General features: G+C 38.5%; 3 protein-coding genes across 3 annotated transcripts in view; 1 reads left to right on the top strand and 2 right to left on the bottom strand.

Moving 5' to 3' along the window:
* Positions 1-13,792: 13,792 nt before the first annotated feature.
* THBS1 (thrombospondin 1) lies at positions 13,793-27,687 on the top strand (the record flags this gene model as incomplete). Its single annotated transcript, XM_080618206.1, has 21 exons — positions 13,793-13,859; positions 14,570-15,147; positions 15,696-15,771; positions 16,019-16,215; positions 16,409-16,534; positions 18,042-18,135; positions 18,454-18,627; positions 19,026-19,202; positions 19,526-19,699; positions 19,884-20,011; positions 20,131-20,283; positions 20,708-20,926; positions 21,457-21,564; positions 22,061-22,220; positions 22,602-22,720; positions 24,422-24,656; positions 25,115-25,342; positions 25,496-25,767; positions 26,628-26,725; positions 26,836-27,000; positions 27,648-27,687. The coding sequence occupies 21 exons, from the start codon at positions 13,793-13,795 to the stop codon at positions 27,685-27,687; spliced, it is 3,588 nt and encodes a 1,195-aa protein (XP_080474332.1).
* An 11,130-nt stretch (positions 27,688-38,817) lies between these two features.
* Positions 38,818-128,463, bottom strand: FSIP1 (fibrous sheath interacting protein 1; the record flags this gene model as incomplete). Its single annotated transcript, XM_080618205.1, is given in 20 exon segments — positions 38,818-38,846; positions 38,849-38,953; positions 40,455-40,476; positions 40,480-40,524; positions 40,528-40,594; positions 40,596-40,996; positions 92,176-92,238; positions 92,242-92,313; positions 99,914-100,078; positions 106,183-106,287; positions 107,059-107,159; positions 113,450-113,548; positions 120,533-120,545; positions 120,549-120,608; positions 120,612-120,617; positions 122,104-122,276; positions 123,662-123,760; positions 124,649-124,838; positions 126,229-126,360; positions 128,200-128,463. Coding segments are annotated over 20 exon segments (2,211 nt in total).
* A 6,137-nt stretch (positions 128,464-134,600) lies between these two features.
* GPR176 (G protein-coupled receptor 176) overlaps positions 134,601-144,179 on the bottom strand; it is a 44,494-nt gene continuing 34,915 nt past the window's right edge. Inside the window, exons 2-4 of the mRNA XM_080619796.1 lie at positions 138,957-139,209; positions 137,483-137,536; positions 134,601-137,349 (exon numbers count right to left, since the gene is read on the bottom strand). Coding sequence (XP_080475922.1) covers positions 136,242-137,349; positions 137,483-137,536; positions 138,957-139,209 — 1,415 coding nt within the window. The 3' untranslated portion in view covers positions 134,601-136,241. The remainder of the gene's footprint in view (positions 137,350-137,482; positions 137,537-138,956; positions 139,210-144,179) is intronic.

Below are 144,179 nucleotides of genomic sequence, written 5' to 3'. Positions count from 1 at the left end.
TTGTCGCTCATTCTATCACCTGACACCACCAAGAAGGGTCTGATCCCATCTTCTTGGCATCCTCCCTTCAGATACACATTAATCAGATTCTCCCTGAGCTTTCTCTTCTCTTGGCTCAAGTTTAAATTTTTCATTTCCTACCTGACTCTACAGTTATTCATCTTTATGTGGAAACCTCTGTGGTCATCTTGCTGCTAGACATTCATTGCCCATGCAGAATTACACAAGCTGAGAAGACAAAGAATTAAGGACAAACCCGACATTCCAGAACAGGGTGAGCTTCCCACTGTAGAAATAACAATGGTAATTGAAGAGAGTTTTGCAATTACAAAAAAATGCTTTAACTATGAAAAGGAAATAAATGAAAATACTCTTGGTGTCGCTAACATCCTTGCATGATGAAACTACAAGTTAGCGTTCTTAAAGTGTCATTTACAGGAAGAAAATAATAAGCCAAAGGGCTTAGCATTCCCCCATAAATGTATCAATGCATGCACTACAAGTACTGTCAAAATTTCCCTTTTGTGGTTACAAGTGGTATGCCAATTAAAAACCCCATAACTTTTATATACACACTTTCTGCATTTCAGTTTTACGGATTCAGCTATACAGTTCTCTTTAACCTATTAATATACTCAGTATCTTGTTGCTATATGAAGAAGTTCAAGATACGGAATGTCATTTTTGAATGAAGAAAACTTTCCATATTTCCTCTTCATCAAAATAAGATGCGGCTACACATTACATGTGTATTGTGATATAGTCAATAGCAGCTAACTCATTCAGGTTCAGGTCCCAAAATCATGGTCATAGCTTGTGAACTAGATGATCTTAAGGTCCTTTCCAACCCTGACTATTCTATGATTCTATGATCTGACTACTAAAGCTAATCCTCTCTCATAATCTTTTGGTCATTCATGTTGAGGTACAAAACGGTGTGCAGAATTCCCTGTTTCCAGTTTAAGTTCATATTCTTAGCTGCTGGCTTCCAAAATCCTGAGCTCCTCAGAGAATTTCTGCACAAACATGACTTCCTTTAATGTATGATAGGCAATAGGGTTTGGATTTATGGTTTGGTGATGTTTTGGTTTTTTTTAATTTCAGTCTACATGAGCTACCTGGCCTTAAATAACATCTTGCAAGAGAGAAAAAAGGAAGGCACAAAGGAAAATGCCTATTTTTTCATGCCAGTCACACATTTCACTGCCTTTTTAGTTTTTGTCTCCTGAAAGCTCTGATTAAACATGACTTCCTACTTGATCATAGAGTGGTTACTTTGTATGGCACATCACTGGCTTGGAAATAAACATATTGTCAAACACAAAGCAACATAGACTGAGTTATTCATCAATACAGGGGCAGTTTCTAGCATATGATGAACTAAAAAGCTACACGCAGATTTATTAACCCCAGAAACTAAATATAATCCAAATTTTAATCTTTTTTATCAATTTTTATCTAAAAGCAGAAATGCTCTATTTATCTCTCCCTGAGGATATATATTTTATTCAATGCAATATAAACATACTTTCACTGCTTATGTTTCTACAAGTGAACTCAGGGCTGTAAGTCCCTGGCTTGTGACTCTGTTCATATCCTGAAATATGTTCTAGCAGTTCTGATTTTCTTGCATCTGTATGTTAAATAATACCCTCTTTTTAGCATGGCAAAAAAAAAAAGTTGTTTGCAGCCACAAAGCTGGCATTTGGTCCTGTTAGGGCTCTTAGCATGTGAAGCATGATTGTAGGAAGGGCCACAAGAGGAAAACATGTATGATGGAATTCACAAAGTGCCTACAGTCGTTTCTCAATAAATAAATTCAGTGACAAGAGAGAAAAGCGGAAAGATAGAATTTAAAATGCCTAAAAAGGGTAGGCACTTTGGCTCAAGAGCAATGTCTTTTAAATCTACACATGCCTGACAATGTGAGCGCAATACTGGATGTGCACACACGCATGCAACAGTCTGCAATCTATAGGAACATCCCTGCACTGAGGAATCAGCTCTTTTGATAAGTACATTTAGCACCACTCTGCACAGGGAGAATTCAGGTAGGTAAAAGCTCATAAGGGAAAATTGCAGTTGGCATTCCTCAAATCTTGACATTTTTGGTTGTGGAAAACACTGGGCTGCCAGTGTGAGGCAGTACAGAGCTTCCTCTACCTGCTGAAGACTGAAAACAAAGATTCAGTGTTTGCCTAAACAGACAATGGTGACAGTCTTGTGTTAACTCCACTCATACACTGAGCCAGCTAGACATGCACCAGCTGTGGTGTAGAGACACTGCCGGTTAGCACCATGCCGGAGTTAATAAGCATAGCTGCAAGGCTGCATATTTTACTTCAGACCCTTTGCCAAAACATAAGAGTGTGTGTATAGAAGAATAGTCTAGAAGGACTGAGGGGAGACATGATAGCAGGTTTTCATGTGTGAAAGATTGCTTGTAAAGAGACAGTAACCAATCTCTATGTCCACTGAAGGAAGAAGAAATCAGAGCAATTTGCAGTAAAGAAGACCATATTATGAAAGCACCTCTACAAGTAGAACGGTGTAAGCAAACTGCATGGGGAAGCTGTGGAATTTTATCAAACAAAAGGTTTACAGAAACAGGTTGGGCAATTATCCCTTTGGGATGGTCTGTTGTGCTTGGGCCTGGTTTGTTGTAGAACCGGATTAGACAGACAATCATCTGAGATCTCAGTCCCATTTTTCTATTCTTTTCCCTCACAGTGCTGTCATCATTCTGGAATACTGTCTACGCCACACAATTTTTACAAAAACAAGTAGCAGTGTGGGTTCCCTTGTACTTGATATGCCATGTAGCGTATCTCCTCATCTTACCTAGCTTTTTGTACCCCAAGATGCAATTTGACAGCCCCAGTTCCTTATCATATTGACAACCTCATCTATTTACTCTATGTCCTCAGTTCCTTGCTTACTTCATCTGCCCATTGTCTGGGAATAAAGAAGCAAACATTGGGGCTGGTTAAGAGTGCTTGCAAACAAAAAGCATAGAAGGAGCTGTTAAATGGACATCTGGAAGCTGTCTGGTTCACAGAAGCAGGTGACTTGACATCTTTACCCGTGTTATTTGGGTTTTCTTTCTTTACCCAGCTGCCAATTTTCATGTGACTTGTTAGAACTTCCTCAAGATTCCTGCTCCTCTGTCAAATTTGTGTTTGACAGTTTGAAAATAGATTTAACGTTAACAGGTGGGGAAGGAGAGAATGGTCTGTTACACTGACCTAGCCAAACAGACACAGCGTGTGATCACATTCGCCTCATTTCCCCATGAAATTAGGCAAAAAAGAAAAAAAAAAAAAAAAAAAAAAAAAAAAAAAGGCTTCTACTAACTCCATCCAAATCAAAGATAAAGTAGTTTGGATGTCTACGTACTCATGTCCTAGAAACCATTTTCACTACTGTGTTTGTTAAACTGAGGTGCTTGCTAACAAAGGGAGGCTATAAAAGAACAGCTATGCTGTGAATTTAAGGCCCACATATCTCACAGCCATTCCCTAGAGGACTTCCCTAATAGAGTGGCACCATTCCTAGGCAGAACTGTTGTAGAGCTGCACTTGAGCATTGGTTCATTTTTGCAGACCAAGCCTTTAGCCTCAGATGGGCCATAAGAAGTTTTCCTCAATAAAGACCAAATTATTCAGTTTCTCTAATGTTCTTCGGAGTTCCCAGACTGTCTTATTTCAGATATTCTAGGACATTTTGTTTCCATGAATGTAGAAGTGGCTGGACATTGGGAAAGATTAGTTTTATTTTTCAGGGGAGAGAGAAAAGTATGTGCTACATATCACACTTGTTTATCTCCTAGATGACTCCACAACAGCTTACTCTACTCCACATGCTGTGCAACTAGGCAACACTATGGTCTCAAACAAACTGCAAAGACAACTTTCTCAAAATGTCCTCCATTCCCAGTAGTACTTAATGTGGCACAAATCAGGAGATGACTGTAATTGCTATAAATATTATGCTATATGCAATTTGAATTAGAAGGTGTAAGTCACAGACAGGCTACATTTCTGTCATAGTTTAACCCAGCAGGCAGCTAAACACCACACAACTGCTCACTCACTCCCTCGACCCAGTGGGATGAGGGAGAGGCTCAGAAGGAAAAAAAATAAAATCTGCGGATTGAGATAAAGATAATTTAATAGGACAGAAAGGAACGGAATAATAACAACAGTGAAAAAAAGAATAATAATAACAACAACAATAACAGTGATAGAAGAATTAAAGTATACAAAACAAGTGATGCACACTACAATTGCTCACCACCCAGTGACCAATGCCCAGCCAGTTCCTGAGCAGCTAGCTACCCAACTTCCCCCAATTTTATTGTTCAGCATGAAGCAATCCAGGAGGTTCCTCTATTATGTGAGAGACAACTTCCTTCTGCAAGTAATAGAGGAGCCGACAAGGAGAGGTGCGGTGCTTGACCTCGTGCTTACCAACAGGGAAGGGCTGGTTGGAAATGTGACGCTCCAGGGCAGCCTTGGTTGCAGCGATCACGAGATGGTTGAATTTGAGATCCTCAGGACAGTGAGAAGAGCGTGCAGCAAGCTCACTGCCCTGGACTTCAAGAGAGCAGACTTTGGCCTCTTCAGGAACCTGCTTAGTAAGGTTCCATGGGATACAGCCCTAGAGGGCAGGGGGGCCCAAGACTGTTGGTTGTTATACAAGGATCACCTGCTCCAAGCTCAGGAGTGTTGCATCCCAACTAGAAGGAAGTGCAGCAGGAGGGCCAGGAGACCTCCTTGGATGGATAAGGAGCTGCTGAGGAAAATTCAAAGGAAAAAAGAGGCTTATAGAAGGTGGAAGCAGGGACAGGCGGCCTGGGAAGAATACAAGGATGTTGTTCGGGAAGCTAAGGCCCAGTTAGAATTAAACTTGGCTAGGGATGTGAAGGATAACAGGAAGGGATTCTATAGGTATGGAGCGAATAAAAGACAGACTAGGGACAACGTAGGCCCCCTCCGGAAGCCATCGGGAGAACTGGCTACCCAGGATTTGGAGAAGGCTGAGGTTCTTAATGACTTCTTTGCCTCAGTCTTCACTGGCAAAGGCTCTGACCCCACCACCCAAGTCTTGGAAGGCAAAGGCAGGGACTGTGAGAATGAAGACCCTAGGCCCACTGTAGGAGAGGATCTGGTTCGAGACCATCTTAAAAACCTAAACGTACACAAGTCCATGGGACCTGACGAAATCCATCCGCAGGTACTGAAGGAGCTGGCAAATGAAGCTGTTAAGCCACTGGCCATCATATTTGAAAAATCTTGGCAGTCAGGTGAAGTTCCCGACGACTGGAAAAAGGGAAATATAACGCCCATTTTCAAGAAGGGGAAAATGGATGACCCGGGGAATTACAGACCACTCAGTCTCACCTCTGTGCCTGGCAAAATCTTGGAGCAGATTCTCCTGGAAGGCATGCTAAGGCACATGAAAAACAACAAGGTGCTTGGTGACAGCCAGCATGGCTTCACTAAGGGGAAATCCTGCCTGACCAATTTGGTGGCCTTCTATGATGGGGCTACAAATCTGATGGACAGGGGTAGAGAAGTTGACGTCGTCGACCTGGACTTGTGCAAAGCTTGCAGCACTGTCCCACATGACATCCTTGTCTCTAAATTGGAGAGACATCAATGTGATGGGTGGACCACTCGGTGTATAAAGAACTGGCTGGCTGGCCGCACACAAAGAGTTGTGGTCAATGGCTCCATGTCCGGCTGGAGACCAGTAACGAGTGGTGTCCCTCAGGGATCGGTGTTGGGACCGGTCTTGTTCAACATCTTTGTCAGTGACATGGACAGTGGGATTGAGTGCGCCCTCAGCAAGTTTGCCGATGACACCAAGCTGTGTGGTTCAGTTGATACGCCGGAGGGAAGGGATGCCATCCAGAGGGACCTTGACACGCTTGTGAGGTGGGCTGATGCCAACCTTATGAAGTTTAACCATGCCAAGTGCAAGGTCCTACGCCTGGGTGGGAGCAATCCCAGGCACAGCTACAGGTTGAGCAGAGAAGAGATTCAGAGCAGCCCTGTGGAGAAGGACTTGGGGGTGTTGGTCGATGAGAAAATGAACATGAGCCAGCTTCAGTGTGCGCTCGCAGCCCAGAAAGCCAACCGTATCCTGGGCTGCATCAAGAGAAGCGTGACCAGCAGGTCGAAGGAGGTGATCCTGCCCCTCTACGCTGCTCTCGTGAGACCTCACTTGGAGTATTGTGTGCAGTTCTGGTGTCCTCAGCATAAAAAGGACATGGAACTGTTGGAACAAGTCCAGAGGAGGGCCATGAGCATGATCAGGGGACTGGAGCACCTCTCGTATGGAGACAGGCTGAGAAAGTTGGGGCTGTTCAGCCTGGAGAAGAGAAGGCTGCGTGGAGACCTCCTAGCAGCCTTCCAGTATCTGAAAGGGGCCTACAAGGATGCTGGGGAGGGACTATTCATCAGGGACTGTAGTGACAAGACAAGGGGTAATGGGTTCAAACTTAAACAGGGGATGGTTAGATTGGATATAAGGAAGAAATTCTTTACTGTGAGTAAAGGGTGGTGAGGCACTGGAATGGGTTGCCCAGGGAGTTTGTGAATCCTCCATCCCTGGTGGTGTTCAAGGCCAGGCTGGATGAGGCCTTGGGTGGCATGGTTTAGTGTGACGTGTCCCTGCCCGTGGCAGGGGGGTTGGAACTTGATGATCTTAAGGTCCTTTCCAACCCTAACTATTCTTTGATTCGATGATTCTATGCCATATGGTATGGAATATCCCTTCTGCCCATTGGGATCAGCTCTCCCGACTGTGTCCCTTCTCAGCTTCTTCTGCCCCCCAGCTTGCAGGGCAGCATGAGAACCTGAAAAATCCTTGACTTCATGTAGGCGCTGCTCGGCAACAACTAAAACACCAGTGTGTTGTCAATGTTATTCTCAGACTAAAGCCGAAATATTAATTAATATTAATAATATTAGTAATATTAATTAATATTAATACCAGAAGAAAATTAACGGTATCCTAGCTGAAACCAGGACAACTTCTAATAAAGAAGAGCAAGAACCTGATCCGGAATTATTTTATTCATGCAAGCATACCAAAAGCGGTAATGATGAATCCAGAAATTACAGGAATGAGAAAGGCTTTACAAGATTCAACACTTCTGTTATGACCTCTAGGATAAAGAAAAGGCTAGATGTAATCTGAATTTGCAAGAAACATGCCCATATTTTCTATGCACTTTTCACCTCATGTATATATATAATGCAGCTTGCAGTTTCAGTAAGTGGCAGACTGCATGGGAGTTTCAACTGGGGTGTGTCAAAGATTCTTAGTCATAAACTTCATAGATAATTTTATTTGCTCAAAATAATCTCTTGGCAAGACATCTTACTTCCCTGCCCCCCAGGCATTGTTTGTAATAAAAGTCTGCAAGTAACTATACCAGGCAATTTTGTTATTCAGTCTCCTTCCTCAACATGAAACAGAATCTCTTCCAGTCTGTGTTCTTCCTAAAATGTCTCTGTGCGTGCACATTGAGCAACAACTGCTGCATCAAACTGCTTCAGATACTTGTGCAGAATAAGGGAATGACTGAAGCACTTGTTATTTTACAACACAAGAGCGAAATAAGGCATTTGCCTTATCTTGTTAATCTAGACCAAGCTCATAACACAGATAAACTGTAATATAGGGTGCTGTATCAGTTTTTGTGAAACTAGAAAAAAGCCGGCAGCCCCATATGTTGTGATAATACGGAGAGGACTTTGGAAATTACAAAACAAGCTTTTTATTTTATATTTCAATCCCTTCTGGACATTACACTTTAAGCAACTGGCCTTCAAGAAACTCCCGGACACATCACTTCCTAGCACAAAGTTAATCTTCCTTCTCAGGAGCACATTACTGTTTATTCATCACTTCTCTCAGTTATTTTAAACACATATCTTTCAAGTTGTGTAATGACAGCACAGTCCTCTTTTAATATACATGTTATTAACTTTCTCTACCACATGACTGCCAGCAACACCCAGTTATGTATTGCACAGATCTTTCAGTGCCTTCTTTCCTGATGCTTAGAAGATATTATGCAATATTTAGTAATGGAATTACTCTATTGGACCTGCGAATAATTGATTACTTCTGCCTAATTAAATGAAGAAAAGAACAGAATATGTGATATGGCATTTTGTTAAAATGTGGTTTCGTGTTGTGGTAAAATGGGTGTGTTCTGTCCTGCATATAATCGAGTCTTACCTGATTGAGTAATACAAAGTTAATGCTGGAGATGGGAGGTGCTCCGTTTGATAGGTGAACACAAACTTAAATCTCTTTTCTATTTCACCTCTGATTATCTTGAGAGGAATATATGCTCTGCAGCTGCTTGTTTACAACACACAAAAACCCTGGAACACAGAGTGCTAATGGATGCAAATGAGCAGCTTTCATTCTCTTCATGGGATCAAAGGTCCCAGTATGCAAATGTACAAACATATGTACCTATGGACTCCTCTTCTAAGTAACACATTTGAAAATGCATGTCCACAAGTATGCTCTGAATTCCAACAAAACCCAAGGAAACTCTACCATGTGCTTGAATTTGAATACATGCTCTAATGAGTCACTTACTATAAATACTTTACTAAGGCAGAGACTAGGTGGCTATATCTAAGGTTACCTTTGATACACTGCTGACAAAGGAAGTACATGAAAAGGCCTTTTGATAGGGAATGCTAATTTTTTCCTCTTTATCCTTCATAGACAAAGGAAACCCACTTGAACTTTCAAGTATAGTAAATGTTTTTAGCTTCAGGAAGGGGGGAGAGGGGCATTTTTTGCTTCATACTGAAAATTCTAACTATTTCTTAAACATAAATGCTTTTTCCTTCTAGGGAAAAATGGCTTAAAAATTATTGAATGGCTTCACTTGTTGTCTGGTATTACAATTGTACAAAGCTGTAACTCCCGTAAGAAAATCCTATCACTACAGTTAATTTCTTTAAAGCATATTCTTCTCATCAAACTGCAGTATCTTTGCCAACCTTAATTCTGACTAACAGTAAATAAATATGCTGTACACCCATTATAATTCAGAAGAAATTCAGCTACATATATCTTTGCTTACTAAAGGGTTAAGGCTTATCTCAATAAGATAGCTATTCATTAGTCAGACACTGCAATTTCCCACACATTTTTTTATATGGGAACAGGTCTTCATTTGATGGAAGAACTTCAAAGAGAAAAAATATCCAATTTGATTTGTGGCAGGCAATTTGATATGCAGGCAGCTTACATGTGGTTTGCATAGGGAACGTGCCTGCAAAGAGAAACAATGATAAAGTAGGGTATCCTTGTCAAGCGCATAAGCACCAACGTATTTTTAACAATAATTTATGTAGAATGACTCTTTCACAGACAAGACATAGATTTGCCGAACAACGATGTCCTGGATTACCACCCCAGACAGAAGGGTTATGCCCTCCATTCAAACCTGCACTCCTCTGGGAGCTAACCATTACCTTCCTTACTGACAGCACAATAAACGCCAACAGAGGATACACCACAGAAAGTCATAAATGGTGAGATCCTTCTCCTCTGACTTTAGCCACTAAAACTAGTTAGCTGTTTCTTTAGGAAACACAGGGCACCTCTAGGACGGGATTCTTATCACCCTAAAACAATTGAGATCTTCTGAAGACTCAATTCAACAGAAGAAGGACCTAAGCAGCAAACCTGGACTAAAAGTCTACATTTCAGATAGTAGGCAAAATGAATTCCACCAAAAATAAGCCAAAATAATTTTATGACTCATAAAAACTTTTTAGATCTTTGCTAAATTGTATAATGTTAATATTAACAAACAACCCAACTCTATGTAATGCTGTGCCATGAAGCTGATATTTTATATATTTATGCATTTATATTCATGTACTTTATACCTTTATAAAACGTACATTGTATATTTTTAAAGCTTTCCTTTTATGTGACTAAAACATATCAGATAAACTGGTGTGAAGTGGTTTAACACTATGCATTTCAATAGCATTATTCCAATGTACATCGTCTGACCTATTACCCCTAAATTACAGTTTCAGCATAGGTTATTAAGATACCTTTTTTATTTATGTAACTTTAAATGGGAAAAAAAATCTCTTTCTATGTGCTAGGGATAATATTATAAAGAGATTGTAGACAGAAAGTCTTATCTAGAGAAAAGTTCACTTCTATTACAGTGCCTTTGTATTTCCTTGTGGTTTGCCCTAGAATTAAACCATACTTGAAACCACACTGATTGATTTTTATTTGCATATTGTTATCATAGCAGATACTCTTTCTTCTCGTACTTTACCGTTACGCTTATGGACATGAAACACTCCGAGATATGATATGACAGGGCATTCACTTTGCTCTTCAGCTTTCTGCTGAGGATATTCACTGCAAGAAGGAAGCACTATAATCTCAAACAGTATAAAATGTGAGCTATTACAGAGCTCAAATAAGTTGAGGATCCAGCTGTACATTGTCAACATTGGCAACTTTAGGAACCATACTTTTATCAATTATAAACTTTGGCCACACCCCTCCCACTAAAAATTAATCTCTCTGTTCAAGTCAATGAAGAGTTCACAAAAAGCTATGACATTTTTCACTGAAGGCTTTATGCAGTAAGCAAAATTATTCTCTGACATAACTGCAAGAGTCCTAATTAATCCTGCATACATTATGAATTAGATGAATGCTACTACAATAGGATTTAATTACTAAAATTCTGAGAGTATCATGAACACATTAACTCAGTCTGAGCCAAGGACTACAATGGAGCAAGACCACATTTACACTCACAGAAGTGAAACCAGTATCAATGTTCTCCCCAGTACTTATCATATATCCATTATTTTTCTCCACCTTCTTTTTGTTTTGTTTTTACAGTCTCAAGTGAAGCAATGCTAAGAAGCTTTGGACTTGTAAATATATTATGCAACGAGTATTCTATGAAAATATAAAAAAATATATTATGCAATGAGTATTCAATGAAAATATAAAAGGACCCTGAACACAAGAGAAAGTAAGGAATCAGATGTGACACCAGAATTCACGGCAAGACAGTGAATGACGGATTAATCACATCAAACATCCAAATGTACCAAGACCTGGTTGCCAGTTTTAACAGAGCTCACATTCTTGAAGACATCCAAATGACAATAGGTAAATTCCACTAAGTGCAATTCAACAAGTCAGCCATCTCTTGCCCACCAGAGCAGAGCTAAGTGTCAAATTCCAGCATCAGCTATACAGATGTAAATTGGTACTAGGCTCCACAGAAGTCAACAAAACTAGGTTTACACACTGTGGTAAGAATGTGAACCTGAAAGAAATTATGGGTCAGGTTTTGACCTCAATCACGGTATCGTATTTCTGGTGTAATCAGAAAATTCAAAGTTGAATTCACATTTTAAAGGCATTTAAAGATGAGTTCACATTACAAAATCTCACAATACCAATCAAGCAGGAGTATTCTGACGAAGATTACACATTTGTCCACACACCTTTGGGTGAAATAACAGGTAAATTTTTGACATTATTTTTCATTTTGAAGTAGACAGTTCCTGGTTGCCAGCCCAAATCTCCTCACTTAAGGTAAAAACACTGTCAAGGTTCTCTCACTGCCTTTCAAATCTAACTTCTGCTTGACTTACTGCCACATGAAGAAAAGCTTGATCATAGCTCCTCAGGCTCCAAGACACAAGCTCACATGAGCAGCAGCCCCTCTGGCTTCCATGAGACAATCCACCAAAGAAACTCACTGGTATATAAAGGGCTTAGGGAGAGGACTACTAAGAATTGCAACTACCTGTCAATTAAACCTGCACAGGTAGGAACAATTAGTGTCTCTTTCTTGCTGGTTTTTTTTTTCCCCTGGTGGGTATCTCATCATCAATCACCATCATCATCATCTCTCTCCTCTCAGGTTTTTAACTTGAGAGACACTAAGGTTTTCTTCTATGAATCATCACATGGTAAGGACGTCTACTTCAGATGGTGTACTCTAAGTTAAAAGGGCAGTCATTCTTGGCTTTACCCTAATATACACAACTCTGCAGCTATTTCAGTCTCCGGGTCACAGATTTCTCAAGGCATTTCCTGGGATAATCTGTGGAGTAGTAATGCTTCCTCGAACATCAGCAATTCCGACTGCCTGATGCGTTTTACACAGTTCAGCTCAGAGTCCAACTCAGTCACTGCTCAGGGTTGCCAAGCTTGCTCTGATTTTCCCTACCCACACGCGCAACCGTGTGATGAGATCCTTCTCGTTCACTAACACTCGGCCTTCCACATCAGCACGTGCCAGGCGTGCAGAGGCCGGGGACTGCAGAGGAATTAACCATTTTTGGAACTCGATTGCTCCCAAGCTGCTTCACACACTCCGGTCACTTTTGGTGTGTGACGTAGAGAATCTGCCTTTTTAACCTTAAAAAGCTTTCCTCTTACCTGAAATCCAGGTTACATGAGACATTTTTTGGCTGAAGCAGCATTAGTCACTTTGCTCATTAAACAAAGCCGCTACGGGTCTCGGCAGCAGAGCAGCGTTAGTCACCCCACCCCTAAGGGCAGCCCTGAGCCGAGGGTCATCCCCGGGCACGCTTCTGTAGCGACTAGCACCAGAGGAGTGGGAAGGCGCCAGGTCGCCGCTCCCCCCGCCCGCCTCTCTCCTCGCCGCCGCTCTCCTCTTCCCCGACACGACCCTGCGCTGTCTAGCGAGAATTTATTCCCCTTTCGTGATCGCAGTCTCACGGTGCTGTGTGCTCCGGCCAGCGGGCAGGAAGAGAAGCCCTTCACTAACTGAATTAAGTGTAGGCTGCTCTCACTCAATGTCTCAAGACAGCCGGATAGCGGCGTTAGGCACACCTCTACGGTACGGCCAGGCCGAGCCGCCGACAGATCCCCGCGGCGGGGTGCCTTGCCGGCCGCCGGGATACGGCTGGCTGGCGGACTGAGAAGGCCAGGACACCCGTGCTCCTCAGCGCGGAGCCAAGGACAGTGTGAACGAGCGGCCGAGGGCTGGAGAGCAGGGCTGGGGCGGGGGGGAACGGGTGCCAGCCGCCTTCCGCCGGCCGCCCTCGTTCCCCGAGCCGGCAGAGACGCGCCTGGAGCCGGCGGCGTCGCGCTTGACGGGGGCTGCAGGACAAACTCCGCGCGAGCTCGCGGGGCACCCCCAAGCGGCAAGTCCGGGCGCTGCACCTCCCGCTCCCGGCCAGCGGGACGCACCAGTCGGGCGTACCGACGGCAACCCACCCCGCCCGCCCCTGGCCCTGCGGAAAGTTCTCTGCGGCTTCGGAGCCGCCCAGCCCCCGCCCCCCGCTTCCTGCCCCGCCGCCGCTGATTGGGCAGCCCAAGAGGAATGAGCCCGCAGAGGAATGCGAGCCACTCTTTAAAGCGGCGTGCGGCGGCCGTCTTCTAGTGTCCTGGCAGTGCTGCGATCCGCTGCTGGTTGCCCGCTTGCTTTCTCTCGCCGGGACAGTCGGCGGGTGCCCGAGGATACTAGTCGTCGGTACCCGGAGGTGCGGGAGGCCGGCGCTGCCCGCCCGGATCACTCTTCCCGGAGGTAAGTGCTGAAGCGGCTCCCACCGCCCCCGCTCTCCCCTGCGAGGGCAGCAGGGTATCTGTCCCGTCCTAGCTGCCTCCCGTCTTCAGGGAGCCGCCGGTGAGCCGGGCGGTAGGTGCCGGTGTGGCGGCAGCACGGTGACCATCTTCTTGTGGCTGTCCTCAGGCTGTTTAGAGGGAGCCCGGTGCCATGGGACCAACAGCTGCGTTCTGCCTCCTCCTCCTGCTCTGCGGCGCGGAGGCCAAGCGTACTGCAGGTAAGACCAGACCCGTGCCGGCGCTCAGAGCAGACAGGGAAGGGAAGTGGGGTGGGGGAAAGAAAACACTTCTTGGTGTCAATGTACGCGGCTGAAATTGTGTTCGGTGGTGAAGTGTGACAAAGCTGTCAATGAACGAAAACTTTTAACCTTAGCATCAGCTGGTTGCGGATAGGAAACTTTCTCTAGTATGGAGTTTGTATAACCTTCCGAAGTAGGAATGCAGTCTCCAGGAGTGAAGCACGTGGCTTGTACCCCTCTGCACTGTAGGAACTGGCTGAAGAAGGGGTAGGGCTGTATATTGCTGTCATGGTGCCACAGAGGATCTGCTGCTGTGCTTGCTGTCATCCATCTGGCTAGGCAAGCCCCTTTTCAAGCCCCAACTCAGCAACATTGTAGCCTGGGCTTTTGCTGTCACCTCTCCACCAGAGCCTGTTGAGGTGGCAGAACAGTTGCTACCTTTGTGTGTCGGTCAGCAGGTACCTGGCAGTCCCGTGCCGACTGGCTCCTGTACAAGAATTCACATGAACTGCTGCACAGCAGCTCCTGGTGGGACTGCTGTATCGTTGGGGCTATGTCTGTACTCTGATGTAAGGTGCTGTATCTCACACCATATGCACTATGTATGCTAACAGTATGTTAAGCAGTCCTGAACGTCTACTCTGCTTCTTCTTGTCCCTTGCTCATGTATCTTGTTCTGGTCTCTGCAGAGTCCAGGAGCGATGACAACAGCGTCTTCGATCTCTTTGAGCTCATTGGCTTAATTCGGAAGGGAGCTGGGCGCCGGGCGCCCGGGGTGCACCTGGTGAAGGGACCAGAATCCTCCAGCCCTGCTTACCGCATTGAAGACGCCAGTCGCATCCCTCCTGTCCCTGACTCAAAGTTCCAAGACTTATTAGATGCCATCCACACTGAGAAGGGCTTCATCCTCCTGGCCACTCTCCGGCAAGCTAAGAAGAGTAGAGGCACACTGCTGTCCGTGGAACAGAAAGATGGCTCTGGTCATGTCTTCAGTCTAGTATCAAACGGCAAGGCAGGCACCCTAGACCTGAGCCTTTCTGGTGATGGCAAGCAGCAGATAGTGTCAGTAGAGGATGCCTTGCTAGCTACAGGACACTGGAAGAATATCACCCTGTTTGTGCAGGAGGACCGAGCTCAGCTCTATGTTGGGTGTGAGAAAATGGAGAATGCTGAACTGGACATCCCCATCCAGAACATCTTCACTAGGGACCTGGCCAGCAGTGCCAGGCTCCGTATTGCCAAAGGGGGAGTCAATGACAATTTCCAGGTAAGACTTTCACTGATGTTTCGCCTTGTGTTTTCAAACATCTGCCCTGAGGTGTGTTAGCTCCTCAACCATCCTAAATAGCTGCAAAGACAGGGGGAAGGGGTTCTGACTGGTTTGTGCTCATCTGATATGGACCATCTCTAAATCTACTAAACTTTAGTATTGGAGTTGGAAGGGTGAAGCATTAGATTTGTGGGAATAGAACTTTCTGCAGCAATAAGAAGGCACTGAAGTTTCCGAACAGGTAGTTGTAGTTTCACTGCTCAGCTTCTGAATCTTCTTATACGAGATTCAGAAATTCCTGGGGTTTTTCCTTTCTGCCTGGAGAGCTGCCAGATCCTTGTGGTCAAGGATTAGAATGTTAGGAAGCAGGGCTTGTTATCATTAAGAAGAATAAAGCAACATGTTTCACTTTGCCATCTTTCTGTCATGAAATTACTCCTAATAAACTTATGTGACCATAAGTGCCTCCAAGCTCTCTCCATGCAAGTTGTGATTCTTTACCTTACAGTTGCTGCAAGTGGTTGTAATTCTTCCTCTGTCCACAGGGACTGCTGCAGAATGTGCGGTTTGTGTTTGGAACAACCCTGGAAACTATCTTGAGGAACAAAGGCTGCTCCAGCTGTAAGTTTGCAATCTTTCAAATCCAGTGACCTATTAAAAATAAGATTTCTCGTTGCATTAGAAAGACAAGTTGAAACAGAACTCAGAAATATGCTGATGTGCAAATCCACATTGCATAAGAAATATGATTATATTTCTGCAGGCAACCTAGTGAATCTGATGGCAGCTGTCTAGCAGGTATTACTCTAGAATGATAAATGCATATGGTAAAAAATGCATTTATTTTATGTGCGTTTGTGTGTCTTAGCCACTAGTGCAATCATTACTTTGGACAACCCTATCAATGGTTCAAGCCCAGCTATCCGCACTAATTACATTGGCCATAAAACAAAGGACATTCAAGCAGTCTGTGGTTTTTCCTGTGATGAGCTAACAAATATGTTTGTGGAACTGCAAGGGCTCCGGTCCATGGTTACAACACTTCAAGACAGAGTTCGCAAAGTGGTAAGTGTTAGTTAAATTCATGGTACCTTTCATTAACTGGCACTTAGTGAATGAATTATAACCTGTCCTTTGAGAGCCTGGATAAACAGTAATAACTTTACCGTGACTTTTGTGGAAAAGGATGTTTTCTGCATTAACTTCTAAATATCTTCTCTCTGCTTTTCTTCCTGCTTTCTCTCCCTCCCCCTCCAAGACTGAAGAAAATGAACTCATTGCCAAAGTAGTCCAGATCACGCCCGGAGTGTGCATTCATAATGGAATCTTGCACAAAAATAAAGAAGAGTGGACTATTGACAGCTGCACTGAATGTACCTGCCAGGTGAGATTCCTCATATTCATAAATCCTCTGTATATAAATTCATGAGTTGAAATTAACAGGTATCTCTAAATGATGCTGTTTAAGAAAGAGTGAATCCTGCACAGAAATGGGCATACTGCAGTAGTCAAAGAATTATTAGATTTATTTCACCCTACTAGATCTCTGGTATAAAAGTAGCTTTCATGCAGTGTTACAACAGCAGTGTTTTAGAAAGTTACACATAACATCACTCCGATACAGCTTTTAAATCACTTTCAGTTCCTTAATTTGGGGAATGCCTGTATCCTTTATATAAGTCCATAAGTAAACTAAAAGTCATCATCAGTAGAACACATTTATAGTACTATTAGCTTTGCTCTCTGGGATACTTTAGATCCACATTCTGTACTTACTGAACCTCTTGCTGGCTTAATAGGAAAAGACATTCTAGTAGTTGGTAAATACTCTGAAACTTAAGAGTTTCTTTTCTTTATCTAACAAATGCTTCTGTTTGTGTCCTATTAGCAGTCACAGATTATATGGAGCAGCAGATTTCAGGTTAGCTATTTAAATCCCAGGATTGTCTGGCAATGTATTTGTGTTTTGTGTTCCACTACTGTAGAATGTTGTAAAAGTACACCAAAATGTACAATTCCTGAGTTTCTTTAAACTCTTTGCTTGCTCCCACTGTGGAGTACCAGTCTACTGAAGAGTGTGTTAATGAGCCTGCTGCTGTTTAGAAACTAAAGCCTGAATATTTGTACATATGCAGTCCAAGGCATCTTGCCAAGTTCTGCATCTGCTTCTATAGATCTCTACATCTTTTTGTCTTGTAATTGGAAAATGATACTGTGACTTCTGCATTTGCCTTTTTCCTACCAACCCAGTTACTCAATGTTAGCTGTAATTGCCTTAATGTGGTCATTTGCTTGGGGAGATTAAAATAGTAATCATAAGAGAATTCTCCTGACCAAGCTGCTACCTTCTGGGAGCAAAACTACAGGCTGCCCTTTAGTTCTTACCGAGATTGGAGGTGTATGTTCTTACCCTGCCTGTTTGGCTTAAATATCAAAGACCTCTAAGTATAAGTTACAGATTTCATGGCTCTTGAGCAGAGTCCACCAAACTCATTTTATCTTTACTGTATAATCAGCTTAAATTCATATTAACTGAAAAGAAAGTTGGCTTCTCATTCTTGTTTCATTCCCTTGAAGTCTGACCTTATACTTGAGGTATCACGTGAGAAGTTTTTACTCTAGCCAGCATCTGGTAGCTACTCTTGATCAGATTCTGCAAAACCAAAATACTTCTGCTCTTGGTGGACAAATAATGAGTGAGAATGGGAGCGAGATGGAGTTGGACTGAAAATACCTGGAACTACCCTGTTGTATTAGCTCTAAATACAAGGGTCTCTACTTTAGAGGTGCTATTGAGTCTTGAAGTGCTGCAGAAAAGTTCTCTGATCACTTAAGCAGACTCCAGACATCATTTATATTCCACTTATTTCAATTCTCACAATTCATTGTAGAACTCAGCAACTATATGCCGGAAAGTGTCCTGTCCTCTCATGCCTTGTTCCAATGCCACTGTGCCTGATGGGGAGTGCTGCCCTCGATGCTGGCGTAAGTACTTAATGCCTTCACACTTGTATTGCAGTTTGCTTCATCTAACTAGACACATGCTGCTCTAAAGTATACAACAACTGGATATAACCTTGCACCACTGGAGTAAGGCTAGCCTGATGCCTCTTTGAGGTTAATCAGTTAGGTAATGCATGTGAGCACGGAAATGTTTGAGTTCTTGGCCTTTATCTTGTACAAGAAAGGAAGATGCCTGTGGCTTTTGAGGACAGCTGTGTCTCTTTTTTTGTGAAGAGTGGGAGAAAAGGCTATAGAAAAATATACAGCTGCAGTTTTCTTCAGAGCTGTATCTCTCTGCAGCTAGCGACTATGCAGATGATGGATGGTCTCCTTGGTCTGAATGGACTTCCTGTTCTGTGACCTGTGGGAATGGGATTCAGCAGAGAGGACGATCGTGTGACAGTCTCAATAACCGCTGCGAAGGGTCTTCTGTACAGACTCGGACTTGCCACCTTCAGGAGTGTGATAAGAGATGTAAGTACTTGATCTACTCACATGGGTAATAAAATGCAGGCTGCTTTTATTGGCTTAATGTTAACAGCAAAGATTACCCTGTAACCTCTGTCACTAGGAAGGAGCAGTGGCTTTAAGGATCTAAATTAATCAGGTAAAGGGGACCAGATACCTAATGCAGTAAATAGGCATGTTTGGGCGTTGCTCCCAGGGCAAAATTTGAGGCAGTTTAGATATACAGTTTCTCTAGTGACAAAACAACTTGATTGTGACAATCAGTATTGAATAGTGACAGTGCTGAGGCTATCCAATACCTATGGAGTCTGGTACAGTTCTGGTACTGGCTATGCCCGAGGTGTTGTGCAGCTGAAGTGTGTTCTTCAGAAACTCTATTAATAACATACATCTCTCTCTTGCAGTTAAACAAGATGGTGGCTGGAGTCACTGGTCACCATGGTCATCATGTTCTGTCACTTGTGGCACGGGCATCATCACTAGAATTCGTCTCTGCAACTCACCGGTACCACAGCTGAATGGCAAACCTTGTGAGGGTGAGGCACGAGAAAACAAGCCCTGCCAGAAAGATCCTTGCCCAAGTAAGTGCATCCATGTGGTAACTTTTGGTAGCTTAAATGGTGAACTTCCTGAGTAGTTGCTATGTAGTCTAGCTCTAGTAATATTCTCCTTTTAAACTTCGGGGTGGGCTAGCTAAAACCTCACAGATTAGTTTCAGATGAAACTGATCTGTTTACATGAAATTGTCTTCTATGGCTTTTCAGTAGAGTCCATTAATTCTGTCACTTATGTCTGAGCAATGTCTGAAGAGCTCTCACAACAAAAGTAATAGTCCTTAGGAAGAAACTAGTTGCACCACAGAATTTAAAGCTATACATGACTTCTAACTTTTATCTTCCTTTAGTTAATGGCAACTGGGGACCATGGTCTCCATGGGATGCTTGCACAGTGACATGTGGAGGAGGACTTCAAAAACGTAGCCGTCTCTGCAATAATCCTGAGCCTCAGTATGGTGGGAAGACTTGTGTTGGTGAAGCTAGAGGGACTCAGGTCTGCAACAAACAGGACTGTCCAATTGGTGAGTATTCATTTTCCCATAAACATCTGAAGGTTGTGTACAATCTTTGAAATACTGATTAAAAACTTTGACATAAGTCTAAAACAGAAGTGCTAGAATTCTAAACTAGCATATGAGCCAAATACAGCACTGTAGCAGCATGGCAAATGTCCCTTATCTTAACAATTTCTTGTTTGTTTCTCAGATGGGTGTTTGTCTAATCCCTGCTTTGCGGGGACTACATGTACCAGCTCCCCTGATGGTTCCTGGAAGTGTGGTGCCTGTCCTCCTGGTTACCATGGTGATGGTATCCACTGCCAAGATATTGATGAGGTAAGAAGACTAGAGTTTTCCCCTTGAAAGGGAGTGAAAGAAGATGGGAAGGGAGAATAAAATCACAGTGGTTTATAATGCTAACCATTGTTTTTCTCTATCTCAAACTTCTATTTCAGTGCAAAGAGGTTCCTGATGCCTGCTTTGTCTTTAATGGAGTGCACAGGTGTGAGAATACTGAACCTGGTTACAACTGTCTTCCTTGTCCGCCACGTTTCACTGGGACACAGCCATTTGGTCGCAGTGTTGAGGATGCCATGGCTAACAAACAGGTATTGTCAACTTGAGAGTTATTCTAGGTTAAGAAATCTCACAAAGCGTCTGAACCACAGAAAGCACCTATGCATTTCAGGGAAGAAGGACTTGGCACATTTAGTAAAACCCATCCTCTGATTCAGAACAGGAGAAGCATTAAGCAGTTTGAGTTGAAAATGAGTTTTAAGTGACTTAGAGATTTTTGTAGTGCTTGGTTCCATTTGCAAATGAATAGGGTTTGAACAAGAAAAATAATGATTAGTGCTAAGACTGCTACTGGATTTGGGGAGTGGAAGAATGTAATGTATGAGGCCTTTTCCTTCCTGATTGAAGGATCTCTGGTCAAAATAAGCATGTACTGTCCATGTTTTATTTGAATCTGGAAAAAAATAGGGATAAAAAGATGTTTCCAGTGGATGTAATTTCTGTGTGGTCTTCTAGGTCTGCAAGCCACGAAATCCATGCACAGATGGAACACATGACTGCAACAAGAATGCCAAATGCAATTACCTCGGCCACTTCAGTGACCCCATGTATCGCTGTGAATGTAAACCAGGCTATGCTGGCAATGGTATAATCTGTGGAGAAGATACTGACTTGGATGGATGGCCAAATGAGAACCTTGTTTGTGTTGCCAATGCCACTTACCACTGTAAAAAAGTAAGTTTATCCTGTTTTCCCACCTACTGTTAACAACAGCTTGTCTATCTAATAAATGTACAAAGTACGTTACCTTTGAGGTGTAAAGCAAGTCTCTGTCTAGTTCGAGCTGTTAAGCTATCCTCTCTGTCAAGTTATACTGCTAGGAGACTCTTGCTGTTGCTTTAGATGCCCTTGCAATATGGGGAAAAAATGGAGCCTGAGAAAACTATAAATGTGTTATAAATGTTCTAGGAAGACTCTAGCTTAGCCTATGCCTATATCAGCTGTGCTCTGACAGATACCTTCAGAGGAAGAAAAGAAGGTAAGATTCTGAAAAGCAGCCAAATCTTTGTTTTAAAAATGGTTTGAACTATGGCCCTCTAAATTTTAGCTAGTCATTACTGTGAGGATAAGTCTGAAACAGTTACAGTAAGATAAGTTACTTGACAGAGGCATTATGACTTTGCTTAATGATTAGATATTACCTGCTAAAATCACTGTTGTAATCATGCCAGGAGTAACCTCATCTGTATTCTTCCTCCTTCTAGGATAACTGCCCTAATCTGCCCAACTCTGGGCAGGAAGACTATGATAAGGATGGGATTGGTGATGCCTGTGACAATGATGATGATGACGATGGCATCCCTGATGACCGGGTAAGACAACACAAAAGATGAGCCTTGAGAATGTAGTTTTCCTATTCCCCTTCCTTCTATGCTGGGGTCTAGATTCTAACCTTATCCTTGAAAGGACCATAGGAAATTGCTGGCACTGACTGTCGATATGTCTAACTATGCAGGTGAACTTTCTGCAGCTGTTTGAGCTTTGAAAGTGAATATACATCTTTTTTTTTTTAGTGAGGGTTTTTTGGTGGGGTTTTTTGTGTGGGTTTTTTTTTATTATTTTATTATTTCATTTTATTGGGGTTTTTTTTTGGTTGTGGGTTTGTGTTTTTGTTTTTTTTTTTTTTAACTCAGCCATTTCTATGTTCAGGGAAGTAGTGCTGTGTTTTGAGATAGAAGATTCCAGATTTAACTGTTTCCCTGCCTTCCATTTTTCCTTTCATATAGCGATACAATCATAAGCAGAAATCTGGTTAAAGCTTTAATTTGATTCTCTTTTAAAGGCTGACTTTTTTTCTTGCTTTTGCAGGACAACTGTCCATTCATCTACAACCCACAGCAGTATGACTATGACAGGGATGATGTTGGTGACCGCTGTGATAACTGCCCCTACAATCACAACCCTGATCAAACTGACACTGACAACAATGGAGAAGGAGATGCATGTGCAGTGGATATTGATGGAGATGGTAGGTGGTCTCTAAATCACTACTTTAGATGATTTTCTAATCACAGATTGATGAAATGTACTAATTTTTATGTTTTGTCCATGAACACATGAAATTTCTCCTCTGGTGGTTTCAGAACATAAGATTACTGAAATAACAGTTATAGTTAATAGAAATTGACTTTGAAATATACACGTTTTGGCACAGTTGTATTCTGGCTCTGCTCTTGCAGACAGTAGGGACGGAAGTGTGTAGCAGAGCTAGTTATGAGTTAAGTTTCAAAGCTTTCAAATGCTGCTCACAATGCTTTCAAAAAAATATGAAGAGTGTGATGGTTTTATGTAGTTCTCTGCAGCATGGAGCTGTCTGACTTTCATTCATGAGCTCTTCTTCATTTTACAGGGGTCCTTAATGAAATGGACAACTGCCAATATGTCTACAATGTAGACCAGAGGGATACAGACTTGGATGGTGTTGGAGATCAGTGTGATAACTGTCCACTGGAACACAATCCTGACCAGGTAGGGGATTTGCGTTATATAAACAGAAGGCTGGTGGAATTAAAAAGATAGTATGTTGTGTATTGTAGAAAATATCTGAACAACAAGTGGCAACTTAAATTTGACATGTTCCAAATCATTCTTATTAATTTTCAAATGGTGCCTTTATCAAATAACATGCCTTCACCATTCAAACAGGTGCTAGGTATTTCCTGAAAAGTAACTCTAGTGAAAATCTGTGAGACTCTTGTAGGTGCTTGTCTCTTAGGCTTGTCAGTTGTGGTGATTCTCATAGCGAGGATATGAAATTCCTGGGAGCACTGTATGAAAAATGGGTAGGTAGGAACTACCTGCTTCATAGCCTGAAGAGCTGTTTTCATGTGGACACAAAGTTGCTCTTTAATCTTTGTTTTTAATTTTGAAATGGCTGCATTTCAAAAGATACACCTTTCTTACCAGTAAGTTAAAGGCAGCACAGGTGCTCTTCTCAAAGGAAAAAGCATATTGTGAATTAAAATTCCTCTTCATAAAAGTCTAGGGGGATGTAGCCTCTCACACAATTTGCCAGTTCAAAAATGTCTGAAGCAGTAGATAAAGCCTGTGCCATGCTGTCATTTACAAGGCTGTAGTTTAGTAGCTTCGGGGACATATATGGAATGTTTGTAGGGTTAGAAAAGGAGGTGTTGCAAATCAGAGTGAAGTGTAGCCTAAAAGCACAGTTACTTGAAATATTTAAATAGGTAATATAAAATTTCTTAAGTCTTTTTCTTGCTTGCTTTACTCTACTTCCCTTCCTAAGGGTAGAAAGTGCCTGAAGATCCTTTCAGACAATGTTTCTCCTGACATTTTGAAATGTTAATATGACTCCAGTGGGGTTGGTTTGCTTGGCTTTTTTTTTTTTTGAACACTTTTCTAATCAAATTCTAGAAGCAGAAATAGTAGGTTTCAAACAGCAGGATTAGTAGCTATTCAAACTGTGTGGTATGCCTTCTGTCTACACCAGCACCAAGGTATAACTCACCATTGTTGACAAGATTACTAGACTAAACCTTGAGGCAGCCTCAGGGATGACTGGATTGGTTTTTTGGTGGCTGTTTTTTGTTTGTTTGTTGTTTTGTTGGTTTTTTGTTGTTTTTTTTTTGCTTAGTCATCTTCTGAAATAAGAAATGACTGGCTAAAATACATGATCAGCACACACAGCAGTTCATGCAGTCCTTGATCACTAAGGAAATAATTGTCTTGACTGATGAGTCATGGGGCATGAAGAGCATTATAGGCTTTTATGATATGGTGTGGAGGGTATAAAACAAAGACATGGTGGACTATGTTTTACTGTCTTTACTGGCTAGGTACAGAGTAGTCTGACCCTATCTGGTCCTTGGAACCAGGGAGTTGCCAGAGGTGGTTGGAGGTAAAGTACCCAGTGTCCAGTATGGTAGACTAGTGATAGTCATGTGGCAGAAGGGAGAAGAGAATCAGATGACTATGCTGCTTTCTGCTGCTGTGGATTCAAATTAAAACCAGGACAATGCTAAAGCAGTCTGAAAGCAGTTAGCACAGGAAGCTTGAAGTAGGTGTGTATTAATCCAAATACCTTTCTACATCCATCTTAGCTGTTGCTAAAGGAAGCAGAAATCTCAATTAATTCTAGCTGTTAAGACTCCTATTTCAGCCTTTTTAAAGTGGATTTTTTGAGTGTTCTTTCTCTTTTTCCTTTCTTAGGAAGATGCTGATTCTGACCGCATAGGTGATCAATGTGACAACAACCAAGACATAGATGAAGATGGCCATCAAAATAATCTTGATAACTGCCCCTATGTGCCCAATGCCAATCAAGCTGACCATGACAAGGATGGAAAAGGTGATGCCTGTGACCATGATGATGACAATGATGGTATCCCTGATGATAAAGATAACTGCAGATTGGTCGCCAACCCAGATCAAGCTGACTCTGATGGTAAGATGGCCAGTATCATACTTTAAAAGTATCTTCCAATAGTTTTGATGCGTGGGTTTTTGGTTGGTTGGTTTTTAGGGTCTTGTTTGTGTGTGGTTTTTGTGGCGGTTTGGGTTTTTTGTTTTGGTATGGTTTTGTTTGTTTGTTCTTTTGTTTGTTTCTACACTATTTAGGGTTGGACAGAACTTCCAAGTAACAAAAGATAGTGTCTGTATTGCTATAGTACTCCTCAGGAGTAAGGAGCAATGTAAAAATTATTACATACCCAACTTATTCCTAAAGCACTATCAGGCTGGGGTGAAAGGGCATTTATACAGCAGCTGTTTTGGTTTCTGTACCATGTCTGCCAGTAGTACCTGGACAGTCAGAGATGTGCAATTAAGATTACAACTCCAAGTTGTATGATTCAGAAGCGAACAACAGTAGTGATATAATGGTAAATTACTTCTGTCCTGCAGGTGATGGACGTGGAGATGCTTGCAAAGATGACTTTGATCAAGACAGTGTGCCAGACATTGATGATATCTGCCCTGAAAATGTGGACATTAGTGAAACTGATTTCCGTAAATTTCAGATGATTCCCCTGGATCCCAAAGGAACATCCCAAAATGATCCAAACTGGGTTGTTCGTCACCAGGGTAAAGAACTGGTTCAGACAGTCAACTGTGACCCTGGCCTTGCAGTTGGTAAGGGGGAAAACCTTAACTTCTGTTACACAAAGACCTTACATTGGTTTTGGGTTGTGGGTTGAGGAGAGGAAGAGAACCTGGGATATTAAGGAGTTGTTTAAGAATCACAAATGAGTGGTACCTAAAAATTTCTCCTTTAATGCTTCATAGGTTTTGATGAATTCAATGCTGTGGACTTCAGTGGCACCTTCTTCATCAATACAGAAAGGGATGATGATTATGCTGGCTTTGTATTTGGCTACCAATCTAGCAGTCGTTTCTATGTTGTCATGTGGAAGCAGATCACCCAGTCTTACTGGGACTCCACACCAACCAAAGCTCAAGGCTACTCGGGCCTGTCCATCAAAGTTGTGAATTCCACCACTGGTCCAGGAGAACACCTTCGTAATGCTCTGTGGCACACAGGAAACACTCCTGGCCAGGTAAGAGTGGCATTTTGATAACCTACTCTTCTGCACTGTAAGGCAGGCTGTTCTTCCAACAGGGTAGGCACTGTACATGCTGATCAGAACAGCATGGTGGTCTTGGTGAAGACTGATAACTAAGTGTCGTGGTTTAAGCCCAGGCCGTAAATCAGAACCACGAAGTCCACTCCCCCCCCGCCTTTCTTCCCTCCGCTTCTGGAGGGACGGGGAGGAGAATCAAAAGAATGCAACTCCCACGGGTTGAGATAAGAACAGTTTAATAACTAAGGTATAACACAAATCACTACTGCTACCACCAATAATAATAATGATAAAGGAAATAACAAGGAAGAGAATACAACCGCTCACCAACTGGTACCTCACCCCCACCCTGCCATGATCTCGCCCTTCCGGGAACTCTCAGTTGTACATCCTGGGCATGATGTGCTGTGGTATGGAATACCTCTTTGGTTAGTTTGGGTCAGGTGTCCTGTCCCTGCTTCCTCCCGGCTTCCCCTCCTCCCTGGCAGAGCATGAGACTTACAAAGTCCTTGGTCAGTCTAAACATCGGTGTTATCAGCTTTGTTCCCAGGCCAAAAGTCAAAAACACAGTGCTGCAACAGCTACTAAGCAGGAGAAAAACTGACTGCCACTGCTGAACCCAGGACACTAAGTATTCCAAATCTTGCAAAATACTGTATAAAAGTAACAGGACTGCATGCTGCAGACAGTCTTTTCAGCACAGTGGATCATTGTTTCTGGAATTGTGGAGTAGTTTCCTATTTACATATTTAAAAGCAATTTCAAATGCAGTCAATTTCAAAAGAATGCCCATGTTATCTCAGGCCTCTGGTTAATCAAGAAATACCCTTTTGTAGGTGAGAACTTTGTGGCATGACCCTCGTCACATAGGCTGGAAAGACTTCACTGCATACAGATGGCGTCTTAGCCATAGACCAAAGACTGGTTACATCAGGTGAGCATCATCCTTTTATCTGAAGTCATTATCACAAAGAAAGTAGATGTCTGTAAAGATGAACCTAACAGAAGCTTATCAAAGATGGCTGACCTATTATCTCTTTGTAGGGTTGTAATGTATGAAGGGAAGAAAATCATGGCAGATTCAGGACCAATTTATGATAAAACCTATGCTGGTGGTCGGCTGGGATTGTTTGTCTTTTCTCAAGAAATGGTGTTCTTCTCAGATCTTAAATACGAATGCAGAGGTAAGAAAGGCATTGCATTTAAGAGGTCTGTATAAATGGTTCAATAAAAATAAAATGGATCAAAAAATAAGAGCTAAGAGGGGAAGGTTCACCCATGATCTTTTATGGGTCAATCTCAAGTAAGTTCTGCAGGCAGAAATAGGACACCTCCCTGAAACTCTTCACAGTTAAAAGTTTAAATGTCAAAAAATCTAAATATATTTCTATTATTTTGATGTATCAGAAATCCATGTTGAGTTCCAGATATAAAATATATCTTGAATATCCTTCAAAATGACTTTAAAATGAATCAGCACAGCTGATGGTCCAAAGTGGAAATGCAGAATACCAACTTTAGCAAGCAAGAGGGTAGTGTCTTGACATGCAAAACACTGATTTACTTAAAAGTAAGCAAAGTAGAAGATTGTCCATGAACTGCAGGAATGCAATATAGTGGAGGTATATGACTACTTCCAGGTGCCCTAGTCTTCTTAAATTATGACTTTATTATGTCATGGTTACGTGGTTACATAGACTAGTTTCTGAAGTCTATTGTGAGAAAGTACCTAAGCACTTTCAGTTGTCTTTACCAATACATTCTTTACAAATGTCTGTAGGGATTGATGTATTGGACATAATCATGCATAATACACAGAAATATTTGAATATCTTAAATTTTTCTTTTCTTCACAGATCCATAATCACAAAGTTATTGGATCCAGAGACTATTTAAAAATGCTGGTATTGCACCTTCTGAAATGTTTAGCCTTATGAATCCTGGGACCATTATATTATTCCTTCCTTTCTTCTTTCTGTGTAAATGCGGACTCAAAACACATGACCTGCCTCAAGAGAATGCTTTTGAGAGTATGAAAGTGAGAACATACTTGGTATCTGACCTCTGCTGAAGTGGAAGGAAACAAATGTATCTTGCAAATGAGAATTGTCTTCACTGATCAAGCACACTTTCAGTAGGAAAGACATTTGTTTGCTGTTTATCACAGTGCAGTGTCACTGCCTCTCTAACTGGAGGTCCCATGGAGTAGCATTTTGTAAAAAGAACATCTTTGGATGTGCTGTGGACTACTTAAACTGAAGACCTTTCATTGTGTGGGGAAAAGGGATTTTGGGTGGGAGGGAGAACTCCAAGTCTTTTTATTCTTTATGGGGGAGAGGAATTTTTGTAATGAGGGCTGCACTGCTTTGGTTTACATCCATTTAACTTGGAGGAATTATTATAGTTTTATATGTTATATCTTTCAGATGAAAACACAGCCTTTTGCTCCATTTGTGGTGAGCTAGATCATTGCTCTGTCACACAGGACAAAGCCAATATCCTAAAACTGATTCCTGTGGTGAAAGGGGAGAAAAGAGGATAAAAACTGGCACACTGGATCACATCAGCTTTGGGAGAACTGGGATATACAATTAGATTCTATTTTTTTCCTGATTTAGATGCAGATCTTTCTTACCTTTAAATATTTTCTTTCATATACGGTGCCAAAAAGCACCACCATCTCAGCTAGCACTTCGCTGTCCTTCAGGAAACCAGCAGGTGCTTCAGTTTTTATGGTTAAAAAGGCACAAATATAATAGTAATGAAAACATTCCTTTTCTACATGCCATAGATGCTTTAAACCCCTCACTTTGGAGGGGAGGGGAAGGGGCCTATAGATAAAATACTGAAATTGTAAAATATTTATTTTTACTTATTCTTGATGTTATAATGACTGAGGGATTACTGATTAAAGCAACAAGAAATGCGTCAAGACTATCCACCTAATTGTTGTTGCAAGTCTTCATGACTGTTGGATTGTAAATACAGATTATTTATTAACTCTGTTCTATATGGAAACTAGAGAGGGTTTAGATGAGAAAAAAAAATCATCTTGTCTGGAGCAGATAGTGTTGATGTATTTGTTACAAAGACCAGTTTTCCTATAAAGGCTTTGAGGCACACGCAGAAGTGATGGGGTGGGGGATGGGATGTTTGTTTTTCTCAGTCTGAGCTCAATGCTGGCTTTTCCTTCCTTTATGCAAGGCAGTTGGTAGCCTGGCAGGTAACTGTTGTGCAGTGCTAAAACTCAAGTCCCTTGGGATGATAGCAGTTCTTGTCTCATCCCTAGGCTAGAGAGAAGGGAATGACATTTACAATCTTAGCGGTTATTTACTGCTGGGAAATGTCTGCAGTGCTTTACCACTGGTCAGTGGGCCTGATACAAAACCAGAATACCCGTCCTGAGAAGATTGCAAAGAGGCACAATGAGCACAAGCTGTAACCATTCAAACCAGCTGTTTGTGCCACTGCACTCTCATTCTTGTAACTAGTCATCTGTGGCAACAAAAGAAGGAATTCCTTGCAGACTAGACAGAATTTCAGGAGCTGCTTGCAAAAGAGGGAGAGGGCTTGATTTTCCTTAGCAGAAGACTCTTCCCCAACAGAAGGGGCAGCATCTATACCTATTATATTTCCTTGTCCTTTCAAAAAAAGGAAAATAAATGAACATAGTGAAAGTTTTACGTACAAATATTACCTCATTGTTGTGTGACTGAGAAAAACCTTTGGATAAAGCAGAGTTCAAATGTCTAACAAACTTTAAAGCTACTGTAGTACTAAAACGTTAATGCTGTACATAGTCAAAAATTCTTTGCAGAAAATGTATTCCCAGTAAGGAAATGGCGTTGGAAAAAAAAAAAAGTTGGATACAATTTCTAATGTTGTGTTATATTTTTTTCCTGTCATCTTGTATACCATTGCTTGTATTTTTATAAATTATTTTTCTCATTGCTATTGTAATAGTTAATCACATAATTGTGTAGATAGGCTATTTAAATAATTTATCATGAAATGCTACCTGTAGAGTTAGTATTTCTATTTTTATAAAATGTTTGCACACTGAAGATTTTTTTTTTTGCTTCCCTCCTCCAGATGTTTTTGCTAGCATAATTTTCTAAGAACGTGCTTTTTTGTAAACATTTTTAATCATTTTCCATTTTTGTGTAAGTAAGTTGTACAATAAAGCTTCTTACATCCAAAGAACAATAAACCAACAAGGACATTTATATTTACACCTTTAACCCATAGTTTTATTCATGTTTTGTAGTGTCAGTGATTCACCAGAGGTATGTTATTTGTCAAATTTAGCTTCAAGTCATGCCATTTCTACCCTCTTTACATTAAAACTATGATGAGGGGATGCACCTTAGCTTTTACCCCAGCTTTGACCTGAAGACTTTCCTGCCATTAGGGGGCATGGACAGCTGGCAAATTGGATTCTGAAGGCTTCATTGAAGACTTCTGTAACTGCAGACACAACAGTGCTGCCCATGATGCCGCCACAAGTCATACTCTGAGGGATTTCAATCATCCCCAGCCAGGCATATCCCCTGTTTCCTTTCCATGGGAAAAGAGGCAGCATGATGGCTATCTGCAGGGGCACATGAATAGCTGTTAACATCTCTTCTAGACTGAGAGTGCTAGTGTGATCAAAAAGTTGATGGTGTAGCACTGTGGCAACTGCTGGAACTTGCTAAAAATAAGAGCAGTTAATAGTAGTTGCTCAGTCTTTACTTGCAGCAGCAGTTTCTCCCATAAGCCTTTTACCAAAGCCAGGTGCTATATGAGGAGTGCTAGATACCCAAGTAAGAAGTGTATTTAGGGGATCCTGTGGGATTTACTTTTCCTGATGTTGAAGATCCCTGCTCTATGACATTTTCCCTATTTTTCTGTCACTAAACTTTTGAGAACAGCCCCAAATATTTGATTTTATCCTATTAGGAACAAAGAGAAAAAAGATAAAAATCTTGATCTTTTGCGTCCTGCAGTTCTTGTCTCAAACTCTCTTCTTGCTTCCCAGGAGCACCAAGACTGAGAACTACAAACAAAGAAATTTCCCACTTGGAGAAGTCTCTTTACTGTGCTTGCAGGAAAAATGTGTTACTCTGGATTTAGAAAGCCAATCAGTCATATGAACAGATGTATCTGTGTATAGATATATGTAGTTCTAACCCAAAGTTTAAAGCTGCTGCTGATATGGAAGATCACCTAGGCAGCCCGTTCCAACAACCTTGCCTGAGCCCAAGTCAAGCTTACTTTCTTGGTAATTTACTGCATGCATTTAAGTAGCTAATATTAGTGTAGTATCTGAATTGGGATGATACATGCCTTAGAATAAAAAAGGCAAGCCATGTGGCTTGTGTTAAGCCATAGGTTAAGTCCACCCACCTGTTTCTTGGGAAGCGCAAATACAGTAAGACACAAGAAAGAGCTATAGTTGAGATAAGTTAGGCCTGTACTTGCCCAAAGAAACAACTGTCAAAAACCAAACAGGAAGAGCATGGAAAATATCCACACTTCACCAGGCAAAAAATCCATAGGTGGAGCCTGTGGGAAATATGCTGTTTCCAGCTCCCTTCAGACTCATCAGTGGGACACATAAGTCTACCAACTAATACATGCCACTTCTAGTGTTATTGGATGCTTGGCCACCTTTTTTTGCATAAATAATCTTTGAGCTTCAAGCTATTCCAGAGACTGCAATGTTTTCTTACTATAGTACACTCTTCTCAGAGTCCATGTAACTACAGTAGCTGAAACTTTCAAGTAGTCACCTGCGTCAAAGCTATGTTCAGGAGATATAATAGTTTAACCTGTAGATTTCAATAACCTGTAGATTTCAATTTCAATAAATATGGAGATAAAGGGTGAAATAACTGTAGTGAGATCTGCATCTTAATGACAACAGTGCACTTTTTACTGATCTTGTCATGATTTTGTATTGAAGTCCATAGTATGGTAATTGACGGATTTTTCAACATAAATTCATTTTGGAAAGCATTGCCAAGATAATAGAGGAGAGCATCTCCCATGTATCCACAAGGGGAGTTCTAGCTCTTACTTCTCATCTTTTCCAAGAGAAAAAGAACAGGTGCCCAAAGTTGTACAAATATTTAAACAGTTCTGACAAGAGGAAGAGAACTCATTAGAGAAAAGTGTTTGGCAAGAGAAAGTCTTCAAGACAAAATCTTCCACAGGAAATCCATAGACAAGTATCACAGAGAAACTTGGATTTTCAAATTTAGACAAACCCCAGAAAGTCCAGCTATCTTTCTTTGCCTTTAATCTTTCAACTGCTTTCCGCTGCTAGCCTAGGCAATGCATACAAGAACTAAACTGAGTGCTGCTCAGATATTGTGCCAGTCTCCCTTGATGACTCCACTCACAAAATGCATACAGAGAGACCATTTCAGTGTTATTGTAAAATTAGAGTAGAATGCCTCTGGAAAAACCCTTCCCACCAAAACTATGCATACCAAATACACTAAAGAAACAATAGGAAAATAATGGCACAGAACAGTGTTTCCACAAGAAGACTGCAAATTTTAAGTGTGGTTGGGGAGTGGGGGGAAGTTCCAAATACAAAATAACTGCCTGTAAATCAAAACTATTCATGCACTTCAGCACTTTAAAGATTAATACGCACTTGTGAGTATTCTAGTTTGCTGGGGGGTTGTAAAGCATAGTAGATAGGATACCACAGATGCAACTGCAAGCAGCGAACTATTTCACATAGCCTTAAATGACAGGGAGCCTTTTATTCTAACTACTGCACCTGGATTCCAGCCAATCCCCCAATGAAACGTATAATTGGATAACTGTAGGTTATAGCATTAGTAGCATTCAAGTGCCTCTATTCTATTTAAAAAGGAAACAGTTTCATGACCTTTTAATCTCACTACAAATAAAAGAGCAATTATTTCTTAATAAATGCACCTGTTGAAAATTATTAAAAAAAAATCAGTTATTATTTTGCCTTCATTTCAGAAACCTTCCTAATTTAAAAACTTTCCAAGTATCTGCCAAACCAGCTTGTCTTCTTTGTCTACACTTCAGACTGTGAGATGCCCAGACATGAGGCTCTTTTTTGGCTGGTGGGATCACTCTTGAAAGCATTAACAGTGTACAGTGCACCTAAAAAGCAAGAGAGAAAGACCTATGCTAAAGCCTTTCTAAGAGGCATAACAAAAGGAAGAGGTATTCATCAGGGACTGTAGTGACAGGACAAGGAGTAACAGGTTCAAACTTAAACAGGGGAAGTTTAGATTGGATATGAGGAAGAAATTCTTTACTGAGAGAGGGTGGTGAGGCACTGGAATGGGTTGCCCAGGGAGGTTGTGAATGCTCCATCCTTGGCGGTGTTCAAGGCCAGGTTGGATGAGGCCTTGGGTGACATGGTTTAGTGTGGGGTGTCCCTGCCCATGGCAGGGAGGTTGGAACTAGATGATCTTAAGGTCCTTTCCAACCCTAACTATTCTATGATTCTATGATTTATCTAGAAAATAGGAGTGTTTAATAAAATTTTAAAATTCTTATCAATACTGAAATTACAGAACTGTAGTGGCAAATAATAGCCTCTCACCTATCTTCCCTGATTTGGAGGTAAAAATGCACCCTTTCTAGCACATGAATTACTGGCATTTTTTTTTCACACTTCCAGACTAGTCTTTGCTACTCTGATGACATGTTTAAGCAGCCCTTTCCTCTCTGATCTATGTAGCAGATAATTTCTGCACAGCCTGTTTTCACTCTCTGCTCAGCATGTCCACTGTCGCTGCAGGAGTTCTGCTCGGGAAGTGAGGGAAAGCATGCACTACAGCACTACAGCCCCAGAGAGTTGATACCAGCGATCATCTGGCTTCGAAAAAGCATTTGGCTGAAAATTCCTGTGAGGCATTTTACCCTCCTCTTTTTCATTTTTTTAGGATGAAGCTGGAAGTTTTTCACCCCTTGATAGAATTACTTCAATTCTGGACATATAACTCCTCTCCTTTTATCATTGTTGTCTATAGTCAACAACCTTTTTTTTTTATATGAGGATATTTAGTCTATCACTTTCCTTTGAAATGAAAAAGAACCTTAACTGCTCTATATCTGCATAATAACTATACAGCGGGACTGAAATCCTTGTACCATTACAGTATACTGAAATCAACACTTTTAATCATCTGACTCAAATCTATGTTTTTATAGTATCCATTTTATGTGATATGTATTAAATTAATACATATAATTTATATATACTTATATATATACAGACATAAGATTCATGAAAATTATTGAATCACCCTTATTTTCTACTTTCAAAGGAAAACATTATAGAATTTGTAATTTTAAAAGGCAAATCATGCAGCATCAAAACATGCCTCCTAAAGTAAATCAGTGTCACAGCTGAGCACCGTCCATCACAAACACCAGCACTATATGTATATTACTGGGGAGTCTCAGTGACAATGGCAGAATGGCTTGGTCATATATTCCTCAGCAAAGAGATGCAAGCACACCAAAATATCCTCTTCATGGTTATGTTGCTTTTATCATTATTAAATTTTTGGAGCAAAATTATCTATCTTGTGCTGTAAAATAACAAGATAAGGAAGATAAGGGAGTTAAGATAAAGAGCACAAAACAACATAAATCTATGTGCACACATTAAATTTCTTATTCCTCAAGTTATCCTCAGGATAACTTTAAAAATCAATCTCCTGTTCTCTGCTGTGTTTCAGGATGAACAGAGCTAGAGAAGACTGTAAAGAAGCTAGTTATCAGAATCTTTCAACAAATACAACTTACACTGAATAAAGTTATATATTTTGGGAAACCTGTTTCCCAATCCTGAGTTAGGCTGCAAACGAAAATTCGTTTAAATATCTTAATCATCACTGCTGCATTATTCCCCGAGGAGAAGCTGCCACATTCCAGTGCAGCTGGAATTCAAGTGGCAAGCTGATGGAGGGGTTATTGCAGGTCACAACAGTGAGACACTGAAAAAACAAAGAAAAATTCATGAAATCTGGGCTCAACTTTCATTTTACCCTGACATTGTGGATGCTTCAGCAAATGACCTTGTCATTATATTTTATATAATATCTGTTATTCTGTACCTCATAACAGTAACCATGTTTTACCATATATTTTTATCAATCTTCTACACTTTTGCTTAAAACTGATAATTAAAAGAAGAGTTTGAACTTTTATTTCACCTGCAACATCAAGCAAGAAATAAAATCTTCTCACAGATCCTGTTATTTTATATAATGGAGTAGAAAACAAGCATGGATAAATATTAGACCACTAGGTTTTGACAGTCTCTGAGACCCTCTGTGCCTTTGGAATAGCATTTCATGAGCACTAGGTTCCTGCAGTATGCAGTGCAGGATGCTTGGCACTTTCCAAGACCTGATGTAAAGTAACAAGAGTTCCCATTGGAATATACCATTTAAGTCAATAATGATTCAAAGTTACTGCTTATCCCTGAAATGCCAGATGTGAATAAAGGGTTGTATTCATGGCTTCGGAAATGTTATAAGGCTTAGTCAGTGAACAGTGCTAGAAAAAATCTTTCTCCTAACAGTGAGATATATAAGAAAACAAAATACACCAGGAAAGTAAGAATTAATTAGTATTTCTCTTCATATATGTTGTAGATATTTTACATATAATCTTGAAACAGAACTTAGTTTTCTTCCAAAACCACCCAAGCACTTGAGCAGTGTTTTTGAGAAGGACTCAGTAAAACACAAATTCCATATGGAAGTTATTGGACTGTGCAAAGTTCACAGTGGAGCCAGTGGACAGTCCTGCAGGAGTATCACATAGGCACAGAAAATAGTCTCAAAAAACCTTGTCGGTATTGCTTTGATTATATTTATGGTAAAGAGATTATGACACAGACTTAAAATGTTTAAGGAAGATAAGAAATACATCTAGGTGAGATTTGCAAAGCTCCACGAAATGTGCTTACAGCAATCCTGTGCAGAGCAACAGGACCATGCAGCACACCCAGTATCCAGGGGTGTGTTATTGCTGTTGCAGAACAAGTTAAAATATCAGAAAATAAAACAATATATAGCAGTTACTTGTTATAAATGTAATGTTCCATGTAAGTTTCTTAATTCAAAGAAAGTAGGTTAGATTCTGATCTCTGTTACATCCACACAATTACAACTTCCTACAGGAGTGTACATCCACTCAGACTGGCAACTCTGTGAGATTAAAATCTCAAAATATTCATTAATTTAAACACTCAGATTAATTTAAGTAAACCCTATGCTGTAATGCAGCGATTGTATCATTAATGTTCTATCCATACATCTTTTCTGAATGTTAAATGGCTAGTATAATATCAGAGAAAGAATTTGTCTTTTTAGTTTGCATCAAATGAGAGCTTGTCAATGGGAAAATCTATTCAGTTATCTTTGCTAGAATATCTCTTCCACCTCAAAAAACACCAACCAACCAACCAACTTAAAAGAGATCCATTTTTTTTATGTCTTCTTACTCTGACACTACAATGCATGAACTAAAAAACTAACCACCAGCTCAGTAAATAAGTAGAAAAATCAGGAGAAACTGTAGCTGAAGAGTAGACAAGCAAAAACTTGTAGTACATTTGTATTATTACCTCAAATACAAACCCGCTATATTACCCTCCCTCCAGCCAGCCATTACTATAAGTTTTCACAATCCAATAACTGCCAGAGCAATCTTCTGAACTCCTTCACTTTTATTCACACTGAGCCTTCATAAGGGACTGCTATCTGTCATAGCGCAGGTTTCTTCTTAGAGCGTAAGACTGTTTCCTACATGGTTACACTCTGCAGGATGAAGAATAGGACACAACTGAGCAGGGGGGTGTTGATGTTGTGATCCAGCAGAGGACTTGTGCAACCCTTTACCCTCAATCAAACCAGCAACCCAGCAGAAAGCCTCAGGGCAGAAAACTTGGTACATATCTGGGTTCTTCACTGAGTCAGGGCTCAGCAGTCAGATAGGTTCTGAGCTACAGCAAACTACACTGGAATAACAGAGGCCAGGCTTTGCCTAGCTTCATGAAAAAAAGTAGATTGTGTATAAAGGAAGAAAAATGAAATTACTATATACATTTCACATCCTCTGTAACAAAATCCCATCTGTAGAAACTGAACTTTGCATGTCTCTGTTCATGAAAAATGTAAAATAAGACGTGCATGCTAAACAAATGTGTATGCACATTTATTTGATAGAACACTTTTGAGAAATTTCATGAAATGCAAGAATTTATTCTGAAATTAAGCTGCAACAATATATAATAATGATGTAACAATTATCTCTTAAGAATAAGCTCACTGAACAGTTTTCAACGATGATAATTCATTCACTTCAAGTTGCCTGAAATGATACTGTATCAGGGTAATATCACTGATGGAGGCTTAACCACACTTTCAGAAAAACAGTTATGTGAAGAAGTCACTCTCCCCTCAGCTTTCCATCTTCATATCATCTGTAAAAAAAGAAAAGAAGTACATGCTGAACTGCTCCAAGCACAGTATTATTTGCAAGAGGAAAAAGCAACAAGTTTGTGATACAACTTCTAAATAAATCTGTATCACAGACTACAGTACCATAATGAGTGCAAAACCAAAATTCTGCTAAACCATTTTCACACACAGTTTTGTCTGCTTACACAGCATTACACAGAGCTTAAACCATGTGTAGCAGGCCAGAAAATCAAACTATTTACAGATCATGCATACATGTTTAAATGCCCTTTAGAATTAAAGCCATAACAAAACTCAACTGTGTAAATGTCTCATAACAAAGCTCAACTAAGCAAATGTCTCTTAAAAATTAAAATAAACCCTACACTTCTCACACCTTCATCTGCAGATATATTTGCCTTAAATGGGACTCCACTGGGACCTAACATAATTAGCACATCTAATTATGTCTGAACTAATCACCAGCTTACCTATAGAATATATTAGGCAGCTTTACAAATTTGATAAACTAATTCCATGGAAAGGTGTTGGCTTTTCTGGTTTATGCTGTATACTTTGTTGTAAGCTACATTGACAAAATGTATATGTCAATGTATACTACATTGACAAAAATTGTAAGAATGGGCTGCTGTCTATTTAAATGATAATTTTAACATATGCTTTAGCATTAGAGCAATATTAATGGATTACAATAAATCTGAATATAATTAATTTAAATTTAAACTTAAACTTAAAAATAACTTAAAAATATTTAGCACTAATGTAAAAAACACAAACCTCTGAAGCGGGTTTTATTTTGCACTTGTTTCTAAAGATTACCTGTTCATACCATTTTTAAAAATCAGATACTGACACAAAGACTCAAAGACTGATGAGAAGATGATATCTGAAATTATATACTTAGTTTTGGTTTTAGGTTTTTAGTAAAAATTAAAAGATTTAGAGACTTGAAAATTCAGAACACTTATACCCTCACCCGTAAACAAGTATTTTTGGTAAGCAATATAACCATAAACCTAAGATGCTTATTAACCATACAGATTTGAGGTGTGTATGGTTGAACATTATTCAGCATCTACTGAAAATAGCTAATTGAAATACCCCATTGCATTGCTGTGACACAACACGTGATTATGACTCAAAGATATTTAAATTATTACATGATTAACATTAACATATTCACTTTAAAGACTTTTACCATGAGATGTTGTCATGGTTTCCCACATGGAAATTTACTTAATAGCTGAAATCTCCTTTCTCTCTTGTACAATAAAATTCCGCATAGGTATAAATGGTTATGTAATCCCTTCACTACACAGTGGCTACAGTGCATGGTGATTTGCTTGATTTATCACATACCATCTTAAAATATATTAATAAACAGCAATGGTAGTTGGGTCTGAGTCACACTTGATTCTGACTGTGACTTGACTACATCTGTTCTGACTGAAGAAGTACTTTAACTCATGTGAAGCCAGCAAGTTAAACTTGAGTTTTTCTTACTGTTGGTTGACAAAGAACACTAGCAATGTAGCATGCAGTCATGCTACTCCTGCGTGAGATCAGGTTGCCCCAGCAGAGGTGGTTCTCTGTGGTGTTCCCCATCACCACCACTGACACTCCATTCTGCCCTGGGGCAGACCACTTCGCTCTTCTCTTGCTCCTCTCTTCTGATGCTTGCACTTACCTGAAGAGCAAAGCTAGCATGTGAAGGTAGCTGAAAACTAACCTACCAGAAAAAAGAAACCTGAACAACCCCAACCTCTTCTACAGCGACTGTATTTCTATTTTACTTCCATTACAGCATTGGCCTAAATCTCATACTGGGCAAATATGGCAGGTGAGTCTGGATACCAAGTTTGCCTGGCAGTGTGAAACCAGCAATATGCCTTCTTGCTTTCTAGTAAGTGGAATCACTTTGAAAATATATTAACATTCCCTTCACTGTGGAAAGGCTAAGTGCAAGCAAACAAAGAAACAGTTGTGATCATAATCAAGAAATTATAACATAGTAAAGAGGTAGTAGAATGTTCTTCTAAATTATGGATGAATGTAAAAAAATGTTTCTCCAAATTCAGAATAGATTACCAGATAACAAAGCCCTATCTTGACAAACAGAACAAAATTAATTGATTTCTCATACAATTAAACTACTGCACTTTAACCACAAAAAAACTTCACACTGTCACAACTTTACTCAGAGAAGTGAAAGTTGTAGAGACACGTGTCTAAAATCTGCTTATTTGAACAGTCTGGTCTCCAGAAAGAGAATTGGTCTTAGGCTAAAAATCTAAGTGTAGATTTAGATTACATTATCACTATATAGAATCATAGAATAGAATCATAGAATAGTTAGGGTTGGAAAGGACCTTAAGATCATCTAGTTCCAACCCCCCTGTCATGGGCAGGGACACCCCACACTAAACCATGCCACCCAAGGCCTCATCCAACCTGGCCTTGAACACTGCCAAGGATGGAGCATTCACAACCTCCCTGGGCAACCCATTCCAGTGCCTCACCATCCTCTCAGTAAAGTAGAGGACATAAAAAATAGAGACATTTCCAAAATCTTTTTATAATACCAGATAGAGTGATTTTTTTTTATTATTATTCACACACCCCCCCCAGTTACAGCTGTTTATTTTACTGAACTAAAAATAATTTATAGGAATTTTGCAGTATGTATTCATTTTGGTATCTTTTATGCGTGATTTTGAACTACTAAAAGCAATTTACTATTTTTAATATAAGTAGGTCATGTTTGTTTCTACAGTACCAAGTTTACTTATTAAAAACATTCAAGAAATACTTGGATTTATGTGTGAAATGTTATACCCACTACTGAGAGAATATTTGCTTTCCACAGAACAGTGAACGTGACTTTCTAGTACCAAAAAGATAACCCATATGTGTTGTCAACACTGTTTTCCAGTTGACAGAATTAATCAACATCAATGTTATATTTCCTGAGTCCTAGTCCCATAGTCACTTAGGGCAAGAATTTTATTAAACGTTCTGTTATTTTGTGTGTATTACTTTTGGCACAGCTTTATGTTTTATAAAAGTATATCCTTGCCCCACCATAATAATCAATGTGTATTGGTGCATACCTTTCGTGAGAACCTGCTTGGGTTTTTCCATCATAATCAAAAGACTGTTCTAAAGGGTCGTTAAGAGTCTCACCTCCTTTGGTTTGCAGTGGTATTCAGAGAATGCCAGCCTCTGTGGATGGCTCATTGTTTGTGCTGATGCATTATAATGGTTCATCCAAGAAAGAAGGTTTCTTCAACCTTTTTGTGTTGAATGCTCTTGACATAAACAGTAGTAATGCTCTTATCTTCCATCTTCTGTAAACCTTCTAGGTCAGCAGGTTCCTCTGTTTGGGCCAGTGAATCCTTTGATAAGTGTCTATCAACCAATGCTTTGCTGATATAGCAGCCAGGGATTTCACTCCCTGCATTAACACATAAGCTTTTGTCTTCCAGTCCAGTCTTTTCCTGAGCTGTTAACATCCCTACAATATGGTCTTCAACTAACATTTTGGAAAGAGTAGATGTGGAGTGAAGAGTGGAGTTTTGACTTGTGTAACAAGAGGGACTTAATCCAAAAGAAAGAGATTCCTGAGACTTTGGCATGGTAACGTTGCTTATTGTTCTCTGAGCCTGTACACATTCTTCCAGAAGGGTCTTAAGCTGCTCTTCAGAGAGGCCCATTTGTTCTTCAGTCTGAAAAAAAAAAAAAGGGCAAGAATTTCTTCTGTCAAAATATAATTAATGAAAAGCAGTGCCATAAAACAGTTTGAAAGATACAAAAGCACTGGCAGAACTCTTAAGCTGATATAAATATTTTTCATTTCAAACGGAATTTAAATATGTATTTATATAAGTATTTATGTAACAACTTCAGTAGGTTTTAGGTAGACTAGGTGCTGAAAGTTAGGAAAGAAGTTGGGTGTCCACAAGACACTGAGAAAGCCTTTGATTTTGCTTAGTCTTCCACTAGATATCACTCGTTTTAATTACCAAACCATGTACTTTTTCATACAACTTGGTTTCTACTGTAGACAGACACACACATGCTTTAAGATTTTAGGTACTGAAAGCAAACCAGCACATAGCTAAAAGACTTTCAGCTGTTTGGGCAATGCAACTGGGGTCAAAAATGGTTTTGGACAGCACCAGACCGTAAGGATTGTCACATAATGACTGAAGTATTTCCTGCTGCCCACTGTAAAAATGCAACATAGCCTTGCTCAACCATTGACAGAAAGCACATCAGTTGCTCAGGACCTACCATGTCATGTATATCCTAAGGCATGTGACAGAAGAAAGCCCCATCTTCCGGACACCAGTTTTACTGCTTTCAAGATGTTGTCACTGTTTGGATAGCTCACAGATGTATCTCTTCCAGTCAGTTTCTCATTCAGACACTGGCACACTCCTGTCATTTTTTTGGCACAGGTTTCCTTTACTGGACATTTTTTTAAATTTGATATTAAAGATCATGACTAATATTAGCTAGTAGTGGTGAAGAATAGCAAAGGACACCTTGCCTGGAGAGGCTGACAAGCTGATGAACTCTAAGGCTGCAGTGATTTATGTCAAACAATGATTTATTCACTGTGCAATGACTGTTACACAGACGTGACTTTACATTGTGCTAGAGCATGGAGCTACTATCATTTCAGAAGAAAGATCAATATCAGATCTAGCTAAATTTTTTACCCCTGATCCAACTACATGAGTGATATGACACTGTTTCATGTATATGACATGATGAGATTGCACCCAACATAGCACAGCGTGTATGATTTATGCCTAAAAACTGATTATTCATGTTCATGAATAGGGACAGTTCTCAGTGAGGAAAAAAATAGTATTTCTTTGTAAACTTGCTGTGCTATTAAAAATTACAAGGTGACACTACAAAGTGAACAAGAAAGACATTTTAGGTTACTTTCAGCCACTATTCTGTACTTACATGTTCAAACATTAAGAATAGCTAATAACTGTTACTATAGGCCGATTACTTTACAGTTCAGGCACTAGCTGATGTTCTTAAACTCTGTCTTATAGATTTATTGAACCCACAGGCCTTTTTCTGCACACACTTTTCCTTCCCAAAGACACTCTGAATTCACTTCCTACACATACAAAAGAAGACAACTGCATTAAAGAAAATGAGATGTTAAGGCTTTTAAACAAACAAACCAAAACTATCATCAACAGACTATCATTATATGTAGAGCTATATATAGATGAAAATTAAATGAGGTAATTATATTGAGATTCAGCTAATATTGGTATCAATGTACTTCTGATAATATAACTGAAATCAAACCACAGCCTTAAGCACTTATTTAAATAACGAAGAAAACATTATGACCTCTTCTAATTTTTCTTTTGCTTTTACATTTCAATCCTAGTGCAGAAAATACCAATCAAAAATAAGTCAGAGAGGGAAAAACAATTAGTAGCAAAACACATGACAAAGCAAAAATGAAACAAGGAATTTTTCAAATTTTCACTCTCAATCTAATTTACGAGATCCTGCTGAATTTCTTACATTTCTTGAAGAAGTATTTTAACTTGCAGGACAATGTCTGTCTATAGTCATTCATAGAATGAGCTAACTATAAGAAACAAGATGCATTCGCCCAGGGAGAGCACCACAGTAACGTAGGTTAGACCACTACTGGAAGCACAGCTGCACCTACAGTGTATCCACAAAGCAGAATATCATGCTACATAAACATAACTAAATTTGTATCACAGAAGATTTTCACATCTGGAAACCCACATGGATTCACACATGGTTTTGAGTGTGTGGTTGTATAATGACATATTTCAAAGCTCTTGGCCAAGATCATTTAGAGCTAAGTTTATGTTAATGACAGGGCAATTCACTCACAGCAGAAAATAATACTGCATCTGGAGTAAATGAATGAGTACAAAATGAAAACAGTGAGGAAGATCATCTTTGTCGTGCCTTTCTTTTGTTGTTTTATTTTCCCCATCCCCATTTATCTGCAGTCTACTTTTTCTTGTCCAAATTTAATTTTTTCTTTTTTTCCTGTCAGGAAAATCATATGGCTCGTATTGACAATTAGTCCATATATTACTTTGATTATTGCCAGAGAGCTAAGTAGGGAGATTTAGAGCCTAAGGCATATGGAGAGGGAAATGAGTGTAACATCTATAGAGTGACAAGTTTTGGTAACTTGTGGGTTTGTTTTCCTTCAGACTGGCTGGCCTGAAGGCAAAGAAGACAGTGTAAAACATTACTTACTTCTTTCTTTATCTCTTCCTCCCTTTGGTTTGTTTTGTAAGACAGGATTGCAAAGATGCAAAGATACGGAAATAGAAATTATTTAACATAGCTCTCAAAAATTACATTTTAAAATACTAAATGCTCGCTGTTCACAATTTTTTTGTGCCACAGTCATTTTAGGGTTAAGGAAAAATATACAGTAGAGAAGATGATAGCTCGTAAATAGCCATCACTCATCCACTCAGCAGCAAGAAATCTACATTGAAATGAAAGAAGAAAGGCTGCTGTTGAAATCAGAATACTGAATTTAGGGAAACATGTAATACCCTAAGTAGAGACACCTTGCACCTAAATGAGCATTTGAACTCATGGGATTGCATAATGCAGCAACTGTATGAGGAGTTTGGCAAAGTACACGTTTGCACACACCAAAATAAATCCTTTCACGGCTGACTGTACTAATTTAGAGTCACAAGACTTGGAATCAGTAACACAGTCTTAGGGAGACACTAGATTCTACCTCTCCCAAGCTATCACTGCCCTACTGTGAATAATTTACAACTCCTATACAGAAAAAAACCCTTCAAGATTGTTCTTTAAAAATACAAGGACATAAAATTAATGTAAATCAAAATGAAAAAACAGACCACTAGACAAGGGAAAATGAGCTATCAGGTCTGGTCCCCATTAGAAATTGGAAAACCTTTTAATTGTTCTGGCTAATTTTTAACAGGACACTGAGTCCTATTCATTTTCTAGGCTTTTTTACCGTTAATGATCCAAAAAACCTAATTCCTAGCCAGGAGTTTAGGAGCCTGCTAATGACCTTTACTGTTTATGTATGGCTAGTTTTCCACACACTTGTGGCCCTTCTCTGACTGAAGATTTCTTGTTCCTTGCTGAATTCCTCAGTGACATGGGTCTATAGAGAAAACCTTACTGCATGTGGTAGGAATGCAAACTTGTAGTACACTGCAGACAGACCTGCTGTGACTACAGGCTTGCAAGTTCAAAGCTTTAGTCTTGTTTTCCACATCTACACAGTAACAGAAATAGACTTAACACTGAAAGGCCTTATCAGATTTTAGCATGGGGAGAAAGCTAATATGTCAGGATTATTTCTAATTATAGTAAATAATCATAAAATGACACACAGAAAATGAAGAAGCACTGGGAAGCCAAAACTATTTAAGGACTATGTAGCTGGCATGTCTATAAACACCTAGATTTTCTTGCTTCATCTGAAAGTATTATAATCAACACTTCTCAAGATACTTTATTTGCTTGAAACAATTTACTTTGATACTTAAATTTACTTAGACTTTACTGATGTGTAGGACTACAACAGTCAATTCTAAAGTAACTGATCTCTTCCTGATAGAAAGACTCTATTTTAAGAGTTTATTAATTTATTGAGACAACATGAGATTTTTTACATATCAGCACAGGGAGATTTCATGTTTTATTTTTTTCATGACTTATTAATAGTTTCTCAAACAGCTCTATTCTGCTTTGAAAAGGCAATCCTTGCCTTGTATTTCCACACTAGTCAACTCAACATGCACTCTCAGTTCCAAGGTCTTACCTTTATGCATCACACCAAAGCAACGTGAACTTGTCTATGAGCAGTACTGATCAGTGCTATTATGGAATATTATTAATATGCTCCATACAAAACCAGTCGCATCATGTTGTTGTGGAAGAGCTTTTTACAATTTCCATAAGTGCTAGCAGCCCAAAGCTCTTTTGTACCACAGAAGTCAGGACTGGTGTTCATAACATTTAAATTGTGGCAATATGTCCTTAGGATACTGTTGTGATACAGTAAACAGCTAAGCACCATACAGCTGCTTGCTCACTGCCCACCCCCCCTGCCCCAGTGGGACAGGGGAAGAGAACAGGAAGATTAAAAGCAGTAAAACTTATGTAGCTAGATAAAAATTGTTTATTAAGCAAAGGAGAAGGGAAATAAAATAAAACAAGTGATGCAAAAGCAACCACTCACCATCTCCTTTACGTAGACCAATGCCCAGCCAATTCCTCAGCAAAAGATGGGAACTTTATAGAACCCCTTCTTTTCCCTTTTTATTGCTGTGCATAGTGTTATATAGCATGGAATATCTCTTCAGTTAGTTTGGGTCACTTGCCTCATTGTGCCGCCTCCCAGCCTATTCCTCACCCCTGATCTATTCACTGGGAGGGCAGAGTGAGAAACAGAGAAGGCCCTGACACTGCAAATGGTGTTTAGCAACAGCTAAAACATGGGTGTGTTATCAGTGTTGCTCTGGTCACAAATACAAAACCATACCAGCTGCTAGGAAGAAAATTAATTCCATCCCAGTCAGATCCAGTCCAGAGAACCACACATCCACTTTTACAAGGGAATACTTTAGTGTCCAGCACATCATGTTATGGCTTTCAGTGCTTGCTTGTTTGTTTTAAAAACACTATGTTATGAGAAAGAGCCTAACAAATCTAGAAGAAAAAAGTTAATCTTTCTCCTGTAAAGCTATTTCAGAATGTAATGAGAGAAAATTTAACTAAAGTAAATCAAATACATGCTTACCACTCAGAGAGCATGTTTCTGGATAGGGCAATAACATTTATCAATCTGATGGTGTCAAAAATTTAGACTAGAAGCTGAATAATGGATTCCAAAATTAAGAGCTCCTTGTGCTGTAATCAAGATTCACCATCTGATTGTCCTGTGCTTATACCTAGGTTGGATATGTCTGGGGACTTCAGTACTATTTCAGGAAAGACTTAGATCTTTAATAAGAATGGGATTCCTGAACGGTAGGAGAAAAATTTCCTGCCGTTGCTCTTTTCCTCCTTCTATTCTGCTTTTCTATTTCTTTTCTTCTGTTGGTGACATTTTTCCTTTTCTCATTTGTTTCCACTGTTTCTGCTTCTGTAAGGGCAGAATAAAAAGGTCTGGTAGGCAATTTTCTGTAGCTGCTGTTGCTAAGAGCCAGAAAACAGAAAGTACATTAAAAAAGAGGAGGAGATTCATGAGTGTTTGGTAACATCACTGTCTGAAAAGAAAATTTAGCTTGTAACATCATGAGACACCAGAATCACAACATCAAGGCCATTATCAGCCTCATGGAATCATAAAAACTCCATTTAAAAAAAAAGTAAATGTAAAAACTGTATACGATTTCAGAAGATAAAATGAACTTCATTAATAAATTGGAAATAAAAACCCTAAAATTTTTTTTATCCTTTCTCTAAGAGAGACTTTAGACAGAAATCAAAAGGGGACATGAGTTTATAAAATTTTGCATTTATTTTGAGGAGTACAGTAGGTGAAAATTGTGAAGAAGAGACATGGTAATTGCAGTAGCCCATTTCTTTTTTAAGATCGCCTACAGGTTATACAAAAAAAAAAAAATAAATATGACAAGTTCTTGCAGGAAAAACTAATTCAAACACACATATTTTAGTCATTGCAAACAGGCGCAATGCTTGTTTTTATTTTATCTTTCTCAAATTAATTGCTTGTGGTTTGAACGTGCAAATAATGAAAATCTGCTTCATCAGATATGCCACACTGAAGACTTCAGAAAGAGAAAGGAACTGCTTGCCAGGGTGACAGAAGCAGGGAAAAAGAAAAAAAAAAAAAAAAAGAAAGAAAAGAAAAAGGAGGAAGCTAAAATATTTTTTGCAATCATTTTCTTCTCATTTGATACCATAGACACTGAGACACTAAGCTGCATTACTCGCAGTTGCAAGTTTGCATGGTACCACACTAGGATATAATGAAGAGATTCAGTGACTGTAAGTGTGAGTTTTTTCTTGGAAGCATATTGAAATAGTTTAATAAATTTTAAAGATCCAAACCCCTTTATTTCTGAATTGCTACAAGTCGTACTTTTTACCTTTCATTTTCTGAAGCTAACTTCAATTTTAGCTTCATTTCATGGTAGCAGCAGGGCACAAATTTCTAATAACCAGGAATCAACAAAGAAAGACATTTTATTCAGTATCATTCATAAAACAAAAGGGAAGAACTACAATTCTGAGTAAAAATACATTAAACTGTGTAATTAAATGTGCATAGAATATATTTTCCTGGGTAAGGCAAAGAGGTACTGACTTGATGTACTGGGCATATTTAATTGAAAATAATCATATCCTAGTAGTCACTAAACAACAAGTCAACCATTCTTTATAAAAATAACTAACAAGTTTAAGAATTTTAAAAGCTGCATAAATCATGATGTAAACCCCTCTTTATTTAAATACTGAACTGTGATAAAAATCTCTGATTTAAATAACTTTGAATTTAAAAATCCATCTACCCCAAGGTTGTCAACAGATGTTTTGCAAGAATTCAGCTCTCCTGACTTCAGATTAGTTCAATGTTTAGCTCATCTATTGCATTTGTAGCAAGAAAAAAAAAAAAAAAAAGGCATTTTTCTATATATGAGTCATTACAATTTTTTCTGTCATTTCTAAAATTTTTCTCAACAAATAGACAGCTCCCTAGTTTTATAGCACTTGATTTCATACACTTTCAAGAATTCTGAGGTTAGAAAGCAAGCTGGTTTTAATGGAACACACTGAATATGTGAGGAAACATAAGACACAAATTCCTGAGCTGGTATTTACAATCCGTCGTTCCGAATAAGACTTTCATTTTCTAGCCTCTACTGAAGAAGCAGAACTTCTGCAATCTAGGCTATCTAGCATTCAGAAACATTTTCCTAAACATCCCTTTTTGTGTTTTTAACTGTTTGATATCGAGCACTTAACAGATTTAATTCCACAGGAATCTCTTCCTTGAATATTATTAAGTGTGGCTTTAATTTTCAGCAAAGCCAGTAGAGTAGACAAAAATGCCTTGATGTGGCTGCAGCTGTTTTCTGTTACAAAACCCACTTATTTTATTTTTTTCTGTCACATTGGCTTAAATTTTTCAAGAAATAGATACAGTGTACTATAAGGGTACACTAAGGGTACATAAGTATCTTCTCATAGCAATTTTAAAACTCTAAGTATCTTGAGATTTTAAGAATACTTGCTGAGATTTTAAGAATACTTGCAGGTCTATAATCCATTCAGGGAACAGAAAACATAAATAGCAATTAAAGTTAGGGCATAGAGATTTGATTCTTCATAATGTAAGAAACTTCACTTCAAGTGCTAAAACACCAATAAAACTGACAAAATGACTCCATCAAATAAGAAGGAAAACAAACAGACAAGCTGCAGACACATGATCTACATGACCTACGTAGTTTAGTCTCACTGAAATCAAGGACTGGCCCAAGGAACAGTAAGGCACAAAGACTCAAAAGCAACTATGAACGGAGGCTTAAAAAAAGAACAAAATAATAGTTTTATGAATTCTAGGAGTTTAGACCATATTCCTGATATTTTTATAGATATCTTTTAAACTGATTCTTCTTGATTGGCCCTGTGCATCAATTGCAACAGGCAGCTCTGATACTGACTTCTATATACCACATATATGTATATGGTAAAACTGACCTGTGATAAATATTTTGGAAACAGAAATATTCTCTCCCAATAGCAGAAGTATGATATGAAAGAAGTCCTGCTATATGTAGAATAACAAAATGCAGAAACCCACAGTGTTCTCTAGTGCAGTAACATAGGTAGTGTAAAATCTCAATTATCCAAGGAAAAAGCACACAGTTTCTTTTAGAAATGTGTTTTTTTCACAGAGTTTTTGACTCTGCATTAAATACAGATTATAGTATTCCTTCTTTATTTCACATTCATGACACCTCAATCAAAAGCCTCAGCCAAGTGCTAATAATGCTGATTGTAGTTCACAAGGTCCTCCCACATGGCAAAAACACCAGCACCTCAGACTGTAATTCAGCCCAGCCCAGCTAACACAGAAAATTTAGAATTTTGCTTATAAACTACTGTTTTAAAACTGAAGCCTTTATGGCAATACAATTTGCATTCTAAGCAAAAAGAGGATAAATAGGAAGAAGTAGAGATCAACAATACAACAGAAATTTGGTAAATCACACAGGATTAGAATAAGGTATAAGACACTAGTTTTCAGAAACTTGTTTCCAAGAAATATGTTGAAGTACAGAATTGTAAAGACACCTAGTTTCAAATAGCAAATGTTCCATGCTGGTTTAGCTTTCTCTGTCTTGTTACTGTAGTTTATCCCACAAACTCAATAAAAGAGCATGTACAGTATTGCCCTGTATCGGCAAATGCAAGCACTCAAACACGGAGACCCACAACATCTCTCCAAAAATATGTGGTCTAGTAGACCCAAAACTGTAATTTTTTTCTTGTTTTGATCTTTCAATTGTTACAGTTTTAAATAAAGGCTTGGGTTTGTCTCCTTCTTAATAGCAGCAAAGATTCTAGAGGAATTGTGGCACTAAAAGAATCTAGAGCTTTAGCAGTACCTAAATTTACACAACTTACAGGAAAAAGAAAGAGATATTGGCAATAATTTTAATTATGTGAATTGCAAATAAGGAGTCATACCTCACAATGGCAGGACTAGTAAGTCTCTTGAAGGAAAAAATCAAGTTCCTGTTTACTGCTCATGAAATGTTTCTGACCTTTTTGATTCATGAATAATTACACTTAACTAAGGAACATCCCATCTAAAATCTATGAAATTGTCATTGCCTTTTAAGAGAAAAGTTACCATACATGAATATAGATAAATGCTTAAGGGTAGGGATAATTTTGCCACATCTCCATCTCTGCTAATGAGAAGTCAGAGAGAGAACTCATACAGAATTTTATTTCCTTCTTGAGTTTGGTGGTCTTGTTGCCACAGAGCAAGTGCAAAGTTTTTATAGGGAACATCAAGTTGCAGCTGTGCTTGTCAATGTGGCATCTTTTTCTGGAGTGCTAAAAAAACATTTTTAAAACAGAGAATGATTTTTTTCTTTTTCTTTTCTAAACAATGGAAGAGTATTTTGAAATTAAATACCTGCCTATGGCTCTTCTATTTCCATTCAAAAGGAAAACCCAACAGCCTTTAGGAAAAATGTGATAAACAATATACTCCAAAGAAAACATTTTATTTAGAGTTTCAAGCCTGCCTGCACCCATTCTTGATTGGGGGTGGTGGTGAGTTGGGGGCCATGGATCCTTTCTAAGTACAAGAACAGGAATTAAACCTTGAAACATTCAAATCTACATTACCAGAAAGTTTTAATTTACCACATAACAATACAAAAACCCTAAGACTGAGATAAAACAACCGCTAATCTATTTTATTTGATGTTTGACAGTGTTGGAGTTTTTTTAAATAGAAATGCAAAATAATTTATTTTGTTTTTTGTCTAACTACAAAGATCCCTTCAGAAAGTCTAATTGTTAAAGTAAACCTTAGTTTGGTTGCTTATTAAAACCCTTATGGTTTTTCCTCAGGCTTGTTTTATACATACAGTAAATATGCAACAGTATCAATGACCATATTCCTGCTGGCATGGTAAGTTTTTTAAATTATTATAAAAAAAACCCCTATGTATTTTATGCCTTCGAAAACTAGAAACAGCATAAACATTGTAAAACCAGGTAGGAGGGCCAACTTCCTTTTTTTTCTTTCCTGGTGTGATGAGGAAAACCCTCACAGTTACTTTCTGCCACTAAGTTTATAATAATTTTTAGCTCTCTAGGCCTTAGAAATGAAAATCCCTTTTAGCATCTTGTGTTGTTCTTTTTTTTTGGTCACAGATTCTCATGTCCCAGAACAAACTAATCTCGAAAAGTACGTGTTCTAATTGTTGCAGTTCCTCATTGTTATTATCCTGGTCCATGTGCTCAGAAACACAGGTATCTGCATACAGATAAAAAGTGAGAAAGCTTTTACTCACTTTACAAAGACAGTAGGTTGATTTTGACTATGAAAGCTACAAGCCTATACGTACATAACACAGTGTTGCAGTACATAGGTTTCCTTCCCTCTCACTTACTCATTTCCTGGTAAACCCATGCCTGGTAAGTAAGAGATGGCTACATGTTTGTAACTAGAAGCAAAGATGGTATTCAACAGGTCACACAGCCACACTGGCTAAGCTCCTGTACTTACTCCTCATGACCAAAAAGAATGCCACAAGCCAAGTGACAGATGTGCAGAAAACCAGGTAGCCCCAACAGCCCAAATACTAAGCATAAGCATACCAGCTTTCCTGCACCAGGCACAAAAAAGAATTATGCTCATGTAGAAATCTAAAGGCTTTATAGTAAAGACTCAAAATATAAAAAAATTATGCCTTGACTATATCAGAATACTTCAGTGCTTGAATTTTTCACCTGTTTTCTGCAGAACATGCTCATATAAAAAATGTATTTTGGAATAATGGCTGTGTAAACACCAATTATAAGAAATTTTGCTTTTAGGGAAATTAATACAATTCTAGAAACAATGAACAAATTACCAGAATGCAAAAGGTACAGTTGCGTGTACCTCACAGAAAACTTCATGCTTCTCAATTTGAAACATATCGTTGCTACAGGAATAGCCAAAATATATTTTTAAATAAAGTTTGGGACAATCACATTATACTCGATGTACATGACTGCACAAAAAATGAAAAAGTCTAATATTCTTCCTAGTGAAAGACAGGAAAGTACCAAAAGACTAATTTTTTTCAAAAGAAAGTTATGTGAATTTATCATGCATTTGGAGTACAGATGACTACCAGAGCTGGAGTTTGTCTTTTGCCAAGAAAGTCAAAGTTCACATGTCACTCATAAGATCTGAAAGATTAACTTATAAAAAGTCTGTGTGATCACATTACAAGGTCAATAGCTTAAACACAAAGCACTGCGCACCCCAGTTACTTAGAACTTTCTCTAATGCACACTGGAATGTTTTTTGCCCGGTTGGTTTGGTATAATAAAAAGCACCCAAAGTTCACAGCTGTGTTTCTGACGAATTAATGATGACATTGTTGGTTTTAGAGGACACTAAACTACTCTCAGTTATGTGGAATCACAGCTACTGAATCAGTAGGCAATGACACAGTCAAGTGTTTTGTGTGTTTCTTCCAGACAGTTAGCAGAAAGCTGCTTATTCATTAGACTAATTCAGATAGAGAGCTCCTGTTGAAATACATTGAGAAAAGATCACATTTTTTGAAACAAAAAGTAGAAGCTATGGGGGGGATGATAAATGTTTAAGGGTCATACATTCTTTAACCAAGGACATTCACTGCTTAGGTTAACATGCTCTCTCATTAAGCTTATTACTATTTCAGACTTTTACAGGAGTTTCACGATAGATTGGCAAATTACTCAAACTACTTAAATGTAAGAAGGATCTCATGAAACACAGTTCTTTAAGCTAAGGCAAGTATAAAATATGTTCATAGAAAGATATACACCCCTGAAAACAAACTTCAGCAGCAGTTTCTAGCATTATTGTGCTGAATAAGATGCAGTAAGAGCATACTAGAAGAGATGGAAGTTCTAAGTATCTGACTTTTTTAATGCTAATGACAATAATAAAAACGTACATAAATATCTAACTTCTTGTTGTTAGAGACAAAAATCTATATAAATACCAAGGCTGAATACAGCTGTAACCTGGAAGGATGATGCTACGTAGTAGTATAGCCTCTGCATTGTGATTACATGTGTGTTTTCCAGCCTGGCTGGCACAATTTGAGAGCTATATCTAACTGCTAACATTAAGTAGTTTTAATTAAGAAAGACACACCATGGTTCTGAGCCGCAAGATGATGTTTAATCCTATTCAGAGACATCAGAAATCCATTCCTTCTGGAATTTTAAGACTGAACTGTGGATCCCTCTGGTCTGCCTGGCAGGGAGAGACAAGCAACTTGTTCTTGTCTTGTGGAATCTGTTCATGCATGTATCTCCTTAGCGTACTAAGCTCCAGGAATTCTTTTAATGCACCTGATGCAGTCTATGTTTTACTTTATGCATTACTGGAACTGTATTCCTTATATGGGTCATTCATTTGTAATTTATGTGAGACAGTTTAATATTGGCTAGTGGGAACAACAGGTTTTAAGTCTCCATATTAAAAAAACAGAGAGAATAAGAAGGGGAAGGACATGACACAGCTATTTTTGTATTTTATCCTCAAGTCACTCTTGTGAAAGGAGATTAAGGCACTTCAGGCTCTCTATTCAGAGCTGGATGCGCTAAGCACTAGGTCATAACATCTTGCACCTTTTCAGACATGGTCTCTTTGGCTTGGCTTTCCTCACAGAATAGAGCCCTATTTCAATGACAGCCACAAATAGTACTGCACTGAATCTATTCTACAGCTGATTGAGGATATATGGTTTTCTTTTAGAAGATAACAGATGTAGTTTGAAACAGCAGGCTTACAAAGAACTAAATTTAGTTCTACTGCTGCTAGACGGATGTTTGAACCGTCAGCTATATGGAGTAATTAGAAGAGCTTCTTCTTGTATGAAACAAAGATGTTTTAAATGTGCCTAGCTTTACAAAGTTCCTCTAGGTTTTAGATCTTAAGAAGACAAAGGCACCTGACTAGACCCCACACAAAATACCTAAGCTCCAGAAAGGGAAGGAGTCCAGACACGTTTGGGTTTTGGTTTGTTTGGGGTCTTTTTCCACTTATAAATTAGCCTTAGGCTGTTCACAGCTCAGTAAACTGGCTGCTATGAGTATTATTCTAAACCCACATAATCCTCACCCTGAACTGCATAGAAAGCCCACGAATTAACACACATTCACTCCATACATCTTTAACTGACTTGCCCAAGGTGGGAGGGCAGAGTTGGCTGAGCCACTGTACTCCCCTTTCTCTCCTGATGTTCTTGGGACTTACTTAGTAGAAATTCACACCTCGTTTACAAAACAAACAAACAAAAAGGCTCACTAATACAAAGGAAACAGTGATTTAAGTCTCCCTTGCACACTTGATTTATATCTAGATTTATATCTTGATTTATGTGGAGTGGGATGAGGATCTGCAAGTATGTATGCATCTACCCACCACGCACACTAATGAATTAATTTAATCATTTACTGGCTACAGAAATAGCAAGGTGGGCACAGCAAGAGGCTACAAATGAAAACAATAAAGAAGAATAAAGTATTAAGAATAAGTTAGTAAGTGAAATGGATGCATATAATGCAAATTCCTAGTCTGCAGTGTTAGGTATTCAATTGTACAATTAAAAAAAAATCACAGTATTTGACTGTAGGACATGCAGAGAAAATGTGGATCACTGTATCTCTCAAAACCACAAAACAGACCCATATGTTCATAAAATAAACCATATGAAAAAGAAAAAAATCCACCTTTTTTAAAACATCCAGGAATAATAACAAGACAAAGAATTCTAGTAAGTTCTATAATGAGGAACTTGAAATTTCTTTTTTCATGACACAGGAAAAAAGTTCACGTTGAAAACTTTAAAAGGTTACTCTGGGATAAAAAGAAGGAAAAATCAAAAAAGGAGTGGTGGATATTTGTTAATACAAGAAATATAATGAGATAAGAAATAAAAGGACAGATTCACTTTTCCAAATGAAGCCTCTCTACTTCTCATGAGCAGTACATGGTTGAGAGCTGTATCAGGAAGGAATCTTCTGGCTTTTGGACAGCCCCAAGGGCCAAATACTCTAATGCCTATGCAAAAAGGGGGACACTGTAACAAAGAGGGGAAAGTCTTGCCCTCCTCCGAGCATTTACATCTACAGTATAAACCCATGCCTGTCTGAAGTTAGAGCACTGCATGAAAGGTGTCAACAGATCTTGTGACAAGAACAGTTTGAGAGTCAGAAAACTAATGAACCATCTTATTCAACCTCTTCTCCTAACACAAAAGTGAAGCTGATCCTAAATTTAAAAACCATCTGTGCATATACTGAAGTTGCTGCAAATTAAACATGAGGCATTTAACCTGCTATTTAAAAAAATTTGTCCTAAATTATGTCGTTATTATGTCCTTAAAATGCTCCTATTAAAAAAGTGGCAAAATTGTTCAAAAAGCTTGACTGAAGAGATTTGAGTATTCTTTCCTGCCATCACACAATAACATGGACAAGCTATGCAAAATTACACATGCCCAGAATAAGAATTCAGACCTAGAAATCACTTCACAAAATGTTATGTTTTTATTCATACAAGTGATTACAAAATTGAGATTACAGCAAAAAAATTATTTTGACAAAAGTAAGCACAAAGGTCAAATAATTACGAGAAAACTTCAGTCTGTATTTCTTCTGAAAACAGAAATTAGAATCAGTAGGACACCACAAGTGATTAAATTTTACATTACTTGGACATTGAAGCAAATATTTTATTGAAAGCCATATAATGTTAAGATTAGTAAAAAATAACAGAAAGAGGAAAACATACTTATGAACAACAGCTAAAAATAAGAGGTCACATACATCATAAAAATGAAAGAATGTTTCATTCAACTTCCTTAATTATTACTGCTTTCATAAAATATTTCATATAATTTAGGACCATACACCTATACTATTATTTTATCTTCACTTACATCACACACAGAAAAATAACGTAAGTGAAGGGACTACAGCCTATTCACCAGCACACATATTCTAAACTCTGCATATGCATTGACACAGACTGTAATCACGTCTGATTTGTTAGTGCAGTTCAGTGAATCCTTTATTACTATTTAATCCTTACTGCTATATATCCTATGATTGCCAACTGTCTACATAGCCCCTACTGCACAAATGTCTGATACCATAAAAGTACAGAACTGTAGTTAAAATTACAGCATTACTAAACACACTAAAACCATTCCTTAAGATGAGTGTCAAAGGTAGCTTTCTGAATGTAATTAGCTTGCATATTTCACAGTACTATCTGAAAAGAAAATTGCATTTTGAACATGTGAAGAATTCATGTGATAGAAAATACCATGAGGTAATACCATGGCATATTGATATGCTCTTTGCACCTGCATATTTCAGTATTCCTGCTATATAACTACAAGGAGCTTGAGTAGAGCTACAGACAATATCCAGATGTGAGATTGGCCACCATAGTTTGACCCGCTCATCACGTCCCTTAACATCTACATATAAAAGAAATTCTTGTAAAGCAGTATTAAATATCTACTTATATTTCTCTGCTGGAGAGGATTTTTTCCTTGTAAAACACAAACATTTAGGGTTCATATACATATATATACACACACATATATATCCTTTTGCACTTTCATTTAAGGTATTTAAAAAATAAAAGAAAAAAATAGAAAAGATAAACATATTTAGACAAAATTCCACTCCTACAACTTTCTGACATGCACCTTATCTCAGGCTTGCCGTAAGTCAACGATTACTGTCATTAGACACTACCATGACATAACTGTAGAAACAAGATATGAAGGATGCTGTTCATATGCATAGTAATCAAAAGCCTCATATTCATGCTTTTAAAACATTTCCTCCCTTTTAATAAACATTAATACTGGGCTTTTCTGGTTTTATTCAGCATGAAAAAGCCAAACAATATATTATGCCAAATAAAATAATTCAAAAGTATAAAACCCAGAGAAATACAAAAGTCATTTGTTTCAAAGAAGCTAATTTAAGTAGGTTTCAAATATTTAGTTAGATTTCTTCAATGATATGAACACATTTTATCAGATGTATTGCAGAATTGCAGAATCATATCATAGTCAAGGTTGGAAAGGAGCTCTGGAGATTGCTTAGTCCAAACAGCCTTCTCAAAGCAGAGTCAGCTAGAGTAGGTTGCTCATGGCTGTGTCCAGACAGGTTCTGACTCTTTGAGGATGGAGACTCCACAGCCTCTTGGCAATCTATTCCAGTGTTCAATCATTTCTTAGAGTGGCCCAGGCACAGCTACAGGTTGGGCAGAGAAGAGATCCAGAGCAGCCCTGCAAAGAAGGACTTGGGGGTGTTGGTCGATGAGAAAGTGAACGAGCCAGCTTCAGTGTGCACTCGCACCTCAGAAAGCCAACGGTATCCTGGGCTGCATCAAAAGGAGCATGACCAGCAGGTTAAACGAGGTGATCCTGCCCCTACTCTGCTCTCCTGAGACCTCACTTGGAGTATTGTGTGCAGTTCTGGTGTCCTCAACATAAAAAGGACATGGAACTGTTGGAACAAGTCCAGAGGAGGGCCACGAGGATGATCAGGGGACTGGAGCACCTCCCATATGAAGATAGGCTGAGAAAGTTGGGGCTGTTCAGCCTGGAGAAGAGAAGGCTGCGTGGAGACCTCCTAGCAGCTTCCAGTATCTGAAGGGGGCCTACAAGGATGCTGGGGATGGACTCTTCATTAGGGACTGTAGTGATAGGACAAGGGGTAACGAGTTCAAACTTAAACAGGCGAAGTTTAGACTGGATATAAGGAGGAAGTTCTTTACTGTGAGGGTGGTGAGGCACTGGAATGGGTTGCTGAAGGAAGTTGTGAATGCTCCATCCCTGGTGGTGTTCAAGGCCAGGCTGGACAGAGCCTTGGGTGGCATGATTTAGTGTGAGGTGTCCCTGCCCGTGGCAGGGTGGCTGGAAGTAGATGATCTTATGGTCCTTTCCAACCCTAACTATTCTATGATTCTATGATCTCTTCTATTCTGCAGGAAAAGATCTGAATATAATGCTTCTGAAGCATGATTTGTGAGCTAGTTTCCACCAATTGCATTCTGATTCTAGTTAAACTACAATAAACTTGAAATACTTACAAAGGAGTGTCTGAAAAAAATTCACACAATGCCAGGAATTTAACACTCCTAACCAACACAAGATTTTAAAGCTCTTTCTTAAAAAAAACACCCACAAACAATATGTGCCACCATCAGTAAGAACAAAAAAGACTTTCTAGCTCAAATTTCATCTTCTAACACCAAGTTAACTGATTTTCCTTTAACAGTCTTGATAAATCATCATAGCAGTTTAACAACACATTGTTCATTTACATCCATTTCTGGGCTTGCTAAAGTTACTATTTGCTTGACTACTCTAGAAAAAAAAAAAAAAAAAACAACAAAATTAGCTTCAAAAAATGCAGACAGACATCTTAAATTCTAAGTACATGAAAGAATGGATGAAATTCATCTGAGTTTTACACTGCAATTTGCTGTTAAGTCAAGCATTTGCTAAGAACTTTTTAGTACAAAACTCCTCTATGTCAAATATACCAAATGCATATGCAAGTCTAAAATTGTGTCTAGACTGACGTTCAATGGGGTGGCTGCTGTATGTCAAGCCATACCAAAACTATTTTGAAAACAACTGTTAGCAGGAAAACCACAGCAAAAGAGAATTCAACCTGGGCCAGCTTTCACAGAATTTACTCAGGATCTCCTGAACAACATTTGCAGCCCACAGTGAATCCATTCTAATGACAACTCCATTATAAGCACTAGTACCACTGCTGCAGTCATACTTATGGAGTAGTCTAGAGTTAGAGATAGCACAGAAGAATACAATACTTATATTCTTAATGTTGCACTAATCCATTCAGAAATTGTGCACTTCTGCTTTACCTCCAGCCCTCTCAGAACAGTAAGTCCTCTCCACCAGTCTGATTGCTACCCTCAAATACACTTTCTTTTCCCCCCTCCATGTGGTTTTAAGGGCAGCTGATTTACCAAGCACTTACTGGATTTGTGCTAAATATCACGTCTGTACCCACGGTGTACAGGCAAGGGACTTAAGAGCTGCAACCTCCTCCAGTTCAGCATTTCTTTCTTCAACCACAAAGAACAAGCCCCAGATTGCAAGTTAGGAAAAACTCCAGAGATTTCTAGTATAAGAGTCTAGACATATGACATCTGTGCAATAAAACTAAATTGATGCTTGTTATATCACATCATGAAATTGAAGTGAATCATATAGCTCAAATATTACTTTAAGTCTCTTAGCCTTGGCTGAAAGCTCTTATTTTATTCACAAAACTATAAATTTGTACTTACAGTTGACCAGCTTCTTCAAAGTCATTGTCCCTGTTGTTTTTCTTCCTATCTCTTTTTTAAAAAATAATACCAAATGAGAGGTTTGACTCACTGATTCTGTGAGTTTTCTTTGACAATAAGAAATTTAATAGATGTGTCTGAGTAGACCAATAATTCTATTTAATGAGTCAGGAAATACAGTTCTGTACCAGGGTGAGGAAATACTATTATGTACTGTTAATCTAAGGAAACTAGCTTTTCCATAATGCAGCATATCCACTCCAGATCTTATAATAACTAATTCCTCAGAGGACTGCAGTTTCCCTATTACCACTGTCTGCCATGATGTGCATACATCTAGGCTTCCAGAAATACTTAATTATCCTCATCCCATTTCCAATGCAACTTTTGACTAACCTCTTTTCAAGTCTGTAGTAGATGGAGGTTACATAAAAATGCTAGCTATTTATCATTTTCTTAATATCTAATCTGGATTTTTTCTTCTTCAAGTCAAGCACAATTGCTCTTTTGTCTTTTCAGTATGGAAACAATTTCTTTCCTTCCACATTGACAAAATACATATTTGAAGACTGTTAGCACATCCTCCCAAGAGTTCTCTCATTCATCTGTCTCATCCCAATTCTTCCCATACTGATTTCAGTATTTTCTAGGTCTGTGATCTAGGAATCTAACCATTGTTTGAGGCTCTCCTTTACACTCTTGCCAAACAGTTCACAGCTCTTTTAATAAGGTTTGCATAGCAAATGTGGATTCTGAGACCTAACAAACCTGCACAGAGCAGAAATATCTCTTAATTTTTTTACACTACAGTATGACTTTTCACATTTTTATAACATGATATGACTCATGCAGCTCATGATTTGCTGTAAACCTGAGAAACTTTTCATCTAAACAGTTGTTCTCCTTTGTATTTCTGCTGTTATTTCTAATCATAGCACCTTGCTGAACTGCATCTTAACTTCTTCTAGACCACTTCTATAAAATTCCCATGTTTTAAAGATATGGACATGACTGTCAACTTCATGCTCCCAGAAATTAATAAACATATTGCTCATTTCAATTTCCAGGTCATAAATGAAAATTCAGAATAAAACTGAGACAATGACAAGTCCCTCCAGAGCCACATTTCACTGACATTTTGACAGTAAACCATTAATACTTCTAGCCTGCTTGTGTAAACACATTTGAACCCAACTTCAATCTGTTGGTTCTATCTAAATGGCTTCTGTCTGCTACCCTGTCACAAGAAGTAGTCCTTTCCCTTGATGCTATTCTTCTTGACAAATCTGTTTGCTGTTGCACCTTTGTTAGTTTTTCCTTATTTTTAAAAAATAAGCATTACTTTCACCATTTCCAGTCTCTCAGTAACCACTCTTATGGCCATCTTTAATTGTGAGTACTAGTATTTCTGAGGTTTCCTCATGCAATAACTTAAGTTTGATGAGATCCACCAAACAGAATTTTAAACCACCCAGATATGTACAGAACCCTGTCTTTTAGTTATGGATAGAGATGCTAGTCCACTGATACTAGACATAGTAAGGTAAGCACTTTTAGGCAATTATTTTTTTTTAAGTATTACAAACTTTTAAGTACAAATACCTAAAAGAGAACTTTAGTGAATGGTGGAGTTTAGCCCTCCTTTTAGTACAAGGAATTTCTAACATACATGTTGCTTTCCTTGATATATCTTGCTTATTTTAGCTTACATTAGCCTTAGCCTTTTTGAAATTATCTCTCTAAAATTATATTTTTCTTCTATAGTCACCCTTATTACCTTATTAAGGCAACACTGTTAGCCCTTTTTATATGCTATCTTACTGTGTTTGAAATCTACAACTGAGTCCCAATCCTCTCTTTGCAATTGGATTACCTTCACTTGTGACCTTTCCATTTTCAAATGAGTTTGAAAGTTAGGGGGGGTTAGAGGGTGGTTGTTTTATAAAAAGCTTTTCTTTCAATCCTTATGCCCCTGAGATCTTTAGTTCTATTAGTTTTCAGTCTGCTTCTTGACATTCACTGTTTCTATTTTGTTTTCTTTGCTAAACATTGTGAGTACCATCATTTCACTGTCACATCAATCAAGTTGCCTTTCACTTACCCATTCCTAGTTGGTTTCTCACTGTTTAAAATTATGTCTATGGACATTTTACAGCAAGGTGTTTTCTTTATACTTATAAAAAAAAGAAGCCAAAAAGCACTGCTATACTATTACTAAAAAAATAGTGAAAAAACCAGCCCCCCACCGAAACTCACCAGTGAATGCTTGTTAAAGTCTATTATACCTTTCTCAACAAGTATCTGGGTAATTAAAAATTTATTCATACCACCAAATTCTAGGTTGTTTTGCTAGATGCTAACAAAACGGTGCATCCATTTATTCATTTTCTGTGGTGGTCTGCTCATTTTATTCTCCCTTCAGGCTTTACTAAATCATTCAATAACTAGGCTTTTCTAAATTTTCACTAGATACGCTTTTTCCTGCTGATGCTTTGACCTGTCTTTGAAAAGACCACACCATATTATGGTATAATTCCACTTATATGAGTTTTCACTAAATTGCATCAATTGTGTCATAATCCTTTATTAAGACTTCCAATTGCATGCTTTATTCAGCATAATTCTTGCAACAGTATATTTATTTAGCATCCACATATTTATGTGTTGCTCCTGCACCCCTCTACCCCAGTTCTCAAGATACATATCCACTCTGGTTTCTAGACCAATCCTCAGGTTGCCATTTCCATTTACCTCTGGACTTCCATCGCTCCTTCTGCCTGTTATTACTTTATGTATAGCATATGAAACATCATCCTATGCTCAAAAATTAAAAACACTCTTGGCAATAATGAACTATAGAATAAGCACAGAGCAGGGGGCATCTGATGGCTCTCAAAAGCCTTTCAGAAATACCTCACATTAAGAATACCAGAAAGAAGCAATTTATTTGCCAGAGAATTACTTTAGTCTGGTGAGTCTCCTAACTGCCTACAGCAAGGAACCATGAACCACCATGGTAGTGCAGATCCAGCATTCTCACAGTGTTTGCCAAGGTGTAACCCCCCCTTTCTCAAATGCTGGGTTTTCATCTTCATTTCCTGCCTAGACAGTATACCTATTCTTACTCTCAACAGATGATTAATTAGAGGTGGAATACAATCTGCCTCCTGATGATATCAGAAATTGCAGTGGCTAGCTTCTCCTGTTAATGCTGGTATTATATACTTTTCCAACCAGCTGGAATCTTTGTTCTTTGAGTGTACTGAAACAGTAAATGTAGTCATGAATATATCGTAACCTACCTAACTCTCCTTGTAACTCTCTCACCAATTAGTAGGAATACAGAAGAATAAATCAGAGTTAATATTTTAACAAATGTACCACTTTCTCATGTTTTAAGATGGCTTAAAATTTGGTCTTTTTTTTAAACTTTTCTTCAAAACATCAGCCATACCTTGGCTTCTTCTGCACTAACACCGACATTCGTTTCATATGAATGAGAAAGATACCTAAATGGTCAGAAAGATTAATGGTTGTAGTGATAGTAAATTATACTGGAATTTTTTTCCTAAAGGAAGTTAAAGAAGGGTATCACAAACCTGAGGATACAATCAGAAGGAGTATTCAAAGTCAAAGATTTAATATCATTTGACATAAATACCTCAGAGAAGAAACCTTCCAGCTGTGTGATCTTGCATGTTATAAGCAGAATTAGCATCAGCTCAGAATGTGTACAAGAGAGATCTGATTAACTCCTAGTTCATGACTCAGCTGACTTTCTGAATAAATAATAGATCTTTGTGCTACAGAAACATATGGAGGTTCTATAATATGACCAGCCTTGCCTAGAATGAGATTTAAAATTGGGGGCGGTTAGCAACTGTGCTAGAGAGATCCCTTGGTACTTTAAGCATACAGCTTTTAGATTTACCATCTAGAAAACTCAATTCTAGTTTGGGTAATATTCTTTCTATTTAAATTCTTCCCATAGTTTCCACTGGAGGAGATATTTGCCCTCATTTCCTGCAACAAAGCTGTTGCTGTGCTCTATTAAAACAACGGCGCTGTAACCCTGCTAACATCTGTGAAGGGTTATGTTCAGTGGTTCGTTTGTTTTTTTGCTAAATGTTGTAAGAGACAGTAAAAGTGATTTAAAAGTGCCAGGCATTAAGCCTAAGCAAAACAGAGGTCAGTAGCGATTAGAAGTATTAAAAACTGGAGGGAAGAGGCAAATCTTTGTATATAAAACATGTTGATAAACATGTGAATGCAGCATGTAAGGAAAGCCATTCCTATCCAACTTGGCTCTCATGCTAGTTATGTTTTTTCCTTTATAGAGCCTTAGGCTGACAGTCATTAGCAGGGCAACTAGCAAGTTTGAGTTTAAATAAGGCAATAGTTGATTATAATTGAAGAATACACAAGTTTTAAATACCTGTACAATATTTTATTTTTTGAAAAATCACTTGCAGGGCCTTGCAGCATTCCTCAACAACTACTTATGGAGAGACAAAAAGGCAAGCATTCAAACATGATGCTTTTTTTCTGCAAAACACAAAACGAAGTGCCATGGTGGACTGACACCTTGTAAATCCATGTTATCATAATTTCCGATGTAGACATTTACAATGACAGGAATTATTTCTGGGAGAAAGGCAATAATCTCATGTGAAGTTTCCCATCTTCCAGTGAATATGCCGAAACACAGCAACGTATTTCATACATATACAAGTTTTCCCTCAAACAGGAAGGAAATTTGCCAAAAATTGGAGAATGAAAAATCTGTAAAGAGGACTAACATGGTAGAGACAATGTTCTCAGTGTTTATAAATATAAAAACAAAATAGAAAATAAGAAAAATATTTTTAAACAGGAAAATATTAAGTAATCTTATGTAGAAAATTTAACAACTATTGTAAATTAACCTGATGTTGAAATTATTTTCATATCAAATTAAACCTCCAAATAAGTAGATAAAGAAATTAACTTTCATTTCAGAAATAAGTTGAAGAACATCAAATGTTTAGCCATTCAATGAATTTTAAGACTACTCATTAAATATTATTCAGATGATGTGAACACATGGAGAGCTGAATACTCCAAAAGATAAATCCAAGACAATTACGGAAGTGGTTGTTCAATTCCTCAGTTGTTATTTAACATATACTCAGAATCCTAACCTCTTACTTCCGATTTTAGCTTTGTCATATTAGAGGAGCACTGAGTTTGACTTCACCTAGCTAGCAGAGGTGGTCTGTTAGCCCTCAGTTACTCCTCAGGATATCCAGAAGCATTTTTCTTCTTCACTCTTGTTAAAATTAAAATTATGACCAGGTTACTCAGGGTTTTATTCAGTTGGGTCCTGAAAACCTCCAAGGATGGAGACAGAACAACCTCTCTGGGCAACCTGTTCCACTGCCCGACTGATCTCATTATTAAAAACCACTTTCTTTCATCCTGTCCAAATCTCTTGTTTCACATTACGCCCATAGTCTCGTCCTACCACCATGAAAAGAGTCTGGATTCTCATAGCTGTTAGAAGATTGCTACCAGCAGCCACCTCTCTTCCAGGCTAAACAAGGACAGTTACCTCAGCCTCTCCTTACAAACCAGTACTCTAACCCCTAAATTTCTCTCTATGGGAGCTTAGCGATGTCTTTCCCGAACTGGGGCATTCATAACTGTATAGATAATCTAGATGTGGTCTAACACTAAGAAGCCCAGAACTAAGTAAAATCTAGACTTTCAAGAAGGTGTCCATTATCCCCTCCCACCTCCAATTAATAGATAAATCATATTTAATTTTCTAAAGTGATGGAATTTTATGCACTAACCAGAGCTTTATATCCAGCTTAAATCAACTCTATTACAATGAAAGAACCTGAAGTTACACGCCTGCTCTGACTGGCTGAATTTCTGCCATTCATTCTTACTATACAACATAATAGCATTAATTGATGTCACAGTAGAGGAATTTTCCTCTCCTGGAGTCACATATTCTAGAGAGGCAAACACTCAGGACAAATACCAAATGTAGTACCCAATTGCAGGTTCATGCCAATAAAGACTGAAGAGAAGCAAGAAAAAATACAGCTATATTAATAATCACAGTAGTTGTCCAAATTAAAAAGAATATCTCTGTAGTTAATACTCACAATACTTCCCCCACAACATGAAGTTATAAGTGACAATGGACCAAGCCTTTCTCATTGAAGGGAACTTGGGCAGAAATAACAATGTGTGGTGCATTGAGAGCAATAATGCAAGAAACGACAGGGGTTGAAGGATTAAAAACATTTTGAATTTAAACAACAAAGGAATCAGGCAAAGATACCGAAATAATAACTTCACTTTTTTTTTTAATATTTCTTAAAGCATTATTCAGTGATCCACTGTGCACTATTTAATTCTTATTTCAGTATGAAGAAAAGAATCTCATCAGGGTAGGTATTGTAATGTGGAATTCAACAAAGCATTGTTCACAGACATTGTCTATTCATCTCTGCCACCTGGTTTTGAATCCAGTCTCACTAATGGCAACTAAAAGCTTCTTGAATTTAAAAGCTTTACAGACTACAAGCCTCAGTGGAGCTTTAACTAACCAGGGATTTATGCTGCGTTTTAAAGACGCATGGTAAATGGCATGCTTGGATTATCTGAAGTGAGGATTTTAAATTTCAAGAATTGCAGGAAGAGTATTCTACTATTCTCAGATGTCTAATAGCAAACAAATTATATAAAATATGTTTGTAACAGAAAATTGCTCTGATTGGATATGAATGCTTTTATACTTTGAAGGATTCAGTAATTTTTTTATTATTTTATCTATTTTTAAATATTTCATTTATTTCAAGTCTTCAGTTGACTCTCTTCCCCTTTTACCACACCCATAAATATGTTGTCAGTTATAATTTCAAATAAATGTAAAGATCTCCAATGTCAATGATAATTAATAAACTTATCCAACTGAATGGCAGTAAGAAATTTTGAGAGCAGTATTTATAAAAATCATTGCACAAAACAAGTCTTTTCATAAAATAGACTATGATCTTTTACTCCTGACTTAGAAGTAATCTGGATGCTGATTTGAAGATCAAGTCCTTGAAAAAGAATTATAACTTTTTCTTTTTAAAAGGTTTGGAAAAGATATTCAGGCCAGCACATTTTGTCTGGGTACAGGTTATGGATCTGTTTCCCTACTAGGGAGAGTGCTTCTAAGAAGGTACTGGGAGTAGGGAAAGGATTTCCCATTCTGATTCAACCTTCTTCTCTGCAACAAGGGGAGAAAAGGAGTGCAAAGGAGTTTCTATACTTTGCTCATGTATTCTTACACTCCCCTCTCTATCTTCTATACAAAGAGTAGTTTCTACAATGACTAAAAATCAGAAATTTCTTTCAGGAGACATGGCAGAGGAGCATCCAGGGATCAAGAAGGGAAGTTACATAAAACAAAGGAGACAACACAACACGAGACAGTGCTGCTGATGGAAATATATTGTAAAAAATGAAGGGATGAGTGGGTTGTAGCCATCATAACAGTTTGATAACAACTCAAAAGAGACTGTCACTATTGTGGGGGGACTTTCCCTGTTTCTCCCACAAAGGGATTTCAAAAGAATATGACATCAGAATAGGCAAAAAAAAGTTGATATGGGAAATACTGAGAGTTATAACAACTCAAATTTGAGAAAGAGAGAAAAAAAACGGTCAACCAAAAAACAAACAAACAAACAAACCACCAATTATTTTCCACTTCATCAAAACGGTTGATTTCCCTCAGAATTGAATTAAGTGCCATGAATCAGAAGTCACATTCCTGCTACTTTACCACCTGACAACATCACCTGCAGGAAAATAGAAAGACAAAACACAAGACGCAACCCTGCATTAAAAAAAAAAAAAAAAGTCACGCAAAAACCAAGCAGCAAAACCGCAAACATTCAGAAAACAGTAATATTGCTGAAAGTTCTCAGTAGCAGTGTCATCTACACCAAATGAATGCTTTGAGCCTCTTGTTACTGGTGTGATCTACCTAAGAAAAATAATATATGACAAATGGATAGAGAGGTGTTTGCATCCCCTTTTGCTTTGGCAGCATTACAATGCTTTTAACATGACAATGTTATATTTAATAATCAGAGTCAGCAGTATAACTTAAATGACTTCCAATCACAAACTTCTCATAGGCGTTTCATACCTAATATGCACCTATACAGTACTCCTTCTGGACTTAATTACATTAATTTATTGAGCATGATTTACTGACATGGTACTGTACTCATGATTTAAAGACAGAAATAAAGTAGTAAAACAAACTTATTTCCCTGAAATAATCTAAAAAGACAAAACCCAAAATCAAAGGAGGATAAATCAAATGACGAAATGGAGGCAAACTGGTAACCAATTAAGTACTCATGTTCTATCCTGAGTATAGGGGTCTAGACGACTAAGTCAGTCCTCATGGAATCATTGTTATCAATTACACAAACAGGTTTAGTAACCAAGTATTTTAACCCTCTACAATGAGATTTATAAAAACAAATTAGGCAACCAAATTCCAGTGACTTCAGTGTGAGCTGTGTGTTTTAATTCTCAAAAAAATCTCCAGCCCCAGAAATCATATTTCCCTGATTTGAAACAGTGCATACATCTCATTGCTACTTCGGAGTCATGAAGTGTTTGGCTTTAGACATGTAATTGGCACTAGTTAAACACTGTTCTCCCACACTTTTACTCCTGATGTTAGTAATCATTCCAGATATTTTTAAAAGAATTCCCAAAATTATAAAAAATAATAGAAGACAGAGTTTTATGTACTCAAGTGTTCTGAGAAATGTGATACAACATGCATTGCAGTGTATCATGATCCTGTACTTGTACTTTGTACCCAGAGTTTGCAAGTAAAAAGACTGTAAATTTGAAAGTTCTCTCAACATGAAAAAAATGTGTTTGCTAACCCTGTTTCCTGGAGACCTAAGATTTTTCCAACTGATAGATGTCATTAAGAGGTTAGCACTGTGATTTCTAAAACCAGATGGTTGTAGGAAAAAAATGAGCGTAAAGAATTCTGTGCTTATCCAAAACCTACACAACTTCTGAAGATTCCCTTCTAAATTTAAAAAATATCTTAACAGACTATGTATTTATATGCTGTACTTCTGAACAGTAATCAATATCTCAATTTGTCTGTCTTATTTTTTGTCTCTATTTGTCATTAATATTAAAAATAAAAACCCCAAACCAAGCAAGTGCTCAAAAGTTTTTTGTATAGGACATCAAATTTCAAATCGGGAATCTGCCAACTTAAAAATTGTGCTCAATTAAATATTTTTAATGCTCATAATGTTAAACCTGGTCACGTCTCTGCATCTGCCAACCCAAGTATTTTATTGAAGAAGAAAATTAAGAGGTAAATGCATTATAAAAATAATGATTTGGTAGAATTTTTAAATCCAGAGGATGCAGTCATTGAGTTCATATTAATTTTGTTCAAAATCCACTGACTTTGAAAACATGAGCAAGTATTACCCACATGGCAACTGCTGTTTCCCTACAGCATATCTGCTTTACACTGAGTAATGGCTTGAAGGTTTTTTTAATGTATTATTACACAATAAAGAAGGCTATGAACTAGAAAATAATACCAACAAAATGCTATCAATGAGCAAGATATGTGGAATTTATCTGGGTAAATATAAACTATCGTCTCCTTAAAATAATTCATTAGAAGAGGTTATATAAGCACTGTTTATTTATATACAGTTAGTGATGCAAGTGGACGTACATTTTTGGCTTATTGCTCTTTACATATACACCAGATAATTAAGTCTTGTGTTTAAATTTCTTAATAATATCATATATCTACACCTTTCAACAAGTTTCATAGCATCTCCAGATTCTGCTGTCATCATCAAAAGACATTCAGCAGTTTGTTGCAATTTTATTTGCACTATGCACCTAAACTTGATAAAGTCATAGGAAGTACATATGCACGTAACAAACATAAAACCCAACAAGTATAAAAAATCAAAAATACTAATAATATGAGCAATTGAAAGATTTCAGTTTATTACTTTTATTTCTTCTTTTTAGAAGTAGCTTTCTCCAACAGAAGATTAAGCTACATATCTTGAAATTAATCCTCCATCCAGACATACTCTTTATAGCTATGTAGTTTAAGAAATAATATTAAATCTTAGCAGTAAATCACCTTCAATATTTTGCATGCCTTTGGTATTGAATTTTACATCTGCAGTTAGGGAGGGGAAAGAAAAAAAAAAAGACAACCGTCTTGCTATTACTCAGCAGGATACAGATTCCTTTTTGTAAGTGAAATTCCAGACATTCCATCTGTTTCCCATAGAAGTAGAAAAGTAGAAAATAGTCGGTCTTAAAGTAGATCAGTAATAGCACATGTAAAAAGTGCAGGTAAAAAACACATCCAGCCAAATTTTTGAAAAAAGTTCTTATTCCTTTTCACAAGATTCATGCAAATGAAACATTGATTAAGCAGTGATACAATTTACATATTTCTGATATTTCTTGACCAGTAAATAAATAAGACTTTTTAAAGTCAGATTTGCAAAATGGCTAAATACAACAACTACCAAAACAGAAACAAAGGAATATCTGTCCCTGTTTTCACAGTCTTTTTCACTGTTTTCACTGGCTGTTTTCACAGCCAGCCATCTCAATAGGCTATAGCTACCTTATAATGTCTCATCTGGTCATGCAAAGAACTCTTTTCACATGATTAGAGTTACGCATCTGATTTCTCATGTATATAGAATGGACACTTTCCTATTGTGAAAACAAATCTCTGCGTTACTATGTTAAAAGCAGTAACTACATATGCAAACATTAATTTGCATAAGAAAATCAGTCTCCACACAGCATATGTGCACTATGCACAGTTTAGTGATATAATGTTTTGAAAGTTTAGCCCTAGTTTCTATTGCCTGACTAGGCATGACAGTATTGTAAGTAAGCAGACATATAAATACACAGGGATATGTAGAAAGCTCATCTCATGACAGTCTACAAATCACACAAAACTCAAGTTTCACACATAGGACCACTAAAACAGTTCTGTCCAGGTTTTAGTGTAACAGGAGCAATCTCATAATGAAGTTACTGTCATAAAGAAAATGCAAATAATCAAAGTCTTCCACTTACAATATGCAATCAGAAAATTGTACTTTTCTCCTAGAAGTACACATTTTTGCTATGTTAAGAAATTCTAAAATGGTCTAAACTTTTTGTTGAATTGTTCTTTTAATTTTCTTCTAGGCACAGGCCACAATAATGAATTATATTATTTTTCTGTCACTTTCATGATTTTTAGTAATGCAAATAACAGGCCTAATCCTAAATACACACAGGAAAAATATTCAATCAGAAATATTTCTTTGAATTCATGTTACAAGCACAGACCTTCAGCATCAGGCTTTATAATATTGATTGAAGTAGTGAAGACAGAGTGACAAACTCTTAAAATATGAAATAAATAAAGCTTTTTTTTATGTACTTGAACATCTTAAGCATGTGCACCTAATTATGACAAACAATACCATTCATTTTACAGCTTCACAGTAAATGCAAATGTAGCATAGAAACATCTATGAAACTCAATCTACACCACAAAAGCATCAAATACACAAATACTGGCCACATATTTTAAACAGAGCTATTATGTTTGTTCTGGAGAAGGAAAACAATTGATCACAAAAGTGAGAACAAAGTTATGTCTCAAAATATTATTGTGTCTTATTATATGTCTTTCATATAGGATATGAAAGGGAACGCAATAACATTTCTCTGTAGTAAACCACTTTGAAATCAAATACGAGTTCTTAACACTTAATCACTTTCACTGTTTAGTCTACTTGTCACACTAACAAAACCCCACTTATAGCAAGGTCTTCCATTTTATTAGACTGTTGTGCAAATATATGTCAACAAAATATAATCATAATTAAAGAATGCCAAAAGCTAGGGGTGAACTGACATTTCAGACACCCTGAGCCAAACTATCATCCTGCTTTCGTAAACCATAACAGAAGAGTAACACCTCTGTGACTTGTGCACTTTGTTCTCCATTCCACAGAAAATAAGCCTAGAACATTTCCTGTTATTTTATTTTTTTATATAAATGACCCTAATACATCTGTCAGAATGAAAAGAGAATCATGGTAACTCAAGAGGAAAATTATTTCTAACATCTCCTATATGATAATAGCTTTAATAATTTTGTGACCAAAACTTACTTTTTTCAAGAAAAGCAGTAACCCAAGCATTAACTTTGAAAAAGGTACAAAACAGATTTTGTATTGAGCTAAATATACCTCATTCATTGTGTTCTGTATTGTAGCACTGTTTCAGCCTAAGTATTATATTTTGGCTAGCTCTTCTTCCTTATTACTTTGCACAATTGAAGTACTACTTATATTCAAACACTTTGTATGCCTTTTGACTTATCGCAGTATTTTATTTTATTGATTACTTATTAAGAGAAGCCATCCAGAGTCAAAGAAGGGCAATGAACCTGGTGAAGGGTGTGGAGCACAAGTCTTATGAGGAGCAGCTGAGGGAACTGGGGTTGTTTAGCACTGAGAAAAGGAGGCGCAGGGGAGACCTTATTGTTCACTACAGCTACCTGAAAGGAGGTTGTAGAAAGGTGGGTATCAGTCTCTTCTCCCAAGTAGCATGTGATAGAAAAGGTAACAGCCTCAAGTTGCATCAGGGGAGGTTTAGAATGGATATTAGGGGAAAAATTTTCACTGAAAGTGTTGTCAGGCATTGAAACAGCCTGCCCAAGGAAGTGTTTGGGTCACCACCCCTGGAGGTACTTAAAAGACATGTAGATGTGGTTCTTAGGGATATGGTTTAGTGGTGGACTAGGCAGTGCTTGGTTAACTGTTGGACTTGATCTTAAAGGTTGTTTCTAAGATAATTGAAGTGAATGTCATGTAAATAAAAATGAAAACCTTAGTCAAAACCACACTACATAGAAGAACCATTTTTAACTTACTTCAATTTATTTCAACTCTATGTATCTGATACTTTTGATGTTGAACTAAAATATTAATGATATTTAGATAAATGTTTTAAACAACTTGTACATTAGCAGCTCACTAGGGAAGTCCAAGATACAACACCTCTTTTATTTATTTTCTGTTATTTCTATTATCACTAGTTTTCTATTCCAGAACTGATTGTGAAGACTGCTGCACTCAAACATAAAATATCTTCAAAAAGGAAGATGATAAATGTTTTCAAGAAAATTAATTTGGTTTGTAATTTTCTTTTTCAGATAGATATTCTGCTTTTCCTCTGTCACAATAACAAAAGCATAACAGAGAATAAGGCTCTTGATTCTCCATCTTGAACATTTTGATAAAATCTGTTCCAAAATCATAAAGATTATAGCTCATTAAACAATTAGCTAGTTTGCCTGTAAAAATTATTATGCATGTCTGTTTAAATAAAACTCTTGGTTTTCAGAAGAAGTAGTGATTCAGAATGACTAACTTACAAAGCTTTAAGAAAGCATAAGAAGGCAGCAGAGTATGAGGCCATCTCCTCCCCCTACCCCCAAGAGATATTCAAGAGGATCTTTTTTTAAAATCTATGCCACAGGTAATATATTCCATCTGATCCATTCATGATTTAGACAGGCAATAAATGCTGAAGGAAATTACCACATAAATGACATTCCTTGAAACTAGATGGGTTGGAGAATGAAAGAGTTGTTATTTTATCAAAGCAATAATACTCATCCTGTACTCAAAATATAGAATACCAGTGTTCTGCTCAAAATGAAAGGATAGCTCTCTACTTCGCTACTTTCTAGTTATTCAGAAGGTAAATTGGTAAATATCAGTCTAACAGACTTTTTATTGTTACCAATGGCAGTCATAAGCATAGATTATGACTATTTAAATCTTATGACTTTAAAGTGACTCAGATTTTAGCAGGTTCCTTAAGCATTTTGGGTATAAACTATGAAACTGCATGAGGTTGGGTTTTGCAGGTTTTATAACTTTGGGGCAACTTTGTGTCCAAGCACAAACAGATTCACAGAAGGCACATGCAGGATTATGGATTGCTACATTAAGCTAAATGAATTCTACTTTCTTGCATTGTGCACTTGTTTATGAAACATAAAGATTTCACTATAGTGATCATTCTTGTAATGATTCAAGTACTTATGTGCATCTTATCTGAAACAGATGTAGTGTTTCAGTAGAATATGTATTACCAGTTTATTCAGGAAAAAAATCTTCATTACCTCTGGAAAAATGGTCTTATAAATTATCTTATGCAAGGAATCTCCTCCTCTGAACTTATCTGACACCTGCCTAACTCTCTGCATCTACAGTTAAAACCTTCAGAACACAGCAATATGCATAAGCCACTTTGCTTTCTATACATCATCACGCTGTATGTCAGTCTGGCAGCACAGAGAGCTTTGGGCAGACTTTTCTTTCCTTAACAAAAAGAAACTCAAAAGGCTGAGAGAGCATCAGCTTTCAAAAGCATGATCTCAGTACTAAAACAAATCTAGTTTGTTCTTGTTTTAATTACTGTTTAATTATTTGCAGACTGCATTTTTCTGTGCCAATGTAATGCTAGTTCACCAAGTTGAAATATGCATGTTAACTACTTTAAAGCATTTTACAAAAGGCGGCTATGCAAGAATTATTCAAAGAACATTCCTGCAATTTCAGACCAAATTAATATTTAAGTTTGATTTTAAGAAGTTTTTTCTCTTTTTTTCTTGCAATAACAAGTAACCCAGAATTTAATATTTTGCAATAAAAGAAACTACCTACAATTTTCAGCTGTGGCTGACACAGGCTGCTGTGTAGATGAAGCAAACTCATTGTAGGGGGCATTCATTTTACAAAGTTATGTTAATGATTAACAAGCCTGAACTTGAAAAGCTGTCCTATAGAGAATGCTTAGCTAGCTTAGCCAGAAAAATTGTTAAAATCACTTAATTCAAAATTCAGCATGCTATACAATAAAACCCACAGAACAGTTTCAGTCTTGCATATTATTTTATTCTTATATTGTTTTGCTTGCTTCCACCCTCTATTAAAACTTCCATTGAAGACATTAGCAGTTTCATTGTCTTAAAGAGATCAAACTCACTCTGTATAGTTTGTTTCCTTTTGTCTACACCACATTTGGTCACATTTAGGAGTGTAGGCTTTAAAGCAACAATTTTTCTCTTTCAGCACAAAATGACCTAGTAAGGCCTAAAGACATATGGAGACAAATTAACACACAACTTGACTGTTCTCTGTAGATACACATAAATAAATTTACTGTATTCCTGTATAAAATTCTGCTACGTCATACAAAAAGGGTATATCAACACAATTTAACTCTAAAGTTTATAGTTAGTGAATTCACACATCACCTGACACCTTATAGTTTCAAATAAGTTATTACTAGGTAAACCACTGAAATATTTAAAATTGAGAAGAACAAATTTAGCAAATGTGTTTGCTGCACACTGTGTTTTAGAAACAAAATGAGGGAAAATAATAATAACTGATTAAAATTGCATATTAAAATCTGTTGTCCTCACAGCGAAATCTGTTTTCAGTTATTTGAATGCTCAGTGGAATTTATAAAAGTAAACAATATTACTGCATATTCAAAACTGACTAAACGTAAGATGAACAGTACAGAATTATAGGTGGTAGCATCCTAACTCTACAACTAGTGGCTGAGATTACTATTGCCCTGTTTAGTATGGTTAGTCCACTTGCACATTATGAAATGCAAAGAGAAGCACTGCGAACAACAATAAACAGAATACAAGCAGCCTGACAGTAGAGACAGGAAAAGCAACACCTAAGCTGTCAAGAGCACTTTCCAAATAATCCAGTTTATGGACTTACTGCAATAGCTACTACAACTGTCTTGGATACCCACATGAAGTAGCGCCTCAGCGTCATGTGTAACAAGTATTTTGCTTGTATTTGCAAGTATTTTTGGTAAAGTTGTGAATTAACAGCATGTAGGAGTAAAGGATGGTGGTGGAATGCAGCATATTGTTTGCCAATACTCAAACGCATTTTTCCCCACACAATGTATTATTTCCCATGGGGTTTTTTTGTTATGGTTGTTTGAGTTTGGTTTTTTGTTGATTTTTGGGTGGCTTTTTTTCTTATCCATGGGATTACAGGGAGGTCAACTGTGAAAGTACAAGTAAGATTTAGCCTAATCGTTTTCTACCTGGCAAAAATCCAGATAATAAATCAGGTAGTGTAATATAATTAGTAGCTTAGAATTGTTTTGTTTCATGTATTTGCTTGCGAAGCAAGCTCAGTGTATCAGACTTTAACCATAACACATTTCTAATGGTTAACCAAGGTCTTCCCATATTTACAGCACCAATTCATAGGTTTTATCCACCATTAGCTGTGCTCTCAGGTGATTTCTGCCAAGCACAGAAAATACTTCCATGAAGGTCTTACCAGACCAGATATTCCAAGCATGGTTGCTAAACTAAGCATTTACTGAAAGGTTTGAGTATCACAACCAAGTAGTAACTTCAGCATGAAATTTTAAGACTACTCTGTCTCAGCAGATCTCTAAGACCACTCATACTCCTCTGTATCCTCTGAATCCTTTAAAGATTCTGTGCGATTACAGAATGTTTTAATTGATTTAACCTCTAAGAAAATGCAAATACAGAAGAGCTCAAATGAATATAACTATATAATAAAAAATAATAACAATTCATAGAGCAGATACACATACAGAAAATAATTAAACAGTTTATCTAATTTGCTCCTCAGTAAAGACAAAAAAATGAGAAAAAGATAGGATTCTCAAACAGAAAAAAAGTTTAATGCTATATACCACCTGTCTGGTAGATTGAAGGTGCCTTTTCTCCTTGTTTAACTATATCAAAATGTATTTTAATATGCTCACATAAAGATTACCTTAATACTTAATGATTCAAATATTTAGCAATTCAAAATCAAGCTACTCAAATAAGAGCTTACTTTTGTGTGTCACCTATGCTTCTAAAGGTCATGGAAGTGTTGCACAAAACTACCTAAATTGTCAGTTAGAAAAATAAGCCAATCAACTGCTGAGCAATGTATATTAGAAAGAAAATAAAAACAAACAAACAATATACAACTGGTAAAAAAAAGAAATACCTGACACCAAAGAGGAGTTTAAGTAGGAATAATAAAATTAGTTGAGCTGAAATTAATCTCGCATTTATGTTTATTTCTACTACAGTTATATACAATTCTGACATTTACAGATTATAAGTCCTATCATTTCAATGCTATTTCACTGCTTACATTGCCAGTTCCATGTTAAGAATGCTAAAAGAGATCCAAATGCTCTACTTAAAGATAATCACCAAAACAGGGAAAATGGGTTTAATTCCAAAAATATCTTGAAAATTTAGATTTTAAATTTAGTAACTATAAATAATATCTTGAAACTTATCCCTAAGAGCTGCAAAGTATCCAGAATCAAGATCCCTAATTTTACTTTCCATCTTATCAAAAGATTAGAAGTTTTCTCATGCAGCAAACAGTTTTGCAAGTTCACATTTTATATACAGAGAAACTAGTATAGTAAAGCAATTAACTGCAGCTTAGCAATGATGGCACAAGCTTCTATTCTAGATCTTTCCATTACACTAAATTTAAAAAAAAGAATGTAAATGAAAGCATTACATTTACATCATCAGCTTTGTCACCAGTACATCAAGAGCCTGGCCATGTCTCTTTGCATCCACTACACCTTTCAATAACATATCCAGTTCTCTAAAATGCTTTTTACTTCTGTAATGCAATACCAGGAGGGGGTGGGAAGAAATAGAAATAAGGTAATACACTTCTTTTGAGGTTTTTTATTTTCCAATAAATTTTTTCTGATTCTGAGCATCAGTTGCTCACATCATGTTTATTTTCTTTGCCCACTCTTGCAGTTACTTATCACAAGCAGGAATATGTCTGGTTTGTCACTAAGGAATTTGCATTTGGACTCTTGATTTTAAAATTTCCAAAGCTTCCAAAAAGAGCAGAATTAACAGAATACAGAAAAAATGCAAAGCAAAAGAAAACAAATCCACTCATTTCAGCTTACTTTCTTAGACTTTCCATAATAGTTTAATCCCATAAAATACAAAGTAAAGCCTGTTAGATATAAAAGTGCAAAGCTCCCAATTTAAGGACTAGTTACAACTCATTAAAGTAAGGACACATATAATTTGAAGCATTAGAATGTATGCTGAAATATAATTAGTGGCTATGAATCAAACCTGGATGGATTAAACTAATTCCTGGAATGCTATTATGGAGAGTACCTTGCGGAGAAAGAATGATCCTTCTGTTTGCACAGCAACTAAACAGCTTCAATTTACTTTAAAAATTGACTTGAATGGAGATGAAGGCCCAGCATTTCAAAATGTGGCCTTCTAAATATAATCAGCCTGAATTATGCCTGTTTCACACTGTGGTACTTGCAACCTGGTTACAGGCAGCAGGGATAAGGCTGCACTCTGCTTATTTCACTGCTTAATTTATATGGTAATTACCACACCACAGCCAGAATGGAGAGCATCTGCCAAAACTAAAGGCCCCAGAATAATAAAACTGACATGTGCAGTGATATTGTTGAAGTGCTGACTAGGAAACTTCTTTTATCTCCTCTTGAAGCTATAAAATGGTATTCGTGTTATTACTAGCAGGGAATTTTAACAGCCTTGCATTGACAGCAATTATGTAACACATGCACAAAACAATAGAGTTTCACATCACTTAATAAATCCTTGAGCTCTCTTAGCTCCAGATCTCTCGCTGGCTGGATTTTATGGTCTGGTAGTTCTATCCGACCTTCAGAACACTGAAGTATACAAACCACAAAAGCACTAGAAAATTATTAGAAACAACTGGCTATTCTCCCTGTTAGATCTATTTAATGAAGAGGGCATGATGGATAATCACGGAGGTTAATTAAAAGATTTGCTCACTTACTTTACTCTGTAGCTAAATGCTGATGTAAACCCCAGGTATTAAAACAAGCAAGATGACAGATATTACTTTTCCTTCTCAGGAAAACTAGTGTTAAATAAAAAAAAAAAAAAAAAAAGCAGTTCCTATAGCATGTAAAAATAAAACAAATTTATTTTATCTTCTATTAATTTTTATGAAAATAAAACCATCAGTATAAAGAATGTGAATTTGCAGCTTTTTTTTTTTTTTTGTGCTGATATTATCAATTCACTTTCCAATACGGTGCATTATTTTTTTCACTTTTTCACAATATATTGCACCTGAAACTCCTACCTTCAGTACCAAAGCTTCCTAAACAAATTAGAAACATTCCCTTATAAGGGTTTAAAAACCAAATTGACAAATAAAGAAATAATAGGTAATTGAAAATTAAAGAATACAAAAAAAAGTTAAAAGGTCATTTCTGTATCAGAACTTATACTAAAAGATTAATTCGCATGGCACAAATCCTCCAATCAAACCAAGCAACACTGTTTCACCTTCAGAAACTAGACAGTCCCTGAAAGTCATTTGGTAATGAGACAGAGAATAAACAACATATCAAAATTGTTCATACAATAACTTCAACCACTGAGAATTCAGGATTTTTACTATTTACAGGTGGAAGGACGTTTTAATAATGGTTTTTTGCACAAATCCATTAAGCACCACTTGTTTCTCTCCATAGTTTATATCTATACTCCTGATCTAGTCACACATTACACTCTATGTACATCATTCATAAAGAGTTTGATATATGCATATTATTTCTAATCTTTTTCCACAAATCCATCCATATTCTCTGTATTCTACATAAGACTTACTTTTGTAATGTCTTGAATTCACATAATTCCAGTTTATTTTTGTTATATAAGCTCAAGTTAAAGACATGCCTTTGAAAAAATGCTGAGTCCATTATCACACCATACTTCAAACTACTCTTACAAACACAGGACACAATGCCTTCCTTTGTATAAATACCAAATAGGTCACTGTTCTTTCACTGCTTTATCACACTAATAATTGTTAGCTGCTTATTGATATCACCTTGAAGTCACTTTCCTCATAACTGCTTTCTAGCCTTGTCTCTAAAAATTTGAGTAAGAAAAACATTTGTCATTATTTACATGGGATTCTATTTCCCCAATTATCTTAAATGAAAAATTAGTACAAGATATTCCATGAGTGACAATTCTAGCAGTAAACAACTCTACTTTCACCATCACACAGGTATGCCTGTTAAATATATGGTAAACCAAAAAACTTTTAGTGTGCTATATTTATATGCAAATCTTATCCTAATATAGGAATCTTTGGGTCTGGGTTTTTTGCGTTTTTGTTATTTGGGTTTTTTTATAGAAAGAGCAATAACTGAAAAAGCCTGCACTGGCAAGAGCTTCTTCAAGAAGAAGATTCTATGAATTTGAGAAGGTAATACACATGGCTTCAACAAGAAGGGTGAAGTCCTTTATGCTCCTTCTCAGAAACGAGGAGCTTCCATTACACTTAAGCCAATAGCAGAGGACAGGCACAAAATGTTTGTTTCCCATAGAATAAAGACTCCCTGCTGCGAGACACCACTTTTCCTTGAGATGTCTTTGAAGGAAAGCTTTGATTTACAGAAAGAAAAGCAGCTAGGAAGAAAAAAGGTCTGCTACAACCACGTTCATGTTTGTATAAGCAGTTATCCAGTTTCAATCTTCTTTTCCATGAACATCCCAGAAAGTGAAACTATTCAGATTATTTAGTTCAATATTCTTCTTAGCAACAAATATTGTCTAGTGTTCGATACATATATATACACAGCAGTATTATTACACTACTTTACAATAAGGCATTAGAGAAGATAAATTCACTCAGAAGACCATCAACAGTGAGGCAGAAAAAAATATATGACCAAGATTAGGCACAGTGACAAGACCCCACCTGAAAGGGATGGGCAGTCACATCCTGCTAGGATATTTAAGATGTTTTTGGCCTAGGAGCCTGATGTGTATGTCAAAGAGTTTGGTGTAGTTTACAAGAATATCACCACCCTGCACATCTGCTACGTGTTTTTTGTCCTTTGCTTTTAGAGATGCTGTTTGATTACCCATTGTCATGGTTTAAGCCCAGGCTGTAAATCAGAACCACGCAGTCCACTTCCCCCCACCACCACCTTTCTTCCCTCCGCTTCTGGAGGGACGGGGAGGAGAATCAAAAGAATGCAACTCCCACGGGTTGAGATAAGAAGAGTTTAATAACTAAGGTATAACACAAATCACTACTGCTACCACCAATAATAATAATGATAAAGGAAATAACAAGGGAAGAGAGTACAACGCCTCACTGACCGATAACTCAACCCCACCCCACAGCGTTATAGCCCTCACGGGAACTCTCAGTTCTACATCCTCGGCATGACATGCTGTGGTATGGAATACCTCTTTGGCTAGTTTGGGTCAGGTGTCCTGTCCCTGCTTCCTCCCGGCTTCTCCTCCTCCCTGGCAGAGCATGAGACTCACAAAGTCCTTGGTCAGGCTAAACATCTGTGTTATCAGCTTTGTTCCCATGCTGAAAGTCAAAAACACAGCGCTGCAACAGCTACTAAGAAGGAGAAAAAATGGCTGCTACTGCTAAACCAGGACAACCATCCATCCCAGCCTAATAAGTTAAGGTGTCTCAAGAAAAGATTAAAGCTCTACTACACAATCTGTACATGCAGACATACACGTATAAGATAAATTTACAAAAGATTTCTATGCTGACATGTATCGCAGACTCTAAATTACACAGCTGTCAAGCCTAAAAAAGAAAGACGCACTTGTATGTTACTTATTAAAAGATCAAGACATTAATACTGACCCCACAAAGGATAAACTACACCTAAGCACATGTTGCAGAAGGCTTCCTCCACAGCAGCCCTGCTTTTTTTTTTCTCCCATTTTGAATGAGTTATCTTAGGGCAAAGTAGAAACACAGACTTCCACTACAACTCTTGCAGAGAAACAGCCTTTTTCCCTGACTACTTCTCTTTAGTGCATAGAGTGTGAGCAGGCCAATAAAAACAACACTTCTTTCCCACAGAGATTAAAGTGCTAGCCGGCAGCAAGGAATAGGGAGCTCCTAAGTTTGCCAACAGATATGTGTAACAACAAATAAACACTTTCTCCTTGCTTCAAAAGGACATGCATGCTTCAGTGATGAAAATCTTATGCTGTGGACACCTGTACTAACCAGAGAAATTGCTAGTTATTTTAATACCATTGCAGCTATAAATCATAGTCATTGCACCGAAATGTGATGCTAGGCTGTGTACAAACACAGTGAGAGAAAGGAGAAAAGAAAATCTCAACAAACCTGTAAGCATATCCATACAAAAGCCACATACGTGGAGGCAGTCAAGTATCAAAACACCACTGAAACTCCATTGACCAGCATGCTTGACATACTTAAACTAGAAATATGATCCTCATCAATTCACTAAAAAGTGTTCTGAAAAGGCTTTAGGCATGAGGGAAGCAGAGCAATATGCAATTTTTTGAAAATACAACTGCGTGATGAAGGGCACTGTCCTGCTTTGAAGGCACATATTTATCTCAACAATGGACTAAAGATGACAACTTGAAAGGGGAGTTAAGAAGGGATGAAAAACAGCCTTGCAAGTGGATACATGTAACCTAGTTTAGACATGATTGTAGGAGGGGTCAGGAGGCAAATAAACAGATCAGGTAGTAAAAAATGTACAATGTTATATTTGTTGAGGTCAGAGAGTTCACAGGGTGTGACAAAGGATGTACTGAAAGAATGATATAAGCATTGAAGCATATTCATTTTCATGAATTCTGTTATCATCTAAGTCAAAATATACTTCCTATCAGGTTCAATGGTGTCAAATGTCATTTATGAAAAAAGCCAATTAAGAAAGTGCAGTTACAGTTGCATTCAAATCATGTTAGAGACACAAAATGGAAGGAGATTGACCAATGACTTTAAATACCACTACACGAATTTAGAGATAGGTGGGTAGTCAAAGAGAGTTTATTATTTTAAGATAAACCACCATAATATACAGGAGTAAAAAGGATGAGAACGCTCAACTCTACAGAAGAAAATGAGATCATATGCAAGATATTGGGAAAGAGAATGGAAACAACTACTACAGTGGTTAGAGAAACACACACACAAAAAAAAAAAATAAAAATAAGAAAAGACAAAAGGTTTCCTTTGTTCAAAATCATCTAAGAGAAGTACAAGAAGGGAGATGCTTCTCAATTTTCTCCTCCACATTCTGCGGCAAACGACTAGCAGTCATCATCTTAACTGGAAACTCTACATTCTGGGAGAAGGAGGATAGGTACATTGTATCGTAATAGAATTCATTATGTTTACAACAGGTCTCACTGCAGGTATCACATTCCAGCAATGACTTCTCATACACAGTATCAATGCACAAGTAATACTTTTGATGCAAGTTGGCAATGTTTCTTACCATCATATGGATGTAGTTCAATTTAACTGGCTCCAGCATATATGTAAATAACATCTTAATAATTTTTAATATAAACTAGAAGCATCATTAAAACTTTAACTGATTAATATTTTAATACAATTTAGTATTAAAAATTTAACAGTTATACAAAAATTACATTAAGTCTTCATAAAATTTTTAGTTTTCAAGTTATTTATTATAAATACTTATAGCAGCTATTTCACTCTTGTCCACAGTCCTGTGAAAAACCATCAACAGGAAATATATTTTAATCATATGAGAGCAATATTTAAACTATCCATCTGCTATTTATCTTATTTCTCTCTTCATGTGTGTAGTAGCTTAAAAGATACTAAATAGCTTCTTAAATGAAGAAAATAAGGTTTTCACACTAATATTTTCTCCCAGGTAGATGTGCTACCACATTTCACTCTGAAACACCTTTGTACAACCACATAATGAGAAAAATTCTTGTAGAACTTAAATAAACAAGATCTATTTGAAGCTTGGCAACAGTTTGGCAGGCGAATTTAGGAACTCGTCAGTATCTTCTGAAGGAAAAACAAAAAACCTTATTTAGATGAGTTGTCCTTTTTCACTCTATTTGTTGTGATTAAATATGTGTTACAAAAATGTTTAATTAAACAGGTTCTACTGTTATGGGCATATAAACGCATGCTTATTCAGAAACAGACCACTACATGATATTGTGTGAATTGATATAAAGATGTTTGCTATTTATGTGTTACTACACAGCATATCAGAAGAATCTAGAAGGACTAACAGTGAACAAAATCAAAAAATATGGCTGTGTTCTGTGTTCAGAAGTATTAGTAATTAATTTCTACAGACACTGTAATTTAAAACCATGTTAAATGACTATCTAGTTCAAAAATTACCCTCTAAATATATGGTAGGACTTTATTTTGTCCTCTTCTTCCCTTTAAAGGGAAAAAAGAATTTTAGTAGAAGTCAGGAACAAATTATTCTCCTTTTCTGAAAGTTGCCCAATAGAGACTCAGGATCAGGTGTATTGAATTCAATCAGTTTCAGGGAAAAAGCTGTTAGTTTGTTATTGTATAACAACAAATCCCGTCATCATCCTGAGGTAGGGTAAACCATGAAATGGTTGCAAGACTTTCTGCAGCACTAAAAAGTAATGAATTTAATTCTGATTGGGTTTTCCCCTACAGACAGACATTATTCTGTATCAAGAAGAGCCATGTCTTTTGCTCCTGCAGGTAATCAAAGTTCTTGACAGCATCGATATATTTACTAATTTAGTTCTGCATCATCCACAGCAATTGGCCACCTTCTTGCAAAGTTCAGCTATTCAGATAACAGAATATGTGTATTTTCATATTATTTGATATTTAAAAGGATCTCAACAACTGACAATCACATACTGAATTTGGCAACTAGATTGCATAAACTTGTGAAAAAATAATTCCTAGAGGTGTATGGACATTTGAAGATAAATTTAAGACTAGGCAAACTAGATTTAGCTTGTGTTTTAAAAGTACTTAGTGCAAGTAAGCAGACTTTTTTTAAAAGTAGATATCAGTATCTCAATTGTGCTAAGAGATAACACTATTTATACATATGTATACATAAAATTAAATGAGTCCATATTCAATGTGTATTTTAAATATATTTATATATTTGTTTATTTATTTATTTATATATTTAACCAAAACCCCAAAACAGGCACCTGTGACTAGGCAGGAAAAATCAGTTTCCCGTGTAAGACATTTGAAATAAACATATCTTGCAAAGGTGAACCTATCTTACTTAACAGCTTGCTTTGATGTGCTTTTGAACCTACTATCTGCCATGAAGCAACGCAACACATCATCAAGCATGCAGCTGGATTATCACAAATGGTCAACTAGTAGAAGCCACAATTGAAAAATAACTACATCTACTATACTTTCTATATAAAATTCTTTTCATTAATGCTCAGCAACACGCATTTGGCAGCTCAATTTTTTTTTTTTTTTTTTTTTTAAGCAGCAGTTAACAATGCAATTCACAAAACAAAGATAAGCTCAATGGTTTCCAGGAAACTGAAAGATGAAAGAATGTGCAGAGAGTCAGCCATGGCTTCAAATGAAGAACAAGTGAACTAAGGTCAAGCTAAAACCTAAAAGAAATTCAGCAAGGGCCCAGAAACCATGGTACAGACACATTTCAGTTGGATTGAAATTTCACAATGTGTTTCAACAATGCATACAATACATTCTTTGGTATATTAATTCACTGGGGACAATTTTTCCCCCTCTAAGGCCCCCCTCTGCCCTCCCCCCCCATGCCAAAAAAAAAAAAAAAAAGGGGTGGGAAGGGACTCAGATTCTAAAGCCCTTAGATCCATTACTTCAAGCATAATATTTAGCAGCTTTCTGGGGTTTATATCAATTTTAAAGTATGTTAGAGGCTTATCTTCCAGCCTTGTTTTGTGTGCTTAGTCCCAGACTTAGATGAAACCATGAAGTCTTACAGCATATATAAAGTGTAGTGAAAGAGTCAAAAAATGTTACAATTTCAGAAGCCAGCACCTCCTAAGCAGCCTGCTCCAGGAGCATGATGAATGTATTCCTCCTGCTTAAAGAGAAGGTCAGAGTAAAGCTAACATTATACAAATCCATTCAAAAAAATTCATTTTGTACTAGCAGAAGAAATACAAAATTCTATCGTTCAAAAAATAATTATTAATAAAGTTACCTTTATACCTACTGCAAGGTAGGTATCAAGTTAGGTATGCAAGTTACCTAACACACAGAGCTAAATTCTGCTTAGTTAAATTATCCATAATTTCCGTCTAGGAAACAAAACCAGGCAAACAAATGAAACAACAAAAAGAAAATATTTTATCAAGGGATTCTTTTTTTTTTTTTTATAGTATATTCTTAAAATAAGTCAACTCTGAGACATTAAACCTGTAAAATACTTAATTCAAAAATGATAAAGCCCATTATAGCTATGCATTCAGAAATAACATTCCTAACTAACTCCTGACAAATCCTCCTCTACTCAGAGCAGAGAATTTATTTCCAATTTTACACAGTGAATTACAGTGGTTTAGGAAAAAGTAAAGGAGAAATTTAGATGCAACATGGATTTTAAAAACCTTAATTTTAAATAGACAATTTAAGTAACTAAAGTAGAAAAATAACTGAATATGACAAGCTGCAAAACTGGAATCTTGCCAAAAGCAAGAGGCAATCTCTCACAACTTGTATTTTATACCACAGAAATGACATTTTCACCAGTAATAACAGCCCCTAGAAGCATGCCAGGGCTTTCCTCCTCTGACATCCAGTGAACAGTGCCACCTACTGAATAACAGACAGTATTTCCAGAAATCATTGCATTATTCTGGAAACATGGAATATGCATTCTCCCCCTTCAAACCAAGCATTCAGCTTAAGTTTTTATCACAGTTTCCTGACACAAAGCAGTTTTGCTGCTAACACTGTTACAGAATTGATGGCCAAAATATTACTTTGTTACATAAACAAGGCGCCCAATCCACAGTGCATAAGTCTTTTGATTTTTAGACATCCCCACACCAAATAAGAAAAACTTTATTCATATGTAGGTCACATACATACATAAGGAAGCAGATACCACACTGTTTTGTCCGAACTTCTCTAGTAATAACTGTAGTTTCCAGAAATAAGATTAGAGGGTATCAAGGACACAAAAAAAAAAAAAAAAAAAAAAAAGAAACCAACAAAACACAAACCTAAAACCAACCAACCAACCAAAAAAACCCCAGTATTTTCTGAAGGCTGTTCTTTGTTCACACAAAATAAGTGCACATTTTCTGTATATTTTACTCTACTATTAGAAGGAAAAGCCTACTTTCATTCAGAGTTGAATACTTCGTTATTTACACAGGCAACCAAAGTATCTCACAGAGGACCTAATAAACAAATAGCTCCCCTTTATATGCTGTGATCTCAGAGTCATGCTACAGAGCAGCAGTTGCTAAGAAGACACAGTATGTCCCCCTGAAGAAGCCTTACCATGTGCTGCATAGCACACAGCAATGCTAGACTGGCCATGAGTTACACATTGGTACAGACAACATACTATAAATTAACATTACAGTGTATTGATTTAGAGTTCTAAATATACACAATCTAGCCAAGGAAAAAATGTGTGTTATGTTGAAAGAGTAATGTAATACCAAACAATACTGCTCTAACGCAACCGAGACTTGGAACTGACCCATTCATATACAAAATATTTGAATGAGTCAGCAGCCCACTGCATTTCCCAGGCCTGCTGCAGACTATCATACAGTTCCCAGACGCACTTCCTCAGATTGTGTTTGCCTCATCGACAAGGTCAGTAGTGACAAAAAGTGATATAAAGGTCAATGACTAGGAAAAGATTACAATATGCAGGCTTATTTTATCTGTTTACTCATTAACCCGTTCAATATATTGAAGTCGCACAGAATTCCTATATTTATCTGCCTCCTATCTTTTAACTGTGTAGTATAATAGAGCAGTGTATTAAAATGAAGTTCTAATATTGTTTTGGTACTGCAAACAGATATGAGCCAAATATGCCTCATTGTAGTCACACGCACACATGAACAGCCTCTAAAGCAAACACAGTCTCCATAAATACTCCATAACAGCTGTGTAGTTCCAGCACTGCCAGCATAAACGTTGCATAAGTAGATAGTGGCTGAAGTTTTTGCAACTGCAGCAGCAGTGTTACCTGTAATTGAGATTATGCTGCTGCGGTTATGCTGCCATCTGAACCACAAAACTTTTGATTTGCACTGGAGGTGCCTGTTTCAGGGCAATAAAAGAGAACAGGAAGAGTGTTTGTCCTAACATTGATTACTGCAGAAAGCAAACCTACTCCTAAATACAGACATCCACAAGCCAAAGGTAGACTACATGGATTTTTGGTCTGCCATAACAAACTCATATTTATGATGCCCACTAGATGGACCACTCGGTGGATAAAGAACTGGCTGGATGGCTGTACTCAAAGAGATGTGGTCAATGGCTCCATGTCCAGCTATAGACCAGTAATGAGAGGAGAGATGTCCCTCAGGGGTCAGTTTTGGGACCGGTCTTGTTCAACATCTTTGTTGGTGACATGGACAGTGGGATTGAGTGCACCCTCAGCAAGTTTGCCGATGACACCAAGCTGTGTGGTTCGGTTGATACGCTGGAGGGAAGGGATGCCATCCATAGGGACCTTGACATGCTTGTGGGGTGGGCTGATGCCAACCTTATGAAGTTTAACCATGCCAAGTGCAAGGTCCTACACCTGGGTCGGAGCAATCCCAGGCACAGCTACAGGCTGGGCAGAGAAGAGATTCAGAGCAGCCCTGCGGAGAAGGACTTGGGGGTGTTGGTTGATGAGAAAATGAACATGAGCCAGCTTCAGTGTGCGCTCACAGCCCAGAAAGCCAACTGTATCCTGGGCTGCATCAAAAGGAGCATGACCAGCAGGTCGAAGGAGGTGATCCTGCCCCTCTACTCTGCTCTCGTGAGACCTCATTTGGAGTATTGTGTGCAGTTCTGGTGTCTTCAACATAAAAAGGACATGGAACTGTTGGAACAAGTCCAGAGGAGGGCCACGAGGATGATCAGGGGAGTGGAGCACCTCCCGTATGAAGACAGGCTGAGAAAGTTGGGGCTATTCAGCCTGGAGAAGAGAAGCCTGCGTGGAGACCTCCTAGCAGCCTTCCAGTATCTGAAGGGGGCCTACAAGGATGCTGGGGAGGGACTCTTCATTAGGGACTGTAGTGATAGGACAAGGGGTAACGAGTTCAAACTTAAACAGGGGAAGTTTAGATTGGATATAAGGAGGAAGTTCTTTACTGTGAGGGCGGTGAGGCACTGGAATGGGTTGCCTAGGGAAGTTGTGAATGCTCCATCCCCGGCATCAAGGCCAGCCTGGAGAAAGCCTTGGGTGGCATGGTTTAGTGTGAGGTATCCCTGCCCATGGCAGGGAGGTTGGAACTAGATGATCTTAAGGTCCTTTCCAACCCTAACTATTCTATGATTAGGCTTTTAAGACCACATGAAAAACACGAAAATCACCTACACACAAGAAACAAATACCTACAATGCACAGACATGAAAAAATTACTATTTTCCTTCAATGTAATGATAATAAAGAAATATTATCACCCAAGAAATGTTTAAAAATTCTTGATCCTTTTCCTTGCAGAATAGAGAAAAAAAAATCATCAGACTGGGGAGGAGGAGTGTCAAGGAGGTCTCTAGTCCAACCTCTCGCTCAAAACAGGGTCTGCTATGAGATCAGATCAAATGCCTTATGGCTTTGTCCAGCCAGGTCTGCAAAATTTAAAGTGACAGACATTTCACAGTCTCTCCATGCAACCTGCTTCCCATTCTTAAATACACTCAGAGGCATTTTCTTTTTCTTTAAATCCAGTTGGAACCTCCCCCTTTCAATTTATGAATATTGTCTCTTGTTCTCCCACCATGTAACTCACTAAAGATATTACAGCTCTTTCTTCTGTGTAATGCCATCTTCGCTATTGGAAAGCTAGAATTAGGTCTATGTGAGCCATCTTTTCTCTAGGTTAAATGAATCAAGACATCTCAGCCTCACAGTTCAAATGCTTTATTGCCAAATCATCGCAGTGGCCATCTGCTGAACTTGCTCAGGTGTGTTAATATTTTTGTTTACTGGGGAGCCCAAAACTGCATGCAATAACCTAAACACGGTCTAATGAGTACCAGGTAAAGGGGACTAATTACTTCCCTTCATTTACTGGCTATGCTTATGTTGATACAGCCAAGTACTCTGTTAACCTTTGTCACTGCAGGCTATGCTGCTCATGTGTAGGGCCCATGTGTAGTCTAACATCCACAATGATGCCACGTCCTTTTCAGCAGGGCTGCTCTCTGGCCAGCCAGGCTCCTCCTTGTACTGTTAGAGGGAGTTATTCCTCTCTAATGCACAACTCTGCATTTGTGCTTGACAAATTTCATACATTTCCTCTTCTGTCAGCTCCCTCTTCCAGCCTAACACTCAGTGAGTGGCAGCCCTGCCCTCCAGCTTTCAGACCAGACACAGTCTTTTCATCAAAGGCGGCCATCAGGTTATTCAAGCATGACTTATCCTTGGTAAATCTGTGTTCACTATTCCCAAACACCCCTTCTTCATCTGTACACCTCTTTCATGTCAATTGCCCATACTGATGCCTCTTGCTAATGTACAAAAATACTTGGGGTTTCCTAGCAAAAAGCCAGTTTCATCAGGTTACCCATGCCAGCTGTCATCTCACCTCAGTCTCTTGTACACTACTGTGTGAGTCCGCCTTCTTCACACAGCACATTTCATGGAGAAACAAAAGCTTTCTCATCTCAAAGCAGAAAAATACTAAACAAAGATGTTAAAATATTAAAAATGTGCATTTATGTCCAGGTTTTAACCACTGCTGCCAGCTCAGTAATGCAGTAATATTCTTCTGAGTCTACAGTAGTTTAATTTTTGACTTTAAAAAGAAGGATATTTTGGGTCAGGCAATCAGATCCAATTTTGGGCAGAGAAGTGATTTAGAGCAGCCCTGCGGAGAAGGACTTGGGGGTGTTGGTTGATGAGAAAATGAACATGAGCCAGCTTCAGTGTGCGCTCACAGCCCAGAAAGCCAACTGTATCCTGGGCTGCATCAAAAGGAGCATGACCAGCAGGTCGAAGGAGGTGATGCTGCCCCTCTACTCTGCTCTCGTGAGACCTCACTTGGAGTATTGTGTGCAGTTCTGGTGTCCTCAACATAAAAAGGACATGGAACTGTTGGAACAAGTCCAGAGGAGGGCCACGAGGATGATCAGGGGACTGGAGCACCTCCCATATGAAGACAGGCTGAGAAAGTTGGGGGTGTTCAGCCTGGAGAAGAGAAGGCTGCGTGGAGGCTGCTGGCCTTCCAGTATCTGAAGGGGGCCTATAAGGATGCTGGGGATGGACTCTTCATCAGGGACTGTAGTGATAGGACAAGGGGTAACAGGTTCAAACTTAAACAGGGGATGTTTAGATTGGATATAAGGAGGAAGTTCTTTACTGGAAGGGTGGTGGGGCACTGGAACAAGTTGCCCAAAGAAATGGTAAATGCTCCCTGGCAGTGTTTAAGGCCAGGTTGTACAGAGTCTTGGGAGGCACGGTCTAGTGTGAGGTGTCCCTGCCCGTGGCAGGGTGGCTGGAAGCAGATGATCTTAAGGTCATTTCCAACCCTAACTATTCTGTGATTCTATGATTTCTCTCCTGTGCTCTTAAGAGGATCTGTGAGAGATCCAACATAAAAAATAAGTACCAATATCAGCCTTCAGGCCAATCAAATGACAACTGTATCATCTTGGGACTCTCCTACTGAATTAATCTGGTTTTTTAATGTTTTATATATTTTCTCGCTAATTCTCTTCTTTATAGGCTGCTTTGTAGCTCTTCCAGCAGAGACGAAACTGCATGTTTACAACGTATATGTAAAAAATAGTAAAAAGTTTTCTGTAGTCCTTGAGGTTCACCTGTCACAAGGTTTTAGTTAAATTTCCTAATCACAACACGAGAACAACATAATAAATTACACTCACTGAGAGAGAAAATAATAGCATATATCACTTGAGAGAGGTACATCAGTTTTGTTTTGTCAGTCTTGGCTATATGACTTAGAAATGTACATAATTTCTGCCTACTAGGTTAACAGTAGGATGCTCTTGGATTTGAAATTGTCTTTTCCCTACCCACTTTTTCATGCTCCTATTTTAAAGGCCCTTGCATCTATGAAATTAATGTATAAAATTAAATGTAAGTTACAAAAATACACTAAATCAATTTAGCAAAACTAAATCACACAATAACTTAGTGTATACATTACCACCAGATCAGCTCCTTCAAAGAACTCTTAATTATATAAGCCATTAAAAAAAAAAAAAAAAAAAAAAAAAAAACCAACCTTTTAGGATGTATTTATTTATAATTGTTTCTGCTATCCCCCTCTGGGGAGAAGAGAGGAGAATCATTTTCTTCACTTTGAAAAACACTATGTTAATGAGAAACATGCATTACAACTGAAAAATGCGTTTCCCAGATTGGCAAAAATTGAGACTTTGCTTCCTTGGGGATTCCTCCCCAGGGAAGGTTGCAGAATTCAATTGTATTTTAAGACACATGCAATTATAGACTCCAAGGTTTTCAAACTGAGGGGAAAAAATACAACAAAAATAGAAAACTTACACGATTTCTCTCAAGGGATTTCAGCTGAAGATCTACTTCTTTCAGATGATTTTGTTGGTTACGTCATTCCTTGTTGTCTCGCAGAACCTTTTCACCTGGAACTGCTTCTAGGCTTCTGTTTGCATAAACCAGAGACTCCTGACAAAAACAAGAATCGGCAGAAGTCAAACATGACTTTATACTCCTTCAAATCCAGGTAAGCGTTCTTTTCATTCCTATTAGGAAAACATTCAAATGTTTAGAATAATATGTCAATTTTAAATTTTGCAAATGCATAATATTATTATGCACATTTTTAAGTGGAATAGCTAAACAACAGGCTGGACTTATTTAAATAAAAGTATTCTTCCCCTTCACATTTTAAGAGGAATTTCTTGATACTTAAATTCTGCAACAATAAAAAGGCACTGAGAATAGGGGAGACTGAATGAGGGGTTCAAAACTTGCTCCTATTAAACATACAGGGATCAGAATTAGGCCAGAAAGGAAAGGAAGAACTGAAAAGAAGTGCCTGTAGGTTTTGTTTACTAGATATCATGATAAATAAGAAATAATCCTCTCTCTGTGGGTTGGAGTTAGAGGCACAACCATTATTAAAGATGTTGGTTGCACATTGTCACATCCTTCAGTAGCTTTGGATAGGATCCTGAAGTTTCTCTCAGTCCTGAACACATTCATTACATGTAATTTAGATTATTAAGAAGGACAAGTATTGGCAAAACAGAAAAGTTATGTTGTAATTGGAAAAACACTAAGGCATTGTCTTGCAAACCAAACATCCTATAGAAGAACCCAAGGAATCCAAATAATGGCAGAGGATAAAAAAACAATCAAAAAACCACCCCAAATCGCTAGTTAATTCAACCCAAAGGAACATGAGCAACCATTTAATGAAAACATACTCTATTCATTCTTATTTTTAGAAGCAGCTGGGGCAATCTTAGTAAACACACACAAGGAAAAGAATTTCAAGTAGCGTGTCTAAGAGAAACAATCTTTGCAATTTAACATTCAACAGAAAAATTCCCAACTACAATATATAAAACAACAGCAAGCACCTGTAAACAACTTTTTCTAAGCATCAAACCAGTCCAGGAGTTATGACATTTAAACCAAACTAGTAGTTGCCGAAAATAGACTTATTTTAACATGATACAAATCTTTGAATATATACAATCAGCAATAGTTGGCAGCACCACAATGCCAGTAAATTTTCCTGTAACAGATGTAAACAGCACCATCTGTTAATGACTAGAATCTCTCCAAACTGGGCTGAAGTTTAGTGTGGGACACCTAGAGCCAAATTCTTGATATTGAGTGTCTAAAGCTAGGCTTCTAAATACAGAGAGAGGGGGGTTTAATTAAATATGATGCCCAATGGCAAGAAATCTGCATGACTGACATCTATACAGAATATAAAAAAACAAAGGACTTAAACTTGTTTATTAATACATGAAAAAAGGATATGATCTTTATATCTACAATATAAATATAGAGGTGGCAAGGCAGCTCAAAGTATAACTGAAGCTCCTTCTAATATGAGGAACTGTTTTTAGATGGCTTTGTTCTTCCAGCAATTTTAATACAAATGAAATTGTTAATAGGAAGGTGGGAAGGAAGATGATGGCATCATATTTCTTTTTCTTTTTTCTTTTTTCTTTAAGTTATAGGTATTTCTGCAGTTACCTTTCTAAATCCACTATTTTGATCTTTGCATATATGGATATATTACCATGTGAGCAGCTAGTGCTCAGCATGGATCAGAGCTGTAGTTTTGATTTGTTTTAAAAATCAATGTTATAAATACACTTATAAGAATATGCTGCAACTCGTGGTACTGAGAAGTCACTAAATGCTATACTATTCTTCCCAGTATTTTATTTTGGGGATTGTATGCATGGATTGGTTGGGATTTTTTGTATGAACTCAGACTTAAAAGAACAGCTCAAACTGCAAACAGCACCTCTGAAAATGATGTTGCTGCAGTACCAGCTCAATTTAAAAGGTGACAGTGAGAGGAGTTAAAAAGAGTTACTACTTTCCACATACGTTTTTGAAGTAAAGCTGTATGCAGATCTGTGTCTTTCAAATATTTTCAGGCATATATGTTTCATTTTGCAGACATCTCAGCTACTGCCAGCACTTACGAGTAACATTTTCAAACGTTAGGAAAACTGTGTATCCTGACTTATTTTTTCTTTTATTATAGTACCATTTTAAGCCTGGTTGCTTCTCTGGTAAGACATTATTGTTCTATGAAAGGAAATCCTTAACTGGGATAAACACAATGACTTTATTCTCCATAAACTTCTCTTGAATATTGATTTCTGCCATATCACCTAAAGAATTCCTATCAGTGTGCTGGATAAAACCTGGACTATGAGCATTTACAAGAAACCAGAAGTAAAAAGTACTTGTCTCAACATTTCTCCAACATCAAGATCTACAACTGACATAATTCTAATCAGGTGATACGGAAAAAAAAAAAAAAAAAAAAAAAAAAAAAAAAAAAAAAAAAAAAAAAAATATTATTCTCTCTCTCCTTTCTGATCAGAATGGTTAAACACACTTCAAATACATTCCCTTTTACTCCTTTTTTCCAGATTCTGTGTAAAAGTCAATCTTTGCATAGAAGCCATTCTACACTTCTGAACATTTTGGTAACCAGTTTTCCATTTATTTTCTGTCCTCCTTATGACATCCAGGGACAACAACTGCACAATGGTCTAGCTATATGGTGCACTACAGATGCATACAGCAGCACACTGATATCTTCTGTTTCATTCTGTATTCCTTTCATAATTGTTCCTAATTATCTATTTGATATCTGATCACTACAAAGCATTAAGTTGCTGCTTTCATGGAAGTAGTTCTTACAGTCTCATTTCTCTCAGGCATGAATAGTAATAGATCAGAACTCACAACATATGAGCAAAGTTGAAACTCTTCCCCACTTACTAATTTTTTAATAGTTTTCTCAAGATGTCAGAAATAAACATAGGAAGTATATCACAGAAAACATTTTATTCTCAGCATTTCAGATTCTTCAAAACATTTTGTTTCAATTATACAGCATGTGTACATAAGGGAATTCAGTTTGAGATTAAAGATCTAAGTATCTTAAAGATAAAGTAGAAAATAAAACTGTTACACAAGGGAATATGTAAGTACTTGGCAACAGCCAAAGCTGTAACAATTCTAGTGCAAAACAGAAATATCCAGTATTTGAAATGGCTAGATTTATTTGTTGCACTCCCTTTTCTCCAAAATTCTAATGTCTATTCCATAGACATTATTAATTCTATAAATGTTTATTACACAGACACTTATAATTCTATAAAAACAAAATCCCAGCTAATGAAAGGTATTAGTGTCATACAATCTTCTTGAGGCACAAAAAAGCCTCATCAGCCTACTAACCTGCTTCTAACCATGCCCTAAAATAGATATCTATCAAAATTGTCTTTTTGGTGAAGTACTGGCATAGAGTATAGACCATCAAAGAGTTCATTAATTTAAACATTAGTTTCAACTATACTCATTCAAATATCTTCAGAATTTTTATTATTTTGAGTATTTATTTAGTTTTAAACTGGGAACTGTAGTCTACTGCTATAACTGAAAAATGAATATTTTTTCTGATAAAAGACACTGAATCAAGTATGAAAGAACTCATAAGGGTAATACACAACATTAATCATCTTTATAGATGATCAAACAGACAGATATTATTGTTTTTCTAAACACCATCTCCATTTCTTTTTATTTTCAGGTAGTTTTCCAGCTTTTCAAGCTGGTAACTTGACTCATCACACACAATCTTGCTTTTCATATTCTTCATTCTACCATTTTCCTTTCTCTTCCAGGATTACATTCAACTTCATATTTTTTAGGAAGGAACACATTAAGCAAGACAGAAGCATTTTTAAATATGTAATTAAGTTGGCACCAGAACAAAGAAATGCTTCAGAGAGAAATGCAGTTCTGATGAGAAACATTTCCATGTAAAAGAGAACATTAATCATGGAAAAGCATTCTGAATCCATCTGGGCTCATTGCACAAAAAGACAAATCTGTATGCTTCTCTGTAACAGCTCAGTGATGGTACTGCAGGATAATTAAAGCCAGTTGTTAAAGATTACAGAGTTAGATTTCCTATATGCTGCCAAAGTATGTATCAGTGGCAGAGAGTAGCTCTCCCATTGAGTCAGTGATGTTTGTATTTTGAAAGTTGTATCTAATGCAATTCTTGGATGAAAAAAAAAAAAAAGTACCACTTTATGATATGCAACCTTTAAGCTAATTTTGTTTTAATTATGTCTAAAGTTCTAAATTAAAATTAAAGTGAATGATTTACACACTAACAATTGTTCCAAATGCTCCTCATCAGTAATACATGATATCCTACTCAGATGAAATCAACATCTCATGGAAATCAGAAAGAATTTCAGCACTGATTTTTTGAAGACAGATTAATGTCACTGAAATCAGTCTCTGATTGGAAATGAAAGCCATGTTCCAAATTAGATTGGTGTCCTCCAACAACTAGACTCATTCAAATTAAATTCTGTATGCTCAGGACTTTTTTTTTTTTTTTTTTTTTTAAAGCTTGGCACCTTAATTTGAAAAACAAAACGTTAAAAATACCCCAAGCTCCTGAGAAACAAATATTGCAGAGCATTCTAATTTGCATTCCATAGCATCTGTGCCAACATCTTTATCTAGCAATTAAGTTTACAGAATTTACGTCGCTTATAGAAGTAGCAATACAATATAAACTGAAATGCTGAATAAAAGAAATCAACAGAAACTTACCTGAGACTTTAATAATACCAGATTATCACTATCAGTTTTGAATACCAGTCTCACAAGGATTTTTGTCTTTCACAGCATTTAGAGAGTAAGTACGAGGATGAACAAATAGGGTGATTCCTGCCTATTTAATTTGCTCTGTTACTAAATATGTCCCAATTCTAACTGGCTTTACAGAGAATAACGGCCTTCCAGCGCTGATAGCTAGTTTACTTACTCATTTAGTTGCTATGGTCAGCTGAAGAAGCAATTGAAAATTTTGTCATTAAACATTTGAAATCAAACCCAACAAAGGGCAGACAACCAGAACTCTTACTGCTTTTTTATTGCATGTGACATTCACATTAACATATCACAAAGCAAGATCTTCTTCTGGCAAAAGTGTCATTCAATTAAATTTCTTCAGACCTATTCTAGGTAGGTATCAGTTGCCTTTGATCAGATTCCAAAGACATTCAGTACAAAGAAATCTGATATTTCTCTGTGACCCACCTATTATTTGAAATCAGAACTGATGTCTCAGGAATACCAAGATTTTTTAAAAGCAATTCATTAAAACTTCCCATTTATAACAGTATTAGGGAATATTGATGGTAATAAACACAACTGTCCTAAAAAGACCACAAGCAGCAACAAACTGTCATTTTTCATGCCTTTTGACAGGAAGCTCTCTAAATTTGAAGTAGTCACTAATTTTTCAGCTGCTGCTGCTTCCTGATTTTTTTAAAAAGCAATTATTAATTTATTTGAAACAGAAGGTGTGGGGAATAAACTCATATAAATAAATTCAGAACTTGACTTGTTATTGCTGTATATGAAGAGTGACGTTTTACCTATCAAAACAAAAATAACCATAACCAAGAACATAAGACTAATAGGACTAAAGGTGAGACCTGGTATGAAGCTTCCACAGTAAGCAGTCAAATTCCTGAACGTTAAGACAACTATTTTCTCCTCCATTTACCATTAAAAAAAAAAAAAAAAAAAAGTTAGCAGCTGAAATTCTATGTAAATATAAACAAATCCATTCATGTCACAGTGCCAGATGCAGATTGCTGTGACCAAATCAGGCTTCAGGAAGAACTTAACACTTACTTGCATAAAGTCTGGATCACAATGAAACTAAGGCAACCCCCTCCTCTGCTGAGAAGAGCAGCTGTGGACATGGAGAGAAATGGGAATGAAAGCACCTACAGGATTTTGTAGTCAACTAGGTAGGCACCTGACAACCAAGACACTTCTGGAATTGGATAGCTGCAGAGTCAGAAGGTTTGCTTTGGATTTCGTTTGGTTGCATTTTTTTAAATTAGTTTTGCATTTATACAATTAGTGTCCTTCTAAACCCAGCTTTAAATAACTAAAGCCTTTTACTCACTTCACCTTATATTTTTCCTGTTTGGTTCTTTCTCTGAATTTATAAACCCACCTTTAAATAGTCCTATTATTTGGTAGCTTTTATTAAAATGACTCATATGTTTATCTGAAAAAAACAAGCAAAAATGAAAAAAGAAAAAAAAGACAAATGGAATCTTGTAAGTGTTTTTTGGAACTACAGTGTCTGAGAACCTTTTATATCCTGCAAAACAAAGTTGAAGGGCAGCTGCTTTTCACTAATGAAGGGCAATTTATGCAATTAACTGTCTCTTTTCAGTTGTTTAGTATTACTAAACAAGGTAATGCGTTACTCTTCAGTAAGCATACATATAAATTCCATTCAAATACTTCTGAGCTTTTACCTGAAAAGGAAGCAACAACCACTTGGGCAAACATTCCCAAACAGTATTCATTATCATAGGCAGTGGAACTAACTTCAAGCATAACAGTGAACACAAGCAATCATTGGCAAGCTCAGGTCCATGATCCTGAACTTACTGAGTGACAATGCCATTTGCATAAGTGATTACCAACTCTAGGGAGTCCCTATTTCACACATTATATCCCAGTTCAGCATGATCAGCATCAAAATGTGACTCCTCTGGAACTGCTAGAGCAACAGAAAACACTGCTATAGGTAAAACAAAACCTGAAGCTCATAAAGAAGTCAATCAAAAAAAATGACATTAAAAAAGTGCCTTTATTAAAAAAAAAAAAAAATCAACAGGTATTTTAGCCATTCAAAGAGATATATCCCTTATACACTTGCAACTGAAAACACGGTTTTGACAACATACACGGTTTACAGAGCCTCTGATATACCTGTTCTGGTTATAAACTGTAAATTTTACAAAATTAAATGAGATTTATGCAAATTAGTGCAATATAGGAATTATAGTATTTTATTGTGTGCTCCATTATAACAGGGGCAACATTTCCATGGCACAGGATAAATAGGAGTTTTCTATGTACAAAATTCAAACAATCATTTCCCAAGGCTAAGACCCCAAATGTTCTTACTACTACTGGTAAGGGAAAAAGACAAAGGCCATTACAAATAAGGAAAACACGATTTCAATACATTTTCTAGTCTTTAATATTATCAGCAATTGCTTCATCTTTCAGATCACAAGTTAAGAAGCATGTTTGGAACCCTGAGGTAAGAAGAAACCTAATTCTAATTCCCAAAGATTAATTATTATGGGTAACATGTCACCATGCTGACAAAATCACTGAGGCCCTCATATAGGTAAAACCATCTGAGTTACCAATTCCTGCATATGAACTATTTTCTTGAAAGTGTGGACTCAGCAAATGTTAAAAACAAGAGAGTCTTTGAATTATATACCAACTAAAAATACTAACATCTCATTTTTTGGTATGATTTCTATACGTAAAGATTTCACTTCATTCTTTCACACTTATTTTGAGAACAAATAGAAGATACTAAAGAAAAATGCAAAAAATACAAATACAGACACATGCTGTATTTTCACTTTCATCAGATCTCAACACACACTTCAAACAAGAAATCTGAAATTCTGTAATATACCTGATAAATCTGGCTTGGAAGTTTTGAGCGACAGCTGGAAATAGCTGAAAAATCCCTATCAGATAATAGCGCTTGAAACTTAATGTCTATCTCCTTTAGGTGATGAAGTTCCATCAGGTCATGTATGTACCCTTCTCCTGGTGCTTGCCAGCCAGATACGCCCTCCTATAGGAAGATAGAGAAAATATTTAATCATCATTCCCAAAGACTAGAAAGGCAGTTACACATCAAGTGTATTTATTTTTCAAATCAACCATACTAAGAATAAAACACAAGTTTTCATCCATTTTAGTATATAGCTGAAACCTGCCAAATATTCATGTACCTAGCACTCAAAAGCAGATATAGGCAGAACAATTAGAGGCATACATTTTTTCACTTTTAGATATAACCAAGCAGCAAATTAAAATGGACTTAAAAAATAAATATGTTTAATTTTTAGAAAGCATAAGCATTTACATGCATTGTTCAAATGTAATAGCAAAACAGACTTCTGCTTAAACCTTATTTACTTATTTCTGTGAAAGTCCAAAGCCTGTATCCTCACTAAATAGCCACTCAAAAGCCCTGAAATAAAACTGCGTAAGACCAAATGTTTTGCCTCCATGCCATCTGGCCACAAAGCAATCAGACAGTTCCCAATTTCCCCATCTGTTCTTCTGAAGGTTATATGACTCCCTTGATGAAGTTCTTGTACAGTCAAGAAAGGCATTTGGATAGTGAACCCCTTTTTCTGAAGGATGCACCTCACTTTATAGCTTCTTAGCCAAGTTAGCTGAACCTTTAAAATAGTCTCACGTCATGCCATTCCTATCATAGCTCCCTTCCATGGATGCAAACTCTTCCCTTGTTGCAGTTTCTGTATTTGTTCAATATAACAGTCTCAGCTTCCCTTTGAAGGAAGACCTGTTAGAGAGCAGTGTAGGGGAGAGGGACCTGGGGGTCCTAGTGGATGGCAGGATGACCATGAGCCAACACTGTGCCCTTGTGGCCAAGAAGGCCAATGGCATCCTGGGGTGTATTAGAAGGGGGGTGATCAGTAGGTCAAGAGAGGTCCTCCTTCCCCTCTACTCTGCCCTGGTGAGACCGCATCTGGAATATTGTGTCCAGTTCTGGGCCCCTCAGTTCAAGAAGGACAGGGAACTGCTGGAGAGAGTCCAGCGCAGGGCGACAAAGATGATTAAGGGAGTGGAGCATCTCCCTTATGAGGAAAGGCTGAGGGAGCTGGGTCTCTATAGTTTGGAGAAGAGGAGACTGAGGGGTGACCTTATTAGTGTATATAAATATATAAAGGGGGAGTGTCATGAGGATGGAGCCAGGCTCTTCTCAATGGCTAACAATGATAAGACAAGGGGTAATGGGTATAAACTGGAACACAAGAGGTTCCACTTAAACTTGAGAAGAAACTTCTTCTCAGTGAGGGTGACAGAACACTGGAACAGGCTGCCCAGGGAGGTTGTGGAGTCTCCTTCTCTGGAGACATTCAAAACCCGCCTGGACACATTCCTGTGTAACCTTATCTAGGTGTTCCTGCTCTGGCAGGGGGATTGGACTAGATGATCTTTTGAGGTCCCTTCCAATCTCTAACATACTGTGATACTGTGATACTGTGAATAATTGCTTGACGTGGTCTAACTTGCATATAGAACATGCTGTCCACTGCTGCACAGCAAGCATCACTTTCTGATGCCCACATGAAAATCAGTTTCGGAGTGCTGTGTTTCTTTGCAAAATAGTGCACAGGATAGAGATGAAGACGAAAGCATCTGGCAGATGTGGTTCCACCAGTCCTAAGATAGAAAACACAAAGAACATGCTGCTATAAGCTCACATTTTCCAATGCTAATATGAAGTGGAGAAGCACAGCCCTCAAACTGCACTAGGACTGTCTTGAACATCATCCTGAATTACTTTTGTTACACCTTGCATCTCAGCACTCCTTGTCTGCACACTTATTCTGGAGACACCATATTACAGCTTAAATCCAAGAAACTGTACAGAGAGTTGACCATATAGCAAACTATTTTTTGCTTCTAAAAAAGACAAATCCGAGTCAAAACCAGGCTTGGAATGAAACTGCAGACATTGATGCCATGGCAGAAACCACCTGGAGCCAAATCTCAAAATAAGGGTGTGAGATTCAATGCAAAACTTGCAATATATCACCAAAGAAGAAAACAGGCCATCCACAGGAAAGCAAAGGAACTGCTCTGAGGTGAGTAGCTGTCACCCTTCTAGAGCCCCAGTACATAATCACAAGAAACACAGGGAGAGACAAAGAACAGAGAGTTCTTTTACCATTTGTGATTTACATGGCCTTTTCCTCTTGATCGCAGTTAACAGCTGACTAACAAATATGCATATGTGCTCCTAGTACAGACAGTTGCATATCATGAATAAGCTTGGTCCTCTTAACCCAAATAAATGAGCTCATGTTCACAAACAGATGCAGGTTCCCCACAGCAACCTGGCACTCCAGTCTCATAGTCAGGGAAGCAAGCCTGCACAACCACCATTCAGTGGGAAGGACATTAGCAGATTATATCTCTGTCTTGAGCACAAAGAAATACCAGGTAAGACCTTAGAAGGGCCAAGCACGGATGTGGGATAGTATTGTTGGTTTCCTTTTGTTTTCCTAACAGAAGAGGGCCACCTTCCCCTAAGACTTCAAATTCTGTCTTGCAAAGGATTCATGTCCACCACTCTTTTACACCTTCCAGATTAGTCCTCTGGCTATTCATGCAATAGTGTCCACAGAAAAGGAGGAAATACCAGCTTCCAATTATGATACCACTGCTATGATGTCATCTCTGGTTCATCCCCTATATCGTAAAGCATATTAGTTACGAAAATAAAAAAAAAATACCCCAACACTTATCACAAGTTACCTCCATGCCAAGTAGAATTTAAAAAATAATTAAAAAGAAGACAGAGTCATCTCTTCTGTGAAACAAAATCAGTTTTTCTAATGCTTTCTCATACAAGTATGACAACACAAGTAGTAAGCCTGATTGGACATGACCTGACTCCAGAAGAGCCACACAGAAATATCTCTAGAAGCTTGCCAGCTTTGTGGAAGCATCTGTTCAGGTGAGACAGTGACCATCATAGGTAATCAATGCAGTACTACACTAGTGTCATGTTAACCACCCCTAATCTGACATTGCAGGGCACAGTGCAAACACACAGAAATGATTACAGGAGTCAGTCAAGCTGCACCTGGCCTCACCAGCTACAGCTCACTGTTTGCATCCCATGCCATCATATTCCAGTGCTCCAAGTAACCAGATTACTCTAGTAGTCACTTTACTCCAGAGTTAAATGGACTCTCATATTCTCTTCTGTATTTGCAAGATAGCTTTGCTTGGAAAATAAACTTCTGTCCTGCCAATGTTTCCTGTGTATTAACTCAGAACAATACTTTTATAATGGCACAGTCAGTGCTTATTACTGTGGAACATCTGAAACAAATTATACCCCTGCAGCTTTGAAAATTAGATTAGCATGAATATGTACTTCTAAAGTATTTTAAATACTCATAAAACACTTTTTTTTAAAAGTGAGAAACACTGCTTGGATATTTGACATATTTAGTAGTCCAAGTCAAATTAAGTTGATTTAACCTGATCCACATTACACTATACAGAGGAATTCATACAGCATAGCCATATCTGCCTTGATTGATAATCTCCAAAACACTACTTTAGCCACTGTGGTTGCACCAGTTTTTTTAAAAGTTAGTATGAAATAAGATGAAAGTAGCCATTAGCTGGACAGTTACCTGGACCCGCTTGAAGCAGTCTACATTACTCATTACCTGACAATTTCCTCATGATCTTTGTTATAGAGCAGTCACAGGAAATGCCTCACCCATAATAAAACTCAAATGTGAGACACAACAAATTCATTTCCAGACTAGACGCGTTTAAGTAACTAAACCTTTCTTTTATTGTACTTTGGGTTTAGATTTAGGAGCTGTTTTCTCTGAAGAGATGATCTAGTACAGACTAGACTAACTCACAAATTACCATTCCCATTCTTGTCCATTGCTCAAGAACCTACAGCAACACACATCCTGTGATCTATTTAATATCTGATACAAATAGTAAAATCTCTATAGTTGCGTGTGCTCACATTGAAACACGTCCTTGAGCGGGAAAGAACAGCCACAATGCTCTCCCTACAGTTTCTTCCTATTAGACTGGATGAAGTACTGTTACAGCTGAACAGTCTGTCACCCTTAAGCAGGATTCTAATGCCAATTGTGCTGCAAGCAGATCTAATAGAATACCTCGAATCTTTTTCAAATGCACAGACAAAAGATTAACTAAGTTATGATCCAGTGAGCTTTAACTTCATTCTTCTAATATGCAACAAATTCAAAAGTACAATAAAAATCAACTCTCCAAACCAGTAGGTCAACCTTAGGCCAAAGAGCCTTCCACTGTATTGTTTTGAGTGCTAAACTATGTCAGCTAAACCAAATACCTGTGCAACATCATTAACTGATGAGTATTTTACACACATAAGTAAGTCAATCTGCAACCTCAGCGTTCATGTCCAAAAAAAATAAATAAGTTTTCTATGTAAAGTGAGGGAACAAATGTCAGGCCAACTGGAAGACTGGTATAATTTTACAGAAGTTTTTCATCTCATGAGAATAAGCACTTAGTGTGGCTGATAGTTTTAAACCTTTACATACCAATGACCAGCAAAGTTTATGTTTCTGTGCTTCTACATTATCTTGCTAACTGTGAATAAATAGTTAGTGTTAAAATACTGCACATTATATAATCTTAGTCATTTGAACACCAGGTTTTCCTAACTTATACAGACTTCTTAACTTTATTTGACCCACAAAGCTCTGAAAATGACTGTATATTTACTACTTCCCCTAAAATAAAGGGAAAAGTTTTGGGTTACAGAGCGTATGAGTTTCAACCTAGAAATCACACTGAAGTTGGGTAAATTACAGATTTGTTTAATGTTGTGAACCATGGGTAGGTTAGTTCTCAATTTCCATTCAGATGAAGAAAATCCTGAGCTCACATCCTTAACCCATGTCTGAAATGGTAATTTATAAGGTGGATTTTAGACACATTTTAAAAAATAGTAATGCAGAGCATCACCTCTTCGATGTCTTCATCACCTTATTAAAAAATAGCTTAAAATAAAATACAGGAAGAGACAAATTAAAAAAATAAATTGCATTTGCTTTTGTTTGTTTCTTTCACACCTAAGCTGTTATTTAACCTACTGAAAAATAATTTACTCCAGATCACTTTAGCTATATAAACTAAACTGAAACTAGGCTTTGGATATACTTTGTTCATTCTACACAGAGTTCACGTCTTTCTTCTTAGTTACTGTGATTCAGCGTATACGTATAAATGCTGTGGAAAAGCTCATAACATTACTACAGATTTAATGTTCATTTAAATGTAAAACGAATTAGAAAGGTCACCCAATTTCTCTACACAACGAAGCATTTTCACCATTATTTCTTCTTGTTTATTAAAATGCAGGTTTCTTGATGTGTTATATCAAGTTTACATAGTTAGAGGATGTTCTTTCTATGAAAACACATAACTTTAGCATATTTAATACTATATATTGTTGAAAAGTACTGTAAGTTCCTAGTATGATTAATTTTCCTGCCCAAATTTTATCTTCCCATCCTGACATCCTTATGATTACTTCTGTGAAACACAGAGCCCCAAACACTCCTTCACTGTGACATCCCCCTCAAAGTAGTATCAGATAAAGGGCATCTCCTAGTAACTACAAGATCAAAAGACTATTTGATGTCTTCACATCAGTGGGAATCATTTTGAGGCACAGACTCTCCTAGATGCAGTAACTGGTGGGACAATCAAACACTTTTTTACCCTGAAGAGTTTTTCTGAAATAGTTGCTGACCCTTTTACCTGAAACTACAGCAGTAGCCACTCAGATTGATAGGCCATAACTTCACATTTTATGCAGAGAAAATAGGTCATCTTTTTCACTAAGTGTCCTTCTGAGGCTCCTTCATCCATGTCTTAACTTTCAGGTTCTGTTTCTTTTCTGAGGTCAGGCATATCCAAGTGTTAGTAAAGTTAACAAAGAAGCCAATGCAAATTCATTCCTGAAGACAAAGAGCAATTGGATTTGTCCAGCTTTTGTCTCATATCTCAGTGATTTACTTCATGGTAGGACTACAACCAAATCAAATTTAGATTTACCATAAAAATAAGCCAAATAAAGCAGGACAGTACAAATTGCCATACCTCAAGACCCTGCAATTCAATTCCATATTCTGTATCTTTCAGTAGTCCAATTAGCCTTTTTCTTTCTTCCTCAAGCATGAAATGATTTCCTGAATCCTTTGCTAGCTGAAATATTTAAAAAAAAAAACAAAAAAAAACCAAAAAAACCCAAAAACTTTAGAAGTCCATTAGCTCACACAGCATCAAAACAAAGTGTTTAAACCCTGTGAAATTAACATCCAAATCATGCTTATTCCCTTAACAAAAATTATCACTCTGACAGAAAAATCTAGAAGACTACATAAAAACTGATAATCTTATAGTAGTTTTTGACATAGCAGTGGGGTGGATATTTTTTACTAGACGAAAAATTATCACAGCTACTACATCTTCATAGGAAGAAAAAAAAGCATGAAAATCAAGGCATCTATTTTCTGACAGAAAGAAGTCTTTTGTAAATAACAGTCCCACGCACTATACATCAGCAACCTGCATACCTATTCCTTATCTATGTTTATGAACATCCTCCTTTAACTTAATAGCAAATGCACTTAACAAAAGTCTTAGGAAATATTTGCGCTCAAAACTAGCTATGTCCAGACACAAACAGAAAAATTCAGTTTCCAATACTCTTTAACAAATACATAGAAGCAGTATTATCCCCACCAACATGAGCATCCATGATGAGAATGACCTTATAGAATACTCTGCTATAAACAACACTTTTTAACAGCAAGATTTTTTCATTTATGACTAATTAGCTTTTAATGTCCCTGACTCAAAATAAAAACAAAACAAAAAAAAACACAAAACAAAAAACTGATCCCAGAAGTATTTACACAATATTTTTAGTTAGCATTTAACAAAATGTTAATGATTTTGTGTGTTAATGCTTACCTCTATGTTCTTTTTAATGAAATCCTTATTATTTCTATATTTGATATGCATTTTTTCTGGTTCATTAAGAAATTCATTTGTTTCTAATTCACTTGGATAATCTGAAGTTTGAGGAAGAAATGTTGTTGTGTTATAATTCCTTTTCTGATTCAATGAGAGCTGTAATAACAGCAATCCCATTAAATCTTTAACAAACAAAGTGGATAGACAAACTTTTTATATACTGTTTTCATTATTTATATAAACAATATTGCTAATTTAAAACATAATTATTGTCAAAATCTAATCTTATTTTAAGCTTTTATTATATGAGATCGTTCAATGTTGCCAAGGCTAAAATACTCTGGATTTCAAACCTCAAAAATGTTAAACATGGTGGCTTTAAAAGCCACGGCATTCTTTCGAACCCTATCATTGTTTTAGTTTTATCATCCATATGAAACCAGACAATAATTTTTTTGAAAACCACAGAAATATTTGGAGACATATCAAGTACATTTTTTAAAATAAAACAGCTGAAGAACAGATGATATAGTTGATATTATAATACAGCTTATAAAACAAATTTTTTTAAAAAATAAATTTGTTATAGAGCTGTAAAGCTATTACAGACACGATACTCTGACAACATCATATGTATGGTTCTTTCCAACAACAGGGTTCTGTCCATCATAAAAATTGGAATGTATTCTGGTTTTCAGAGACTTACCAGCTTTAAAACAGCAATTTCTTTGCAGACAGCAAATATTTATCACATTAAATAACCAGTCTAAGCAAATATAACCAACTTCCATGTCTCAAAAACTGCTTCAAAAGTAGGCATGATACATTTTGCTTTTCTGGGAAGTGGAGATTTGAGAAAGGGGTGTGCTATTTGCCTACAAAAACCCAAAATTAAGATGTTTGATAATAGAAGATAGGCTATGGAAATTTATGTGAAAGTAACTCTTGTTCAGAGTGAGTAGATTGCAAGCAAACTCCCAAAGGTATGAAATAAATTCCATTCATCCTTTTTACACACTATGGACACAATGGGTTTCAGAAGCCACTGCTGTTCTGAATACTGGTAATGAAGCCTGTTATTGCTGTTCAAGGACACTCCAGCACAACTTGGAAATTATGAAGGTGGAAGCTAAGAGACAAGCTTCATTTTAAGGGAGGAATGAAGACGTGATAGGAAGACAGAGATATCAAAAGCACAGCCCTGCTCCAGCCCAGTCTGAAAAAAACATTTAATAACACAAAGGTAAAAGTCACATAATAGTAGACTAAGTGATAAAATAGTAAAAGAGCTACAGTCTATGTTTAAAAATTAAAACATGCAGTCACATTCGAAAAAGTGCAATGATTCTGCTGCCATCAATGGTTCAACCTTCAGGAAGACATCCTTGTCCTCTTAGCCAGTAAGCAGGAAGATAGATTACTTCTGTTTACATAGAATGGTAGATGACAAAGAAATAAACAACTGCAGCTGACAGAATGGCAGCTGAAGCTATTCTTCTTATGTCACAACACATGTGAGAAGTTACTCAACCATACAAATTTGAATTTCAAATAGGGAAAGAACAGAGGCAAAAAAGCACAATTCCGTTTTGAAGTGTTGGACACACTACTCTGCTACCAGCATTTGAAAGCTATACAGTGCACTTAAAACAAGTGATTCCTAGAAGAACCAGCACAGATGTCTGATTTTTGCCAGAAAGTACCTAATCCATAAAAGTAATGCAACCACTATAATAATCAGCGTAATAAAATTAGTTTCTTTGAAGATTTAGGTTTGTCACAACATCTAGATAATTTCTCCTGGAAACAAACAAACAGAAAAATTCAGAACAGTATCACAGTATCACAGTATGCTAGAGATTGGAAGGGACCTCAAAAGATCATCTAGTCCAATCCCCCTGCCAGAGCAGGAACACCTAGATGAGGTCACACAGGAATGTGTCCAGGCGGGCCTTGAATGTCTGCAGAGAAGGAGACTCCACAACCTCCCTGGGCAGCCTGTTCCAGTGTTCTGTCACCCTCGCTGAGAAGAAGTTTCTTCTCAAGTTTAAGTGGAACCTCTTGTGTTCCAGTTTGTACCCATTACCCCTTGTCCTATCATTGTTTGCCATTGAGAAGAGCCTGGCTCCATCCTTGTGACACTCCCCCTTTATATATTTATATACACTAATAAGGTCACCCCTCAGTCTCCTCTTCTCCAAACTATAGAGACCCAGCTCCCTCAGCCTTTCCTCATAAGGGAGATGCTCCATTCCCTTAATCATCTTAGTTGCCTTGCGCTGGACTCTCTCCAGCAGGTCCCTGTCCTTCTTGAACTGAGGGGCCCAGAACTGGACACAATATTCCAGATGCGGTCTCACCAGGGCAGAGTAGAGGGGAAGGAGGACCTCTCTTGACCTACTGACCACCCCCCTTCTAATACACCCCAGGATGCCATTGGCCTTCTTGGCCACAAGGGCACAGTGTTGGCTCATGGTCATCCTGCCGTCCACTAGGACCCCCAGGTCCCTCTCCCCTACACTACTCTCTAACAGGTTGTTCCCCAACCTATACTGGAACCTGGGGTTGTTCCTGCCCAGATGCAGGACTCTACACTTTCCCTTGTTATATTTCATCAAGTTACTCCCTGCCCAACTCTCCAGCCTGTCCAGGTCTCGCTGGATGGCAGCACAGCCTTCGGGCGTGTCAGCCACTCCTCCCAGCTTAGTGTCATCAGCAAACTTGCTGACAGTACACTCAATTCCCTCATCTAAATCATTGATGAATATATTAAATAATACTGGTCCCAGTACTGACCCTTGAGGCACTCCACTAGATACAGGCCTCCAACTAGACTCCGCCCCATAGACTACAACTCTCTGGCTTCTCTCCTTCAGCCAGTTCGCAGTCCACCTCACTACCTGATCATCCAGACCACACTTCCTCAGTTTAGCTATGAGGATGCTGTGGGAGACCGTGTCAAATGCTTTGCTGAAGTCAAGGTAGACCACATCCACCGCTCTGCCATCATCCATCCACTGTGTTATTTCCTCATAAAAGGCTATGAGGTTGGTCAAGCATGACTTCCCCTTGGTAAAGCCATGTTGACTGCCCCTCATAACCCTCTTATCCTTGATATGCCTTAAGATGGCACCAAGGATAAGGTGTTCCATCACTTTCCCAGGGATGGAGGTGAGGCTGACCGGTCTATAGTTACCCGGGTCCTCCTTCTTGCCTTTTTTGAAGACTGGAGTGACATTTGCTTTCCTCCAGTCCTCAGGCACCTCTCCCGTTTCCCAAGACTTGGTAAAGATGATGGAGAGTGGTCTAGCAATGACTTCCGCCAGTTCCCTCAGCACCCACGGGTGCATCCCATCTGGACCCATGGATTTATGGATGTCCAGATTGCTCAACTGGTCTCTAACCCATTCCTCATCGACTAAGGCAAACTGCTCCGTTGACCTGACTTCATCTGAGGTCTCAGGAGTACAGGGCTCTTCAGGACTGCCTCCGGCAGAGTAGACAGAGACAAAGAAGGCATTCAATAACTCTGCCATCTCTGTATCTTCTGCCACCAGGGCACCCATCCCATTCACCAGTGGGCCTACATTGCCTCTGGTGTTAGCTTTATCTGCCATGTATTTGAAAAAGCTCTTTCTGCTGTCTTTGACCCCTCTCGCCAGATTTAATTCTAAGGAGGCCTTAGCCATCCTAGCTGCCTTCCTACATCCTCTAGCAGCAGCCTTATATTCCTCCCAAGTGGCCAGCCCCTCCTTCCATGACCTGTAAACTCTCCTCTTCCACTTGAGCATACCCAGCAGTTCCTTATTTAGCCACACAGGTCTCCTGGTCCTCATCCTTGACTTCCTACGTGTTGGGATGCTCTGATGTTGAGCTCGGAATAAACAATCCTTGAATGCCAGTTAAAACTGTATACAGCACCACTCTTAACTTGTAGATAGTTTCTTGAATATAAGCCTATTAATGAAAGATACTGTACCCTAGAATAACAGCAAAGACTTATCTAGGTGTTCCTGCTCTGGCAGGGGGATTGGACTAGATGATCTTTTGAGGTCCCTTCCAATCTCTAACATACTGTGATACTGTGATACTGTGATACAAGTTTTTAAAGAATTCCCGTGAAGAACCCGTGATACACCCTATAGTGAATCATAGAATCATAGAATCGTAGAATAGTTAGGGGTGGAAAGGACCGTAAGATCATCAAGTTCCAAACCCACTGCCACGGGCAGGGACACCTCACACTAAACCATGCCACCCAAGGCCTCATCCAGCCTGGCCTTGATGCCGGGGATGGAGCATTCACATCTTCCCTAGGCAACCCATTCCAGTGCCTCACCACCCTTTACTCACAGTAAAGAATTTCTTCCTTATATCCAATCTAAACTTCCCCTGTTTAAGTTTGAACCCGTTACCCCTTGTCCTGTCACTACAGTCCCTGATGAAGAGTCCCTCCCCAGCATCCTTGTAGGCCCCCTTCAGATACTGGAAGGCTGCTAGGAGGTCTCCACGCAGCCTTCACTTCTCCAGGCTGAACAGCCCCAACTTTCTCTGCCTGTCTTCATACGGGAGGTGCTCCAGTCCCCTGATCATCCTCGTGGCCCTCCTCTGGACTTGTTCCAACAGTTCCATGTCCTGTTTATGTTGAGGACACCAGAACTGCACACAATACTCCAAGTGAGGTCTCACGAGAGCAGAGTAGAAGAGCAAGATCACTTCCTTCGACCTGCTGGTCACCCTACTCTTGATGCAGCCCAGGATACAGTTGGCTTTCTGGGCTGCGAGCGCACACTGAAGCTGGCTCATGTTCATTTTCTCATCAACCAACACCCCCAAGTCCTTCTCCACAGGGCTGCTCTGAATCTCTTCTCTGCCCAACCTGTAGCTGTGCCTGGGATTGTTCACACCCAGGTGTAGGACTTTCCACTTGGCATGGTTAAACTTCATAAGGTTGGCATCAGCCCACCTCACAAGTGTGTCAAGGTCCTTCTGGATGGCATCCCTTCCCTCCAGCATATCAACCGAACCACACAGCTTGGTGTCATCGGCAAACTTGCTGAGGGCGCACTCAATCCCACTGTCCATGTCACCGACAAAGATGTTGAACAAGACCGGTCCCAACACCGATCCCTGAGGGACACCACTCGTTACTGGTCTCCAGCCAGACATGGAGCCATTGACCACAACTCTTTGAGTGCAGCCATCCAGCCAGTTATTTATCCACTGAGTGGTCCACTCATCGAATTGATGTCTCTCCAATTTCGAGACAAGGATGTCATGCGGGACAGTGCCAAATGCTTTGCACAAGTCCAAGCAAATGGTGTCAGCTGCTCTACTCTTGTCCATCAGTTTTGTGTTCTCATCATAGAAGGCCACCAAATTGGTCAGGCAGGATTTCCCCTTAGTGAAGCCATGCTGGCTGTCACCAACCACCTTGTTGTTTTTCATGTGACTTAGCATGCCTTCCAGGAGAACCTGCTCCAAGATTTTGCCAGTCACAGAGGTGAGACTGACTGCTCTGTAATTCCCTGGGTCATCCATTTTCCCCTTCTTGAAAATGGGAGTTACATTTCCCTTTTTCCAGTCATCGGGGACTTCACCTGACTGCCATGATTTTTCAAATATGATGGCCAGTGGCTTAGCAACTTCATTCGCCAGCTCCTTCAGGACCCAGGGATGGATTTCATCAGGTCCCATGGACTTGTGGGTGTTCGGGTTCTTATGCTGGTCTCGAACCAGATCCTCTCCTACAGTGAGCCTAATGTCTTGATTCTCACAGTCCCTGCTTTCGCCTTCCGAGACTTGGGTGGTGTGGTCAGAGCTTTTGCGAGTGAAGACTGAGGCAAAGAAGTCATTAAGAACCTCAGCCTTCTCCAAATCCTGGGTAGCCAGTTCTCCCGATAGCTTCCAGAGGGGGCCTATGTTGTCCCTAGTCTGTCTTTTATTTGTAATGTAATTATAGAATCCCTTCCTGTTATCTTTCACATCCCTAGCCAAGTTTAATTCTAACTGGGCCTTAGCTTTCCTAACCTGGTCCCTAGCTTCCCGGACAACATCCCTGTATTCTTCCCAGGCCGCCTGTCCTTGCTTCCATCACCTCATCATTTTGCAATGAAAGAAAATGTTTTATAAACCTCGATTTAAAAATTTTTCTTTGCATGTTGAGCACAATGTTTTAAGTAAACTCACAAGCAAAATTATTCTATCATTTGTAAAAAAAAAAAAAAGAAAAAAAAGAAGAAAAAAAAAAAAAGAACCGTCACCAGTCCACTTAACAACCTTGCTTTTTCTGATTTTATTGGCCTAGTCACAAAGGACAAGTCCTCATTACCCACCCATTGTACATGTTTTTTTGCCACATACAAACTATATAATTAATAAAGCTTACCTTGATGACGTTGGGGTTTATGGCTATCATAACCTTCTGGATTAATTTGTGTGTGAAATACTGAAGTATGTCTTTCTTCTTCCTTGGCACATGAGGGACCTGCAGGAATTTTTTCAGTAAAATTTAAATTGCATCTAGAGAATATCTATTTTCATGTACAGTATAATATAAGATCTCACATATGAAAGTTAAAGAAATTTACTTGGATAAATTACATAGCCACCGTATTTCTCAAGAAATAAAGAAGGCTAAAAAAAAAATCTAAGGTGTCTCATGAATAATTACACTATGTCTGGTTTGGGGTTTTTTAAACTACTGCCCACACAGGACAGAAAAGTACATTCTAGAAGATACAGCCCAAGGCCCTAAAGTTCAAAAGCCTCTGCAGACACCATGTGGTAAGTCATCTAGAATTTGGAATGAGAATAAAGTATCCAGTTTTTCACAGCTGATGTCTGCCTGTGCATGAATTGTTAGACTTCTAAGTGGCTTTAGTCAAGGGTACAGTCTAGGAAAAAAGGAAAAAAAAAAAAAAGTGTTCAAACATCCTAGCATGCAAGAGTTGTTTCACTTACTCAAAGAAAAAAATCCAGTCGTGATATTGACACATATTAACTGGAAGTGTAAAACAGAGCATTACTTTGGAGTCTACACACTTAGCACTTACAGCAAAGGATTTGTAGAAACATATTTCACATATGGAAAGAACAACCAACATCCTGTAATAACAGAGTTTAATGGACTCAACCGAAAGTATGATTTTGTTGCACAGAGCAGAGGGAAATTAATTTAAGGGAAATTATTTTAAGGCTATTTAATTAACTCCTGATTTAATTTTCTGCCATGAGTGTGTCAGAGGGGCTTTTATGCCTGAGGGGCTGGGCCACAAGTTATTAATGATTTTGTACCCGGAACTTGTGTTTGATTTCACAGCCGCATTAAAAGCTATAATTAAACAGCTCCCCTATATAATTTATTTAATAGGGCTCTTTATCAAATTCAAGCTCTGAAAGCCAAAATATATAAATTGCATTCCATGTCAGTATCAGCCAAAGCAGCTATCTGTGCATTCATTTAAATAAATAAACAAATAAACAAGACCTGAAAAGTAAGGCACCAGCATGTCACAGAAAATTCAAGATAAAGATCAAGCTGGAGTATAAATACAAATCTCTGAGCTATGCAGAGTTTTCTCAGTAGAGTACACTGGAATCCATATGATGCACATGATCTCTACAGCAAGGAGTTACCTTTGAAATAATAGGGGAATTGGAGCATGGAGTTCATTAACAACCATATAGTCTTGCTTGCCTACTGTTTTTTACTATATTCTGACATCTACTGGAGACTTTTTCAATATCTCTTATATAAAATTCTGTGTTCTTCCCTAATAACCCAAACTGTAGCAGAAAAATAAAAGCAGGTTACGTTATAATAATAAGCTTTGCTGAAGTGTTTTACCCACAAATTGCTATCCTTATTATGCACATATTTCCAACATTCAAGCTGAGATTTTTGCTCAGCAATAATATTTAGATCTCAAATACTTGTTCTCTCCCCAAAAAAAGACAGGATGCACTGCAATTCTGTTTCCTTTCAGCAAGAAATTGCTGAGGTGAGTAGCTCGAGAGAGAACGCCTTCAACACCGGAGCTGGAAGGAGATCAGCGTCCAGGAGCCTCTACTCAGAGTGGCCAGAGGCACACAGGGAGCCTCAAGTCCTCGGCAGGACTTGCCCAGGAGCCGGCAGCTCAGCTGATGCGAGCAGGGACTCACAGGGGGCGGAGCCAGGAGGAGCGGCACCAGCCCTGACTGGTTAAAAACCTGCCCCTGGGAGCGCGGTGAAGCGGTTTGCGCGGGCAGGCGAGCGGGATGGTGAGTACTCACCATATGACCGGGGCCCGATCTGGGAGCTCTGCTCTGGCTGCCCCGGCGGTGGCCAGCGTAGGCACCCAGACAGGGCCGATGAGAGGGGAGGCTGCAGTGCAGAGCTCGGAGTGTAGAGAGTGCCTGCACTGGCCTCCTGAGGGAACGGTGCACAATGGGCAGGGCTGTACTCGATGCTCCCTGGTGGAGGTCCTCCTGCAGCAGGTGGCTGAGCTGCGGGATGCTGTTAATAGGCTGCAAGATATCAGGGAAGCTGAGGAAAAAGGACTGCCTCCTCCAGGCCCAAACTGTGCAGGGGCCTCAAGCGTTCCCTGCAGCTCATGGGGGAGAGGAGGAGGCTGTCAACCCAGGAAGCTGGGAAATAGTAACAACAAAAAACAGAGGAAGAGGACAAATAAAAACAAGGGGCTTCCTCCTAAAGCTGTTGTCCCCACCCAGAACCGCTTTGATGTCCTGCAGGGGGCTAAGAAGGAAGGGCACTTGCACCAGAAACAACCGGCTGGTGCACCTGTAAAGAGCACTACTGGTGCTGCCAGGAAAAAGAGACAGGTCATAGTGGTAGGGGACTCTACTTTGAAAGGGACTGAAGCACTCATCTGTCGGCCTGAACGGGTCTCGAGGGAGGTGTGTTGCCTACCTGGGGCATGGATCAGGGATGTTGCAGAGAGGCTGCCTGTTCTAGTGAGTCCCACGGACTATTACCCACTTCTGGTGATCCATGTGAGTGCTAGTGATGTTGATAGCAGTAGCCTGGAGAACATAAAGAAGGACTACAGAGCCCTGGAAGAGGTGGTTAGGGGCTCTGGAGCTCGGGTTGTCTTTTCATCAATTCTCCAGGATGCAGGGGGAGACCTTAAAAAAGCTAGGAGGATTGGCCAGGTTAATAAATGGTTAAAAGGATGGTGCCATAGTCAGGGGTTTGAGTGTTTTGAATACGGGACTCAAGTTAGTAGGCCAGGTGTACTGAGGGCTGGTAGAGCTGATCTGACAAAGAGGAGGAAGAGTGGTTTTGGTAGCAGGCTTGCCAGGCTGGTCAAGGTTTCTTTAAACTAGATGTGTTGGGGGAGGGGGGCATCGTTTCATCCCAACACACCCAGTCAGTTGCCAGCACCTACAATAAATGCTCAGAGCGATGCAGAGATATTCCAGCTGCTCCAGCCAATGAGCCGGCTTCATTTGGAGCTCAGCTCAGATGCCTCTATACAAACGCCCATAGCATGGGAAACAAACAAGAGGAATTAGAGATGTGTGCATGACTACAGGAGTATGATATAGTAGGCATCACAGAAACATGGTGGGATGACTCCTACGACTGGAGTGTTGGAATGGAAGGTTACAGGCTCTATAGAAAAGACAGGCCTGGCAGGCGGGGAGGGGGAGTTGCTATTTATGTTAGGGATAGGCTGGAAAGTATGGAACTCTGTCTGGGGATGGGTGAGCACTTGACAGAGAGTTTGTGGGTCAGGGTTAAAGGGAGAGCAGCGATGGGGGACATTACTGTGGAGACCGCCTGATCAAGAGGAATCTGTGGATGAAGTGCTCTATAGGCAGATAGGAACAGCCTCACGCTCACAGGCCCTTGTTCTCATGGGGGACTTCAACCACCCTGACATCTGTTGGAGTGAAGGTACGGCCCGGCACAAGCAATCCAGGAGGTTCCTCGATTGTGTGGAAGACAACTTCCTTCTGCAAGTAATAGAGGAGCCGACAAGGAGAGGTGCCATGCTTGACCTCGTGCTTACCAACAGGGAAGGGCTGGTTGGAAATGTGACGCTCCAGGGCAACCTTGGTTGCAGCGATCACGAGATGGTCGAATTTAAGATCCTCAGGACAGTGAGAAGAGTGTGCAGCAAGCTCACTGCCCTGGACTTCAAGAGAGCAGACTTTGGCCTCTTCAGGAACCTGCTTAGTAAGGTTCCATGGGACACAGCCCTAGAGGGCAGGGGGGCCCAAGACTGTTGGTTGTTATTCAAGGATCACCTGCTCCAAGCTCAGGAGTGTTGCATCCCAACTAGAAGGAAGTGCAGCAGGAGGGCCAGGAGACCTCCTTGGATGGATAAGGAGCTGCTGAGGAAAATTCAAAGGAAAAAAGAGGCTTATAGAAGGTGGAAGCAGGGACAGGTGGCCTGGGAAGAATACAAGGATGTTATTTGGGAAGCTAGGGACCAGGTAAGGAAGGCTAAGGCCCAGTTAGAATTAAACTTGGCTAGGGATGTGAAGGATAACAGGAAGGGATTCTATAGGTATGGAGCAAATAAAAGACAGACTAGGGACAACATAGGCCCCCTCTGGAAGCTATCGGGAGAACTGGCTACCCAGGATTTGGAGAAGGCTGAGGTTCTTAATGACTTCTTTGCCTCAGTCTTCACTGGCAAAGTCTCTGACCACACCACCCAAGTCTTGGAAGGCGAACACAGGGACTGTGAGAATGAAGACCCTAGGCCCACTGTAGGAGAGGATCTGGTTCGAGACCATCTTAAAAACTTAAACGTACACAAGTCCATGGGACCTGACGAAATCCATCCGCGGGTCCTGAAGGAGCTGGCGAATGAAGTTGCTAAGCCACTGGCCATCATATTTGAAAAATCTTGGCAGTCAGGTGAAGTTCCCGATGACTGGAAAAAGGGAAATATAACCCCCATTTTCAAGAAGGGGAAAACGGATGACCCGGGGAATTACAGACCAGTCAGTCTCACCTCTGTGCCTGGCAAAATCTTGGAGCAGATTCTCCTGGAAGGCATGCTAAGTCACATGAAAAACAACAAGGTGGTTGGTGACAGCCAGCATGGCTTCACTAAGGGGAAATCCTGCCTGACCAATTTGGTGGCCTTCTATGATGGGGCTACGAATCTGATGGACAGGGGCAGAGCAGCTGACATCATCTACCTGGACTTCTGCAAAGTGTTCGACACTGTCCCGCATGACATCCTTGTCTCGAAATTGGAGAGACATCAATTTGATGGGTGGACCACTCAGTGGATAAATAACTGGCTGGATGGCCACACACAAAGAGTTGTGGTCAATGGCTCCATGTCTGGCTGGAGACCGGTAACGAGTGGTGTCCCTCAGGGATCGGTGTTGGGACCGGTCTTGTTCAACATCTTTGTCGGTGACATGGACAGTGGGATTGAGTGCGCCCTCAGCAAGGTCGCCGATGACACCAAGCTGTGTGGTTCGGCTGATACGCCGGAGGGAAGGGATGCCATCCAGAGGGACCTCGACACGCTTGTGAGGTGGGCTGATGCCAACCTTATGAAGTTTAACCATGCCAAGTGCAAGGTCCTACACCTGGGTGGGAGCAATCCCAGGCACAGCTACAGGTTGGGCAGAGAAGAGATTCAGAGCAGCCCTGTGGAGAAGGACTTGGGGGTGTCGGTTGATGAGAAAATGAACATGAGCTGGCTTCAGTGTGCGCTCACAGCCCAGAAAGCCAAGCGTATCCTGGGCTGCATCAAAAGGAGCATGACCAGCAGGTCGAAGGAGGTGATCCTGCCCCTCTACTCTGCTCTCGTGAGACCTCACTTGGAGTATTGTGTGCAGTTCTGGTGTCCTCAACATAAACAGGACATGGAACTGTTGGAACAAGTCCAGAGGAGGGCCACGAGGATGATCAGGGGACTGGAGCACCTCCCGTATGAAGACAGGCTGAGAAAGTTGGGGTTGTGCAGCCTGGAGAAGAGAAGGCTGTGTGGAGACCTCCTAGCAGCCTTCCAGTATCTGAAGGGGGCCTACAAGGATGCTGGGGAAGGACTCTTCATCAGGGACTGTAGTGACAGGACAAGGGGTAACGGGTTCAAACTTAAACAGGGGAAGTTTAGATTGGATATAAAGAGGAAGTTCTTTACTGTGAGTAAAGGGTGGTGAGGCACTGGAATGGGTTGCCCAGGGAGGTTGTGAATCCTCCATCCCTGGTGGTGTTCAAGGCCAGGTTGGATGAGGCCTTGGGTGGCATGGTTTAGTGTGAGGTGTCCCTGCCTGTGGCAGGGGGGTTAGAACTAGGTGATCTTACGGTCCTTTCCAACCCTGACTATTCTATGATTCTAAGAAACCCTTTCAGTCAAGGTATACAGGTGCAGGACAGGATGTAAAACGTGTGTACAACACACCTCTGAGAACTACAGCACCAAGACAGAGTATTCAAACAGCAATTTTTCCTAAATCCACTCCTGAGCAATTTTGACGTGGTATGTTCTTGACAAGTTGAGCCTGATTTTGTTCCCCCTGCCCTACCAAGACATTGTGAACAGAATGCCTACAGTTTTCTCCAGTTTCTCCCTCAGTAAAAGTCCAGCCACAGAAAGAAAAAGGACATTTTAAAATACCCAATATTTTCTTTTTTCAGGTCCCTGTGAGCAGGCACATCCTCTTCGCATTCTTGGAAAAAAAATACTGATACTTTAGAACATGCTTCAGCCACTTGCTTCAGAACTCCAACAGAAACTGTGTCCTTCTGACTCAGTAGAAAAAAAACATGCCTAAACAGTTTCTTAACTTTTCGTTCCATATTCTACCTACAGTTTTACATTATTGCTATTCGCTACAATTTTGAGCGTAATCAGTATTTTTTGTTATATATCACATTCCAGATTTGTTTCATTAACTATTTGTTTACTTTTTCTGGTAAAGAACTCAATCCTTCATTAGTCACTTGTCTACTTTTAATGCATCTATAGAATTTGGCAGTTTAAATGCTACTTGAGATGGAAGTGATTTTTACTAAAAGACTAAAATGCAAAAGTTCATTCTCATCAGTGTGTTCACTTCCACTTTTAGTATTTTTGTCTTTATTGTCACATCATAATGCAGCTCAGAAATTATCTTAACAGACTTCCTGGTCTTTTCTCCTTGAGAATATTCTCCTAGCATATCTTTAACATAGCTCCGCTTTTTAAAACTGCCATCTATCCTAAATTTTTTTCCCTAGAATTTTCAGAAAAAAGCCAATTAAAAAAAAAAATCTAAGATCAAGCTTCAAATATAGTTTCCATTAAAAAAACAATCCTGATGTTGAAGTACAACATCTACATTTGTGATAATGCAAAAATTATTTCATTTAAGTTTTCATATATTCCCTTGATGTACTCTTACATGCAAATATGTTGTTGCAAAGGTTTCAAAGCCTTATTTTTACAGTATCAAAAAAAATTAATCAAAATATGGGATAATTATAACACGTTCTTTTCTTCTTCTTACTTACCAGCTGTACCCTGCTATGGTGAGATCAAAGCTAAAAAAAGTTTTGTGTTTTCTATCTCTTTATGGCTTTCAGTGGTTCAGATAGACTATTCAAAAGAAATAAAGAAATAAAACATAAATTTACAGATACATCCATATATTTGCATAAAAAAATACTTGAAGGCAAAATACATTGTCAGGTCTAATGAACTTCAGACCCTATTAAAAATTCCTGGTTCTATGGCAACATTTACTGACTTTTTTATTTATTTCTTAAGGCTATCAGCCTCTCACAGCATCTCATGAAGTTATGATAAAGGCATGGTAGAATTTTAAAGCCTCATATGTTGTCTTGTATATGGAGACACATTTTATAATACAAAAGTTCTGTAATTTTTACATGGCTTTGAGTCCAAACCCATTGAAATTGTGAGATGCAGTCAAACCAACTGCAATTATGTCTTTTTTGCAACTGACATTTGTATTCATGTAAATTATACAATACTTAACCACAGAGGAAATATTAACTCATATGTTTCAAGGCTTACATTGACATTCAACTGCTAAAGACCAGGATAGGAATAATGTGAAGTAATTCATGCTGTATGGTTCTTACACTTTCTTCGGGGGGCATCTCTTTTTTTCAGTAACAGACAATACTGAAATAGATGGGCCTAAGAAAATTCATACTAGAGTAGAATAAATACTTTTAAGTCCAGGTTCACAAACATTACATACTACCATACTGTCCTGGGTTCAGCAGTAGCAGTCATTTTTTCTCCTTCTTAGTAGCTGGTGCAGTGCTGTGTTTTTGACTTTCGGCCTGGGAACAGAGCTGATAACACTGATGTTTTTAGTTACTGCTCAAATGTTTAGCCTGACCAAGGACTTTGTGAGTCTCATGCTCTGCCAGGGAGGAGGGGAAGCTGGGAGGAAGCAGAGACAGGACACCTGACCCAAACTAGCCAAAGGGGTATTCCATACCACAGTACGTCATGCCCAGGAGGTAACTGGGAGTTGCCCAGAAGGGCTAGAGCACTGCTTGGTTTGGGGCGTGGTGTCACTGAGGTACAGTATTCTCTTCCCTTGTTATTTCTCTTATCATTATTATTATTGGTGGTAACAGTAGTGATTTGTGTTATACCTTAGTTACTGGACTGTTCTTATCTCAACCTGTGGGAGTAACATTCTTTCGATTCTCCTCCCCATTCTTCGGGGGGGGGGGGGGAGGAGGGAGTAGAAAATGCGTGGCTGACTTGCTGACTGGCTTAAACCACGACACATACCTGCAACTAGTGAGCTCAAGCATAAAACTATACTAGTAAACCACACCTAGACAGCTGTATATTTGGCTTCTGGTCATATCAGTTTTTAATGACCATAGCCTTCTTTCAAAGCCTGTTGGCAATATATATTAAAACCTATTCAAAGTTACTTTTTAAGATCTATTTCTTCACTTTACACATACAACCATGAGTTATTTAATAAAACAATGTCTAAGAAACATAATTGTTAGACACTATTTTAAGATACAAAACTATCTTACTTTTTATTAAGTACAAACTATTTACAAAATAAGCAGAACATTCTAACCTGAAGCTCTTCCCAGAGCTTTGCCCTCATTTCTTTGCCTTGTTTTTTAATAGCTCTCTCCTTAAAATGTTTTTTTGTCAGTATTGTGTCAAGTTTATTAATTTTCTTTATAGATGCTTGAATCTGAGGATCTACATCTGTTTCTTCAGAATATTCCAAGTTGGAAGAGTTTGCTGTAGACTGCATTTTAAATTCAACTTTTAAGAAAATGCAGGGAAAAAAAAAAAGGCAGTACAAGTTGTTTGATATCAACCATAGACAAGAGTAAAATTACTCTCAAGCACATATGTCATGCTCGTTTCTAAACCTGTTTATAGCAGGGAAAAACATAGAAGTCTTTGTAACAGAACACTGAATCGCACTCTGAACTCTAGCAGCTGGGTATAGGGGGAAGGGAGAAAGAGCCCCCTGCATTTTGAGCAAGTGATTTTATTCAAATTTATAATAGAAGAGTGACATCTCCACAGGAGCAGCAAAAATCACAGAAAAAATAAGCTTAAAAATCAAAAATAATTTCCTCAGCCTGACTAGTAGAATACACGATGAACTGTCATTCATTAAAATGAATAATTCTGGGGTTAAGAGAGACTCTGTAATATCTCTACTTTTAAATGTTATAGAAGTTTCAGTCTTGAGTTATATCTCAGCTAAATCAGATTCTGATACTGGTTCTAGAAAACTGTGTTTTGAAAAACAGAAATGGTGAAATATTATGGATAGAAACTGCAATTATTTAATTAAAATAGATTTTTGTACTATCTCATTTTTTCTTAAACATGCAGATTACAATTTCTGACTGCTTTTACCTTTTCCCCTTCCTATAGCATTCTCATGATCTGCGCCCTCTCTTGTTTAAACTTAGCTTCCATATCAAGAATAAAGGAAACAATTGTAGCACTGTCCCTATCCCACTGACTTCCAAATTTTGGAGTCCTGCAATGCTTTTTAGTTTTCTAATCTTTTGAGGTCAAATGCTTTACACACCCATTCATCCCAAGCATTTACTGTAATGCACCAGTCTACTTTATGCCATAAAAGGAGATGAGTGACACAGCTAAGGGAGAGCTATTAAAACCTAACCAAGCTCCAGGAAAGCCCCAAGGGCAGAAGCTGAAAAAAAGAGCATTTATTTCAAGTGGCCTGAACCTAGCAAATGGATTTGAACCTGAAAGTCCTGAGTGAAGCTTTGAAGTTGAGCTCTATCCCATTTCTTTTCTGAAGAAATTAATACTATGCTAGATCACCAGCACTGCTGCACTAGATAGATAGAATCACCACTGGATTCTGCCTTATTAGATTGACTGAATCTACATAAAACTCGAATATTATCATATCATTAAAGAAAGTGAATATCCTTTAATAAAATAATCTTTAAATAAAGAATTCATCCAAAACCTCTTGAATATCACAAGGTACATACATTTTCAATTTATTTCTTTATAACTACAGAATATACACACAAATACACCATGGTCCCAAACTCTGAGAAGCATTAACAAGTGGAAGGGGAGCAGAAGTTTTATTGCGCTGTTCACTTCACACACCTGAAAAATAGCACCTGCTTTTGCATTACTTAGTTTTCCTTGGGAAGGCTCACAGAATTTTAAAGTCTGTATTTCAGTGCAGTCATCTCCAGAATCTGAGTTAGAGATACATCCTGAAAAACACAGGAAAAAGCCTTTCACCAAAAAATACATGTGAAACAACGTTTAAAGATACTTTTTGAAATGTTAACAATAAAGACACCAAAATATATTTTTGCAATCCACAAAGCCTCTGTATGGATTACTGTTTAAAAAATTATAACTACTAGTGCACTAGCACTCACGTTAAACACAGAAGCAGGAATCAAGGGATTTATTTTGACTGCAATTCTGCCATGAAATCTTATCTAACCTTGAAGAAGGTATCCAAACTTTTGCTTCACATACTGACTTTTTCTATTTTTAAAGAGTCAGAAGCCCTAGAAAGTTAATTTATTACCATTTATAGAATGGTAATAAAGAATGCCATCTGAAGCATTTCTAAAACTGCTTTCATTAAAATTAGATACTGCATATTTGTATGTAAAGTATGTTATTAGTATTAGCATTGTTCAGTTATTAAACACTGTAACTTACAACCATAGTTTCCAGGTTTTTGGACTGGTGGACCATTATTAGGATACAAAATTTGTAACAAGTTATCATGATCTGTGTGAAAAGTTTGATAAAAACACCTTACTGAAAACATCTCCTAACATGGTTCCATAGGACACATGCAGATGGGTTCTTCTGATCTTTTAGGCCATCACTAAGGTGCATATCACAGCTTAGATGCCACAAGATATATGTTGTGGTGGTAATGGCAGTAATAACACATTTATTTCAAAGATGTATTCAATACAGGGAGGAGAAATGAAGGTATGAATTTTCACACCTCCTTCTCTTCTAGAATTTTACCGATTTGTATCCTCTTTTCCCACCACCAGTAGAATTTTACCCAAACTATACAAACACTATATTTGATCTAGCCACAACACAAGAAAGTGAAAGTCATTCCACACCTGACAGCTCCTTGCGATTCAGTATACATTTCTGAAGAAACACAGTTGTAATCTCCACTGTGGTTTGCTGATCTGTTCTTACTTCCTTGACATCAGATTTCTCTTTGTTATCACCTTCATTTTCTTCCGGACAGCAGTGTTCTAAACTGCCTCTTTGATGACTACCAGGCAAACTGACAGGTAAATCAACCTATGAAATACAAATTAATTGTTATCATAAAACTAGAAATATACTGGAGGGAGAAAAATATAATCACAATAATCATACACTATCACAAAGGCTAACAACAATTCCATACAACACTGCACTGACTATTAGTCAGGCTGAGGAAATTATTTTTTATTTTTAAGCTTATTTTTTCTGTGATTTTTGCTGATTCTATACAGTACTGCTTTTAAGTACTTCTTAAATGAAACAACCATTTTCAGATACAATACAGAATTCTGTTTCTTAGACATCATATTGATTCTCAAACTTATCATTCCACAGAATGCCAGATTTGGGGTTGCCAGGCTAGGAAATTATTTCAAAGGTTTATGCCATTTCTGCTGCAGCACAGGGTAGAGTCAACCAATTAACAGCTTGTGTGTACAACAGCCTCATCCATTCCCTGACACTATGTGTCCACTGCACCAGGTAGTAGCATTCCAAACTTTCCTCATAGTATAGGGTTTTTTATAGTCTTTGAAGGGCTGAAAAGCTCATGCTTAATTTATCAGTCTCAAGAGACAGAAACTTTCATGCAATAGCCTAGGTCTGAATTTGGAGTAAGAGTTACCTGATGTTAACTTAATACCCAATAGTGAGCCTATAAAAAAATATTTTAATACTTCTGTGAAGCATGCCATTCTATGGACAGGTGAACAGAGGGACAATACCATTGGACTAAACTAAAACAATCCAAATCTGTAATTCCCAAGACCCACTTCCTACATCCCAACAACCATATCACATATCCCATTCCCAAAATTAAGTTAACCCCCAATATTAGTTTTTTCAGATGGTCTCTGTTAAATCCCTGGAGCTTACATATTTCTTGGAACACTATGATTTTTTTTTTTTTTTTTTTTGATTCAAATATATCCTGAGAGCACTTTATAATCAAAAATTCAACTTGTGAGGATTGCTCAAATATTTTCTTTTAATAGTAAATTTAATTTTTCTCCCAGCTTAAATTTAAAAGCACAAATGGGATGGAAGTGAAACACAATTTCATGTCTCATGCATCAACAGCCTATAGCTGTGTATCTATGCATTACTGACAGATTTTCTTTAAAAGAGTATTTAATAATCTGATTAAACATAAAGAGGAAGACAAGACAGTTTTCCAGGTTGTAGTGCTGAATAGCCCTTTTTGTGGCAAACATAAAAGTAACACAGATTCTGAAAAATGAAATTAAACATCATTCCATGTATGCACAAAAAGCAGCCCACATTCATGAGCTTTCACATAACCCCTTAGCACACTTGCAGAGCTCAGGACTTTGTATGAACCAAAAAAAGCACCATCTTACTCCTTTGGCATTCTAGTAAGAATTAGGTATAGAGTTTCTAACCTAATGAAGGTGAAAAGAATTACCTTAGGCAAATGTGGCTCTGCTGTTGGTAACTCCATAGATGTATTTAAAGATCTACAATTAGGATAAGCTGTTGAGCTAGACGCAGGCCTTGGTATTTTATCCAAGCTCCCCCTTTTAATATCCACTGAGACCTAAAACTGGAAAGAAAAAAAAACACCACCTTCCAAACTCTCAGTTTTATAGTAAAGCAACAGAAACACAGTAATATTTCAGATGTAGATTATACTTTTCTATCAATTCAATGTTCAGAGTACAGACTATAGAATAGACTAGCTTGCTACTGAAGTATACACTTATCAATATATGTACAAATATACATTTATATTATCAAGCCAACCAAAGTATTCAAATGTGCGTACTGTCATAGAACTTCAAATAGCTAAAATCTTAAAAGTAGTCTCACAACAAAGGAAACCTCCTGGCTCTTTTTATTATTATTATTATCCTTTTCTTAAAAACATGGGACTGGAAAAATTACCTAAAGAATGCGAATATTTTAAAGACACCTTGAACATATCAAATACAACAACCAAAGGCGGTTTATATTCAGCAGTTCTAAACAGTGGGAGTTCCAAAATCCAAACAATCACATTCCCTGTTTCAATTAAAATTTGAGTTTAAACAATAGAAAAGCATGGTTCTCTGCAAAAAAACTGTGTGAAATTACAGGAATTAGGTATCTGAGTATCTGGTATTTTTCAGAAGGCCCAGGTGAATACAATTTCTTATTGCAGTACAAGAAAAAGTACAAACTGAGTCATGTACACACGTCAGATCCATAACAAATAATGGTTTGGGTTGTAAGGGACCTTAAAAAACATCTAGTTCCAACCCTCCTGCCATGCACAGGGACACCTTCTACTAGACCAGATTGCTCAAAGCCCCATCCAACCGGGCCTTGAACACTGCCAAGGATGGGGCAGCCAGTTTCTCTGAACAACCTGTGCCAGTGTACCACCACACTCACAGTAAGAACTTCTTTCTTACACCTAACCTAAATGTCCCCTCTGACTGCTTGAAGCCATTCCCCCTTGTCCTGTCATTATATGCCCTTGTAAAACATCCCTCTCTAGCTTTCTTATAAGCCCCTTTTAGGTACTGGAAGGCTGCTCTAAGTTCTTGTCGTGGTTTAAGCCAGTCGGCAAGTCAGCCACGCAGTTTCTACTCCCCCGCCCCCCCCCCCCCCCCCCCCGGGAGGGATGGGGAGGAGAATCAAAAGAATGTAACTCCTACGGGTTGAGATAAAAACAGTTTTAGTAACTAAGGTATAACACAAATCACTACTGCTACCAACAATAATAATGATAAAGGAAATAAATAACAAGGGAAGAGAATACAACCGCTCACCGAACGGTACCTTGCCCCCACCCCACAGTGATCCAGCCCTTCCCGGTAACTCTCAGTTCTACATCGCGGGCATGATGTGCTGTGGTATGGAATACCTCTTTGGCTAGTTTGGGTCAGGTGTCCTGTCCCTGCTTCCTCCCGCCTTCCCCTCCTCCCTGGCAGAGCATGAGACTCACAAAGTCCTTGGTCAGGGTAAACATTCTGACCAGCAACTGCAAACATCGGCTTTATCAGTACTGTCCCAGGCCAAAAGTCAAAAACACAGCACTGCACCAGCTACTAAGAAGGAAAAAAAATGACTGCTACTGCTAAACCAGGACAGTTCTCCACGCAGCCTTCTCTTCTCCAGGCTGAACAACTCCAACTCTCTCAGCCAGTCTTCACAGGAGAGGTGCTCCAGCCCTCATGGTATCTTCGTGGCCTTCCCATGCATGACAAAGTATAAAGAAGTGGGCAGAGAAGAAAAAGAGTAGTTCATTTCAACTCATAGATCCCAGGCTTACCCTGTGGAGACAGGCTGATTCCGGAACAAAAAACAACCAACCAAACAAAACCCAACCAAACAAGCCCATACAAACAACCGCACGCAACATACAGTTATCTCACGGAAGGTTTTCACATACCGGCAGGCAAGTAGGCAGCCCTTTCCTGCGCTTCCAAGAGAAGCCCGAGCGCCGCTCCTTCGAGGGTGCTGCCCAGCAGAGCCGCAGCTCCGGCCACCCAGCCTGAGGCAGGTAGGACTGGTGGAGTCCTCCCCGCCCGGAGGGGCTGGCACGGCACCGCGTTAGGACCCGGCACCGCCGTGTCCGTCCCACCTCTACCGCGGGAGGGCGGCAGCGCGGGGCCGGCGGAGCTAGCACGACCGCTGTCTGCGCCACCGTTCCCATGACAACCAACGCACAGGCCTCTCGCGATTATTACAGGGTTCCGCCTTGGGGCGATACCATCGTCTGGATGGGGGTCATGGTGGACAAGTTGATCTTAGCTTGTTCTCAGGGATGCAACTATAATCGAGCTCTTACTTGCTGACAAAGTCTGAGCCATCAAGATAACCCCATCAAAGCCTCTCCTCTCCGTTCCTATGCGGATAAATGCCATACGAAGAGTCCTTTTCCTCACTCCTCCCCCACAGATCGTTGGGGTGTGCCGGGTCTGTTGCCGGGGCGGTGGGAACGCGGCGCCGCTGCTGGAGTGTCTGTGTCTGTGCGGCTGGTCCGGGCCGAGCAGCGCCGGGCAGTGGAAGGCTGCGCCATGGGAAAGAGAAAGCCAAGCCCGGGTCCTCGAGCCCGGCTGAGACTGTCACTGGGGCGCGGAGCGGCGGCGGGCGCCCTGCCGGCAGGTTTCGTGTGCTGCCGCGGGGGCCCTCGGCAGCCTGGGTCCGGAGGTGCAAGTAAGGGGAAAGGAGTCTCGAAAGATGGGTCGCGTTTAGTAGGTGCGCGCTGACAGCGGAGTAAGTGGCATGGCAGGTACATAGCTGAAGCCTTGGCTTTTCCTAAACGTCGGTGAAACGGTAGGTCCCCGGCAGCTGGGGCAGTTTGTAGCGGGTGTCCTTTGGAGTCCGCGTTAAAACTTGCTAGCCAGGGTACTGTAGACGTGAGTTGCACCCATTTTAATTACAGCAAAATTCTCATAGCTTCTGGCATTCCAGCTTCAGTAAAAACAATTTTTGAAGTGTTTCATCCTACAAAATGTTACTGCATCGAGCCTTTTGAACAATGGATCTGTGCTGTGAAATATCACTGTTTCTTTTGATACTTTCTCTAGTCTCCTAGCCTCTTGCATAAATTGTGTCCTGACTTGTGAACAAGGATAGTTGAATGACTTTTAAATAAAGCCGTTAAAACTTAAACCAAATACTGTTGTCACCATTTTTTACCTGAATACCTTCCTAATCCCATCCCTTTTATTTCTTTTCTACATTTAAATAGGATGTGAGGGGGCTTTGAGCAACCTGGTCTAGTGGGAAGTGTCCCTGCCCATGGCAGCAGGGTTGGAACAAGATGATTTTAAGGTCCTTTCCAACCCAAACCATTCTATAATTCTGTGATTAATTCCTGTGTTTCTGATTTGTAAAAACTGTACAGATAGTTACTGGTCCCTACAACTTCCTTTGGTACCCATATATGTTAAAATCCAGTTTTCACTGGTGGCAGAAATTTACAAGAAACAGTTTGAAGATACAAACTGCATCTTGTTCTGTTGAGGTTTTGATTGGCATATCTTTCTGCCAAAAATAGATCTTGCTTTGTTGGGGACATGATTTTGCTGACTGCAGTAGAGTTTTTATTGATGCTTGCAGTGTATGGCATTTTACTGTCATATTCCTGGAAGTGACAATGGCATTTTAATGTCACATTCTGGGAAGTGCCAGTAAAAGAGTAACAGTTTTTCCTGGTATTTAGTGTAGTAAGGATGCAATGTAGTTTAAAGTTAAAAGCTGAAGACAAATACAGAAAATATGCTAGTGGACCAGTGTACTTTAGCCTCCTTCCCAAGTATGCCGAGCTGCAGGTATGTTAGAATTTTAACCCAACTCCTGTGATTGCTAACACAACACCATAGCAGTGTTTCGAATGTGTGGTGCTTTCTGGATAGTGCAGATCATGATTTGAAGCTGTCCTGGATTCAGCAGTAGCAGTCATTTTTCTCCTTCTTAGTAGCTGGTGCAGTGCTGTGGTTTTGACTTTCAGCCTGGGAACAGTGCTGATAACACCGATGTTTTTAGTTGTTGCTCAGCAATGTTTACTCTGACCAAGGACTTTCTGAGTCTCATGCTCTGCCAGGGAAGAAGAGAAGCCAGGAGGAAGCAGAGACAGAACACCTGACCCAAACTAGCCAAAGGGCTATTCCATACCACAGCACCTCATGCCCAGTATAGAAACTAGGGGCAGTTACCTGGAACGGCTAGATCACTGCTTGGGTCAGGCTGGGTATCGGTCGGCGGGTGGTGAGCAGTTGTATTGTCTTCCCTTGTTATTTCCCTTATCATTATTATTATTGGTGGTAGCAGTAGTGGTTTGTGTTATACCTTAGTTACTGGGCTGTTCTTATCTCAAACCGTGGAAGTTACATTCTTTTGATTCTCCTCCCCATCCCTCTGGGAGTGGGGGGAGGAAGGGGGGGGAGTGAGCGAGTGGCTGCACAGTTCTGGGCTGCCGGCTGGGCTTAAACCACAACAGTTCTTTGTGGGATACTATATACTCAAAACCACCTTGGCCTCAGTGGGCCAAGTAATCCCTGAAGCCTTCTCTAGCCATGGCCCATTCTGTGTTGCAGGAAGGTGCACGGTGCTTTGTCAGTGGAGGTGCTGCACAGACAGGAGATAGTTGATGCTACTGCTGAACCCAGGACAGAAGACTGAATGTTTACATCCACGCATTGAGTATCCAATGACAATAAGAAAGCAATAGAATGGACAATACAGAACCAACCAAATTAAACTCTGGCTTTTGATGCATTAGGAATGATACTGGCTATGAATAATGAGGTATGGAAAGTAGCTAGGTATAACTACCCCAATATTTATTTCTTTCTACAGTAGAGTGTATATGCCTAGCAGCTGTCAGGAGTTTGACTTGCTAACCAGGTTAGACTGCCTAGCACCTCAGAAGGGCCCGTGATCGCAGGGGGACCAGCTCTGCCATTTGGAAACAAACTGACGTAAAACTCCTTTGGAAGTGGCGTAGGAGTAGGCTACTTACTGCTGCTTTTCCACATGGAATCGGGCAATGCTTTCAATGAGGCTGTCACACCCAGGAGTTAATAATAATGGCTTTTCAGCAGGGATATTTCAATACATAGCTGATTTTATGTGCCTTAGAAGACCCACAGAGGAGAAGGTTCAGAGAGTTCATCTCAAATCCTGCAAATTGGGCCATTAGTCTTTACCTCCAGTAAGAGGACTGAACTTTGTCAACATTATTAAATATTACAGGATCTCAAATTGTTTACAGGTGTGTTTATAATGAAGTTTGAAGTGGAAAAGCAGAACAAAGGTTGTGATTTTTTTTTTTGCCTTTCTGGGAATAAATCAGTTTTGTTCCAGAATAAACTAGATAATTCTCTGAAGTATGATGATTTAAAATTGTGAATGCTCCATCCCTGGCAGTGTTCAAGGCCAGGTTGGACAAAGCCTTGGGTGACATGGTTTAGTGTGAGGTGTCCCTGCCCATGGCAGGGGGGTTGGAACTAGATGATCTTAAGGTCCTTTCCAACCCTAACTATTCTATGATTCTAAAAAAAAAAAAAAAAAAAAAAGAAGAAGTGTAATTAAAGAAAACTTTGCCTTTATGAAGGGCACAGCAAGAAAAGCACTTCAAGATGTGCTTTTCATCCTGAAAGACAGGTTACAGCGTGATGAAGACACATTTAGACCAGCTGACTTGATAGTTAGAACACAGTCACCATAGTAACAGAGTTCATTTATCCTTCTCTCCCTAATTCACTGAAGGGGGCATTCACAAATGAGGCAGGGGGGTAGAAATATAGGGAACTTGTTCTGTTACTACTGCTTATCGTCATACCCCTCTGTTGAAGTGTTTTAAAACACAAACAGGTATCCAAAACACTTCCATTGTCTCATACAGGTTGGAGGGCAAATTATCAAGACTTTGTTTAATGCATATTAGTTATTTGTCTTTGATATTTTTAATACTTTTGTATATTCACCTGAAGTAGCTTTTGTTTACCACAGACAACATTTTTTAAGCAGACTGTAACACAGTTCTAACACTTGGGTCAGGACAAGCACAGCTAATTTTCATTATATTAATTCCCCTAAATGTTAGAGGAATAAACAGACCCTATTCTTGCAAAGAACAACTAGATTATGTATTAATATCCTTTGATTGGAGTGTCCCAAGTCAAGGGCAAAAAGAGAGGAATTTTGGGCCATATTCCAACTTCTCTAGTTGTGTTCCATCAGTAACAGTGATACCGCATAGTAGCCTCTTAGCTGAGGAGAAAAGGCTAAACGAAAATTCTAAGTCCAGAATCAATGGTAAAACTTCCAAGAGGTTTAACTTTTCTTTCTCCAAATTTATCCTCCAGTAGTCAGACTTAACCTGTGCAAATCTATTCGAATAGGCCAAACTACCCCAGGCTTTCATTTCTTCAATTCCCACTGTAGGCTTAAATCATAGATTTAAACTAATAGTGTGTGTGGCTTTAAACTAACATAGTAAAATATAGCAAACTGTTCTAACTTGCTAACACGTAGAGAGAAAGGAACATCTGGCTGACGAGGAAAGGAACATCATGGGACTGATAACAACTTAGGAGACAATAAATAAGACCACGGATGCCAGCTTTCAAGACAGCAGAGTGGTGTCCAACATGAAGCAAGACTGGAACAGAACAGAAGCAAGGACATACCAATTACTAACTCAGCACTAGGACCTTGCGAGCATGAGCAAGCACTGAAGTCATTCAGTTACACAGTGAGGAAGACGATCAGTGACCACCAGTGACCCCCACTCAGCAAGAAAGCGCATGCATAATTAGAATGCAAATACTATAATTAGTTCCTGGGAAAGCTGTGAATATGCATGAGTATGCTAAATATATTGTTGCTGCCGGCAAGTATCACGTATGCTCACATAGAATCATAGAATAGTTAGGGTTGGAAAGGACCTTAAGATCATCTAGTTCCAACCCCCCTGCCATGGGCAGGGACACCTCACACTAAACCATGTCACCCAAGGCCTCATCCAACCTCGCCTTGAACGTGTGAGCTCAGCGCTGCAATAAAGAACTCCTGCTTTCAAAAACTCCAAATTGAGTCTTAACAGAGTTCCTCTGCCCAGCTTTTACGGTAACCCACTTTTGCTTATCTTTAATGTGATGATAAAGAAGAAAACAATTTTGTTTGATTGTTTTCTAATTGGATACTGGAGAACATTTTGCCAGTCGATATCATTAGAACAAAAAGCTAACAGACAGTAGTAATGCTTCAATTTGCCACTGTCTTGGATGAAGTTAAAAAAAAAAAATCAAACTCTACAAGGCAAATATTCCATCTTGCAGAAAAAGTCTCCTGAATTACTGTCTTCTATGAGAATTCTAGCACAGAGGATTTATTATGAATTTTACACAGCTTTTTTTTTTTTATGCAAAGATGTGGTTTTGTGGTTTTTTGGGTTTTTCTACTTCCCTGTAACACTCATATGGATAAACTGTTGAAAGAGGGACTAAAAATATTCCCAAATAGTTTTTCAGGTATGGAAAACCACCTTAGTTTATTTTGAAAGGTTTCATTGTCTTCAGATACAATTTGCTAAAAATAAAAAAAAAAAAAAAAAGAAACCCGTCCAAGAAAACCAACTAACCAAAGAAAAATCCCACAAAAAACCCATAAGTTTTTTACATGTCTTCTTCAAAAGAAAAAGGTATTTCTGGCTCAGCAGTCAAAACCCACCACAAACTCCTTGCTTTCCAAATATGATAAAACTAACTTCTATGCTGTTTCGCTCTGAATTTATCACTGGCATTTCTCATTCACCATTGAGAGTTGAAGAGGAGAAAACTAATTTTGCTTTCTTCAAAGGAGTTCAGATCTGACAACTCCTACTCTACTTTTGAGGTTTTGAAGATTTTTTTGAGTGGCATCTGTTTTTTCACTATACTTTGGCAGAAGAAACACTCCATTAAATAACTTTCTAACACTTAAAATATGTCTGCTGTGGTACTTTCTCTACCTCTGCCACAGAAGGAACACCTTTTCCTTGAATATTTCTTCTGCCTGATTTCAGGCAAGCTATGTCTGCCTTCTCCTCTCTGTATCTAAGAAGAAGGGCAGCTGGGATGCCCACCACCCATCTGGGCCCACTGAAGACTGCTCCTCACTCCCAAGCTGAGAAGTTTGTAAACTAGCAAGAAGTGAAGTGCACTGAAAACAAAGAGGAAATGGAGGAAAAACATCATTTACACAGTAATTTATATTTTTTTCTTTAAATACAATTTTATTAAAACATTTGCTTTTAATACCTTGTAGAAATCCACCACCTTGGAGACATCAGAAGCTGCTGACTTTCTCCAAACCAAAGGAAGAACAGGTACTTCTCCAAAACCTGCTTCAGCAGAATTTTTTCTCACTTTTAGCAATGACAGGTTGGATTTAGTAAGTTACTGTGAACTTGGCAAGATTTTTCACTTTGTCCTTTTAAAAGTATGCTTTAAAGAAAACTACTTTCATAAACAGACAGTAACTACAGATAAAGGGTCGGCATGCACCAAGGGGCTAAATTACAGGATAACCACAAGGACGTTACTAGATTGTGCTTTTAAGAAACTACCCAGAGACGCATCAGTGAACGCAGATCAGGAAGAAGGAAAGATTACTCGCAACTGAACAAGGGTTAAAATGCCAGGGATACAACAATATCAGGTCATCTATCAGCAGACTGATACAGTTTAAAATTCACATTCAGCATAAACGAGACAATATGCCTGTGATGATGGGGGACAAGCTACAGTACAATGCCTGAACTGTCCTAGAAAGCTGGTGTGCTGAGGGTGTGACTCTGATTCAGGAATTGGGCACCAGATTTGAAAGTCTCTTTTTAACGCACTGGGTGATCTACACTGTGAGACAAGTGGGGTTGGTATCTGTATCTGTGGAAATAGAAGAAAAACCTCCTTGCCTCTGACAGTGGTGAGCAACGACATTAATAAGCCTTGCCTTTTGGGGTCTGATATCAGCTTCCTCACTCAGCAGTTTCTTTCATTACTAGCCTTCCTGTAAGAAAACAGCACAGTGCACCAGCAGATGAGTCTACATGAAGGCTGACAGTTTGGTTACTTACACAAATACATACATTACACTGTTGGGACATTCGTATATGTCCTTTATCACAGGATCAAAGTGTTTTGTTTATGCCCTTGGCACATGCATATTTGTTTACTGGAGTCAGTATTTTGTCCTGCATGGTCTCCAATCCAGTTTTTATTTAAAACTACAAGACTATATGCTTTCCTTAAAAAAAAAAAAAAAAAACCAAACCAAAAAAACATCTTTCTCAGGTTTGACACACATGATTATTTGGGCATTTTTGGCTGTGTGGAAGGGTTCTTCTAGGCCAAAAAAAGAGTGCAGATAGATACTTGGTAACCACTTTGTGCAAAAAGTCACGGGAGTTTTATTTTTAACACTGATTTAAGAAATGGGCTTAACTGAAAACAGATGTACTTAATAGTCCATCTTACTTCATTGATGAGATGTGCAGAACCTTGCTTTGTCTATTTACAGCAGGTTAGGACTTACCCATTTTGCATCTGTCTTCTGCTACCTACAGCCTTTTCTATGAAGTTACTTTGACACAGTCCATTTTAATACAACATGAGGCTTCCCAGCAAACTGCCACTATTTTCATTTTTCGGCCATACAAAGCATTCCCAAAGCCATATGTACTTTTTGAAAGTTAATCAGGCAGGTATCATTGTAGGGTTTTCACAGATAAAATTAAGAACCACCATCTCTTGATGTATTATTTTCATGAAAACATATTAATAAGGAACACTTGTATGTTTTTTTCCCTTTGTTTGTTTAAATTATATTTGGCACAAACAAAAAATCAGCCTGTAACAAATTTCAGCATAACAAAGATCCATGGGATCACACATACAACAGAAGGTGACTTTCCTCTGTCACCTAAAGCTCCTGCTCCTACTAAGAATCCACCTTGGGAAAGATATTGACTTTATTGTTTCTGCTGATTTTTCTTTCTGCTTTACACTTAGGCTGTTTTGTCTGGATTAGCTCTTCAGGGGTATTCCCCAAAGGAGGCAGGAGTCGCTTCTTACAGTTTCGGTTTTCTGAGAGCCACTGGGGAGGCAGCTCAAAGGGTCCAAAACCAACCTGCAGGGAATACTTGTCATTTACCGTATCAGCTTCTGTGTCCACAGCTGGCGCCACCTGAGCTGTAGAGTCTGCAATTGTCTGTGGTATAAATTTGTGAACCAAAGTCTCTCCCACCTCTAAACTGCTGGTAGGAATTTCCTTCTGTTCCGAGTCACCAGCACCAACAGATTTGGTCTCATTCTCCTCATCTTCTGTTGGCTTGAAGATTTGTTGTTGCCCGATATGAAACATCTCCAGAAGCTGGCTTCCTGAACGGACACTGGGCTCCAGATTAGCATCTGCAAAACCACCTGAGCTGACAATATTTCTCCTGCTATACCTTTGGTGCAGCTGTACTAGTGTCCCCACTAAGCACTTTCGTACTGATTTGTTCACAGTTAAAAATAACAAAGGATTGGCCAGCAAAGAGACCTTGGGCAACCAGATGGCAGTGAGGAACAAGAAGACTGAAATATCTGAAATATTGAGTATGGTGCGGTAAATCACCAAAGTTACATAGGGGACACTGCAGAAAATAAATATCATAACCATGGAAAGCAGCATGGCATGAAGCTCAGCTTCTCGCTGGGAGGCATAAGGGATAGAAATTGTATTCTGAGGGGTCCTTAATGCAGCTATGATGACTTTTTTCTTCTGGCTGGCACTCAGTGCCCTGCGAATAAGAATCATAAAGAGAAATACCACAGCCACTGGTACAATCACTGTGGTGATGTTATAGATGATGACATATATCAGGTGGCCAAGGGAGTAACTCCAAGATTCAGAACAGGTGGACATGGCATAAATATCAGACACGTTGGTTACAGCAAATACTGGAATGCTGGCCACTATTGCATGGGCCCAGATATAGATAACCAGGTCTCGGGATTTTGCATCAGATATTTTTCTTTCCAGAGGGTATAAAACAGAGTAGTACCTGTCAAAAAATAAAACAAAATAAAATTACAACTGATTCAATGCAAAAAGTGAAATCTGTAATGAGCATAATGGTTAGGAGAAGCTTCTCAGCAAAATGCCCCAAACCCTTAACTGGGTTGCCAACTACCTACCTGCTTATGAGGGGAAAAAAAAGGAACAAAAAGAGAATGCCTTTGCTGGCCTGTCTGTGGAAAAAAAGTGAATAGTCAAACTTCAGGATCACATTATGGTGGCAAAAGATTCTTTCAGTAAGTGGAACTGTATCACTTCAGCTCATGCATTTGAACATTATTTTGAAGCTTTCATTATTTACTTGTAAACTGGACAGTATATTTCACACAGCACAAAATCTCAGAAAACGTGATTGAGGCGTAGGTATGTTGCATTGAAAGGTCATACTCATAGTTAATTTGAAAGCCTGCTTTATGATAGATTTTTTTCTCTGGATATCTGGAAAAAGCTGTTGGTCACAAATTACATGTACCCCTCTACTGGAAGTACAAAGAGGTTTTGTTCTGCAGAAGCTCTGTATGGCAAGGCCCTGAGCAAAAGACCAAACAGTGAACAGTCTGTGTGCATTAAAACATGCACTTCAGATTTCAGGCACTGCTTCATTGCTTGCTTACTACTGTAGACTTTTAAGCTCACAGAATTTTCGTGACAAACCTACCCTTTCACACTTACCATTATAAGCAGAAGTAGTTTGTGCTTTTTGTGAGTAAGATTGCAAGTTTTACTGGTGAAGGGCAAATGATATGCTATTCCAGTGCCAACACTGGTATGCATTACAGAGTGATACTGCATTTATCAAGGCATTAACACTCAAGTAAGAGACATACCACTTTATTAGGTATAGAGTTTAGTTTGGCAGAGCTAATGTATCGTGTGGTGAGACACAGTAACAGACTAACAATAATTTTATGTAACATGTATAAATGCACTGGTTCAGTAATGTAAACTGTATTAAACCAGTATCTACCTTTCCTTAAAAATATATACTTACTGTCACTGACAAGATGTTAGAGCTGTTCATTTAGGTGTAATAAGGCTAATAATAATAAGCAAACTGAACTGAATCCAAAAACTTAAGACAATCCAAAGGGCCACTTTTGATTTAGCCTCATCTTCTATATACAAAACCTCTCAGATTTAATTCTGATTGTATTAATACTGGGGGATTTTTTTAAATAAATCTACATTTGAAATTTGAAATAGATAGCTAATTTACCTCAGGCATTGGTAAATTCTTCTAACAGGCAATGGCTTTCAACTTCCACAGTTAAAAATGCACCTTATCTATAGTCTGAAGTTGTCTGCTTTCAAGTTCCATTACTGAACAAAAATTGTCAACAAGAAAGAAAGGATAAAAACTTCTCTGAAGACAAATCTATAGACTCAAAGTCCTTTATAATTGTTCAGAGATATCAGAGTAAACTGAAAAATAAAGGGTTTTGATGTTACAGAGAAAAATATGCCAATATGTTCTAGAAAGAAGCTGTACACTGTGAGAAAAGCACTCACAGATCAATATGAAAGATATAAAAGGGTTTCAAAGGGAGAAATAAGAAAGAAAAATCAAGGATCCTGGCAAATTTTCTCTCTTACCTGTCAAGAGCAATGGCTGGAAAACTAAGGATGGTCACTGAGCAGAAGACTTTGTGCAGAAACTTGGCAATTCTGCAGAAGAGCATCGTATAGATCCACCAGCAGCAGTGTGGACTGGCACTAAGAGCAATGTCAAAAGGCACACAGACTAGGCTGGCACAGATCCCCGAGCAGGCCAAATTCTTAATGAGTCTGTTTGTTACAGACTTAAGTACTGATGTCCTGCAAGTTGACCACAGCATCATGATGTTACCTGTGAGTAGAGACAGGAAAGGTAAAGCACAAATAAAAATCATAGAATCATAGAATACTTAGATTTAGAAAGGACCTTAAGATCATCTAGTTCCAACACAAACAAACAAGCAACCAACCAACCCCTTCCACCCCCAAACCCAACAATAATTTTTACAGTTCTGAATGTTCCCTAGTACTGCAAACAAAAATACTTGTTTGGAGTTTGCCAGGAGTCACTGATTTGAACCATCACACTGCTCAAACTAAACAGTCTGTAATGACTAGTGGCTTTATAATTCAGATGAGTGAAAACAATTATTCCCCAGCTATTTCTTCCCAACTTCTAATGATGAATGAACTAGAGAATTTCTGAGGAAAATGCTTAAATAGGATATCCAAACCATGCTTTTTAGATGCTTATGTTAACTCCTGCATTAAATGAGCCATCCTGAATATTCAAATATATGAATTTGCTAAAGTTTTCATATTTTACTAATTAGTGCATAATTCTTTTTAAAAGATAAAAATACACTGCAAGTAAACGTAAAGATAATTGAAATATAAATTAGTTTTAATCTGTTTGTCTCTGTGCTCTGTAAGTGCATCACAGCAGCTTGCTTTTTCCACTGGCCACTTCAGTGACACAGACAGGCCTGTGTGAAACCACATCCAGAAGAATTTTGTCCTTTTTTTGTCCCCCCAAGAGTTTCTATATATACCTAATGACCTGCAATTAAACAAAAATTCTATGATTCTATGATTCTATTGAAGTAAACGGGGGAGGCAAAAAAAGAAAAAAAAGTCTCAATGCACATAACTTCACAAAAGTAAACACAGAAGGCAACTCACTTTTGGATATTCAAGCCCTACACATTTGTTTCAACTAGGGTGAATGGCTGACTGTGAAGCAGAAGTACAGAGAAAAGTCAAATATACACAGTGAGAGAAAACAGCATCTTAAGCTGCTGATTGAGATATGAAAAAGCAGCTGCAGTCCCCCCTACTTTTCTCCATTGAAACTACCATTTTTTGGCTTGATTTTTCCTCTAAACCAATAAAAACCCCCATATAAAATGCCAGCAAGGTCATATTCTTGTTCACATGGCTGATGTGTATACCAAATGGCAAGTACTAAGAAATACCAGAAAGTCAAGTTTAGCTTCTTGATAAAACCGTGCACCACTTCAATAGAAGCATGCAGCATTAACTTCAAAATCTACCTCACAGACATGCTATTTCAGCCTGCAGTTCTTGAATTTGGAATTCAATTTTCTATATACTGTGTTGTGTCTTATGCAAATTTCTTTTTGGTAGCTGACAAAATATTGAGTTACGTATTTACTATCTGATGTGTTTTAAAGAATGGAATCATCATCTAGTTTTGGCAGGTGCTTTGGGCTTGACAATGTAATTCACAGGCAGTATTTGATCAGTTATATTTAAAGCTTCCTAAGTTGCTAGGAGATATTCAGTCAACCAAACCACTTGCTTTCAAGAATATCTCTAACTCTCCAGTTATTAAAGAAATACTTCTCACATATGTTATTACAGTGCCCTGGAATAGGGGAGGAGCTGGGTTGGGTTTTTTTTGTTTGGTTAGTTTGGTTTTTAACTTGAATCTTTCATCTGGTTTGAATTGCACTGATTTTGTAATCCTACTTCCAAAGCAAGTTTCACCTCCATTAGAATGAATATAAATGAATAATGGAAAAAATAAAAGAAATAAGAGGGTTTTTCATTAATACTTCAGAAGCTGCTAGAGAACTCCTGAGCTATTCTTCAGGGTCCTACAGAGGAGTTTCATTCAAGACTACACATATTAAACTGTTGAATTCCTTCTACAAATTACATCATATTGTCATTTGTACATCAGAGTCACAAAGAAATAAAATTAGCCCTGGTGCTGACTAATCCTAAATAGAAGTGGAAAGAATAAAGTGTAAAATAGAAATACTAGTTCTAAGATCAGGAAGAACTCCTTAGACAGACACAATAAAGTCAGAGCCTGAAAGGGAAAGAACGGATTAGCAGAGAGAACTGTCCACTTGAAAGTTAGTGAGTGAATATGTCTCAGGGAAACATTACTTTTTTACTTGCAACTATGAGTAACTTGATGAACCAGATCAGCTTCAACATAGACTGGTAAATCTTTCTGCTAATGCCTTCAAATCAAATATTGCCCTCCACGCATCTCAAAGCCACCTACTCAGAGAAAAAATATTACACCAGAAACTTGCACAGCATTAAATATTGAATAAATATTGAAGCTTCAGAACAAAACTGCATGCATTTCCCATTTTGTTGCTTCTCACCTCTCCCCAGCAACTCCTTTCCATGGAAAAGGATAACGACATTCCAGGCAACAAGGTAATTTAACAAACATTATAGCAATTGCACTCTGAGCCTTTTCACAATGTCTAGAGGCACTTTTCTGCTCTGTATGTATTAGTCATTCACTGTTGATCCTGTGAAAGACGCTAGTCTAACACCAGTATTCTCCTTGACTTAAAACTGTACTAGAGGCTGTTGCACACTCCTACAATGGGCAAAACTGTCGTTTTCTACCATGAGTTAGTTTTTGAGATATTTCTGCTTGATAACTGCTCTAGGGCTACATAACCTTGGATTCAAACTCCATAACTGGATTGTACTGGTTAGCTGGGAGGCATCCAGGGAAAGCTGGACTGAACAAGCAGCTGGAAAATGTAGCAGCTGGAAAATGTAGCATCTTGCTGTTTCCTTGAAGTCAGTACCGCCCAGGACACGAGTGTTACTTATAATTGATCACATGTGACAAAGCATATCCCATATTCATTGTACAGAATTCCACAACTAAAAAAGATGAAGTGTTTTCATTTAAAAAGGAAAGGCATTTTTTTGGTCTTCTCAGAGAATGAGCTATGTGAACGTAAAATGCTTACTACACGTGACATTACTTGACGAACTTATCAACAGACGGACTAAGTGAGCAGGAGGTAAGTATGCACCTTCTCTGTGCCTTTGCAAAATTCTCAGACTAAAAGAGAGGAATAGGAAATAGGTAATCACTACATGAGAAGCAGCTCTTTCCACGTTTAAAGCCTGCCAAACAAGGTTAAACAGAGTTCATTTTATCCTCTTCTATTACTGTAACTATCAACATTCAATAAAATCTCCATGTACTATACACCAATTCCACTGTATTCAGATTTGAAAAGATGGTTGTTTCCAGTCATGCCCTACTGTTAATTGAGAGGTATCACAGATAAGCAGCCATAGAGTACATGAAGTTGCATAAAAGTACACCAAGAAAGTAAATACAAAGGTCCAAGCACAAGCATAACCTTTGTAGTGTTCCACGTTCCCTGTATCTGCAAGGAGTAACATTCTCTGAGCGTGAAATGTTATCAGAATACATTAGTCTGATTCAAAGCAGCAAAAAATACTTCCGTTTCTCTTTCAAGTCGTACTCTCCTTGGATTTCACTGCCTGACACAAAGCATTGATGCAGGCATCAACAGGTGAGCTAGTTTTGAAATACTAGCTCTTAGTAATTCAAATAACATGAAAGATTCTTAATAATACTTCTAACAAACAGAAGGACAATCCCCATGGAAACCAGAGACAGTTACTTAAAACAAATGCATTTGCCATGCAATCATGGAAAAAAAAAAAAAAGAAAAGGAAGAAGAAATAAGCTCTTTGTCGACTAACACATGGAACACAATCCATTAGCTGGGTTTGACATTCATCTTACATTTTTGTTAACATTAATTGAATGTTAACGTAATTGAATCAAAACAAAGTCCACATTGCTTTCCTCTGCTTTCTGATTTTTCTCCTACCCAGCGCGGGGTTCTCAGAATCCAGCCATCTTTCCCAGCAAAGAGCCTCTGCCCACCCCACCCACACTCCATGCAGGGTTACAGGAAGGAAGTGGCAGCCCTCTTTCTAACAAAAGAATATGGGAAGCAATCAAAAAGTTTAGGAACTGGGCCATTAAAATAAAAAATTAACTGAAAAAGTCACAGCATGATGAACTGGAAAAACCTCCCTTGTTGAAACACCAGGATGATTACATTCCCAACCCTCAACCTCTTTCTTTCATACTGTTTTCTGAGGTATTTTAAGGAAGGGTTTTTTCCACTGAACTTACTATGCTAAAAGACAAATCTCACTCAAAAAGTGGTTCACTGGAAATATTTTTGGCAACCCCTGATAGGTAGCTATCAAATATCCTTCTTATATTAACACGTATGTTGTTTACTTATTCATCTCCAGAAGGAACAGGGATCTGTCAGGATATATGTTGGCTTACACAGCTGGAAAAAATGTCTAACTTTATCACAGAATTGTTGAGGGTAGAAGGCACCTCTAAAGATCATCTGGACCAAACCCCTGCTCAAGCAAGAACAAATTATTGTAATTCTTTATAATTCTTGTGTATTTTAGTTCAAAAAAATATAGTCATCAGACTGTCAGAATTGCTTTTACAGATGAAAATTAGAATGTCCCTAAACCATATCTAACCTTTTTTTACATTCTAGTTGCCAGTGTCAAAATTCAGTGATAAAAAGAGTGGTCAATAACTTAATTTGGGTTTTTTTAACATATTTATTTCCTTTTCAGTTTGTGCACATGTGCAATCAGATGTTTTACATCCAACATGAAGTGTCTGATGCAAGAGAACTACCTTGGAACAAGGTCTGCTGTATACCAAACTTTTTTTTTTTTTTTACTTCATAAAACAGGTGATCTCCTTAATTTTAAAATTATATTTCTAACTGCTATTCTTAAAATTCCCAATCACATATTCCTACTTTCATCATAAGTATTGATTTAGAACTATACTATGTAAAAGACTTATCAGCGTGGAGCTCTGATCACCAAACTTGGCTCTACTGAACTGCATCAAGCACAAATTTGCTCAGTACAGAGTAGCTAGTTGCAAAGCATTTCAGTATAGATGTAAATTATACTGGATTTTTAGAGTGTTTATTTAGTGTGGTT

Source organism: Psittacula echo (genome assembly GCF_963264785.1).
Source record: "Psittacula echo genome assembly, chromosome: 5".
Lineage (NCBI taxonomy): Eukaryota > Metazoa > Chordata > Aves > Psittaciformes > Psittacidae > Psittacula > Psittacula echo.
Note: the sequence above shows the minus strand (reverse complement) of the source record. Positions and strands in the feature narration are given on the sequence as shown.